Below are 121,896 nucleotides of genomic sequence, written 5' to 3'. Positions count from 1 at the left end.
AGAGTGCATGTATTTTCCAGCTGTCTCCCTAGTGTGATTTACACACACACACACACACACACACACACACACACACACACACACACACACACACACACACACACACACACCCCTCCCCCCTCAAGTATGTGCTCTTGCTCCACTTCTCTCCTTCACCTGTGTTCTCTTCCTCTTGTTGGTTCTCCCCACCATCCAAGTTGCTTTACCCCCACCGCCCATTCCTGCAACCCACTCATTCGTTATTTTTTTAAGAACGCTTTTGAACTCAATTTTACAAAAATATAAAATTGTGCCCTTTGTACGCAGATGCATCTGTTGAATGCATGCACATGCCTATAAAATGACAACATTCAAGTCAACAGGCTTTTTGTCCCTTTTATTAAGCCATGGTACATAGCCGGGATGCTCTCCAGTATGGCTCAAAACATTAGCAAAGCCAATAGATCTTATAGATATAACTTTGGCAATTTGGCAAAAGGAAGTAAATAATGTAGAAATTAAACGGAACAAATGAAACAATTGCACAAAATGGTTTGAAAGCAGCATAATATATATAAACAATGTATCCAACTTTCACAAAGAAAAAAACTACTCACGTTTTAATGTAATGTTTATTATCAAGCAAAACAAAATATAGGATTTAATCTGAAATAAATAACCAAATAATAAAAAACTGAATGGGAAAAAGGATGATTTAGTGGCACGAATCGACATAATTCTGTACAGTTATTCTTTCAATGCTGCAGTAGCTAGCATCGATGCAGCACAATTAGAGTGGCAGTAAGAGGCAACATGCTAAAAAAGACAACTGAAAAAGGTAACATTAACTTATTAAAGAATGTTATCAAGCACAACATGACGTTGCATGGTAAGTTTTGCACATATTGAAGTGCTAAGCAAGTTACCATTTTTTAAAACTCTAGTAACCATAAGCCAATTTATTTAATATATGCCTTTTGAAATTCAAATATGTAAAGTATAAGAAAGAGAAGTTTGTTCAAATACTTGTAAAATATGCCACCCTACGAAGACACTCCCAAAGGGTCCCACAACATTGCTAGAAATGATTTCCCATTCTTTCGAACTATCTAATGCATCACACCCCTGTAGAGGCCTCCTTTTCCATTAGTCCATTTTCAAATTTCATTTATTGGAAACGAAACAGAATGAGAAGGCAAGTACAAAAACAACTCAGGAAAAATGAAAACATATGCACATGGACTCTGTCAAGTTCAGACACGCATTACTGAACATGAGCAAAAATAATAAGGTACCTGATGTTGCACGATGTTATAAAAGTGTATAGAAAAATTGATTAGTCATTTTTTATATTCACTTTAAATTCAGGGTTCTGAAATGGTCTATAAAAACAGGCTGAGACTAAACTAATGTTTTCAGTGATCTTGAGCTAGACCCTAATCAGAGTCTGAATCATAGGTCTTTTCCCGGATAGTTTTCTTTTCAACTTTCGTGAAGTTTGTTCCAAATTTCTTTTGGCCCAGAGACGGTGGTTCCAAAATATTTCCACTAAGGAAAAAAGAAAAGGTTAATGGTCTACTACAAATTGAACCAGAGATGAATCACAATTTACAGTGAACAAGCAAAAAGCATGAATATTCACAGAACAGAATAACGTTTAAGAAAATGAATAGTGGTACGTAAAAGTGATTCAGAGTTTCATTGTCGATACCAGATCTTTCCACCCACCTTTCTATTTTGTGGTCTTTGCCTGAGAAGGTAAACAATGGGTGGGTGCAAGGTCTGGAGAATCAAACAGGAGAAGCATCTGCAACAAAGAGGCCCTATTTCAACTTCTGGAGTTCTGGGGACCACAACTCCTGAAGGAATAGGATAGATTCAAGATGGGTCAAATGTGGTTACTTAAGTCACAGGCTGGCAGATTACAAAATAATCAAATAATTGTTCATGCCACAAATCCAATAATGAGATTCAAAAGAATTAAACACTATAGAGGCTTGTACGGCAAATGGTGCAGAGAGGTTTGGTATAGGAGACCTTCAAAGTATTGAGTGCAGTAAGTAATACAAAATGCATCTATTTTGCATAAGGAAAGTACTTTTTAAAATTCAGAGGTTGAGATGGAAATAGATGTTATGGCAGAGTTGAGGGTCCTGGTAAAATCCTGGAATCAATTTGCCTAGACGGACCACAGAAAGACTTTTTTCCTAGACTCCCATGTGAAGGCTAGATTTATTTTTCTGCAATGGTTAGGCACGCTTACATCAGGTTTCATTAAGCAAAGTGGCTCTGTTCACGGTTTTTGTTAGATTTAAGATACTTTTTATGGTGACCAGTGATTCCATATGAATGTTAAATGGAAGTTGGACATTATTGCCCTTTGTAGGACAACCCAATCAACCTCCCAGTGGGAAAGAGTCAAACATCGAGAAAAAACAACTGTGTTTAAGATCTATCCAGGATGAAGAATTTCATCCCATTCAGAGCCCAATTTCAACAGGTGACATCCAAAAACCTTTGGACAAGAGGAGGTGGTTTTCCTGAGACAAAGGTTCTCAACAGATTTACTTTACGCAAGCATCATCCATATTTAACCCTTATTACAGAATATTGAAAGCAGTCAGGGATACCACTTTGGTGACGATCAGGTTTAATACAGCTTGCATAGGGTCAAGCAAACCATTCTATCTTACAAAGCTATGTAGTGTACTGAAACAAGGAGAACATTGCAGAGCTCTTGATGGTCCAGACTTTGCTTTTTAAGTAGGGATATGACAATAGGCGTTTTTAAGCCAACAAGCAATATACCAGTTTCAAGGAAGCAGTAAAACAGTGATGGTGTTGGGCATGCTGAATAATTACTTGTAATGTATTTGGAAAAAAAACAGTATCAAAACATGATGGTTTTGATAGATCATACAAAACATGAACTCAACAATTCTGTAGATATAAAAATGAAAAGAAAACACTGCTCAACGAATGATGTTCATACAAAGTCGTCCACATGGATCAATATCATGTTGGTAGTGAAGCCAATGAAGAAACAAGTGAGCTTATAAAATGGTATACCTTCTACTTTCACAGTTTAAACCCGCTATGCTCCAACAGGGGCCCCCATAACTCCAACCTATCACCCTTTCTCTTTCATCTAATACCATGTTTACACTGCAGCGCTGTATAAAGAAGGACTCCCTGAATGATGCACAATGTCCCTGGGAATCTGTTATAGGAGTTTCTTCTTGAATGGTGCTGTATCATTGCAACCTACACCTCTCAAAAAGTATTTACTACTAATCTCCCCTCCCTGTGCAGCCATTCTTGTATACTCCTGGCTCAATGCACTTAAAGTGCTGAACTGCAACAACGCTGCCGCTGAATGAGCATAATGCCTAGGATTTATATTACACAAATAAATGTAACCTCAAAGCAAAACTCAATGTCCAAAGGGACACAAATTCTGCTTCACCAGTATCTCTGGAAAAGACTAAAAAGAAGTGATAATAATCTCTCGGGTTAGTGGCAACTCTCTATTCAAACCAGATTACTCAATAACAACTAGGCCCTCTCAAGGTAGCCCCCAGTTTAGTAGCCGGTATAAGAACATTTTAGGATTAAAGAATTCTCAAATGCTTTTCTTTGAAGGCAAAGAGTAGAAGTAATCCGTTCTGGTACTCTGCTATCTAGCACACAAACCGGTCTGCTCAGCGGAGCAAGACACCTCCAGATCCCAGAATTGTATTCTTACTTCTTGACAGAATGACTTTAGAAGTAAGACAAACAAAGGGAGTGCTCTGAAAGTCTGGAACTCACTTCCCTAGCTATTGGGAAATAAATAAAAGCTGAAATATCACAGCAATAACCGGAGAATGTTTGGACAGGTCCTACATGGAGCAAAGTTCCATCAAATATTATGTTAATATATAAAGCTATTTTTCTCTACTGGTTTATTCCACCACTTCTGTATGTTGTGATAGCATCATTTAAACTGTGCTTGAAGCTACATAAAGTGCTTTCTCACCCTTTGGTCTATTTTGCGCTACATAAAAAAGTTTAATAAAGAAAGAATGCTTTGGTCAGGCTTACTGGATGATTGAAGTAAATTCTATTGACAAATCCATGGGAGAGTCAGTCTATAACATGCCAATGCATCAGGCAATCTTCTACCTAACTGGGCGCCAGCTGGTATCAGAACACTAAAAACTATCAGGGACAACACAGTCACTGTGGTACACCACAGGTTACTTTGGTGGACTCAAACTGCAAGGAGCAGAATCTGACATGCTGTGCAGAGTGTGAAAGATTGTCATTTAAATTCAGTAGATTTGTCCCGCCCTACTCCACAGAACTTCTAAAGGTAGCAAAAACTGCTTGATATATGAGCCTCAACAGTATATTAAAAAGTACTACATATATGGATGGATATTAGTCATTATCAGTCACAAATAAATATATGTAATGCCAGGTTTAACTAGCTGTGTGTGTTCTGGATCTTCTTTGATGCTATTCTGCTCTTTCAATTACACTCTACAACCTATCTCCTAGCAGACCGAATTATAACATTTTCACCAAAGCTGAATCCATTTCCAATTTGTTTTTTAAAAATGAATCCACAGTAATTAGTCAGTAACATTAAAGGGAGACTTAAAAAATAAAGCAGCTTTATTTGTATGGCCTGAACGTAACTGTTCAGGCAATACAGACCAACCTGCTTTCAATCAGCAATTCTTGAACACCATTTCTGTTATCAGGTTTTCCTGAGACCCCATAAGAAAATAGGGCCAAGGTACAGTTTACACATTACACACCTTCCCAGGACCTCTCTCATATTAGCTTATAAAAGGGATCTTGGGTGACTGAATTGTAAACCATTTCAGCAAGACCAACTTGTAGTAACGGAAGGAGGCCACACAATCCGGCAAAGATGAATATGGAGTCTCTTCCACGCATGTAAACGGATAGCACACGGTAAATCCTGGCGATTGCTCCTGATCCCCGCAGCAACTGCCAAGATCTGGAACACTCACCAAGAAACATTTGTATGAGCATTCTACAAACTCAATAAACAAAACACGCCTTTCCTTTTCCCAAAACATCCCAAACAAATGCATATTTTCCTTCAACAAAACAGGTCTAAGAGCCTTCAACAAATTATTCCACTCCCCCAAAAAACAAAGAAAATGAAAAATAGATCAGACAACATTAGTTTAAGACAAATCCAGAAAACATATGATAATATCAGTTCACAACAGAGTCCTGCTAATGCTTAAGACAGCGCATGGCCCTCTTGCCCTTAAAGAATGGACCAACTGGCATTTTCTGAAGGAAGATAATTAATAACGTTAGCAATCGCATCTTGAACAGCATGCGTGTTCACCCTTCCAACTAGAAAACCATCAGAAACATCACTAAGATCTCCTGCACCCTGACTAGGTAGCCCCAGACTCAAAACTTGATCAGTACCCTGGGTGACTAATTCAGTTTCGTTCTCCAACCACAAGCACGTCGAATCCAACGGTTCACTTGTGGTAGCATCTCCAACCTCCCGAGATCCATCTATTCTTCCGACACTCCTTTAATCCACTTTTTTCACCAAATTTGTATGCTTAGACACTTGCCACTCGCGTCGCAGGAAAACACCCATGAATTGTTCCTCCTTTGACCAGGAGGCCTCATTCTTTACCACATCCCCCCCACCTGAAACTGCATGTCCCTCACACTGTTTAAGGTATATCTAGCTATGCTTATTCTCTGCACAACTCTCACTTTGTGACGTACATCGCTCAAATCAGGCAAACTCCTAGAAGCAGCTGTTTTATCTAATATCCAGTTGAGCGACATTTTACATGAAGAATGCCTACCTCTCAGCAGCACTTACGAGGACACACCACTTGAAGAATGTGGGTGTTGCGACAGCTCCACAACCTGTCTTGGGCTGATTCTGCAAAATCACTCTCAAAAGACACAGCAACCTGTATACTATCCTTCAACATTCTGTTCACCCTATCAACCATTCCATTACCTTGGGGGATACACAACGCTACCGACAAATTCTTGATGCCGAATGAATGCATAAAATGGGACTGGAATTGTATCCCATTGTCAGTAGCCAAATCCTCAAGAACCTCTTCTGCACAGACCGGATAAAAATTCTATGACTGAACGGGTGTTAAGCTCCCTCAGAAACTTGCACTCCATCCATCTAGAAAAATAATCCACCAGGAACAAAGCATACCTCATACTAACTGGCAAATTATAAAATCGGCCCTATAAAGTCCATACCTAATTTTTCCCAAAGGTCTCTTGGAAAGCTTGACAGGGCACAATGGGGTCTTGAATACACGTAAAGACTTATCAGACTTGCTACAATGAGTGCAATTTTCCAGTATTACCTCAACCTATTTATCCCAGGCCACCAATAATACACCCAAACCCTCTTTTTGGTGGGTGTCATTCCCACAGGGCCTTGATGGGCCAATTTCACCAATCTCACCCTCAACTCTACTGGTGCAATCAACAAATTTCCATGAAAAACTAAATTCTCTTCCACAGACAACTCATCCTTGATCTTGTAGTAAGGTCTAAACACACTATTCACATTCCTCCTTAGGGCCAACCATTGACAACGTACTTCCTAAGCGCTATCTGGCTCGCATTGAACTAGAGTTCTATATCAGGACGCGAGGATTAGGCTGGTCATTGCTAACTTTAATTAACCAGCAGCCATTAACATTAATTTCATTTAAGTAAAAACATTCCAAAAGAAAACTACATTTCTCATGAACCATAGGGTAACAGTCCATCCAAAACACAATCAGTGTTGTCTTTGAATATCCAGACACTCCTTCTACCTCTTTCTTCACTGCTCCAGCAGCCGTCATTTAAGTGCTTCCGTCTTATACTGTATGCGCTTTATAAACGTGCTAAACCTATGGGCATGCAAGATACTGGCAATTCGTTGTAGTGCCTTTTTACGTTGTATGCGATATGAACTTTTTTTCCCCCATCCAGTGCAGTCACGAAAACGTTGATCGCTCCTTCACGGCCGCTGCCAGGTTTCATCTCAGGGCTCATGGGTGCAACGCAGTCAGCCGACACCTATAGGGCCGCTCACCACATGCCATTTGCGCTTAGTGCACTCTAACCCACCTCCCACACCAGTAATTAACGATCAGTGAAGCGCTTTCAGTCGCTTTCTCTTTCCTCAGGGGCTGTTATTATTTACCTAATCAATTGTTTGAGCCCCCGCCGGGAATCGGCACACCCAGGTGGGGTAAGATAAAATTGTTAAACTTTGTACCATCACGTCATCCTAGCAGTGACTAACAATTTACCACGATAAACTGCAATTCAGTATACCTGCCGTTGTTAACAGTTAAAATACCCTCTTTAATTACAAGCATTTTGTCATCAATACTGCTTAACACAATAATTGTTTGGCTATAATTAGAATGCAGAGCTCTGGTGATTACCTGAGGAAGGAGTCCAAAGAATACATGGAGGAGGAAGAGATAGTCTAGCTTCCCACTGATGACGAGTTCTGCCAACTAATTGATGTCTCTGCAGTCTCTCATGTGGTAGCCCCCTTGGGAGAGGAAAATACAGTGCCTAAAACCCCTCGTGCAGAGGGAAGAACATTCTGGGCCCCATCCTCTCTACCTCCAGGGCAGCCTCAGGCACTATCACACTAAGCGCAAGTGAATACACGGCCTGGGGGTCGACTTAGAGGCAGTTTTGCGCCTAAAAAAGGCCTTCATGAAGTCTCAACCCCCCCCCCCCCCCTCCAATTCCCCTATACCTGTACTTTAGGGGCTTTACCTTTTTCTCCCCCTCCCCATCCCCTCAAAACTCCCTGGATGGAGATGATTTCACTAATGCCACGGACGGGAAGGACGACGGAGAGCCAAACAGACCGTGGCACCTGTCCAAGGATTTCTCTTCCTTGCCAGGGAACCCCAAACCTGGCCGAGAACCTATGGTCCCAGAATCAGATATGCTGGATCCAGATGACCTTCTCAATCTGCGATCCACGGAGTGGGTTCCAGCACCAAAGGTTGACACTCATGTGGCAACCCGACTGCGGAAGCCTTTGGATAAAGAAGTCAGAAGCTGCCTATGGGCGAAATGTCCGCACCCCTCCCTAAAAGTTAAGGTCACCCTCACTCCTGACAGACACAAGAATGCCCACCTTTTTGGCCAAATTTGTGAGATACCCTAAAAAAGGGGTCGACCGCTTCTTGCGTTCATGTGAGGATAAATTGTTGAATGTGGCAGGACCTTTGTCGAAAATCCTCGACATGGCCGAAGATGCCAAGGCATTTGGTTCCCTTATATCTCTGGAAGCCTTACCAGGATTGGCTCAACGACCAATGATTTTTTAGGGAATGCGAAATGTGTGATTTCAACTGAAAGATGCAGATCCCTATTCATTACAATTGATCCCAGATTAGGGGAGTTGGCAGCACCTGAAGCGGGGCCCATTGCACCAGGGAATCTTTTTTGAGAACCTTTCATCCAAGAACTAAGTAAACTTGTTAATACGTTCAATTCTCTGGATAAGGCTCAGACATTGATTAAGAGGATCTTTAGGCTTCGTGTTTTTGCCAACACTGGTCGTGGTAGGGGGCGCTCGATCAGCAAGGTCATTCATCTCACCTCTGGAGGAGGCGGCGGCCAGCGGGGCCAATGGCAGGACTCGTTTCGTTTAGATTCGGAAGTTTTTACGCCACAAGAGGCTACCTCAGTCACAGTGGCTTGAGGGTAAACCAAAGAACAACGCTTCCTACATCTGCTCAAGGTGAGTGCCCAATCCCTTTCCGGGATCAAACTTGGGGGCAGGCTATCACAATTTTTCAACAATTGGGAGTGTCCTGCGTTAGACGTCTTGGTAGTATAGACAGTGAGGGGTTTCCAAATAGAATTCTATGGCTCCCCCTTTCAACCTCAGAGGCCACACCCCCTAGTAATTTCACAACCCCAGTCAGACTTAGTGGAGGCAGAGATTTTACAACTCCTGGAGAAGGGTGCAATCGTTCAAGCCCAGCTTCACCCCCAAAGGTTTCCTCAGCGATCTTTTTCTAGTGGAAAAGAGGGGTAGGGCCAAGGCCCAGTGATCAACGAATGTCTAGTATTCCGCCACTTCAAGATGGAAGGGATACATCTTCTCAAGGATCTTTTGCGGGCCAACAATTGGATGGTGCGTTTAGACCTGAAAGATGTGTACCTTAAAATTTGCATATTTCCTCCCAACATACGTTTTCTGCAGTTCCAATGGTGAGCGCAGATGTTCGAATTTACCTCCCTCCCTTTCGGTCTGTCATCCACTCCTTCATGCTCCACCAAGGCTCTGAAACCAATGGTGGAACACTTAAGGGCAGAGGAATCGGATTACTTGTATACCTAGACGATAAACTCCTGTGAAGACCAATGGCGAGACAGGTTAATGAGTCACCTTCAAAAGACTATCAATATTCGAGTCCCTCAAATTCGTGGTCAACGAGAAAAAAAATCTTCTCTTACAACCTTTAAAAACCTACAATTTTGAGGTTCATGGTAGATTCAGTCAAGGCCACCCAGAGTCTTCCTTCTCATCTTCCATACAGGTGATCTTCATGGGCCCCTTGCACTATCGGGCCCTTCTAATTCTCAAAAAACTCTATCTGCAACGTGGTCTCATCAATTCTCAATCAGTGACCCTCCATAAAAACTGCCTAGAGCTTATGGGGGGGGTCCAGTGAAATGCTGGACCAAGGACAGAGTCCAATGCTGTGTCCTTCTCAAAATGGCCAATGCAGCGGCAATCCGCTATGTTAACAATCGGGATGCGCAAAATCGAGGACACTATCAGACCTAGCCTGAAAGTTCTAGTCTTATTCTCTGGACAATCAAATTTCGGTCACGGCACAACATCTGCTAGAGAAGTCCAGACAAATAGCTGACTGGCACTCACGTCACTGGTGGCATGTCAGCCTTTGGCAACTGCCCACAGGTGTTTCCAGAGATACAGTCCAGATGGGGCCTGTTTACTATGAACCTCTTCGCCTGGATCACCAGCTAAAGAGATATTGCAGTTGGCAACCAGATCCCAAAGCAGTGGCAGATGTCTTTCTGCAAGACTGGGGCAAGAAGCTGGGTATCCTCCCTTTTCCATGATCATAAGGTTGTCTACCCAAATTTGGAGACAGCAGGTGGAGCTAGTGGTGATAGCGCCCATATGAAAATCTCAAGTTTGGTTTCCAGTTGGGAATGGAACTTTTTGGGTATTTTCCAATCCCTCGACCCCCGTTTACTGTTATCCCCTGGGATCCCCAGGGAATTTGTCACCATGGGGTTCAAGAGGGCTCACTCCATCTCATGGCATTACGGATAACCAGGAGTTATGGAAAGTCCCAGGTATTTTACAAAAGGCGGCCTCATTACTCACCAAAGTTGCGGCGGATAGCACAACCAAGCGATATCGCTTGACCTGATCAAGATGGTTGGAATGGTGTCATCAACAGCAATTGGATCCAGTGGGGGCAGAAATAGCAGATCCTGAATTTTCTAGCCTCTCTAGCATCTGAAGGTCTGGAATATAGATCTATTAATAGATTTAGATAAGCCTCATCAGCAGGCCATAACTGTGTGTGTGTGTGGGGGGGGGGGGGGGGGGGGGTGGGAGAAACACCCCCTAGTCTGGAGACTTAGGCGGGGCATTAGATTGATTCCTGATACTCCACGCTTTGAGATGCTAACAAGGTCCTACGTCTTTTCAAATCCTGGCCTGCTAACAAATTCTTATCATGTACACAGATGTCAGTGAAGCTAGCTACATAATTGTGTTTGGTTTCCTGCAGACGGGCGTAGGAAAGTAGGATCTTTCATGGCTACCCCACATTTTGCTTTGTGAAAGTGTGTTTTTGACCTAGACACAGTCACTGTGTACTTTCTCCCCTAAATTGACCAGGTAAGTACTTTTGTACCTCCACAATTGGCTACTGGTGTACCCTTGTAACTCCCTAGTATATGGTACTAAGGTACCCACGGCATAAGTACACCAGGGGTCTCCAATGGGATGCAGCATGTATTATACCACCCATGGGAGTCCACTTAAACTGCGACTACAGGCCTGCCATTGAAGGATGTGTGAGTTGGTGCTTGCACCTCTCACGACAGATACAAGTTTCCTTATATCTGATGTCACTGAACTTTAAACCTAAAAGTCACCCTTATGGCAGGCTCTTCAGTCCAGAGGGCAGGTTGCTTGATTAGTAGTGTGACTGTGCCCCTGCATGAGCAGGACACCCCTACAAACCCTGGAGTCAATTCCCCAGGCTTTGTAAGAGTGGTCAGCCATTTTGATACATAAAGTGGACATCAGTCATTACAAGATGTCTAATGATATAGCAGCTGCATCGAACCTGGTCATGTTTGGTATAAAACATGTTGGCATCATACCCAAGCAGATTCCAGTGTTGAAAGTATGATTCATGTACTAGGGGGCTTCCTTGGGTACTCCCCTGTACTCCCGGTAATAGCCTTTCAAGGTCTGCCAGCAAGCTAGTGCTGCTGCTGACCACAGACCGATTCTGCCCTCCTTCTGCTGAAGCAGGCTCGAGCAAGGTAAGGTAGAACAATAGGTTTCCTGTCACACAGTGGGCTTAGTGTAAATGGGATGGGGTGGGGGCACTTGCCAGTGCCACCAAACTGCTCTGAAGGGCACATTTGGTGCCCTCTTTGCAAATTCCAGTTTGAGCCAGTTCAGGGAGCCATTGGCTCCTGTTCTGACACGAAACTGGACAAAGGACATGTGAGTATTCTCCCCTTTGTCCAGCCCCTCCTCTGGGAGGGACCCCTGAGCTCCTCCAACCCTTTCCTTGGGGTATTTAAAGGCTTACCTGTGGGTGGGTCCTCAGATTCGTCGTGGGACAAGACTCAACCCTAAAACTACATTGCTCTTTGACTGTCTGGACACTTTAACGTTGACTAGAACCAAGACTGCACCAAGGAAGACTCCTGCTCCTCCTGGTCTCGCTGTTCAAGTCTTCGTCGTCTGTGTCTGTGCTTCTGCCAGGTTTTACAACAGACCTGTCGGCATCAAGGACACCGGAAGAAATCTGCTTTGGAGTGAAGGAGTCACTCCCCTGCATCTGCAGGCACAGAAACTAAGCCGACTGTTCTGCTGCTCCTGTCATCCTATGGATTTACCAAGGTTCAGCAACATAGGTGGTGGTTCTGCAACTCCTTCGAGCCTGATCTGATCTCTCTGCAATTTGAGGCCAGTATGTCTCATCGGAACTGCTGGGATCGAACCCCTGTGCACAGCGTTGACTTGCCGTTGGCTAGGCTTGTTGGCTCTGCACTCCAGAGATCTTTAGGCTACAAGAAGCTCCAGCCTCTCTTCCCTCCAAGATCAGCGTCTTCACTGCATCCTCTGCACCTTGGGCCTTCCTCTTTGGGTGAGCTGCTCAAGGTCGTCTTGCGACTCCTGTGCCTTCGGCCTGTGGGTCCTCTGGAAAGTCTACTACTGCTTCAGTGGGCCCCGCCTGCTTGCCCAGGGCCTGCTCTGACTCTCCTGCTGTTGGTGAATTCCTTGGACCTTGCTGGTCCTAACGTTGCTCCTTCTTGGTATTCCAAGCCAATTGCGGCTACCAAGGCTTGTTGGTGCTCCAACCGGACACCAACTACCTAGTCACCGGCATCGGATGTGGTACAGCACGTGAACAACTTCTGGTCTTCCTCAGCTCCATGTGGTCCTCACAGCTGCAGCAACAAGGTCACCGTCGACTCTCCTGAACCTCCCGACATCGGTGGGCATTGTGTCTCCGTCCCTCCTGGTTACTTACGAGTCGAATAGACTGTCTCCTCTGCTTACATGTTCTTCACTTCCAGAATCTACCCTTGGATTCCACCAGACTACTTCCTGAACTTCTCCATATGCATTTTTCTACCAAGTCTTCCATTGTAGTCTAGACAGAGGTTTCCGACGTCTCTTCACCCCTATGCACCTGGCTTCCCTGGTGTAGGTAACCTGGTTCCTGAAGTATTCCAAGAGAATTCTTTGGGGTCCTCTGGGAAAGGTCCTTTTCCAAAACTGCAACCGCGACTTCTCTGACTTCCATTGGGCACGCGGCTGTGTTGCCACTCTCCACACAGCCTCAGTGGGGTTCCTGGGTACTTACTTTGGCTGGTTCCTTGTTTCCCCGACTCCTCTGGTCCAAGTCCAGTTATCCTTTGCAGTTCACCTTACACTTTTTTAGTATATGATTTGGTCTCCCCCTGGAGACCACTGTATTTTGTGCTACTTATCGAATTGCATTTGAAGTATTTGTATGTATTGTGTTGATATGTATCCAGGTAGGAGCTATAACAATGTGTTAGTGAGTGTTGTGTAAGAATTAAAAGTATTTTATATAAACACTGTGTGGTTCTTTTTCATTTAACGTACACTACAGATTAAACTGGTAAAACAAGTTGCGTAACACTCCTTGCAAGATACGCATGAAGGCTGCTCTCCACAGCTACCACTTTGAGATCTTTCTATGGTTATCAAAGACCACTAAAATCACCATAAGGAATGCATGCATCAGTGCAAGGTGCATCACTTAGACATAGCATGTTGAGTATTCACTCCAGATGGAGTGACATTCAACATTGAGACAAAGTTTAATTCTAAATGTGCTTTGTATCCTAGGTTTACTGATGTTCCAAAACTATTTTTTGTCAAAGCTGTAAAGGCTTATGAATCCATGATGGAAGATCTTCGACATCCAGGGGAATGTAAACTTTTGATTGCTCTTAATAAACCCCATAATGCAGTTACTTCCCTCTACAATTGCCATGTAGGTCAAATGGGCCATGCAAGAGGCTGGTATTGACATCTAAGTGCTTGGTGCTCATTCGGTCAGGGAAGCTATGGCCTCGAAGGGTTTTTCTTTGGTCCCCGCTTGGAGGATATTCTCCATGCTGCAGATTGGTCCTTGGACTCTACCATTAAGAGGTTTTACTTCAAACCAGTACAAAACCTGGCATCTCTGGTGGTCGGAAAGCTTTAAACCAGTCCAATCCTCATCTCCGGGTCCTGGCATCAAATGAAAAATGTCCTAGCTGTCGTAACGGAAAGTTTCAATTCTATTAAGAACAAGGAGGCAAGAATTCGGCCAGCCTGGTCTCTATTTGGGTTCCTACTTTCCTACTAAAAGGTCATTTGAAATATGTTGTATGAAAGATTCATGAGACAAGTGAATATGAATTGATGTTCACTCGATTAATTCTTTGTGATATAATTTGAGCGTTTATTTCGGACTTGCAATTCTTCTCCTGCAGGAAAACAATCATTTTTAAAGTCTGCAGAGCGTCATTCCTGCCTGGGAGCTTGCTACAGCTGACAGCCACTATGGGCCGGACAGACAAAATGCAGCAGAAACTCTCCTTTGAACAGCACCGGCCCAGGGATCGCGCGCTCTCAGCAGGCGATCGTGGCGCTAGGGAGGAGAGGTCCATGGAAACACTGCACAGCGACATTAAGGCCATGCTGACCTCGATGGAAAAGGGGCTACAAAACTCGCTAACTGTGGTGGGCACGAAGATGGACTCCCTCTCCTACCGCATGGACAGGATGTCCGAAAGAGTGGACAAACATGCGAAACGTCTCGACATGGCTGAACGTCGGATCACCGAGGTGGAAGAAGCACAGACGGATGTGGAGACAAGCGGAAAGCACATGGAAAAGGTGATGCAATCACTACAGGACAAGGCTGAGGACTCAGAAGCGAGGTCACGGAGGAGCAACCTACCCATCACAGGCCTGCCGGAATCAACACCCACCAGTAACGTGGAAAAGTTTGTAGAGGCGTTGCTGATACAGCTGCTGGGCAGCGACAATTTTTCGCTCATGTTTTTGGTCGAGCGGGCGCATCGATCCTTAGGTCCACGGCCAGTAGCAGGTGCACCATCATTGCCAAATTGCTTAATTACTGCAATCGGGACGCAGCACTGAGAGTCGCCAGGGAGAAGCAGACATTACACTATGAGGGATCAGTGCTCACACTTTATCCTGATTTTACAGTGAAGGTACAGGAGGCACGTCACCAGTTCCCCCCACTCAAAAAACTGCTGAGAGAAAAAAACGTCGGCTACGCAATGCTGTATCCGGCCCGACTGCGGGTCAACCGGCAAGGCAGATCATTCTTTTTCACAGACCCAAAGGCCCTGCGGAAAGCGCACAAAGACTGGTCTAGGGAGCACAGGAGCAGTCCGGAAAAGTCCGCAGGAGCAGAGGCCGCAGGGGGAACGCTTGATGTGCAGGACTGACCACGAGATTTAATACCGCTCAGATAAGGAACTTGTGTCTTTGGGACTGGATATTGCTATCTAGGGTTAAACAGTCCTCTGTGCCAGGGTGTGGGCTGTGGGACTACTTGAAACTTGGATTTACCACAATAGGGTACGGATATTTCAGATGTACTTGTTAGCTTTTCGGGTTAATTTATTTTGTGTGCAGTTTTGCAGTGTTGGGGTGGGCAAATGATTAGAGTCTTTATTTGAACTGTAAGTAATTCATTACTTCGCACGCCAATGGGTATCGTTATTAAGTTGTTGTGCGGACTAGCCTGCATCTTCCTTACGGTTGGTTTACTAGTGCATAGGTGGTAACCTCCGCCCACGAGTGAATCACACACTTGGGAGTTTGTTGTTGCTGCAACTTGGAGAGGGAAGTTGGGGGGGGGGGGGGCGAGGGGAAGGGGGGGGGGGGGGGGGGTAAGAGTGATCATTTTGTTTAAGTTGTGTAGTATGTATGTTTTGTTCCAGGGGCACTTCGGGTCTTCTTTCCTTCAGGTCCTGGTTGGTGGGGCCTTGATGAGGGTGGTGGGCGGTTGGGGTACGAGACACAAGTAATGTTGTATGCTCGCTGTAATTGATGTCGCCTACAACACAGTTCTATTCAGTTGCATGATTTTCAGCGATGGTGACTCAGTGCACATTTATGACACAGATGACTGAAGAAGGGCAGATCCCGGGGGTTGACACACTTAAGACGCTAACATGGAATGTCCGTGGACTGAACGACTATAGAAAAGTACGCAAAGTCCTTGCCTACATGAAGAGACACCACATAGATGTAGCATTTTTGCAAGAACCGCATCTCCCCCTTACTTCCCTTATGCTACGCAGTAAGGGCCTACTAGGGAGTGTACATACAGCGGGATTTACCACACATGCCCGTGGAGTCCTTACATGGGTCAATCCTAAGTCAGTCCTCACCATCACACCACTAGTCACAGACGCCGTCGGGAGATATGCACTTACTAGATGTAGAGGGAAAAACTTGGATCTGTTGTTGGTCAACATATACGGCCCCAATTTTGGCAATCCGGAATTTTTCTCAGAGCTGGCACGTGTGGTGGGTTGTCATGATGGTATTTCCCCAACTGTGGGGAAGAGATCTCAACCTGGTTCGGGATCCCCACTTGGACAGATCGGGGGGCTCTACACGGCGTACTACCGTGGCGGCCAGAGAGTTGGATAGTACTCTGGTTAGGTTTGACCTATGTGAGGTTTGGCGTTGGAAGCACCCACACACAGGGGGTTACACGCACTATTCCGCATATCATAACATCCACACTCGTATAGATTATTGACTTGCCTCTAGCTCGCTATGCAATACCATCCACACTTGTCAGGTACTACCATGCATGCTTTCCGACCACTCTCCGGTTCTCCTAGTGTTGGAGACACCCAACAGACGAATACCCCCATTTGCTTGGCGGTTCCCTCCTTACTCTGTTAGATGCTGTGTTTAAGGAAGAGCTTTCCGAGGCTATAGAGCTGGTCTTCGAAAAGAATGTGGACTCGGTCGAAGACTACCAAACTGTCTGGGAAACCTTTAAGGTATATATCCGGGGAATCACTATTGCAAAGCACTCGGGGGTTCTCCGGTCCATACGCAACAGGCTACAAGGCCTGGAGGAGAAGATCAAAGGTCTAGAGAGCCGACAGCTGCAAAGTACGGACGAGGAGGTGGCATGGGAACTTGCAGAGGCACTGGGAGACTATAGTAAGACGGCAGATGACGAGATTAAACATCTGGGCAAATATGCTACGGCCAGGACGTATGGTGAGAGGGAAAGACCGGGAGGGGTTTTGGCACATTTGCTTAAGAAACGGCGGGAAGCACAGCAGACTGTAGAGATTAAATCTGCGGAGGGCACAATACTGTCAGACACCAAAGAGGTAGCGGTTAGATTTTGCCAATACCACACAGCCCTGTACGCCACCAGCGCTGCCGCTACGGATGTGGATATAATTGACTATTTAGAGCATATCAAGTTGATCTGGCTGTCTGACATGCACAGGGAATTTCTCATGAGACCTATAGAGAGGGACAAAATATTACTGGCTTTATCTTCCATGCGTGCAGGCAGTGCACCGGGTTCTGATGGCCTCACAGTGGCGTTCTATAGAACTTTTATCGATCTGCTACTCCCACAGCTTTCTACGCTTTGATGATATATGTGTTGCAGGTACTATGCCACCTACCATGTCGGAGGCTGTGATAATCGCGCTTCTCAAACCCGGCAAGGCCTTGGACGACTGTGCCTCGTACCATCCACTGTCCCTGTTAAATGTGGACACTAAATTGTTTGCTAAAATCCTTGCTAACAGGTTAGTTCCGTTGGTCCCACTCTTAGTGGCCCCGGAGCAGGCGGGATTTATCTCTGGTAAGAACCTCACCTATAACCTACACACTGTGTTTGGCGCCCTGCAACATATCAAACCGGACACACCAGCAGCGGTGGTCTTTTTAGACATCGAAGAAGCGTTAGACTCCGTGGAATGGCCATTCATGACCCATATCTTATCTAGGGTGGGAGTGGGCCCCGTCTTTCTCCAGTTGTTGAATACCTTGTACAGTAAACCTACGACCCGAATAAAAATAGGCAACATAGTCACAGACCCTATACACATTACCAGGGGCACGCGGAAAGGTTGCCCCCGTCACCATTATTGTACGCCCTGGTGGCGGAACCTTTGGCGTGTGTGTGAGAAAGTGCCATCTTTCTTGCATGGTATGCCCCCACTTTTTGCTGAATTGCTGAATGTACTTTGACGGAGTGTGCCCTGGACTCCTGCCAATCAGATGCCCAGGGCCTATGTTCCTTCCCTAAATCACACAAACCCCAAATTGGCAAACCCTGGCCACATGTCAGCCCCTGGTAAATGGTACCCTAGGTACCCAGGGCCTTGTGACCAGGGAAGGCCTCTAAGGGCTGCAGCACTCATTGTGCCACCCTTAGAGGCCCTGTACCCTTACACACCCACACACACTGCCTTTGCAGGCTGGGTGTCTGGGTGCAAGACAAAACAAAGAGTCAACATGGCACACATCCCTGTGTGCCATACCCATCACCTACACTGCCATGGCATATATCAGCCACCCCTCTAGCTGGGTGCCTTATGCCAATGGTGTGGGCACACGAGCAGGAGCCCTGTGCCCCTACAGTACCCAGGTCCATTCCTGGGCACTTTAAGTGCAGTGCTGCCATTTAAGAGTACATGGTGCTGAAAGCTCGTCAAACACGAACTCCACAGCACCATAATGGCAACACTGAAGACTGAGAAGTTTGGTACCAAACTTCTCAGCACATTAAACCCACACTGATGCCAGTGTGGGATTTAATGTACTAAGCACCCCAAAGGGCATCTTAGAGATGTCCCCTTAAACCTAACCTACAATCCACGTCTGCTCTGAGGCTGCCTAGGCTGCCACACAGCAGACATGTTGCTGGACCCCTGGGTGGGAGAGCCCCATCTCTCCTGGGCCTGCAACAATGCACATCCTCGGCGAGGTGCTAAATCTCCTCCCCCAGGATGGGCAGGGGGGAAGCTTCAAAGGCATGCCGCCTCTGTGAGCTTCCCCAGTCACTGCAACCCCCCACTCTGGCGGGAAGCTTGGCCGGAAACCCCAAATAAGGACAGGGGATGTGCCAGCCTGCCAACCCCACCCCTCAGGTGGGGGTGGCGAGGTGAAGCACATCTCCGGGCTCTCGCCATCTTGAAGATAGGAAGCCCTACCCTATCAGGACTAGGCTACTGCCCCCCTCCCACAGGAGAGGCAGGATAGGGGGTGTACCCACCCCCGGGACAGGGACCCATTGGTCCCTGCCCTTCACCTACCTGTAACGCCCCTAAATCTAGTATTTAGGGGCACCCTGAAGCTTCCTTCCCCAGATTCCAGATTCCGAAATACAAAGAAGAGCAAGAAGAAAGAAGACCTGCCCTGCAGCTGCTAAGAAGAGGAGGACACCAACTGCTTTGGCCCCAGCCCTACCGGCCTGTCGACCCTCGAACCTGCTCCTGCTCCAACCCAGCATCTCTTGTGGCCAGCAACCTCACAAACTCCAGAGGACCTGGCTATGTTTTGGCTCTAAGCCCCTGGGACTCCCATGAGTAGAGGCTCTGCTCAAAACCTACTTCTAAATCCCTGGCAGCAGCCCGGAACCGCGAACCCAGCACACTCTGCACCAGCCAAGCCTGGCCAGTGCCGGAGTGCACAAAGACCACGAGGACGTCCCCAAGGTGACTGTGACCCCGAGTCCGGCACCCAAGGACCTCCCTCGACACTCCTGAAGAAGCCTGCAGCCTCATAACAAGGTGCCCCCCTACCGCGTTCAACAGAGGGTAAGATTTCCCAACACCAAAAGGCACCCCTGCACGCGTCGCCCCGCAGCCCCCTGTGCCCAATCCCGGGGTACCTACCTATCCTCCAACTACCCAACTTACCTCTCGAAGTGGTGGTGGCACCTGAAGAATCCTCGTCCCCGAGCTTGCAGTCTTTTTCTAAACCGGAGATTTCCCATTGAAATCAATTGAGCGCCCGAAGGCTCAAAAGCACCCTGCACCCAGCCGCCCGAGTGGCTCTGGCAGTGCAACCTCTACACCTACCTACTTCCCCACTTGCCCTGAGTAAGTGACCAGGAGCCCAGCTCCCACAGCCGCGTGGCTTGCTAGTCAGCAGCCACCAACCAAGGCCCCCCTATCCCTCATAGGATAACATTGGGCCTAACTCTCTCTGCACCCGGCCGCCCTAGAGTCGCTGAGGGTGAACCAACAGTACCTACCTGACCCTGGGGGACCCCTGAGTCTATGCCCAGAACCTCAACTCTGCCAGTCGAGTACTTACCTTTAAACCGATAACTCTATTTTCTTCATAGGGTAACATTGACTGGCTTTTTCCTGAAATTTCTTCTAAGTGTGGACTTTTCAAATCATAAAATATTCACCCAAAATCAGCCGAGTAACGAAAACGAAAATACTCACCTGCTTTAGGTGAGCTCCCAGTGCTGGATCATGGTGCTCAGCACTGACTCTGAAAAATACTTAAAACTGTACTTACCAGTAACCCAATTTTCTCCCATAGGAAACCATTGACTGTTTTTCTGTGAAATTTCTTTTAAGTGTTGATTTCTGCAATCTTTAAATATTCTTCAAAAATCGTATAATATCTGAAAACGTAATTACTTACCTGTTTTGGATAAAGGTCCCAGTACTGAGTCTAGGTACCCAGTACTGGATTACAAAAGTAACAAGAACATACTGTAACTGCAACTTGAATTTTCTTCCATAGTGAATCATTGACTGTTTTCTCCTAAATATTTTCTGTCAACTTTTAAAATAGCTAAATATTGTTTAAAAATCATCACAGTAATTAAGTCGACTTTCATCACTTGATTCTAAGTACTGACCCAGTACTGAATCTAGGATCCAGTCCTGGAATTCCGAAAGTAATCCTAAAAGTAATCTGTTGCAAATAACTTGAAATTTCCATCGAGCTCAATGCATTGTTGTGTTTAAAATAGTGTTGCCTATTGCAACCACTTGTAACTGTTTACAAAAGTCAATTGCATATTGCTAAAGTATTTATATAAAGCATCTCATTCTGAGAAAGTATATTTTAAAGCCAAGTGTTGGTTCTAAAATAAAACAAGCATATATTTTTTATAAATATATAAACCATTGGCCTAGAGTTCAGTTATTGAGTGTGTGAGACCATTTGCTGACTGTGTGTGTACAACAAATGCTTTACACTGTCCTCTGATACTGCCTTACTGCTCGACCAAGCTACCACTTTAGAGAGTAAGGTTCTATCTAACTTTACCCTCTGTCAAACCCTTGGGGACTGTGGACTCTGTACACCCTGTACCTATTAGGGAACAGAATAAACAGAGCCACTTTCTCACAGTGTGCGCTAAAGGAATATCACCAACACAGGGGTATAAGCTTTCCAAACTATAAAATTATAGTCTCCACTTGACGACACATAACTGTATGTTAGACACCCGGAAACTAACCTCTCAGCAGTACTCCAGGCGGTAGTGCGATTTGGTGGCCTGTATGGACTCCATGTTAATTGTTCCAAGTCAATTATCTTTCCTCTTACGCCGAATACTTCTCAATTTGAATTAGACTACCCCCTCGTATGGACCACGGATCCGGTGCGCTATTTGGGCATTCGGGTCCACAGGGATTCCGAGACAGTCTTCTCAACGGCCGACACCGTCTGGTGCACTTTAAATACTTGAATAGAGTGTACTACACTCCGGAGAGGCTGCACAGATATGGGTTACGGGATAGTGGCACATGTGATCGGTGCAGGTGGCGGACTTCCTCAATCTGGCTTGGGGATGCCCAGGAATTTCGTAGTTTTGGGTGGAGGTGTTTGAGGAACTGAGTCATATCACAAATTTAGCCCTTGAGCCTGACCCGGCACTGGCACTGTTGGGTTATTCTAAACCACTACCCAGGGGAGGGAGGCATTTGATAGACATGGGGCTACCGATGGCTAAATGCAGGGTTGCGATTAATTGGTTTAGGGGTCCTTTACCGACAATCTCGAAGTGGAGAGAGGACATGACATACTGTAGCACACAGACTGAACTTTATAGCGAACTACTCCCTCCACGTAACAGGCCAAAGAATTTTTGGGAATTATACACTACTTATCTGCAAATGCTACTGCTGCTGACGACGAGTCTCAAGACCAGGGTAGCATTGTGCCCACCGGAGGTTCTGTACACGACAGTCCTGCTGTTTAAATTATGTTAATCATGCGCTTTGGTAGCTTTCACCTCAGGGGTCTTGTATATTTGTTGATATTGCCTATAGCCAGGTGCATATGGGTGCTCTTGGGGCGTTACCTGTGTTTCACAATGTCCATCTAGAAGCGCGCTGATGTTAAAGTGCATCTGTACACACTGAAAACCGAGAGTATTGTCATGAAGTCAAGGACCTAGACTCCGCCGCCGCCTTGAGATCTAAGGTGGAAAACAGCTTGACACCCCCCCCGATGTAAGCGAACATTTCATGAATTTATGGAAGGGGAAAACAGTCCACCAAAATGTTTGTTCTATGACCTGAGGTCAACACAATCTAATTTCTCCATTCTTCTTCTTTGCTACAACAATGGGTACCTGCGCGCCTTGAGTGGTACTTTACCTGAGAATATTTTTTGGCAGCCTACGCAGCAACCCTTCACACATACCTACACCCTGCTGACGAGAGGCAACTACCTCGAAACACGTGTCCAGGGATGGCTAACGTGACACTCATTTTCATTTTAAACTTTTGGCATTGGCGTACCCGCCGACGCTACTTCATGGACCACAATTCTTTGGGGTAACACGCTGGTAGGACTAGCAGAGTGCGGCCAATCATATTTTTTTTTTTTTTTTTTTTTTAACAATGGGTAATACCTGTTAAGAAGAATTGACTGACTGGCTCTTTATGCACGCAGAAGTCAATTGAAAAGCAAATTGGTAATCTAACACTCAATAGAACATTACTGACTTTTTAGGCTACCGGAATGGCTCAATCCTTCAGCACTATTTTGTGTTGAACCCCTTGTCCACCCTAGCTGATCCATAAACAAAGGAGCATGCAAAACCAACAGATCATCGTATACAGGAAAAGGATGGTGCGGCAACTAATGAAATGGGCATTCAGTACGAGGTCTCAAAAATTATTTCAAATGCTCCCTGGTCCCTCTATCTAAGAATGCTGTAACCTTTCTAGGCCACATAAACCTTGGTGAAAATTGACCTATCATTGAATGTGACAGTTCCTGGAAAATAACCCTATCATGGCAATGGTATGCCCACTAAACACCACTATACGTTTATCCGGAGGACACAACTGAACACCATCTCATTCCTTCAACAATAACTTGTCTGTGATGATATGACGGTGATGGGCAAACCAGAATCTGGGACCTCAACTGCTACATTACCTACACCAACATTACAAACTAGATCACCACCCCTAGGTTCGTTTTGATGGTTTTCAAGCATTTTGACAGACCAGACCACCCTACTATCAAACTGTTCTGTCCCCTCATTATGTCCTTTCAGAGAACTTTCCTCATTAATGAATACTACCGTCTGAGTTTTTTTCTCCACACTGGCAAAAAGCTTGGCTTTTCTGCACTTTAATCAAAGTTTTCCCAAAGGCTGGGCACCCCTTGGCATTTGCGAAATGTGAGCTTGATCCACATCTGAAACAGGAAGAATTAGTTTGCAGAAATTCTCGCCCATTTTCTTGCTGTCCTTTGAAAAAACTTGAGTTGAGACTTGATATAGAAAATATGTAATTTACCTGTTCTACTTCCGTAAGGTTTCCGTATTTGTTCAGTTCTTATGAGGCTATCAAAGATCCTACTCTCCCCTAGCAATTTCCAAAGTTTCTTGTAGATTGGGATTGAGGCAACATAAGTTTTTCTTTAAATCGTTTATCATGACAATTTAACACTATCGGATCCTTAAAGAAATTGACAAGATTGCCACTGAATCCGCAGGTTGATGCTAAAACACTTTATTCGGCTAAAAAGTGGTCAATTGAATCATGATGGAATTGCTGACATGTGAAGAACTTGATGGCATTCCACAATAATGCGGGTATCATCTTTTCAGTGGTTGTGAAGTCTATTAATGGCTTCTGAATAAACATCCCAATCCACCTCAGACAATTGAGGAGCAGGTGGCATATAGTCAAAAATGCTCTGGCCTTCAGCTCCTAAACAGTTCTAAAGTAAAGCCAGTTTTATTGCGATATCAAATTTTGATCCATCAATAGCAAATAAATAACTATCAAAGTTTTTAAACTATTGTTTGTGTGTGAATTTGTGAACCCCTGGTTCTGCAACAAAAGCTGTGGGAATATTCACACTCTTTTTAATCTCTGTAGTCTTTGAGTACTAAGGAATAAAACGTTAATTCAAAATCACACACATAAACACACACAACAGCTAGTAGCAGGACTATGTGAACATGAAGGGTTAAACTGTGCAAGGAGTAGACTAATCTCAGGATTTCAAGGAGTGACAAGTAAGAAGGCTTAAACATGTGAGCCAATCAGGAGAGCTAGGTTTCTTGGAATCCAATAGTAGTGAGGAGGCTGAAGGCAGACCAAGACGTGTGGAAGAGAACAGGCCGGTAAGCTAATGATTTTGCTCTTGTGTTTCTGACGGTGTTAACAGCACAGTCTGAGCAGGAAGAAAATGATCCTGTGTGTATACACGCCACACGATAAGAAAAACGTTCCCAGAACGTCAGATTTCAAGTGATGCAGCATTTATCCAGACGTGACACGGAGGACTCATGGCAGCTATTAAAATGTAGCAGGCTCGCAAACCTTTCTAAAATGCTTGACGCTGAATGAGCTGCAGCACATGTGGAACAGGAGGCACACAAAGTGAGAGCTGCGTGTACAAACAATGCTGCGGGCAGAGTTCTTATCCGGTAACTGACTAGACCAGACGGTCAATGCGGGCAAATGAAGGAAGTAAAAATATCTCAAAAGAAAATCCTTCAGTCTTTATCCCTCTACCAGTGCTTAAATGAGCACTGCCTTGACTCGTGCGGAGAAACGCCATGGTAGGCACCGTCCATAATGCGATTTTGGGTCCGTTCACCATATTCCGCAACTCGTTGCCAAATCGGGTTGCGATGTAAGGGGGGGCAGACCAACAGCAGAGATAAACATGGAGAGTTCATTCCATGTATGTAAACAGACAACACACGGTAAAGACTGGTGACTGCTCCAGATCCCCGCAGCAACTGCTGAGATTTGAAACACTCAAATGAGTATTCTAGAAACGCAATAAACATAACACAACTCTTCAAATGAAAGTGGCTCTGTGAAGGTGAGAAGTGGACTCGATAATCAGTGCGATTATTGGCGAACAATCAAGAACACAGTTTAAGCAGTACCACTGGAAGGTATGATCTCTAGGGCTATGAAAGGAAAAGAAAACTCAAAATGCTTGTGGGGCTGAATGTAAATGAATGCGTTTTCCCTCTTTACTTAGCAGATAGGAATATTTAATATAGAGATGTTAAACTTCCTTTCTGTACAACTTATTAAACTACCTACTCTATAAGACAGCTTGCTGTCTTAGGGCAGATTTTCTGATGTTTCAGTGTTAAACATTGCATTTAATATAGGTCTACAAAGGCAAGAATAGCCACTTAAAATAGGTGAGCGATATTAATGAAATATATTAATATTAAAATGACCTTTAATCACTCTTTAAATGATTCCTTGTGTCTTACAAAGAAGATAATTTGCTAGTTTCAACTGCTTTTGTCAATTAAGACTGAAATAGAGGCAGTGTTGAGAAAAGACGAGCATGTATTATCAAACATAAGAGCTCTAGCTTTCATTATATGGTGTCTTTCCATTTAAGAAGACTTAGAGAAGATGAGGTAGAAGTGCCAAATTACCCTACAGCCAGTGGGCTACGCAGGGGCCATAATAAAATGTCTCCACATATGGTTAATTTGTGTGGGGGAGGAGGAAGATGTAACCCCTTACAACGCCTATTCAATACAGGAAGATACTCCTCAGTGGATCACCCTGCCTGCCAAAATTATAGGGCAAGTGTTGACTGTCCATGATGTTTACGTATAGTTGAACTTTGCCTATGACCAGTGTGCGTGTGAAGGAGGGTGGGAGTAAATTCCCTCCACACAGAGAGATATCTATATATCTCTCTATATCTCTCTCTCTATATATACATCTCTCTCTATATATATCTGTCTCTCTCTGTCTCTCTCTCTGTGGCAGCTTTATAGTCTGGCTTGTTTTGACTACACCCCTTCCACGGATTAACTTTCGCTCAAAACAGCAACAGTTGCAATTTCATAATTGAAAAGATACTTTCTACAGAAAGAACTAGTTACTTACCTGTACACTATGGTTCTCCAGTATTATCTTTCATAGATTCACATGCTTGTATCTTCCCCGTCGTCATGGTGGGAGTCTCACGGTAACAGAATGACCACAGCAGTATAAGAAAACTGCATAGCAAAATCCCATAGGGAATCCTCTTATTTGGTAACCAAATCTCATCATTATGTGGTCCAAGACTCAGCCAATCGGCTGCTAGCCCTGCCCTCACACTCCCCAGCAGAGCCTTCCTGCCTCAGATTTCCAGCCCCGAGTGCGAGACTAAAAAACACTTAGAGACAATGAGGTTCTGCCTGAGAAATGGGGAGGTGGGCGGGCCGCATGCTAATCTATGAAAGATAATACTGGAGAACCATAGTGTACAGGTAAGTAACTAGTTTTCTCCAGTATTGAATCTTTCATAGATTCACATGCTTGTATCAGAATAGTAAGCAGTACTTATCCCAAACTGCATTTCCAGGCTAGAACCCCCAATAAACGTGGGCTCTGCTCTTTTGGATAGCATGTTAACATACATTGCATTATTTGAAAAATCTGCGTAAATATACATATATCTGTACATACATAGATCGCTATAATCCATAATAAATACCTTAATGAAATAGGTGCCGTAGAACTGCTTGTCCCACTGCTGCATCCTTTCTCCATGCTGCGTCCAGACAATAATGTCTAGTAAAGGTGTGCGCATTCTTCCATGTCGCAGCTCTGCAAATGTCTGGCAACGGCACCCCTGCAAATAGGGCCGTAGAAGTCGCCATCTTCCTCGTGGAGTGCGCACGTACTTTGGTTTGCAAAGGTTTCCCAGCCTTGACATGACACAAGGATATTGCTGACGATATCCACCTCGAGATACTAGATCTAGAAAGTGCCACCCCTTTCCTGGGGCCAGCAAAGGCTACGAAAAGCTGATTTGTTTTTCTGAATGATTGGGTCTTGTCGATATAGAATTTGAGACATCGTTTAATGTCTAAAGAGTGCAATGCTCTTTCTGCCGCTGTTGACGGGTCTTTAAAAAATGTAGGCAAAACTATTGGTTCATTCAGGTGAAAATTGGAAGGGACTTTAGGAATAAATTTGGGATTCGTTCTGAGAATCACTCTGTCCTGCCTGAATTGTAGGAATGGTTCTGCAATCGAGAACGCCTGAATCTCGCTGACCCTTCTTGCCGAAGTTAGCGCTAACAATAACGCTGTCTTCCATGGGACAAATTGTAACTCCGCCTTATGGATAGGCTCGAAGGGCGGTTTCATCAACTGTGTAAGAACTGTATTCAGGTTCCAAGGAACAACTGGCCTTTGAACAGGAGGGAACATTCGGAAGAGCCCTCTGAGGAATTCTTTAATAACTCTTTGAGACCAAAGAGAGGGCTGATCAGGCACTCTTGTGTACCTTGAAATTGCGGCTAGGTGTACTTTTATGGACATATGAGAGAGTCCAGCTTTTGCCAATGTCAGTAGATATGGGAGAATCTGATCAGAAGAAACCCGAAATGGACGCAAGTTGTTAGATGCACACCACTGACAGAACCTTTTCCATTTCGCCGCATATGTCTCTGCAGTCCTGAGGGATCTTTAACAGGTGGAATTCATGCTCGTGAGGTTCCATGCTGACAAGCTGAGCGATTTCAAGTTTGGATGCATTATCTGTCCGTTGTTCATCGTTATCAGATCCTGCACTAATGGGAACTGTATCCTGGGTGTTATTGAGAGGCTGATCAGCTCGGAGAACCCCGCTTGTCTCGGCCACGCTGGTGCAATCAGAAGGCACGGCTCGGATTTCATATTCCTTAAGACTTTCAGTATTAGAGGAAAGGGGAGAAAGGCATACGCAAACATTCCTGTCCAGCACATCTGTAGCGCATTGCCCCACGATCATTTCTGCGGAAACCTGCTTGCAAAGTTTTTGCATTTCGAATTGTGGCGGGCCGCGAATAAGTCCAGCCTTGGTGTGCCCCATACCTTGAACACTCTGGAAAGGTGCTTCCAATGTAGTTCCCACTCGTGAGAGATTTCGGGAGATCTGCTCAGAATATCCGCTCGTGTGTTGTCCACTCCTGCAACATGTTGCACCTGAAGCGAGATGTTGTGAGCTAGAAGCCATGTCCAAATGTCTTGTGCTTCCTTTGACAGAAGTTTCGACCTTGTGCCCCCTTGTTTTAGCAGGTAAAACATAGACGTGGAGCTGTCCGTTTTCACCAGAACCGTCGATCCGCGAATTCTGGGTAGAAAAGCCTTGAGTCCCAAGAACACGGCCTTCAGCTCTAGCAAGTTGATGTGGAGCTGCGTTTCGGCCTTTGACCAGTGGCCTTGAATTTAGAGCTCCTGAAGATGCGCTCCCCAACCCTGAAGAGAAGCATCCGTCATCATCACGAAATTGTAGACCTGTGATTCGAAAGTTAGTCCTTCCGCTAAATGATCCCTGATTTTCCACCATGACAGGGCGTGTCCGATCTGAGGAGTGATTACTATCCGATCCTCGAAGGATCCCTGCGACTGAAGCCATTGTTCGTCTAGCAGTTCTTGTATAGGCCTCATGCGGAACCTGCAATTTGGGAGTAGGGGAATACAAGAGGACATCATTCCCATCAATGACTTGTAGACCCTTACTGAAACGGACTTTTTTGTTTGCAATTGTGTCGACAACCGTATGATCTTTCGAATCCGCTCCTCTGACGGGTAAGCCTTGGCCTCCTCCGTGCAGATTAGAGCACCCAGAAATTGAATGGACTGAGCTGGTCTGAGATGGGACTTCTCTAGGTTGACTCTGAGACCTAGCTGATCGAAAAGCTCCATGCAAACGTGAAGGGAGCGATGGGTGTGTTCGAACGATCGTCCTTTGATAAGCCAATCGTCCAGATAAGGAAAAATCTGGTGACCTTGTAGTCTTAGGTGGGCCGCAACTGGCGCCATGCACTTTGTAAATATTCTCGGCGCGGACTTTAGTCCGAAAGGTAAGACTTTGAATTGGTAATGACGCCCCGCCACCATGAAGTGTAGAAATTTTCTGTGTTTTACGTGGATTGGGACGTGAAAATAAGCATCTAAGAGGTCCAGGGATGCCAAATAATCTCCTCTGCCAATCAGGAGAAGAATTTCCTGCAGGGATAACATTCAAAATGATTTCTTTTGAATGAATTTGTTTAGACCTCTCAGGTCCATTACCTGTCTCCACTTTGATGTGTCTTTCTTTTTTATGAGAAAGAAATGCGAGTAATAGCCTGTCCCGCGTTGAAGTCGTGGAACTTCTTCTATCGCCTCCTTTTGTAATAACGCTATCATTCTGCCTTGAGGGCTGATAGATGTTCTTGCCTCCTGTGTATAGGGGGCTGAATTGGAGGCTTGTCTACGAATTCCAGAGTATGGCCATGTTGTATTACATCTAAAACCCATCTGTCCGTTGTTATTGACAGCCAAGCTGGGTAAAATGAAGTCAGGTAATGGGTGCTGCTTCTCGGACAGGTGTCGGATGGGTTGGAGAAGTCATTGTCGTCGATTGGACTGCTCCGACTTCCCTCTCGTAGATGATCTTCCCCTGGACTGTTTGTGATAGTTATTGGAAGATAGAAATTGTTGATTGCTCCAGTACTGGCGAGATCCCTGCTGCTGGTACGGCTGATATCTGTTCGATTGGAACGAGGATCGTTTTGTAAATTGTCCTCGGGAGCCTCTCCTCCGAAAGGACTGAAACCTGCCCTGTTGCAGAGATCCCAGCGCCCGCGCTGTATCTGTGTCCGTTTTGATACTTTGGAGGGCCTCATCGACATGTTTCCCGAACAGGTTCTCTCCATCAAATGGCATGTCCACTATTTTGGCCTGTACCTCAGGTCTGAGCGAGGTGGCCTTCAACCATCCTTGTCTGCGCAGGGCTACTGCTCCTGCCATTGGTCGAAAAGCCACTGAGGACAAATCCATAGCGATGTCGATGGATTCAGCTGCAGCCCTAGCTCCATCCTGTAGAATAGCAACCGCTTCTTCTTTTTTATCTTCTGGAAGATGGGAGAGCAAGGGAGCTATATCACCCCACATCTGCCGGTTGAATCTGCTGATGAGGGCTAATGCATTAGAAGCCTTTATGGAAGACGCTGCCATCACCGCAAAGCGCTTCCCTGCGCCGTCCATTCGTCTTCCGTCTTTGTCCGGGGGAACCATTGTTGTTGAAACCGAATTTTTTGAGTTTCTTTGGGCGGCCTGTGTCGCCACAGAGTCTGGTCGAGGATGACCAATCAAACAGGCCGGAGACGATTCCGGAGCCCTATATTTTTTGTCTATTCGAGGAACTGAAGCAGCCACTGAAGCTGGGTTCTTCATAATCTTCAAGCCTTCCTCCCAAATATGGTCGATTATAGGAATAGATTGCATAGATTTGCGTGACTCCTCTTTAAAGTCATAAAGAAAACATTCGGCTTCCTGAACTGGAATGGGAAGATCAAAGCGCTTTGATGCTTTCTCCATGATGTCATGGAAACCTCCTATATCTTGCGGCGGAGAATTCGCCGGTGTTGGAGATGGCGACGGCGTAGTTGGGAGAATATATTGATCCCATTCATTGTCAACTTGGTTATCTTGAAGGAGTTCTCCTTCTTCCAGTTGATCGGCGTCACTGTCTTCTAAGTCATCTCTGATTGTCATAATCGGTGGCGATCGGATCTTCTGAGTGGAAGTTTTGGGAGAAGAGTGAGGTGGTCGTACCTGCGTCGGCTTCTCCACCGTCTGTGGCGCTTGAGAGTTTGCTTCCAGGAAACGCCGAAAGTAATCGTTGATCATCAGGCGTAAGTCAGTCACCAAGGACACCGGCATGGAAATAGAGTCCTCTCTAGAAGTATGCTGAGGCTCTTCCTCTTCTTCGTAGGCATAAGACTCCTGAAAAGATTCATATCTCCGCGAATCTTTCGGAGGACGATCCTGAAATGAGAAGACTTCTTGCACCTCATGAAATTCCTCCTCATCTGTTTCCGGACTCTTAATGCGAAGTTGGGAAGGACTATAAGCCACTCCTGAAGACTCCTCATCATCGGACTGTAAGTCTAGTAAAGTAGAAGGCGGCAGCGGAGAAATTTTTGTCCATGATGTAAAATCTGTAGACTTAGTCTGCTTCGTCGACGACGCCATAGACTTCAATGTTATTTTCTTTACCTTAGGCGATTTAAAAGTTCCCGTTGACGGGACGGTCGTCGACGGAGTAAGCTGTATTATCGTCGACACCGTAGTCGTTGACGACGAAGTCTTCGTCGACGATGGAAATGTGGCCGTCGACGGAATAGTCGACGGGCTTTTCTTCGACGACGAGGTTTTAGTCGTCGTCGATGCCGCTGCCATCGTCGATATGGTGGTCGTCGACGGAGTCGTCGTCGTCGATATGGTGGTCGTCGACGGAGTCGTCGTCGACGGTTTCAAAGCAATAATCGCCGCCGCTCTAATTTTCGTCGACGGGGCTGAGGAAACTTCTCTTGACTCTTTAGATTTTTTAAGAGGAGTATGAGGTAATGAAGACGCAGGGGCCCCTTTGTCTTTTGTCCTCTGCTTTTTCAGCTCTGAGCTATCTTCCGAAGTTGAAGATTTTCTCTTCTTTGAAGACTTACAATCCTCCTCAGAGTCAGAATCTGAAGTGACCTTCTTTTTCTGAAGCCAAAGCAGAAGACGTGCCTCCCTGTCACGGAGGGTCTTCGCAGAAAAGGTTCTGCAATGTTTACAGTCCTTAGGCACATGTTTAGGGTGCAAGCAATATAAGCAGTCCTTATGTGGGTCCTCAGAGAACAATCTAGGCTTTCCACAGGATCTGCAGGGCCTGAAAAGCCTCTTTTTAGAGCTTTCAGCCACCCTGAACAAGAAAAAGTGAAGCACAATACCTTAATCCAGCCAGAAGATGAAAATTCTAGATGAACCAGAGGTCAAAAGTTCACAGAGGAACAAAACTGAGCAAGGCTCAGGGAGACTTCTCCTCACACGAAGGCGGTTGGAAATCTGAGGCAGGAAGGCTCTGCTGGGGAGTGTGAGGGCAGGGCTAGCAGCCGATTGGCTGAGTCTTGGACCACATAATCATGAGATTTGGTTACCAAATAAGAGGATTCCCTATGAGATTTTGCTATGCAGTTTTCTTATACTGCTGTGGTCATTCTGTTACCGTGAGACTCCCACCATGACGACGGGGAAGATACAAGCATGTGAATCTATGAAAGATTCAATACTGGAGAAGTGCAATTTCAGCAGTGGTGCAGAGGGGAAGCCTGGTCTCAATCACACAGCAGCAGTGCCAAATGACCCACTCCCCCAACATGCACAAGAGGGGGACATTTTGGTTCCAAACCTTACACCTTAGTAATGAGAACAGGTGAAGAGATGGGCCCCATTTCTCACCTCCAACACATTTGCAGAACTTCTGCAAAGATTAAACAGATATGAGAGAGATTCACATTCTGTTTATGACAACACTCCAAAATGGGAAGAGAGCGCTTAGATGCTTTAAGCCCTTGGACCACAGAAAGCAGAAGAAATCATGCTAACAAGGTTCCTGAACCCTCATTTCAGTACAGATTCTTTAAACCTTTTACAAACCCATACGGACAAAAACACCCATTCACAAATGTAAAGAACAAGTTACTTACCTTCGGTAACGCTTTTTCTGGTGGATACAGTATCTGCCTGTGGATTCCTCGCCTTGTGAATATCCCCTGCGCCAGCAACATTTGGAAACTTTTGTAGCAGTCCACGCCGATGAGGTCGAAGACGACGTCACAGAGACACGGCTCCGCTCGCGACTCCGCTGACGTCACCGGCTTCATAAGAAGAGCTAGTCGGCGTGATGACGTCAGTTCCGCCCTTTTTTCCGTGCCTTCGAGGCACACGGACGGACTGACAGCAATATATACACAGTACATAATATATAAAGCAACACACACATTGTGGAGAATAAGTAGAAAGGCAAAAGAAATAACATAATGCCTTTGACAGTAACAAAACACATTTTGAAATACCACTAATAGAATTGCAGGAATAGAAAGATGGACAACGGGGAGGCGGGTGGGTCAGTGAGGAATCCACAGGCAGATACTGTATCCACCAGAAAAAGCGTTACCGAAGGTAAGTAACTTGTTCTTCTGATGGATACATCTGCCAGTGGATTCCTCACCTTGTGAATAGATTCCCACAGCAGTCCCCACTCCCGGAGGAGGGTGTCCACCCTTCTATACCAGAAAGTCCTGAAGGACGGATCGAGCAAAGTGTCCGTCCCTCCTCACCTCGGTGTCCAAGCAATAATGTTTTGCGAAGGTGTGGAGGGAGGCCCAAGTTGCCGCCCTACAAATGTCCTCCACAGGAACACCCCTAGACAAAGCAGAAGTGGAAGACTTTGCTCTAGTGGAATGAGCCCTTAAACCCTCTGGAGGTTCCTTACCAGCCAGGGAGTAGCATATCTTGATGCACAAGACAACCCATCTGGAAAGGGTGAGCTTGTGCACCGCTCGACCTTTCCTGCATCCAACAAAGCCCACGAAGAGCTGGTCATCAACTCTGAAGTCTTTAGTCCTGTCCAGATAGAAGCTCACCGCCCTCTTAGGGTCCAAGCGGTGAAGTCTCTCCTCCTCCTTGGAAGGGTGAGGGGGAGGATAGAAGGTAGGAAGGGTAATGGACTGCCCCAGATGGAAGGGAGTTACCACCTTAGGCAGAAATGCAGCCCTGGTCCCGAGTACCATTCTTTCAGCATGAATGGTCAAGAACGGGGGTTTTGAACTTAGAGCTTGAAGCTCACTTACTCTCCTTGCCGAGGTGATTGCAATGAGAAAAATAGTCTTAAAAGACAACAGCCTCAAAGGACACTTGTGTAAGGGCTCGAAGGGAGAACCCATAAGTTAAGTTAAGACAAGGTTTAAGTCCCATTGAGGCACAATAAAGGGAGTAGGAGGAAACCTGTTTGTGAGGCCCTTAAGAAAACGAAGAACAATAGGTGATTTGAATAATGACGGCTGATCCGGCAAGCAAAGGAAAGCCGACAAAGCCGATAAGTATCCCTTTACAGTGGCCACAGCCGAGCCTTGCTGAGCAAGAGAAAGGGCAAACTGCAGAATGTCAGATAAACGAGCCTTCAAAAGGGTCAATAGACTTCTCCCCACACCAGAGAACAAATTTAGACCACCTATAGGAATAGATAGATTTGGTGGAATGAAGTCTGGCAGTCAAAATTACATCTACCACATCAGATGGGAGAGAAAAAGAGTTCAGGTTGCCCCGTTCAATCTCCAGGCACGAAGGTTTAAGCTCTGGAGGTGGGGGTGTAGAACCTGCCCCTCCGATTGCGAGAGGAGGTCTGCCCTGAGAGGGAGACGGAGCGGAGGGCACGAAGAGAGGTGGAGAAGATCTGAATACCACACCCTTCTTGGCCAATCCGGGGCGATCAATATGACTTGGGCCCGGTCTTGGCGAATCTTCCTCAGAACCCGAGGAATCAAGGGTATAGGAGGAAACGCGTAAAGGAGTCGTGAGCCCCAACTCAACTGAAACGCGTCCCCCAACGCTCCCTGCATCGGATATTGGAGACTGCAGAATGACAGGCAGTGAGCATTCTCGTGAGTGGCGAACAGGTCCACCCGAGGATTCCCCCCACATCCGAAAGACATGACGAACCACCTCCGGATGGAGCCTCCACTCGTGGTCGGCGGAGAACTGTTGACTGAGACTGTCTGCACGCACGTTCAGCACCCCGGCCAGATGATTTGCCATCAGACAAATCCGATGGTCCGGAGCCCAGGACCATAGACGCAGGGCCTCTCTGCAGAGACAAAGAGACCCCACTCCTCCCTGCTTGTTTATATACCACATCGCGGTAGTGTTGTCCGTCAGGACTTGAACAGACTGACCGCGAAGTGAAGGGAGGAAGGCCTTGAGTGCTAAACGAATCGCCCGCAATTCCAGAAGTTTGATGTGAAGCCACCTTTCCTCTGGAGACCAAAGACCCTTGATCTCCAGATCCTCCAGATGTGCACCCCACCCAAAAGTGGATGCATCCGTTATCACTGTGGCCACCGATGGAGGTAGATGAAAGGGGTTTCCTTGGGAGAGATTGCCCTTCACGCTCCACCAAGACAGATCCGCTGCAGCTTCTCTGGAGACCCTCACAGACTCCGAGATCTCCCTTGTGCTGATACCACTGCCTGCGAAGGCACCACTGGAGCGCCCTCATGTGCCAGCGTGCATGGTTGACCAACAGAATGCAGGAAGCAAACAGACCGAGCAGGCGAAGGACCTTCAGGACTGGAACGATGACTCCATTGTAAAACAAAGGAATCATTTCCTGTATGTCGAGAATCCTTTGAGGAGGAGGGAATGCTCGACACACAGTAGTGTCCAGTACGCACCTATGAACCGGTTGCACTGAGAGGGCACCGGGCGAGATTTGGGCACGTTTATCAAAAAACCCAATTTGAACAACAGGTCAGGACCCCTCGCATTATTTAAATGCTATGCACGGGGTGTTTGCACGAGCCATTTTTTCCGGCGACGCCGTCTTGGCATCTACCGGCGCCGAGGACGTCGATGCCGCTTCCTTCTTCACCGGCGCGACCTCGTTCGACGCCGGCTGCTCCTACGGATCCACGTTCGACGCCGGCACCGTCGGATTCAAACACGGCGCCGCCGACGCCGCTTGTACGGATTCGGTCCAGAAGGGGGAGGCTCAGAGAGTGGTTGATGAGAGAAGGTACCTTCTGGAAGAAGCAGAAGAAGGAGAGCTGGTGGAGTCTGACGAGGTGTTTGAGGAGCTTAAGGAGGCTAGTGGACTGGATTTGTCTCCTGAGTGGGAAATTACTCCACCTTCCGATGAACCCTCGAAGGATGTGGCTCCATATCATGCAGTCATCAGGAAGGCTGCAGAACTGCTTGATCTTCAGTTGCCAACTACAGAGTTTAAATCCAACATTTTGACTGAAGTGTTGCATTCTCCTACTGCAGTTTCGGAACCGTTGTTGCCTTTTAATGAGGCCATTATTGACCCTGTGTACCAGGGAACGCAGGGTACTGGTCAGGCATCACCGGACTCGGGCCAACCGGCGCAGATGGTGGAATAAGTGGCGTCGCATGCTCACCCGGTACTTGAAGTTCCTCAACCGGGGCCGGAGACTGAGCCGGAGATGAATCCGGAGCCGGAGATGGAACCGGCGTCGGAGATGGAACCGGAGCCGGAGAAGTAGCCGGAGAAGCCACTGGAGAAGAAGGACCAGGAGGCGAATCCGGAACGGGTGATGGAGACACAGAGTCCTTTCGGCGTCCGAGTTGGTGACTTCGACTTCGGAGCCGAACTCTTGTCCGAGTGATGTCGAGAAGAGTGCCTCCTCTTCTTCTTCTTGTGCTTCTTGGATCGTGAAGCATGCCCCGAAGTCGACTTCGACCTCGATCGTGACCTCGACTTCCTTCTTCCTCTCTTCTCCTTTTTCATCCTGGTGATGAAGAGTTTCGCCTCCCTTTCTTTTAGAGCCTTAGAGCTCATCTTGCGACAGCAAGAACAACCATCCACATCGTGGTCAGATGACAAGCACCACACACAGTCGTCATGTGGATCCGTGATCGACATGTGTTTGCCACATTCACGACAGGGCTTGAAGCCCGACTTCCTTGTCGACATCTTTCTCGAAAGAGAAACCGAGAAACCCAGAAAATCACAAAGTAACAGTAAAGCTACCAACAGCGATTCCCGAAATCCGTTGGCGGCGACGGCGTGGAAAAAAGGGAACTGACGTCATCACGCCGACGAGGTCTTCTTATGGAGCCGGTGACGTCAGCGGAGTCGCGAGCGGAGCCGTGTCTCTGTGACGTCGTCTTCGACCTCATCGGCGTGGACTGCTACAAAAGTTTCCGAATGTTGCTGGCTCAGGGGATATTCACAAGGTGAGGAATCCACTGGCAGATGTATTCATCAGAAATGAATAGCCTGCGCCACAGAACGGGGACTGGTGGAATTTCAAATGCAGACACTGCATTTAGCAATGAAATTTAATTGCGAACATAGCGCATTTGCTATATTTGCAAGTTTAGTGGCAAAGTGTAGGATTGAGGGCGGGAGACAGTAAATCTGCAAAACGAAGCAATCTCCCACAAAGGTTTGCGGTTTGTCACAATTATTCTGCAGATAGTTTCCCATTCTGGAAAGAAATGCAAACGTAATCACCCGAAGGCTGATAAATAGCCTTCCAAGGATGAAAAGGGGAAGAAACACCCTTATATTTAATGGAGGTGAGTGGAGGTTATATATTTAATGAAAAGATTTCTCCACCAGGAGAAATACTTACCCTGTGGAGTGGAAAAAAGGTAAACTAGTTTAACACAATGTCATTTAAAAACATGTAATGTTCCAAATGGCGGAACTTCTTCATACATATATTTTATGTCTGGACACACGAGTGCTGTCGTTTTCAAGGAGTACTTATGCGATTCTTTGTAAACTCTGTTGAAAAAGCTGAACTCTCTCCCATACAGGAGTAGGATTTCCGGCTTTTGGGCAATTTGATTGAGTCAGCTGGACTAGGATCAAACAAACAAAAAACTCTAGCACTATTTTATGGCCCATGTTCTGACCTTGGAAAGCATGCTGCTAAAGCTTAACTTTCAAGATCAGAACCTTGAATCCTACTGCTGCCCCTAAAGGGAGGCATTACCAATTGGCCTGTATGAGACAATGAATCCCTCATTACAGGTTACGGTTAGTCTGCTGCCAATTGGACAGCAAGTATACCTTTACTTGTGTTTGCATCGTCTGAATTCCCACTCTCTCCCAACACCCACACTAGACCCCATTGGGATAGGGACAGTAATGGGGATTATGGGTCCTTATGAAGGTCGTTGACACATGTCGGGCTTTATTTATGGCAGGTATTCAGATGTGGGAATTATGACGATTCCCAACATCGGTCTTTGGTTTTAATGTTATCAGTGACGTTTATAATGAAGGTTTGTAGGCACAGCATTAAATCATTTTAATTTTATACCGTCCAACCTGTGGGATCCCACTTCTGTTTTAAAAGTTTCTACCTCCACAACCAGAGCTCCATATATGGTAGACCCACACAAATACAATAACGTCCTGGGTGCAGGTGGGAATTCTATGATGAAGCATAACACCAGTGGTGAGGGTTCTCTGTGCTTAGAAATTACATTTTCCACATAGGATTCAGTTCTATGATCACTAGCATATGCTAGTCATACTGTCTGCAGAAATCCTGGTGCCATCCAGGACTCATTACATACCCAGTTATCCAGCCTATCAAAGTTCCGACCACTAGTATTACAAATAGCAAATATTGTATTTGCAAGCATGGCCTAATTTTGAGATCTCAATGTACACAAAAGGTACAAGGATCTTAAGGTTCTTTAGAAAAGCAGCAATACTTCCACTTATGTTACAAGGGTGCCCCGTTTTGGATTGCCTACGTATTACATTTCTGTATCTGCAGTGTATATCTGACATTTCTAGATCATGCGTGTGACATTTCTAGAGCATCTTATGTGAATGCTACACTACTAATGTACATTTTAGAATGCATGATCTTTAGTGTAATGTTCTAGGAAGAGCTTGAAATTGCTATTAACTGTATAGTGCAATAACTCGGTGTGCCTTTTACAAGAGAGCTGCAGAAAAAAGCACTTTTGTGGCTGCAGTCAGCCAGTGCTAGCCTCCAGGTATAGCAAACTGACTGTTGCTTTCAGCTCTGTTGAGGGGCAGGTTCCAGTTTCTACGCACGAAGCTGAGCTGATCCGCAGTAGTCTGGAGGTAGAACTTAATTGCTGATGTTCCTTCTCAGCCTAGGTGATACAAGGGTCTAAACTCATATTATCATTAGGAATAAACAGCACTGGCATTGAACAGACCTCTCATATGATGCGGTTACACCACACATAAACAGATATAACACACACACACTCCACTAATGGTCCAAAAATAAGTGCACCTTAATAACTTTCTTTTGCATCAGTAGTAAAAGGTATTCGTATTAAAACTGGCTTTCCCTAAATCGCAGCCTTTTCTGTGCACTGGTGCTTTTAACCCTTCTTTAATTAGCCACCCATGGGAGCGTGGCACTTGTCTAGAATACATGGTCATCTGTTTATTTAGCCAGCTGCCACAATAAGCCGTTTCTACCTGGCCCACTCACTCGGCTAGCTCTGGCCTCAGTTGCCAGTGGTGCTCAGTCCTTCCTTTTCCTTTCTACAGCCAAAATAATGTTGAAATTAATTTCAGGAGTCAACTAGTGCGAGTTATAGCAGACTGCTCAAAAATCCAGGTGCTCTTGCTGAAGTCAACGGAGCTAAATACAGCTGGCAAGGATAGAAACGTCTGCTCAAAAGCCTTGTACTAGCAGACCCAACACAGCAGTTGAGCATCAACGGTAATCACTGAGTAACCTGAACACTGCCACTTCTAATAGGTACAGAGAAACACTGTACTTTTAATGAAGAACAAATGACTGATACCAGGGCCAGCAGGCTGCACAGGGAGAGAGAGCTGAGCTCTCAGGCCTGCATCATCACAATAAGCAACCGGGCAGCACTATTACATTATGGTTTTATTAGTTCTCAGATATTCAAACTACTTATATGTAATCTGCCCTGTGCTGAATTAATAACAAATTAAAGAAAAGAAAACTATGTTGCTTTAGCCGGTCATGCTCTCTCATTAGTCACTTAGGCAGGTCAGCATCATTTGGAGGGGAGGGGGAGAATTACATTCAACATGATGCCAGTTCAGGGAGTTGAGATCATGATGGGTTTGGGTAACTATGTGCAATGACTGGACGTGCATGAACGGCAGCCTGTGAAACACTCTTTTCATGTAGCTAGCACAGAATGCTTTGGAGTTGTCTGCTTAGCTCCACCAACTGGCACTTGTTTACACAACTGCACCAGATTTTGTTGGAATTAAAAAGGGCGGATGCTGTGTAACAGTTTCAAGTGGTAAATATAGCCAACTGCTAAAAAGCACTTTGGACAATAGTGAGGCATCAAAATAAAACCCCAGGATTTTGACTTTAGAAACAGGAAGAATACATCAATCGTCAGATCTGAAACATGCTAATAAACTTTAACATCATCCTATCCGCTGCCACTCCAACTACCTTCCTATCTACATAAGTTAATTGAATAATAGGTACCCATGTGAAAGATCAGCATACATGTGAAAAAGAACACCCACTTCCACAAGCAGTATATCAAGGATTCTACACAATCATTAAACAGTGATAACAGCAGTTTGGAGCCCTGCAAGACCCCTACCTGTACATCAATCAAATCAGACTGGAGCCCCTCTATGACCACACAGTTTCTTCTCAAATCCCAAAACGATACAAACCTATCTCCTTCATTTCCAGACACCTTCATCAATGGATGGAACAGCACCCCATTATCCAGGATGGGAAAAGCTACCAATTAAAATAAGAGCAGCAAGTCCACTAAACAACATTCTCAACAGATTATATTTAATTCCAGAGAATTCTGAAACTGCAGAAACCACCCTTCCCAACAGCGAGGTGAAAAGCAACTGGAGTAATCTGGCAAGAAAATAAAAACGACAGTTCCAATAAAACTTTTTGAAAGAGAAAGGCAGCCCTTCTTAAGAAGGGGACATTAGCAAAGACTAGAGTAAACACTGACAAAGCTTCCATAATGACACTGATTGGCCAGTGAAGATCAGGACAGATGGTTGGCATGTCATCAATTTTTTCAAGTCATCCAGAAAGATGGGTTTAACTATGGCCTTATTCAAGGTCTCAATATGTGAGGAGGACCCTGTGATTACCTAAGGAAGTCACATCTGCATCTTGACCATCAATACTAAATATGGCTCTGATGTTAGTGATATTATTATCCATTACACCGGTTACACCTTTCGCCCACTTCTGGGATACCAGCAGCCTGCAATTATTATCTTAAATGCCACCTACGAGCAGAAAGCAGAATCATTTATTTGATATTGAATGTGTACTGTTTTTGCAGCTATGATAGTCTTGTGTATTGCCTTATATTTTTGTCAAGCAAGATTTAACTCTGGAGTCTGAAATGTAACCAAGGGTTTGGGTTAAATCACTGAAGCCCAGATTTGTTGATGGTGGGTTTTCATTTCTTACCAGTTAATACCTGGAAACCCAAGCTAGAACGGACAACCAACTCTAGATAGTAATGTGTTCATACCATATTTTGGCTAAAAGTCATTTATTTGCAAGCTTTTGATCTGCAGATCATCTTGCGAAGCTGCGAATGAGACCTTCAGGAAAATCATGCATGTACCACCGATATAGCAAAATGTCAATCCATTGCCCACCAAAAGCCAGCAGTGTTAGGGCCATGGCCAACACACATTCTACTAATGCATCAAATATTGGGTAGTGTCAGACCAGAATGCTGCAGTCACAACATTTCTGAAGTTGGAGCAGAGAGTGTGGCCACAGTCCAGCTAGTTATTCATGCAGCTTCGGAAGCCTGCTCAAGAACCTCTAGGTGTATTCAATGTTTGCACGTACTTCTATTCATGAGTGTAGGAAATGACCATCTTTTACGTGTGTACCCCCCAGATGTTTGCCCATCTGTTTTTGCTGGCTGTTGAACTCCATGCACTCTTCCCCCCTCCCTCCCTCCCCCGCTAACCAAAAGGTAAAATGCCTTTGCTCCCCTTTTCAACATTATGAAAAATCGACATACCCGGTCATATTTAATTTATCTTGAAGTCCCTGGTATATGATACAATGTGTACGCAAGGCCTATGAGTTAAATGTGACTAGAGCACGGTAGCACACATTGTGCTATCCACCACAGGGGCATGTGCAAACACGACGGAGGGGCAGGCCACCACTTGTAGCCCAGCTGTTGCAGTTTTCAACTGAAAGTTTTTCCTGTCAAAATAACCCCTTGACTAGTCAAAATGTTCCTTTTAAAAAGAAGTAGGCCTTAATGCCCATAAGACAAGGTGCATGGTATTTAAAAATAGGACATGTAGAATTTGAATGTTACACATGTCCTTACAGTGAAAAGGCCGCAAAAGCAATTTTCACTGTACCACGGTTGTCTGTTGCAAAGGAAAACACTGGGTTACATAATTGCATTGGATAGTGCTAATTTTGGTCAGGAAACAGATAGAAATAGAAGTTAAAAATGCTTTTTAGGGGGGAGGAGCCTAGCGCGCATCCATGATGGTCGCGTGAGCACAGGGCTCCCCGGACCCTTTCTGCTCCTCGGAATATATCCTGAGAATATCCTGATTTGGTTTAATGATTCTGGGAGATGAAGACCAGCTGAGCATATATCTCTTTTCAAAATTCTGATCGGACCTGGGAATCCTGAGTTGTCGTCGTTGGAACTTTTGGGACCCACTCGACGGAGGTGGCCGGGGTGAAGGTGACCCGTGGGGCCGGGCTGCAATTGAACAACAGCGGCCTCAGCGCGGTGCCAGTTGCCGATTCAGCACTTTCGGTTTTGGCCTTCAGGGAACCAGCTGGCGTGCGTGCTCGAGGTGGCGAGGTGCCTCCTGGGCCTCTGCCCGAGGCTTGCTTCCATTTGCTCCTGGGGGGCCTAACGCCTCCGACCACTACACCGACAGTTTGTGGTACTTTGGCTGGTGCCCGCACACTTCTTGATCGGAGGTACCATCGAGAGGCCGCGCTCATATGGCGGGCAAAGGGGGTCCGGAGGGGCGCAAGACCAAGGCTTCTCTGCGCGGGGGAACGGTCCAGAGCAACAACATGGACCGCTACACCCAGGGCAGGGGGTCCCCTGGCGCTGCTGGCCTCCCCCCGGATGCTGCAGGAGGAGGCACGACCGTCTCTGCGGAACTTTCCCTGCAGGACATTATGGGCGCCATTGAGGGCATCAGGGAAACCATCGCGACGCAATATGAGGCCCTGGCCCGTAAGATCGACACTGTCGCGATCGATGTCACCCTGATCCGGGCCGACCTCTCCAAAACCAACGAGAGGGTCCAGGCCCTCGATACACGGACCACCACCCTGGGTGCGGAGGTGTCGGATCTGCGGGCCGCGCTTGGGGACATAAGAGTGGTCAACGACCATATGGCCCGGCGGCTTGAGGACTTCGAGGGACGGGCCCGACGCAACAACGTCCGCATCATTGGAGTACCGGAGTCCTCCGACAGCCGCCCGGTGGACCTTGTGGTCGAGGAACTTATCCAGCAACAGCTGTCCCCAGCTGGCCTAAGCAAATTCTTCGCCGTGGAGCGGGCCCATCGAGTGCCGGGCGGCCGGCCGCGGCCGGGGCCCCCCCCCGAGGCCGATCGTGGCTAAACTGTTCCACTACAGGGACCGCGACGCTATTCTGCAGGCTTCGCGGACCCGTGGCCCGGTCCGCTACGAGAACTCGACCATAAACTTTTATCCGGACTTCACGCAACTGGTCCAGAAACAGCGGATGGGATTCCAGGGAGTGAAGCGCCGTCTCCGCGAGCTGGGCCTAAAGTATTCGATGCTCTACCCTGCGAAGCTCCGAGTGGAACATGGGGATCGGACAGCCTTTTTTGACTCTCCTGGGGCCGCCAGTGACTGGCTGGACTCGCTGCCGGACGGGGGTGGCCGGCCCGGGCCCTCTGGGGGCACCGCAGGTGACGGGTCCCCTTAGACTGACATTTGGTCCTTGATTTTGCTGTTTTGCACTGTACAGTTGGGTCTTACTTCTTTTGCACACTGTGTCTCACCATGACCCGTGTGGGGTGCGGGCGGGTTCGGGTCCCTTTCCTCCTCCGGGGTCTTTTTGTAGAATGGGGTTAGTGGGGCGACAGGCACACTGCAAGTTGGGGGGTTTTTTTGGCCCGCAGGGGTGCAGGGTGGGGGGAGTTGGACTTGGGGTGGGGTTGGGGGGGAAGAGGGGTTGTTTTATTGTGTGTTTTTTGTCTACAGGGCGAGGTATTGATTGTTGTCCATATTTGGGACCTGTGCTGCGGGCTGGGGGCTTCTTGCTCTATTGGTGGGGATGGGGGGAGACGGGTTGAGGCTTATGTCATGGAACGTCAATGGGTTGGGGGACCGTATTAAGCGGGGTGTTGTACTGCAATATTTGCGTCGTTTGACTCCCGATGTGGTGTTTCTCCAGGAGACGCATTTGGTCGGCAATGTTTGTCATGCAATGAACAGGGGGGGATACCGCCTCGTAGCCCATTCTGGTTTCACAACTGGCTCCAGGGGGGTGGGCATTCTCCTGCGAACTTCCCTTCCGGTGGAGATCACGAGGATAGTCTCGGATGACAGAGGGCGCTATGTGTGTTTGATCGGGAGGTGGGAGGGGCAGCCCCTTACCCTGGTTTCAATTTACGTCCCCCCGGGCCTCCAGAACTCCACCTTTGCCGACGTCGGTCGAATGCTGCTTGACCTTCCGGACGGCCTCCTGCTCATGGGCGGGGACTTTAATTCTGTGGTTTCGGGTGAGCTGGATCGTCACCCACCAAGGGCCCTCCCTGCTGCCCAGTCATGGCTGGGTGGGATGTTGGAGACCTTCGGCTTGGTAGATAGTTGGAGACTGATGCATCCGACCCAATGTCAGTTCACCTTTCATTCGGGGGCACATGGGAGTCTCTCCAGGTTAGACTACTTCCTCATGCCCGCGGCGCAGACTGGTCGGATTCGAGAGGTCAGACACCTGGCGCGTGGTATCTCCGACCATTCTCCGCTGTGGCTCCTTTTTGACACCGGGTCACGGTCCGCGGGGCGGATAGCTCCCATTAACCCCTGGTACCTGCGGGACCCTATGACTCGTGACAGCCTGGTTAAGGCCATGGACCAATACTTCAGTGAAAACGAGGGGTCGGTGTCTTCCGCGTTGTCTCTGTGGGAAGCCTTTAAAACTGTGATACGCGGACACGCCCTCTCCCAGATAGTGGTGGCCAAAAAGGTTAGGAGCGAGGCGGTGGTGAAGCTGGAGACTGACATCTCGGGGCTGGAGTCGGCCTTGGAGGCGGGTGTCACGCCGGAAGGGCTCCATGCCCTTAGCCTGAAACAGTTTGAGTATAGGTCCCTGGTCACTGACGCGGCCAAAACTATGTATAGGGAGCAGCAGGGCCGATTGTATGATGCCGGGGACAAGGCGGGAAAGTTGATTGCGTGGCTGGACAGAAAGGAGAGAGTGAATCGTGTGGTCCCCGAGTTGCGTGTTGCGGATGGTGTGTGTGTGACTGAGCCGGATGAGATTGTGGAATGCTTTGCCGACCACCTCCGGGCGGTGTACTCCCCGGTGACTGACAGGGATGAGGATGACTCTCGCCTCCTACTGAGAGACATTGCCCTGCCCGGCCTGTCTGTTGAGGACCGGGAGCGGCTGGACGCCCCCTTGTCGTCGGATGAAATAGCGACCGCGATTCGCTCCCTTCGATCTGGTAAGGCCATGGGTCCTAACGGTCTGCCCATTGAACTGTACAAATTGCGCCCTGATAAGCTTGCGCCCTTCCTCAGCCGCATGTTCCGCGACTCTCTTGCGGCGGGTTCCCTTCCGGCCGACCAGCGCTTGGCCACTATAGTCGTTATCCCCAAGGAGGGCAAGCCGCGAGACCGCTGTACTTCTTACCGGCCGATTTCACTGCTCAATGCGGAGCCTAAAATCCTGGCGAAAATCCTGGCCAATCGCTTGTTGAGTGTCGTGTGCGACCTTATCCACCCGGACCAATGCGGCTTTATCCCGCATCGCAATACCGCTCTTAACTTGCGGCGTCTTCATGGCGCCCTTGCCAGGGCGGAGTTCCTCTCCGAACCGGCCGTGTTGGTTTCTTTGGATGCCACGATGGCCTTTGACACTATTGAGTGGCCATTCCTCTGGGCCGTCTTGGCAAAATTCGGCTTTGGAGAGGGATTTATTGGCTGGGTGAAGCTTCTCTACACGGAACCCATGGCTCAAGTGGTGGTGAATGGGCGGGTCTCTCGGCCCTTTGCCCTCGGCAGGGGCACGAGGCAGGGGTGCCCGTTGTCCCCTTTGCTCTTTGCTCTCGCCCTGGAGCCACTCGCTGCTTGGCTCCGCTGGGAGCCCTCGCTTATGGGGATCCGGTGGGCCCCGGGCTTCGAAGATCGGGTCTCGCTGTATGCGGACGATATTCTCTTGTATCTCACCTCACCGCGGCAGTCGCTCAACGTCCTCTTTGACGTTCTGACTTCCTTCGGGAACAATTCGGGTCTCACGATCAATTGGTCTAAATCCTGCGTCTATCCCATCTCTGGTGGTCCTCCTCTCCTGCCGCCTCGGCTTCCGATCCAAATATCTCTGAGTGGTTTTAAGTACCTGGGGATATACGTTTCGCTGGACCCGGCGGCTCGCTATGAGCAGAATCTCCTGCGCCCACTTCGGCGATTGCGAGAGGACACGGCCCGGTGGTGCAGGCTCCCCCTGTCCCCGCTGGGTCGGGCTGCGCTGTTTAAAATGATGTCCCTTCCCAGGTTCCTCTATGCACTCCAGAACTCCTTCGACGTTATCCCAGTGGCTTACTTTCGGGAGGTGGAGAGCCTGCAGAGGAGACTGGTGTGGGACGGGCGGGCCCGTATTGCTCTGGCTAAGCTTACTCTCCCCTGGTATGACGGGGGCATCGCGCTTCCCGACATTCGCAGGTACTATTGGGCCTCGCAGCTATCGGCCATTAACCATGCCACGTACGCGCCTGGCTTGAATCCGGCGTATGAGATGGACAAGTTCCTGCTTCCCGGCGGGAACTATAACAGGGCACTTTACTCCCGCTCGGCCGGCCGGACCCTTACGGGTCCTACTAAGATTGCGGTGCGGACCTGGAGGGCTGCCACTGCGGCCATGGGCTGGAGTGAGCGACTAACATGCGCCACTCCTTTATTTGCATCCGACCGCCTGGGCAGCCTCTGGACTACGAAGGGGTTTGACCAGTGGGATACGATTGGCATCAGCAAAGTGGGAGACCTGTGGCATAAAGGCGCGGTTAAGACCTTCGCGGTGCTCCAGGCCGAATATGAGCTTACGGACAGGGAGTTCTTCCGCTACGTCCAGGTTCGGCACGCCCTGCTCTCCGTCTTTGGGGAGGGGACCAAGATCCCGGTTTCCTCGCCTCTCGAGGACCGCATACTTGACGGACATGTCCCGGACAGTACAATTTCTTTAATTTATAAAAAACTGATTAATCACCGGGCTGACCTCTTTGTGCGCCTCCGGGAGGCTTGGACGGGGGATGGGGTGGAATTGGATGACGAGGACTGGCAGTCTGCGCTGTCGTCCCACAAGGAGGTCGCCATTCCAGCCCGCCTCCGGTTGGTACAGCTTAAGATTCTTCACCGGGTATATGTGACGGGTCCTCGCTTGGTTTCGATGGGATTTTCTGACGACGGGCTCTGCAAGCGGGGTTGTGGGCTCAGCGCCACCTTTCTCCATATCCTGTGGGAGTGCCGCGAGGTGGCGGACTATTGGCGCCGGGTCCATACTGTTATGGGACAGGTCACTGGGGTTGTGCTGCTGCCGGAGGTGCGTCGCTGTGTCCTGAATGTGTGGGAGCCCAATGATTACAGCGTGGCTCAGACTCGGTGGGCGGCCCTGGGTAACATGATTGCCAAGAGAGATATAGCGCAGCTTTGGGGCGCCCAGCGGCCGCCCACCGTGTCAGTATGGAAGGAGAATATGGACTGGTGTATGTTCAGGGAGAAGACTGTGTATGTGGCCCGTGGTAAGCCGGGGGCATGGGGTAGAATCTGGGGGCAATGGAATGCGTATCGCGGGGGTATCTGTACGCCTCCCCTGGTGGACACCGATATCGCCATGTCCCCCTGACCCTTGATGGTTCCTGGCATCTTCTGGAATAGCTACTTATGGGCGTTCATCCCCCTTGACCCCCCCCCCCCCCCCGTCCCCTGCCTCCCGGTACTCCTTTCCTTAGCCGGTGGCTTAATGTCCTGAACTGGAGTTCCCCGGAGGTAACCTGCCTCGCACGGTCTGTTCTTATGCCTCGCCTGGTGTTGTTGTTTTTTCTTTTAGTTTGGTTTTTTTTTTTTTTTTTGTGTCTGTTGGACTTAAGTCTTCTGTTCCTTTTGAACTATCCGGAGCCGCTACGGGGCTGAGCCCCAGGACTTGACTGCATCCCTGACAACTGTGTATTTCACTCTGTACCTAGCGGCCGGCCCTGGTGGTTGTAGGCCCATGCTTGTAACCAAATTATTGCTTAATAAAAACTTTAAAAAAAAAAAAAAAAAAAAAAAAAAAATGCTTTTTAATAGTTATTCAAAACAATTTAATAGTGAAAATCTAAAAAGAACTCCAACTATTAAGAAAAAGCATACTTTTAGAAAGTTACTTTTGCCCTGCCTAAAGCCTTCGGAGGACATCGGCATGAGCTCTAACTGTCACTTGGCAGCTCAATACCCCCCTTGGTGAAAACTGCTTATAGCAAGATCAAGGCTTTGGGAAGGTGTTTCTATTCCGACGGCAGGAACATCATTTGGGCGGTTGGAACTTGATTAACTTCAAACAGGCTAACCCTGTCACAGGCAAATGTTATCCAACATCTGAGCAGACCCTTCCTTTGTTCCCCCAGTTAGTCAAGCACCACTTACAGTGAGAGACGAGAGAGGTAGCTCATTTCCCTAGCTACACCTCTGGGGTGGGCACACAGACTCTGCACAAGGGAAGAAGAATTTCAGTAGAGAGAGGGAATTGTGGTACTGTTTGCTGTAGGGCACACAGGAGTTGCTGCAAAGATGGTTAAGGGGTACCCCCAGGAATTTTTTCTTTATTGATAACAAAGGGGCCAGGAGTCACTCTGAACCACAAGTTGGTGCCAGGCATAAATAGGGCACCCACAGTACCATCTTCATAGCACTGGACCTGTGGAAGATTAAAAAAAGTACTGAACATGCTTTCAGATACCTGAAAAGAGCCTAGAAGACTGGGCCTAAGATTCAAGTTGCTTCTGCTTAGAGGTTTTCCGCAGCAGCTGGACCTTGCTGAGAAGCTATCTGGCCTCATGGAACCATCTTCAGCTATAGCCGAACCCTTGCCCCACTGGAAGAATCTGAGCTAAAAAAAGCGACTATGTCCAAAAGTAGAAATCTCCACTGGTCTAAGGTACCAAAACTATCCGGACAACTAGAGAAATTCAAAATTACTCCCGCTCTGAGATTTGCCACCGAAAGTCAACAGCTTCACCACGACAATGTCAAAATAGCTATTTGACGTAATGGAGCCTTCTCCGGCAACAGCCTACTATATGCCCCTCTGAGGATTTCTGACTTCCAATTTAGAGACTAAGGGCATGATTAAGAGTTTGGCAGATGGGATACTCCATCACAAACGTGACGGCTATCCCGTCTGCCATATTACAATTCCATTATAGCTTATGGAACTTGTAATATGGCGGACAGGATATCTGTAAAGTTTTGTGACGAAGTATTGCATCTGTCAAACTCGTAATCAGGCCACACGTGCGAAGGTAAAATTTCCAACCTGGTTTCTGTGTGTGGTTTCTGCATCAGAGCAGCACTCCTTCGCAGTCAGTTTTAACTCATGTTTAGGTACCAGTCCAGTGCAACTAAAAGACCTTGGTTCTTGCTAAATGCTTCGCGCCACTGTTTTGAACCATAAAACTTTTAAAAATCATAACTCTGGTACTGCTTATTGGATTTTGTCATTTTGTAGGTGTCAATTTATTTTATTTAAAATGTTTTACATTTTTCTAAATTGGTTTGGGATTCATTCTAGTGTTGCGTTTTGACTTAATTACTGTTTTGATATTGTTTAAATACTTTACACATTGTATCTAAATTAAGCCTGTCTGCTCTGTGCCTTAGCTACGAGTGGGTTGAGCTCAGGTTAATTTAGAGACTCACCCTATAGGATTAAAGTTATTGTTTAAGGTGGGTCGGTTGTTGCTAGTGGGCATCAAAGCATTTATTTCTGCCAACGAAGATTCTTCAATTCTTCGCACGGGTGGCCAGCCTGGTTTAAAAAAACTTTTTTTTTTTTTTTAAAGTGTCCCTAGCTGGATTCCCAATGCCGGTTGATTCCTTTTGTACCGGTCTAGGCACAGGCAGAGTTATAGCGTCGTTGGACACCGTGTGGAGGTTTGCTCTAATGACACCACATCAGCATTGGGCCATATATGCAAGATTGGCAGGGCTTGGCATTGTCAAGTACAGAAACGACTTGTGCTTCAGCCTGCCTGCTTGTCTCACTGCTGTCTGGTCCATGCAATTGGAGACATTGAACTGCTAAATAATTTTCACAGTAATACCTGCCTTTTTTAGGTCTCGCCTGAGCCAGCGCTTTAGCACTGCTCTGGCGAGAGTTTTTAGTAAGCGGCATTTGGAAGTGCAAACTAGTGCTTCTTTGAGGCCTCCAGCTACAGTGCATGTGCGTCGGGCGCGCGCACCATTTGTCATCCATCTGATCACTTTTCGCGGCTGCTTTGATGTTCTCAGTGAGCCGCGCGGCCACTGAGAACATCAAAGCAGCCGCGAAAGTGCACACCATGCTACCCCCCTCCCTTATCCCACTTCCTGCTACACACACGCACGCACCACTCCCGGGTGATCGCTGCGAAAGCTGCCTACGCTTGTTCTATTTGCCTGATGTGAACTATTTGCTTCCTGTTATTTACTATCTGGCTTCAGATAATTAGCAGGCTCAAGCAGTTTACGGAAATGCAGTACTTTTTAATGCGAGCAATTTTCCCGAGCCATTGGAACGGTTGCCTGAAGCAATTTTAACATTTTCAAAAAGGCATATCACAATGAAAACATAATCTTCCATTAATCTGGTGACAGTGTTTGAAAAGGTTGAACATAACTCACACTTTTTATAGCTTTGCACTTTTTAAATACAGGAATGAATCACTGGTAAATCTATAAGTGATCATTTTTAGGTCTCGCCTGATTCAGCGCTTGCGCTGATCTGGCCGAGACATTTTGTAAACAGGCTTTTTCAAAGTGCTGCCGTGGCCTAAAGCTACAGTGCACGTGAACGTGCACGCGCGCCCTCCGTTGCACGCGATCGTAATCGCGATTGCGATCACTTTCGGCCGCGTTGCCAACGCTTGTTACATTTGCAAAGCAATAGCTCTGCATTTAACTAATGCGACACCTATTGCATTGTAAATACTTGTTTAAGAATCTCCTACTTTGCTCTTCTGAAATGTTGGCATGTATGCATTAGCGCTATATAAAAACGCAAAAATGAATACACTCTGTGTGGTCACACTCTGTGACCACTGGTATGTGATACTGGACAAGGCACTTCCCTTCCCCATGCGTCATCTGACAAAATTATGCGTGCTTACACAGGTAACATCTAGTGAAGGTTTTGACTATTAGTTAGCAATATTACATCAGTACACTCGAACGCCAGTATTAAGCGCTATATTGGCAAAAATAACCACATCATTACCATCACCAGCACTATCAAGGACTGACGTGAAGTGCTACATGACAACCGCAAAGCGCTTGCTGTTGATTAGATCTATGCGGAACCCGACAGACCTGTCGGTATGAAACTCGACAGGGCCCACGCGATCTATTATCCTTGCGAGGTTTACAAAGAGAGTACTGCCAAGTAAAAGGAATACAACGCCACGAAAGGGTAACATATGTAGTAATAACTGCCATACACAAACACAATCCAAAACACCCTTGAAAACACACGCAGCGCATTCTTTTTGGCAGCCCATTAGACAAACATCGATTTTCCGCACTGGAACTGAACACTTAATCTAGATGCAAATTTGCAAACATTTATGAGACAAGCAGCCGTCCATGCACCATGTTTTTTATTTAAACTAAATACTTCAGTTGGAAAGTTATTTCCCCCCTCCCTTTGTTCTCTGCCCCAGTCTCCCTAAAGCCCCTCGCGGGTGTCTTTAGCCTCAGACTGCCACAGATGCACCGGGTCTCTTCACTGCACCCGCTGCACACTGGCACTGCACTGCTCTGCAGCACACAGCAGCCGGAGTCCGTGTATGGGGGGGAGTGGGGGGGTGCACAGTGTCGGAACCCCCGCAACGGCAAGAGTGTGCAACGCAGCCCCGTGCCCTCTGGCACACAACTCCCTTGTTTACTTACCCCTCGCGTGCCTGCGTCCTTGGGGGAGTCGCGGCGCATTCCGTCAGCGTTGTGCAAATAATGCACACGAATACAGGGCTGCAGTGCAGATGCAAGAAGTACGTTTACCAGAAAAACACCCTAGCCCCAAAACAAGCAAGGGGACTGGCAGTGCCAGAAGGGCACCAACTCGCAACTCTCTTGTCAGGAAGAGTAACTTTCTTTTTTTTTCAGGCCCGTCCTTTCATCAGGATTTCTGATTGGACAGCAGGAAAGTCAATCTGTGTAATGGGCGGGCCAAAGCGGAGGCGGGCTTTGGGAAGTCTGGGGGCTGTAGTTGGGAGGATCACATGAAGAAACGTGATACCTTGTCAAACTGTGACTAGATAATGTTTTCTCGGTTGCGCAAGTCACCACCACCCAACCTTTGGGCAGACAGTGCCTCGCGCAGCTCCAAAACTGAATTACTTACTAAGCTCCCATAACAGCCAGTAATACACACTCTAAACCGCAGTGGAAACAGGCAGAGTGCAGATATGTAAAGAATTATAAAACTGATGCGTGCCGTCTACCAGCGTGGTCTCTGAAATCATAGTAAATTACCTAAATTGTTTTTTTTTGCTACAAACTTGCAATATGCATTAATGCAATACCAAAGCGAGCCTGCAACACTCAAAACATTATATCCGGTTAAAACAAGCATTTGCAATGCAATAGGTCTCGCATTTATACGAGTTTGAGCTACTGGCATTGTAAATGACAGTGCCTTTTATTTAGGTTTTAAAAAAAACAAACTTAAATAAAAAGAATTGTCATTTACAATGCCAATAGCTCAAACTTGTATAAATACGAGACCTATTGCATTGCAAATGCTTGTTTATTCAGCCTCTGTGCCTAAAAACTGTCTCATTATCTTCTTTTCATGGGCAGGTAATAAACTTGCGCAGAGAAAGCACTTACCATGTTTTTACTCGTAACTAAGTCCGATTTTTGTATGTGACAACACTTCTCACAGATGCCACGACTGGCGAAACAGTGAAAACCCAAACCTATACTTTCCTAGGCTATAAAAGCATGTATAAACATGAATTTTATCTTTGAATTGATTGGTGATTAAAAGAAAAGCATGCTAATTCTAAAATAATTTTCCTATTTTTAAAATATCAGTCTATCAATTTTTGTATTTGTAAGTTCTTCATTTTGTTAACAAATCGCGGCAACTGCATTACACTCACATCGTTTACAGTGAACCACAGTACTGAACAAGCATTTGCAATGCAATAGGTCTCGCATTTACGTGAGTATGAGCTATTGACATTGCAAATACCAATGCCTTTTATTTTCGTTTTAAAAACATAAATAAAAGGCATTGTCATTTACAATTCCAATAGCTTAAACTCGTTTAACTGCGAGACCTATTGCATTGCAAATGCTTGTTATTAAGAATATTCAGCCCTAATGTTAAACTTTTTTATTATGGCAACTATGTCCGTCCAGAAAGCAAGGCTCTCTTGCTCCTCTTGTTATTCTTCTACAGAATACAAGGGATCTTCTAGTGTACAGATGGCACTTTCCTTTCTCCATCGTCCTGGTATGAGACAGATTGTAGAGGACCTGATCCATGACCCCTGTGGATGTGGAGAAGTCGGAATCACTTCAGGCCCCAGATATAAGCATGTATAATAAAAAAAACTTAGATCAAAGCCCTTTTCACATGGTGACTTGGTTCTAATGGGGGGCTCTATATTACCTAGTGAATTGAAGGTTTTAGGTGGTGGGAGGGAATCTTAGTAAAGGCCCTCATATGCTCTTCAATCAGTGCAGGTTGGAGATGGAGGTTGTGATTTTCTGTACTAAAAAAAAGAGCATTAGCTAGATTGTGCACATTAGATAAATGTCAGTGTGACTAAAAATTGAGAGCACGGCGAGGGAAGACAGGGAGGAGTGATGGAGAGCAAGTGAAGTACAAGCACGATGAATGTGAGTGAAAATAGAAAAAGTGATAGAATTGATTATGAGAAGAGTGACTAGGTTGAGAGCAACTCTGTGTGAGAGAGGAGAGAGAATGCAAGGGCAGAAGTGTGAATTCAATTGTGCATAAAAGTGAGCAAAGGGACTGCAAGGGTTCTTGAGTGACCAATGCGAGCCTAGACATGTGTGTGGCATCTGCTATGATGTGTTCGCTCATGTGTGGTTGGTGGGAAGGGGCGAGGGCTTTATTATGGTAATCATTCATTGACATATTGTGGTGTTTTTTTGTTACATTCTTGCTACTTCTGGCATAATATTGACGCATTTTTCCATTTAGTTCTCTCCATCAGGTTCTCCCAGCAGGAATGACTAGTTTGTTCATGTCTATCAGACCATTGGGTGGGGTATGAGCAAGCTATCAAAGATTTTCTTATTTAGGCTTCCAAGCCTCTGTAAGGCCCTGCAGTATCCTGGATGGACTCAGAACCAAGGTTCATGCACTACCTGCGTGCACGTTTTCAAACCAGCCCTTCAACTATACTTCAACTTTCTGGGTGCTCATCTAAAATTAGTAGCTATAAAGCAACATCATTTATGGAGGGCAAGTGCAATGGGCACCCCTGCCTGGCAGGTTGGTCACGTACATGGGGTTCCTTGAATTGTTTTTATTGTAATATCACCAGCAGTACCGATTGAACAATGTAATGCCATTTCTAAAGCGCCCCTTGTACCCAGTAAAGACAAATCTAAAATTGGAATATTGCCTTGCGTATGCCTGCCATGCTTGACTGGAGACGGAATCCCCAATCTAGAAGGATATATACATGGCAACTCTAGTTTAGTGAAGGACTCCTTTTTGGTTTCAGATCCAACACACACCCCAACCTTGCGACACATCCATCCTGATAATACATTATAAAAAGCACTTACAACATGCAGCCAGCATTTCATATATCAGATATTCTGTAACCCTGGGCGGACAACTACACTACGCTCGCGAAGTTTGCGTAGTTTGTGCTACTTCGCGCTACGCGAATTACACGTAGCACAGTGCAAAATCGCGTAGCGTAGATGGCATTTTTTGCTCGCTCGCGGTCCTCAACGTCAAGTTGGCGACCGCGAGCGAGCAAAATGACATCCCGGCGAGACTTTTTCCTCGTTCGCGATCAGCAACATCAAGTTGCCGATCGCGAGCATGGAAAATAAATCTCCCGGCGAGATTCTAAACGCAGGGAGATCAGGTTTCTCATTGCGAGTGGTCGAGTATGCTTGCGACCGCTTGCGATGAGTAACTACCAGTCCACGTTAAGAAAGCTGCCGCTCGAGTAAAAATCTACTCGAGCGGCAGAAAACGACAGCTCGCACTGTGCAAGATGCCGTTTACAATGATTGCACAGTGCGGACAATCATGCGGCACTATGCAATCATCGCGAACAGCGCACTACGCAGTTCGCGTAGTGCTACGCGCATCTCGGGTAGTGCTACGCGTATCTCGCGAAGTGCACTTCGCGTAGCACTACTACGCGAGCTACGCCCAGGGTTAATAATCTGTATCAAATTGATACAATACACCCCACACTCAATTATACCATCACGCACCATCATTCCAGAAGCTCCTTCAAATGGTCATACTCCAATTATACGTTAGACAGAAAACATACATCCTCTCAAGCTCAGCATAGCATTGATGTCAGATACATGAAAAAAGTACTCCCAACCCAACAGTACAGTAACAATCAGAAAGAGAAACATTAATCCAGCATAAACAACGCTGCATCATAATGAACTGTCATCAATACAAAACACTTCTAAGCTAAACACTGAACATCTTCTCTTTTATTTTCATACACACACCAACAAACATCCAACACAATCTAATAATCTCCACGTTCCACAAGAAAGTGGGCAAAATTAGAGAATATACTACTTTGCCTTGCTGGTGGCTGGCACTATAAATAACAACAACCTGTAGCGTCTCTAACCTCAGACAGCATTGTTGTAGGAGCTGCTAAACATGTTTACGTTTAGATTGTGGGATCTGCGTCATGTTTTAACCGCTTCAGTGCCCATGACGAGATGGTCTCGTCATGGAGCACGGTTGCGCTGTGCCCATGACGAGACTATATCGTCATGAACCCCGCCGGCTAATGTAACGCCCGGCACAGGGCGGGGAAAGGGCGTGGCACTGAAGGGGTTAAGTTCCTCAAACCCGCCTATTCCAATGACATGAAGTTATAACATATGATTATTAAATTACTTGGAAAATGTAAAATGCAAAAATGAAAGCAAGTGAAATGTCGAGCCCTCATCCATATCTTTACAAAATGACATGTTTTATCATGAATGGTTTTAACCCCTTCAGCGCTGCGCGGATTCCCCCGCGGTGCTGAAGGGTTCGAGCGCGGGCGGGGCCATGACGGAACGGTTCCGTCATGAGCACAGCTCAACCAATGCTCATGACGGAACCGTTCCGTCATGAGCATCGAAGGGGTTAAATAAGTGTTTATTGAAAGTACTGACTATGTTACCATCTACAGTCGATTGCCATTTATGTTACGCTTCACTAACAGTACAAAAAAACCTAAGTTCATCATTATGCTATATCCAGATATTAAGGAGTATAGATTGGACTTCCTCTATCAGGCACAATACTCCACTCAAACGATACCGAAAAAATAGGTTTAGGAAAGGTGGGAGCTCGGTAATTAAGAGATGAGATATCAATTGATCAGTCTGCCTTAAAGCATGAAGGAGACGGACGCAGGAGTTCATAAGAAGGAAATGCTGACATCTGGCAAACCACATAAATAAAAAGATAATCTAAGGCACTTGTGTAAGATATTATGAGAAACCTTTGTAGGCCTCTCCATTGCTACCCCAAATACATGTTCAAAATTATACAAAATATAAATTTAAAAAAATGAAATTGCCTGATGGTGACCACTATCAAACTGGCACTCAAGCTGTAATTGCAGGGTTATAAACTGTGTGATTTCTTAGCAGGATCACACTAGATCACAGATTTCTATACCTTTTAATCATCATCTATTACACAATGCATCCTACTTTCTAAAACGTTTGAAGGTATTCTGCTCCAAAATGCAAAATGTTTTGGAAAAGAGCATAAAAAAACACGAGTTGTAAAATGTAACTTTCTGCAAAAGAGAGACTAAGGCAGGATTAAGAGTCATGTTTTCAAATCGAAGTATTACCTGTAATTGATGATATCAGCACAACCTAGTCGCCACTCCAGGATCTCTGTAGTGAAGTCATCTGTGTTGCCCAGGTCAGTGAAGCCAACCACATAATCTTTAGTTTTTCCATCTTTCACTAGTGCTAAAGTCGGTATCACTTTGATGCGAAGCCTTTCAGTTAGGAATGGGGCTTTCTCAACATTTAGTTTGATGAACTTTGTCTCAATATGTTTTTTTGCCAACACTGTTAAATGCTTATCGATTATTTTGCATCTAAAAAAAAAAAGACAAAAAGACATTGTAGAGTTACAATTGCAGGTATAAGCTTGCAGAAAATCACGCGAGCATAGCAGCAGCATCCTATAATCATTACGGCTATTAAGCAACAATGACTGCTTAGTAGAGAATTACTAGGATGTGGTCAATGCTGATCGCGTCATATTGATTTATTAATTTTTTTAATCTTTAAACCATGTTGTGCCACTGTGCAACATGTATTAGCGCGTGCCATTAGCGTGACCGATTTTAGAGAGGACAGAAAGATTACTGAGGGAAGTGGAATTTATTTCTGCTGTGCCAGTCTCATGACGGACTGGAGAGCTCATTAAAGCTGGGATAGATCGGGAAACCCAGGACATTTTCTGCACACATTGCAGGGTAGTACCGTGCTCAATTTTCTATTAGTTTATAAAAGAATAATGATGGTATTGAATACCCACAAGTATGTGTGCCACGGTGGTAGCTCTTAGAGCTGCGGTTGTTTGGCATGTGTGACCCAAATAGTAAACATAAAGAGTACCAGGATGTAGGAACCTGCTTTGGAAGGACACTAGAAACCGGAAGCAGCCCTTGGAACAGGCTACACATCAGCACGAAGACCAGGAAGGAGGAGGGGTGCTGACCAACAGGAAGCAAGGAAACAAGAGCGATATGGAAGCCAGCCAATAGTAAGTAAAGGGCAGGCTCTAAACCCTTTTTAAGATGAATTTTTTTTTTTTTTTTAAATCCAGGAGATTTCGCAACCACAGCGCAAGCCTCTGTGCAGGCAAAACCTAAAAACGCCTCAAAATTAAAAAAGCAAGCCTCGAAGAGGCAACATTTTTTCTTTCTGGTTTAAAAAATGAAGTCAGTTAACCAAATAAGTCAAATGGCATGGGTCGAGGACTCCGAAACAACGCATAATGTTTGGTTCAGGTATAAACGGATAACCAAGTGGTAGCCCTACTAATGTGCGGGATGTGAACCTTTCTCAGAGCAGTTGCTTTCTCTCTATGGTCTTATTTGAGAAGGCTAAATCTTGGAGAGCAGCCCCATAAATGATCAAAAGAAGTTTGGATTATCACAGGTCATGTCTTTTTCAACTAATATCTCAGTCAATGATTTCTTGGCATCTAATGTGTGGAGAACCCTCACAGCTGGGGATGCAGTGTGCAGAAAGAAGGTAGTAAAGGATATCATCCGAAATGGAAATCGGAGATAAGTTAAGGAAGGAAAGATGTGCGACTTTGCAAAGAGGAAAACCTCAGCCTTAATAATGACTAAGACGAATGCATCTGTCCAGATCAAATGTTGGACATTTGATCTTCATATGGCTTTAAAGGGTGGTCCCATTAATTTAGAGATGGCCATGTTCAACTGCTAGGGGAGAGAAGTGTTTTTCATATTGGTTAACACTCGAAAGGCCTTCCAGGAACTCTTTCATCAGAGACCATGAAAAACAAAAGTCCAAGATACCTTTGCTGCAAGTAATATTTTTTTTTAACATTTGATTTTCCCTTCGCTAACACAGGAAAAGTCATAATGCATTAACAGTTCAAATATCTATGTTAGAAACATTTCATGACCAAATAGTAGCCTTTTTTCCCACCATCTAGTGTAAAAAGGAAACGATAAATCATTACACAATAATAAAAACAGAACAACTTTAAACAACAGTGATGCTTTTACCCGATTTTCTTTTTTAGTTTCCCACAAATAACGTTTAAAGCAAATGTATGTGATAATATGTCGACCATGAAGTATTTCTGGATTGAACATAAAAAAAAAACACAAGTCATATTCCATGTAGATCAGAATTAAATTGGCTCCTCTCATTCACGTATTTAGTAGTATTATGGGACGTCAGGGCGACAGTTGTAAATCAAAACACAATCTCTTATGCCATATCCCTATTCATGAGCCCCATATCCGTTTTTTAAATTACTTATATTCAGGGACAGTGTCATTCAATACACTATGGTCTGTTAGGGCAATACTGCAGGTAAGCATTCTTTTGACATTACTGCCACTTTTTTCGCCTTAAAAGTTGTTCAGTAATTCCTCAAAAGTAAGGGACCTTACAGGGAGTAGTTTGCTTTTGTTTCTCTCCAGAAGTAGCATTATGCTCTAAATTTCGGTAAATTTATAGATGCCCCTCTCCCAGTCAATATATGATGTATATGTACCATTCAGTTGAGATTCAACATAATGGATCCCCGAAGTTAATGTGTGTTTCTTTGTCCTTGAAATGGTAATAAACTCTATGCAACAAAAAAACAAGCATTGAAAATTCAATAGGTCTCACCTTTGATTACGTTAAAGCCATTTGCTTTGCTAATGGTATTGTATAGCAAAGCAAATGGCTAACTTCATGAAAGGCGAGACCTATTGCATTTTTAATGCTTGTTATTTTCTTTCAGGCCATCAATGTCTTAGTACAGTAGTCAATACTTTTGCCATTTTCCTAGAGTATCATTTTACATTAAACAAAGAAAAAGAAACAAAATAATAAAGAATGGATTGTTTGGTCCCCTTTCCGTATGGGCACAGACAGGAAATAATGTACTTGGATACTGTGCACAGTAATTGCCAGTAGCTGAGATTAATTCAAGCTTCCACCGCATCACTGTTTGTACTTTTTTCTCATATAATTTTTCAGGGGACATTTGTACCTCCTAACCTATTGTGTCAGGCAGGCAATGAATATTATTTGACACCAATACATGACAGTCTCTGCATGGCTCGTTTGGTTTCTGGCACTGACAGACGTTGCATCATGTTAGTCTGAAAGACACTACAATGTTGAAATAGTTTCGATGTTCCCCTTCATAACTGGCTGTAATATGCCCTGTGTGACTGCAACACGTCCAGGACTGGTTTTGGTTCTACACCCAGCGCTGCTGATCCAAAGAGGCCGCAGAGGAGCATGCCAGCACCGCAGCAGGTTAATTTCAGGCAACAGAGGTCACTGTAGGGTGACATGAACAACAGTGCTTTTAAAACAAACACCTGTGGTTCCTTGCTCTCAGACTCTGGAAGTGGGCGTGGCTTCCGAAGACATTCGCACAGGAAGAGCTGAGCTCACGTCATGCAAATGTATTTAGACTCGGCACAAAACTGTAACATATTTCAGTTCACTTATACCAATGCAAACAACAATAAGTAAATGTAAGCCACTCAAAGCTTACCGGCGTCCTAACAACGCGCTGATGAGAAACAGTACATTTCCAGCATATGACAGTGTTAAATTCCTTATGACGTTTTTTTCTCCAGGAGAAAGTCGACCAGGCAATTTTAAAACTAATCGCAATAAAATGTCCAAAATAACTACCAATTACCAGCTCTCATCCCTCCTAATGTGCTTCTATTGTCCTGTGCGTAGTGATCTGATACCTCGCGACACAACCATCTACGATAATATTGCACTTATGTTTAATTCTTTTGCGTACACAGTCTACTTCCAGTTAATAAAGTCACATCCCCACATACTAAACCCGTGTTGCCCTTCTAGGCGCTAGATAGAGTTGTTTTTTTTCTCAATAGTCACCAATGTGTGCCAATATGTGAAAACATATCACAAAAGTATCAGTCGGACAGACACTGGTGCATGAAAGGGAAAGGTCAGACGGGGACACGCATACACCATGATGATTTATTTTGAGAGGAGAGAAGGGAGGTCTTGCGATGCTAAAACGGACTAGGGGGAGCTATATACCGCGAGGACTTTGAAGTTACATGGGACCGTAGCTATGCTGTGAATTTGACAGTTAACCATCAATTCTTTTGACTGTATTTCACACTGAACTGTGATGTAAGGCAACACACAAATAATTTAGGAGAAGCCAAACGCACACGCCCTTACCATCCACAGCCCCTCCTTGTGGTGAGGCACGCACTGTACAGAGCAGGTCCCGCCTCGTCCTCAGCCTGTGGCCGCAAGTTCCCAGAGAGATGGCACTCCCAGGAATATCACGCCTTACCCTCCATGAGAGCACCAGTCCCGCAGAGGAGCATGGCCGCCCGAGACACGTGCCGCTCTCGGCTCCTGTCTGACTCAGAGGAAGTCGGATGGCGCTGCATAGCATACTTGGGAGGAAGAGGAAGGGGTGGGTGGCGTGTGGATGGAGGAGGGCAGGGTGGGCGGTGTGTGGGTGGGAGAAGGAGGAAAGGGGTGGGTGGTGCGTGTGGGTGGGTGGGAGACTGTGGAAGGAAGAGTATTAGTCAGTGCACCGGGACAGCGTGCAGGCAAAACTGTACACGAGCTGGGAGGTGAGGAAACCAGGCGCCTCTCCGCAGACGGCGCAGAGACACCATGAGCCACATTTAGGAAGCCAGTTTTTTTTACGTTCACACAAGTGCCGCTTGCTGATCTCGGGCTCCCGTGGAACGTGGGCTAATGATTTACAGAACCAGCTCAAGATTTAATTAACCCATAAAATATGTAAACAATGGGACAATGAATGCACGAAAAGTTCCTAACTCCAACGGTTGACCGTATAAAAAATTGGGAAAAATGTACAGAAGCAGAAACATTTGACCTATAAAGCTGAACGTGAATTAAATCAGAGGGGGTAGGGACAAGTAATAATATAATTATACGCGAAATGAAACAATAATAGGTGCACAAAACAATAATCAGAAACACCCTCATCAGACATGAACTTTATTCCACCACATACCAAAAAATAAGACCCCAGTAAGTGAGAACATGTGCAAGTCTCAAGTCGTCTTTACCCAATGCAGGCATTAAAAGGCTAACCTTTATTATGGCTGTCCACAATTAAACCCATTATTAGACATTGCGTTCCATTTTTACCCACGATGTTTACAATCGCATCTTACAAACTACTGACAAAGAAAGAGTGCGTCCCAGCTAGCTGAAGGAGACCGTGTAAAGCTGCAAGTGAGAGATCCAATCCCGGTGGGCGGGGCCAAAAGTGGACAGGGCGGTAACCAGGAGGGACTAATAAGCCTCCTCGGGAGCCAGCGGTTCGCATGGAGGAGGACGCCAACGAATGAAAAGGATGGGCGGGGCTTCAAGCCCACCTCTGAAATCTTCCGAATGCGTATTGATTCCAAGAAACCATCACATGGCGAAAGCAGCGCATGCCCGCTGCTAACGCCAGGTGAGACCTAAAAAAAAACCTAAAAAACCTAAAAAAAAAATAAAAAAAAGTAAAGGGTAGGATATGTACTTATGTATTGCATGTCCTGGCAGTGACAAACACCCTTTTTAGGTCTCGCCTGACCCAGCGCATGCGCTGGTCTGGCGAGACTTATTGAGAGGGCTCCAAAAAGTGCTACCAGGCCAGCCTAGAGCTACAGTGCATGTGCGCGGGCGCGCGCGCCGCGCTTTACCGCGAATACTTTCACTTTTGCGGCCAAACGGCCGCTTTGATGTTTGATCGTGATCGCGATCACCTTCCCTTTCGCGGCCGCACGGCCGCTTGGCATAGCCAATAGGTCTCGCTTTTGGGACCTTACAAGTATTTAGTTATGCAACTGTTGCATGGCTAAACACTTATAAGGTCCCAAAGGCGAGGCCTATTGGCTATGCCAATGCTTGTTCGTTTAACACTACTGCAAGGCATACTCCTCTCGCAGGGTAGCATTGGGACATTTTTAAGCTGCAATTACTGATCAGAGAACAGTAGCTTCCTCATGTTTCATAGGTTTGGAATGGTATTGATAAATCCTACTTAATGGTGAAGTTGAACCTAACATTACTATTTGAGAAATTCCACTTTTAGAAAGCAGACCTTTCTCTGCACTTACTGCTCTGTGTGCCCGACAGCCTGTCTCCAATACACGTCTGGAGTTTGTTCATTCCCTCTTGACAGCGACAACACAGGAAGGATAGGTGAGTCTGAGTACCCATCTACATACATCTGTGTTTGGGTGGCCTTGACTGGGCAGGATGGACGGGAGGGGCTAACACTAAACTTGAATAGGCTGTGTCACGTCCCCACACAAAGTACTGATTACCCCCTCACAGATAGCCTGGCAGATAGAACTGAGTTTAAAGGGGTCTTTGTGCACTTCAGAGAGTTATATTGAAGTCACTCACATCAAAGGCCCCACTTTGTAAAAGTACTGGGTGACTGACCCCCTAAAAATCAAAAACTACTGGACATGGAGGCGCTAGGTGGCGCACAGCGGAATGGCTGCCTTCGGGTGAAGCTCCCGCAGCCCAGCGAAGAAATCCTTAAAAATCCTTCCTGAAAGTCGCATTTTGCTGCCTACACGGGCCTGTGTGGGCGGCCCGACGTCCCTACCGCAGTCTGAGCGCTGTCTTATGCCTGGTGGCCCGGCGATATTGGACTGTGGAGCCGCTGCGGGCTTTGCCGGCTGTGGAGGGCATCCCGCTGGAGCTGTGACCGGGAGGCTGCTGTGACGCGAGGCCGGTGCGTCCCACGTGGGTGACAGGCCTCGCCTCCGGATCCGCGGCTGCGGACGGCGGCCCTGCGGCGTGTCTGCTGGGGTCGCTGTAGCCCACGCTGGATACCCCCGGCCGGGGGCGAGAGGACGGACTGGATCACAGCGTGATGCCCGACGGGCGCGGGCGCTGGTGAGTGGCGCGCCCGGCCGAGGTCGCAGCTGAGGTGGCCGCCTTCCCTGCCCGCGCCAGATCCTTACTGCGGCGTGGTGCCGCCCCGCTCGTACCAGCTTGCGCGGATCCCCCCCCCCCCCCGGCTGTTGCCTTGCTGCTTGCCCACTGGGGGCGATTACACGTCCAACGGAGGGGCGGATCGGAGGAGGTGCGGGGCCCGGAGGGACTGCTGCCTAGTGCGCTGACCGCTGGCCCTCCTGCGCCGGGGCCTCCGTTGTGGGGCCTACGCTGGGGAGAGACGAGACAGAGAAGGAAGCCATCGACCCGAGGGTGCTAGACGGAGGTGCATGCTGTCTCCCCCTGCCTGGCGAGCTCACGATTGCGGGGCCTGCGTATGGGGCCCCGACTTGGATCCTCTTTGCCCCCACCTACCTGGCTCTTTTCTGCTGGCGATCCGCGCAGGGGTCATCCCGCTCGCTCAAGGAGAGTGGCTACTGGCTGTGGAGGTGAGAGGTGTGCTTGTGGGATCGCGATCGGCCCCGGGGGCGGCGGCTGGTCCCCAGTAGGGTCCTGCGTAGCAGGTGGAGGGGGTTGCACAAGGTGCTTGTGGTTGATCCTGTGACCTGCTGTAGGATCTGGACGCTCCCCCTCTCCCCTGAGCTGCTGCTCCCCCCCTCCTTTGCTGCTTGCCCCCGAGGCCCACCCGGACGTGCCCCCGATCCTGCTGCGGGCAGCCTGGTGGCGCCGCCATGGGGAAGCCGGACAGCCGTCAGTCTCGCCTTACTTTTGAGACCAAGAAGCGGACCAGGTCGCAGCCGGAGGCCGCTGCGGCGGGGTCGATGCCGGTGGAGGCCCCGCCGGGGGATGATGTCAAGTCCATATTGCTGGACATGAGGCAAAGTCTAGCGACCATAGTTGACAAAATGGAATCCATGAAATCCCGCATGGACTCGATTGTACATAAGGTTGACAGCCATGGCGAACGCCTCACGGAGACGGAGAGGCGTATCTCGGACACCGAAGATCGCACAACGGAACTGTCCGCCACTGTGGCGCGCATGGACAAAGTCCTCCATGTAATAGCAGCCAAAAATGAAGACTTGGAAGCGCGTAGTCGGAGGAACAATATCCGTATAATTGGCATTCCGGAATCGACCCACACGGGCAAGATGGAGGACTATGTGGAGGGTCTCCTGCGAGAGGTGGTGGGCACGGACTCCCTATCTCCCCAGTTCATCGTGGAAAGGGCACACAGATCTCTGGCCCTGAGACCGCCGCCGGGGGCTCCCCCTCGCCCTATTATCGCACGCTTGCTGAATTTCCGTGACCGAGATGTCGCGCTTCGGACGGCGAGGGGGAAGAAGACCCTATCCTATGGCGGCACTACCTTCACCATTTTCCCGGACTTCACGCCGGTGGTTCAGGAGGAGCGGAAGAAATTTGTCCAGGTCAAGCATAAACTGCGTGCTGCACAGGTTGACTATGCGCTTCTTTACCCGGCCCGCCTGCGCATCACGCATCAAGGGAAACAAATTTTTTGCACTAAACCCCAACAGGCGGAGGAGTTTTTGAAGCGACTCAAGAAACGTGATCAGGACTGCCCCTCATCGCCGGCATCAGAATGATGGGGCTGGATTGTTGACCTGTCGATTTTGAGACTGTGGCCTGTCAGCTGGTAAGGTGTTGCGCGTGTCTGCTATTGTGGGACTTGATACAGGGACCCATGGACCTGGCTTTGTCCACTGTGAGGGGCTGTTGGCGGAGTTCAGAAACTCTTTGGCTTGCACTAGACTCTCAGGACTTCATTGTCTTGCTGGGCACCCTTTTGACCATGGGGAGGGTCCGGCCCACGGGCGGGGCGCACTCTTCGGGATCGAGGGGTTACTGTGTATTCACCTAGACTGTCCTCCCAAGGGTATTACCCATTTGACTTTAAGTTTCCATGTTGCTCCACTATGGCATTTGCTATGGACAGAGTTCGTTTCGGGGTGGGGGGGAGGGGGACTGTCCAGATAGCATGTTTGGGATGCTGCTGTGGGTGGGGGAAGGGGGGGGGGGGGGGAGTTGGGGATTTGTTATGTATGCTAATTTTGAATGGGATGTGGCACTGTTGGCATGGTCTTCTTCACATGGGTCGGGAGGCGGCGTTTGCATTGTATTGCTGGGTTTGAGTCTCTTGGTTTTCCATGAGTGATCCGCAGACACATAGGGACTCTACTGGGCAGCTTAACTTTTTATCCTGGAATGTGAGGGGCTTGGGGGACCACAGAAAGCGCAGGCACGTCCTGGCATACCTGGATAGGCATCACATAGGGGTAGCCTTTCTTCAGGAGACGCACCTAGACCCCTCCAGGCCGGTGTTATTTGCCTCGCGTTGGGCTGTGCACCGTACCTTCTCCTCCTACTCCACCTACTCGCGTGGGGTGGCCATCCTAATTAGGAAACATACCCCGTTTGTGCACATGGGCGAGCGGATGGATCGGGAGGGCAGGGGGCGCATGGGCGTGGATACGCTCACTTTGGTGTGCTATTATGGTCCCAACATTGACGATCCGTCTTGCCTTCAAACGCTATGGGGAGAGATTCTGCGTGTCGGTTCCACTTACCTAGTGTGGGGAGGTGACTTTAACATAGCTGTTGACCCAGAGAGGGATAGGTCGAATCCGAACCCACACCACTACTCCCGCTCGCAGGCATATGTGCATGACCTTCTTACTGAGCGTCATTTACTGGACACGTGGCGTTCTAGGCACCCGGCGACAAGGGAGGGCACGCACTGGACTGCCGCGCACTCCACGTGGGCGAGACTGGACTATATCCTAGTTTCCCCGGGGCTTGCTCCCACGATAGGCTGGGTAAAACACCTCGCTCGCACGTACTCCGATCAAGCCCCGGTCCTGCTGAGCGTTGCATTGACTGACCTCGCCGGTTCCCCGATGTCGTGGAGACTGCAGCCAACTGCCCTGCTGGACGACGTCTTCAGATCCGAAATTGCACAGGAAATTGAGAGCTTCTTCCAGCGCAACGGTGGCACGGTGGATAGTGTTGCCGTGGTGTGGGAGGCTTTTAAAGTCACGATTAGAGGACTGTGCATCTCGAAGGGTGTGGGGGTCCTCAAGGTTTTACGTAGCACCCTTTGTAAACTCGAGACTGACCTGAAAGACTTGGAGACTGCCCCCACGTTTCATACTGATGCCGGGGCTCAGGCCCGCTTCCGGGAACTGCTGACCGACTATAAAGAAACTGCGGACAGAGAGGTCCGGTTCAGGGGGAAATACTTTCAGGCTCGTAGGTACGGGGAGGGGGAGCGCCCGGGTAAATACCTAGCTTGGGCAATCCGGCCGCCCCGTTTTAACAACCAAATCCTCGAGATCCAGGGTGGGTCGGGGGAGCTCCATAGGGACACCCGGTCCATCATGCAAACATTTGTTGCTCATTATACTGAACTATACTCCTCCGCTCACGCGGAACCGCCGGAGCTGGCTCCCTATTTGGGGGAGATCACATTGGGATGGCTATCTGATACACAGAGGAAGTTCCTCATGGCACCGCTTGGGATTGATGAAATTCGTGAGGCCATCATGCAAATGGCCCCGGGGAAAGCCCCTGGACTCGACGGGCTCCCGATCGAGTTTTATAAGTCGTACATAGATATCCTTGCCCCGATCTTGAAAGTGGTGTTTGAGGAAGCCCACACGCTGGGACAGCTCCCCCCTACCATGAGAGAGGCATTGATTACCTCCCTTTTGAAGCCGGGTAAACCGGCGACCTCCCCTGACTCCTACCGGCCCCTATCCCTCCTTAACTGTGACGTAAAGATCCTCTCTAAAACTCTGGCTAACCGGTTGACGCTCCTTATGGAGGGGCTAGTACTCCCGGATCAGTCGGGCTTCATACCGGGCAGGGCGACGTCGCACAACCTGCGCACGCTGTTTGCCACTCTGCAGAACGTTGACCCCAGCCTCCAGATGGCGGCCGTCTTTTTGGACGCGACGAAGGCGTTCCGACTCCCTGGAGTGGGATTACCTGGTGGCGGTGCTGACTAGTATGGGTTTCCCCCTGGTTTTCCTGGGCTGGATAGCTATCCTTTACAGAGGCCCCCGCGCCAGGGTATTGATCAATGGTAGGACATCGGAGCCCTTTGGAATCGCCCGGGGGACCAGGCAGGGGTGCCCCTTATCCCCTCTCTTGTTTGCACTGGCGTTAGAGCCCCTTGCTTCGCGGTTGCGACAGCGTCATCAACATCGGGCGCTGATCTGCGAGCAGAGGCAGCTTCTGCTGTCGCTCTACGCAGATGACATTACTTTGTATGTGCGGGACCCCCAAAATAACCTGAACCCGCTACTCTGGGAATTCATCACGTACGGTGAAATGTCGGGCGTGCGAATCAATTGGTCAAAGTCTCAGATCCTCCATTTGACGGATGGATGTCGGAAGTTCTCACTTGACTATCCCATAGAATGGTGTGAGTCTGACGTAAAATATCTCGGCATCAAGATTTCTCGTGACAGGGAAGAACTGATGCGCTCTAATTACGGTACGGCGCTGACACAGGTCTCCTCCTGTGTGGACCGCTGGATCGCGCTCCCCCTCTCGATGGCAGGACGTGCTGCCTTGATTAAGATGGTGGTGCTCCCTCGACTTTTATATTTGTTTATGAACATTCCCTTCCCCCCGGGTCGGCACTTTTTCAATCGCCTACGCTCGGAATTGATTCGGCTTGTTTGGGGTGGGAAGAGACCTCGGCTGAAGTGGGAGGTGATGACCTCTCCCTACTCCCGGGGGGGTTTGGACATACCGGACCTGGAGTTGTATTACTATTGCGCTCAAGCGCACTATGCCTTTTACTGGTTCCACCCCGTTGCATTTATGCCCCAACTTGCTGCGGAGGACTGGCTGGCGGCTCCTCTGCCTCTGCACGGCCTGCTGCATAGTACTCTCCCTCATAATACCTCGGATTATAACGCATTGCAGGGAACGGTGCGGGCATGGCTGGAGATATCTAAGCGAGTTGCGAGCTCGTTCTTGTACTCGCCCCTTCTCCCCATTGCCTACCACCCGCAGCTGCCCCTTCTACAAGAAAGATTGTTTCAAGACTTGATCCGCAAATTGGGGATTCAGAGGTGGGGTGATCTGTTCTCTGCTGGGCGCTTCCGCGATCGGGAACACTTCTTAGACGGGTACGCGCCTACCCCTCTGGAGCTATTCACCTACATGAGACTGAGGCATGGAATGCGGTCCATATTGCAGACATTTCCGGCGGAACCCGAAATCACTGACCCATTGCACAGAGTCTTACAGGCGTCCTCGCCCTCCCACCTGGTCTCCATACTATACCACACAGTTCGATCTGACGCTGCACTTGACACCTCACGGGCTCGTGGAGAGTGGGAGCTGGAGTTGGGGCTAGAGCTGGGAGATGACAGGTGGTCATACTGTTGCATACAGACAGAGCAGATTTCTGCGAGCAGCAGACACCGTGTCATTCACTTTAAGTTCCTAAACCGCCTGTACTGCACACCGGTCACCAAGTACAAATTTAAGCTGCAGACCTCGGATAACTGCGAGAGGTGTCACGCCCCACATGCAGACTTCCTGCACTTATCCTGGGATTGCCCCGCAATTCAGACCTACTGGACCCAAGTGTTTTCCGCTGTCTCACAGATGGTGGACCTACTCCTTGAGCCCGAACCGGTGCAGGCGCTATTGGGGTATACCAAACATATTCCGCGAGCGAGCCGCAGGTTTGTCACGACGGTGCTGCTGTTGGCGAAGCGGCGGATAGCATGCCGGTGGGGTAGGGGGAGGGCCCCGAAATTTAAGGAATGGCTTAAAGACCTTGTCTACTGCCAAGAGCAGATACTGACATACTCCGACCTGCTCCCGGCTCGATCCCGCCCCGCTGATATTTGGGGTCCACTACAATGTTACCTACTGCAATACCCGGGGGCCCTGACGGAGGATGCTCCCCCCCTGGCCCATGACAACATTGCTTCTGATGCTCATGACGCACATCTTGAGCAGAGGGACGGATGAGCTGTTGCGGTACTGTGGGGGCGGGGGTTCTGTTCACGTGTCCCCGGGCTTCCCCCTCTCCCTAAGTGGCCACTCTGCTCTTTCTTCCATGATTCCCATGCCGTGATGATTAGGTTGCATACCCGTTACACGTGTTTTAAAGATGACGGTCACGCCCTGGGAAAGGTATAATGCATGGGGGAGATCCACTTAAGGGCCCCCCATGACTACATTGTTCGCTTGACTTGTGTGTGGCTCTGCTGCCAGCTGTTCATGCCCAAGGTCCCTGCGCCAAGACTCATGATAATTTATGTTTTGCTGTTTCCGCTCCCCCCGGACATACATCGGATGTACTGCTGTAATGATTTAGACCTTGAAATGCCACTGAAGTTTGCTTATGATTACTGTGTGACTGTACTGTTTTGATACAAAATTCAATAAACAAAGTTTAAAAAAAAAAAAAAAAAAAACTACTGGACATGTAACTGAAGCTCTGCCAGAAGAACTGCTGTGCTGCCTCAAGGACTCAACTGGACTGCTTTTCTGCTTGTTGCCCTGCTGCTCTCCGACTCTGTTGAAGGAGAGCTGGACGCTGCCTTCTGACAGGTGAACTCAAAGCAGGGCTCAAAAAATCATAAAAATATTACTAGACGTGCAGGTCTAGTAACTTGAATACTCTACTTGACCCAACTGTAATGTACTTGACCAGTGAACTGGTCTCAAATTATGTGATCCTAGGCAAATATTTTGTCTTATGGAACCGCCTTTTTCTCGATTATCACATATAAGAGCACCTTCAAATATGCACGGTCACTATTTCTGCTGTACAAAAAAAACTAATTTACTAGACTAAATAGTTGCTCCATGTATAATAAGAATAGAGCCCACATATAGAGTACACATGATCCCTGGCTTGCCTCTTATTTCACGAATAGAATTGTCATCTGGGCATGAGCAAGAATAATTCCCAGTTACTCTTTAAAAACTCACTTTTCATAAATATATTAAAGCATGATGTGGTAGTGCACTATAAAATGGCCACAAAACTTTCCCACCAACATGTAGGTTTACTCATAAAACTATATAGTGCATAAACTATGTTAGGAAACTGGGTTTCATTAAAAAAAATTGAAATTTGCACACCACCAAGTAAAGTGTCCCTATTTTGTTTTGATCCTATAAAAATATTTTTTTCAACACAGAATTACAAAAATGGGTCTTCATAACTAGAGAAAATCATTTAAAATGTTTGAACAGTTCACATATTCGCTATTTCAAAAAAGCCTGCATCTTATAGCCTTTCATTTCACATGCTTTGCACAGCGCGATTGTCACACAGTTCGCTTTCCAAAATCCTCCAACTTCTGTCACAGAAAGAAAAATAAATGTAGGAAGACAAACTGACTTTTGACCTCGGTCTCTGAAAGCTGAGCAAATGTGACAAAAAAAAACACAAGATTTAAAAGGCATCTTTATTGCTCATTCACTTTGTGAGCAAGCAGAACACCTGCTGTCAGCTTGCCAGAACAGGCGAGTAGTCCCTAAAAATAGCTAGTCCTGATTAAATCCAACTCCTCATAGAGAGTGGATTTTAAAAGCCCTATCCAAGGACTGGTTGGCTTGCCCCCTGTTCAAGACATCTAAGGAACAACAAAGACTTGGTTTTTACCTACATGGCAGCTGGGAGCAGCCCTTTGTGCCTGAGCAGCTGGTCTACGATCAGTGCTTCATACCAGAGTGACAGTGGAGTTTGTCTATGATCAGCGCTTCATGCCTAATCAGCAGCGGAGTGTGCCCAGGAGCAGCGCTTCGTAGATGCGTGCTGAATGAAGTCTCCACACTCCTTCCTGACACCGCCGCAGCCCCGCTACGCGAGGAGAAACCATGCTGTGTGCACACTACGTCAGCAATCCCTCTCCCATCCTAGACTCTCAACGATGCGGGCCCCGCCTTTAAGGTACTGTGTGCTCCGGGACCTGTGGGTGCCTGAAGCCAGCCTGTGCTCCCTCAACAGACAGCCATACCTAGGAAAGTACCTCGGTCTCAGTGACCGGAATTTACTATTGAGTCACTACTGACTTTTGGGCGCATGGTTCCATTGAAATTGTGATCAAGTCTCTCTTGTAAGCCACTGAAGGATTTGTTTCACATTACCCTGGTCTGCATGACTGCAACCAACCTTTTTGAAAGCATTAGTGCCCTTTATGCAATGTTTCGCACATACTTCAAAGAAGCATCTTGGGAGATCCACTGATTGGATTTTTGTCGTTTTGGTCTTCCTCGGTTCAGAATATAATAATCTTTGTTAACCTGTGTGGAGTCTTTTTTTTATAGTATATTCATGGTGTGAGAGAGAGGGAGAGAGTGTGTGTGTGTTTTTTGCACAAATACTTTACACATTGCTGTTGTTGATAAGCCTGGCTGCTCAGTGCCAAGCTACCAGATGGGGGGGGGGGGGGGGGGGGGGGAGCTGGTAATCTTACTGTGTATCTAGCTCACCCAGACGACAGTGTTGGTTCCTGCCTGGCCTGGGTGCATACTTCAGTAAACCAGGAATCCCAGTTCTAACTAGGAGTATCTGTTACTTATTGATCAAGAAGTTATTGCTTACTGTCAGATTCCCATGCCATCCACAAGCGGTCCAATGCCCAAGAATTCTTTGTAGAAATTATGGCAATCAAAATGTAGAGGTTGTTGCAGGCTTCTTGTATTACAAATGTGTATTTCTTCAGTATGTTTCAAGTCTATATTGTTCATTCAGTACTTTTAATACACCAAGCCTTTCTTAAATTGTGGGATCCGCAAATACACCTTCTCTCTTCTATTCCTAAATCTTCCCTCTTTTTCAACCCTTCAATAGTTTCTGTTCCATTCTTACATTTTCTTTTTTTCCCCACATTCCTGCCTCATCTTTGGTGTGGTCCTAATCTGGTTCTTAAATAGACCATCATCTTTGTGATTTTAAGTCTGATGAGACCTAGCCTAGTCTGCCCTTACTCCTCTTCCACCTATCAGAGCCCCCAAAACCAGAAAGTCTCATATGGAGTGGTGTTGCTAGGCTGAGTTTTGTCAATCTGTAGTGTGACCAAGCCTTTGTCTGTGAGGGTGTGGTCTATAAACCCTCTCCAGTAAAGTTCTGCTTTTATCTGAAACCCAGCACCTGGCGCTGAAACCCTGTGTTAACCATGTGTATGTGCAGTGAGTGGACGGCATATATATGGAAGTAGGACCCGATGTTTGGTACAAATCTAAACAATGGAGTCAATGTATTTAAATGTTGGATGTCCTTAGTATGGCCCAAGATGGAAGATGAGGACCGCTTCCGTAGACAGTGGTAGTGCATTGCCTGAATTCCTGAGGTTGGAAGGTGGAGACCCAGGCAATGAAGGGAAGGAGGATGGAGACAGGGATTTCATTAGAAATTCAATGAGGCCATTGTTAGCAAAGGGCAGCTGATTACTTCAAGAACATCAAAACAGTGGTGGGAGGGAATGTAAGGGAAACAGTGGGAGACGAATTTCAGTTGTTAAAGGTGGGAATGTTTGGTCCATAGCCTCTCCTTTTGGCTGTCTCAGATTACAGCTTCAGGAAAGCAGATGACAGTCAGGTGCAGAGATCTCTTACTTCGCTGTACCCCTGTTTTAGATACTCCTGCTTGGAGCCAGTCGCACTCCTACTTGCTGTGAGAAACATCACTTTGCACAAATGCTGCGTCGGAGGAGCAGCATGAAAAGGACATATGAAGGAGAACCAACCCACACAACTCATAAGCCTTAGCCAGTGGATTCACGCCCCTCACTAGGAAAAAAGAGGTACTAAGGTGAAATCGAAATCGCCCAACCTTGTTCCAAGTTCTTTATGACCAAGAAAGGGAGTGCTCCGCCAAAATACTTGAAGAGCTGCTGTGCAACAGGGGTGGTGTCTGCATGAAAGTCAGCTTCCCAGAAGTGAGAAGATATCACCTTAAGTCTACACTTTCTGCTGGAGGAGCAGAGGGTCTTCATGAAGTGCACTGAAGCCTGCCTTGGTGCTGACAGAAGTAAGGTGTGTGCTTGGCCTTGTAGGAGATACTGTCCAGGAGAAGAAGTCCAGGGTATTCAGAGTGTGAGGAGCATCTAAAGAAAGCAGTCCTTCTCCTGGAGCAATGAAGGAGCAAACTGTGCCATGAAGCCCCCCCCCAGCTCTTTCAGCATAATTCCCATGTAAGTACAATAAGACTTTATCAGATTAAGTGTTCAACTGGTGCCCAACAGTCTGCTGCTGGTGCGGGAGACTGGTGCTGCCACTGCCGAATGGGAGAGTGAAAGCGGTTTTGTCGCAGAAGAGGTAAGCCTTGATACATCTCACATGATCATTGAGCGCGAGACTCTCACAGAAGGGCAGCAGTAAGGGTGGAAGAGTAAACCCTATGGGAAGCACAGCCTGGACTGTAACAATAACCAGCAGTTAAATGCAGGGCTTAGTCTGTCCCAGCGAAAAGAGACTAATGCATGCAGACAGGTCTGCTGCACACGCTTAATACTTTTTCTGAAAGGGGTAAAAAGACACTAAAACAGAGTAGCACATTTGATCAGTGAAAGGATGAGAAACATCTGCGCCTTTGCTTTATCATTGGCAATAGTGTGATGGGGACGCAGACACAGGACATGGAACATTAAGGTAGAGAAAAAGGACATAGGAAAGAAGGGACTGTAACACTTCAGTTAAACACAACGTAAATTGCAACACTATGACCGTGGTACTCATAATATGGCCTACCAGTGCATCAGCAGACCTTCCTTGGCGGCCCGCAGACCTTGCAGTCAATGTACCAGTGTTTCACAAAGGAGGGTCAGTAAACACTAAAGAGTGCCGCTGGAGCACGCGCTTGCACCAGTTGTCCTTTTCTGTGTTTACTGAGAGCCTCTATGACATCATGCAGGGCACTGGTGGGAAGCAGAGGCCCTTGAAAAGTAAGCTGTGCTTTTACAGCCGACTTTCAGGGGGCTTTTCAGAAAGCTTCCTGCTACAGTCATCTCTTCCGGGTACCTCTTAGATCCCTCACAATATGGATTTCGAGGGGGGCATTGGACACAGGGTGTAAGGCCACCCTCATTTTGTTAGACCTATCGGCCGCCTTCAACACAGTAAACCGCTAAATATCAGCCACGAGGCTATTTGAGTTGGGGGTCAGAGACAACACTCTTATTTTGTTGACTTCTTTTCAATTGGACCCTTTCAGTAGAATCCAGAGACATTTCATCTGAGGCCTTTACAATCCCCCGCCACCATGCCAAAGGGTTAATCTTTGCGCCCTACGCTTTTTAATGTATATGTGACCCCGCTGGCCTCAATCAACAGGCAGTTTGGCTTCTCAGTGGTATCATATGCTGACAACACCCAGTTAGTGGTGTTAGTCTCAAGTAACATTGATGAGAAAGCTGATCGCTTTAACAACTGCATGACGCAGGTAAACCAGTGGATGCAGTCTAAACTGCCTAAAATTGAACGGAGGAAAGACAGAGGTCTTGCTGCTGGGCTCCGATACATCTTTTTGGTCACATAGATGGTGGCCCTCCAGTCTGGGCGACTACCCAGCTCCAATGCACAAGGTCAAAAACTTATGGTTCATTTGTTAGGACAAGCTGACATTTGGAAATCAGATCAATACCCTCATCTCATCCATTTGGTTCATCCTAAAAATTTTCAGGAAGGTTCACCCTCTCATCCCGCCAGACTCCCTAAACACACTGGTTACAGCATTAGCCTTGTCCACTTTGGACTATGGTAATGCCCTTTACATGGGGAGCCAAGCGCAGCACCTACAAAGGTTGCAGCGTCTTCAAAATAGGGCAGCCAGATTATTATTGGATATCCCTAGGTTACAGCCTGTTTCCCACGGCCTAAGTACCCTTCACTGGCTCCCAGTGGACAAAAGTATTAAGTTTAAAACCCAATGCCTAGCCTTCAAAGCACTACATGGTGCCGGGCCTCTATTCTTGAGGACTCATTTGAATTGGAATGTCCCAAAGAGAAGTTAAGATTTGCACATAGAAGACTCCTACAAGCACCAAGGTTCAAGAAAGCGCGCTGGGGCGGAAGAAACTTTCTGCTAGGGACTGTCAAGACATGGAACCTTCTACCGGTTACAGTAAAGAACAGCACTATGCTTCTATCATTCAGGAAGGCGCTATAAACGTGGCTCTTCATCAACTAACATGTTCTGTACAACTACCTCGACAATCTGATTTGGTCCTCTAACCTCAACGCCTACATGCCCCCGGGCATTTGTGCACTATATACATGCATAAATCAAATCTTTGTTGCAGAGGACATCTCTGCCTGCAGCCTGCTCTTCTGACACGGTCTACCGCCTGCTCTCGCCTGCACTCTCCGATGCCATTGAGGACTGCAGCCGGGGGCCTCCCTGGATCGGGCTAGCCTGCTTCCCTTCATGCCGCTAGCAGAGCTGCTTGGTGCTCCATTCACGGTAGGATCGCGGAGTGCTTTCTTTTCCTCCCTTTTCAAAGCTTTGGCCTTCCTTTACTACCCACCCCCCCTGTTTTCTGAGTGCTTTCTACTTGGTTTTCCTTCCTTTTACCTTACTTTCCTCCAGTTTTCTGAGTGCTTTCTCCTTGCTGTTCCCTCCTTTTTCATTGCTTTATCATTTCACCCCAGGCTTTCTTAGTGCCTTCTCCTTGCTTTTCCAAATCAATGTAAACCAGAAAGCGATACGTCATGCTTTGGATATATAACCATTGCCCAGCTAAATAGAAACTGAATACCAAAGGGCTGAGACTTGGTAGACATGGAGAAAAATTGAGCTTTGTTTTTTGGTGTTCCTCCCAAGCCTGTAAAGGGCTCCCGGATGCGACGCTACAGCATAGAATGCCTGCACGGTGTTTGCATGCAATGCTGTGTGGGTTGGAATAAGCAATGGGATACAGGTGGCATTCTCCAGCCAAGAAGATAATACAATGTTAACAACTTGAAAGTAACATTTATTTGTACTAAGTAAAAAAAAAAAAAAAAGTTAAAAAAAAAGTTAAAAAAAACCTCACACCTCAAAAAGAACATTTATTAATAGTTACACAACAAAGAAATCATACAAGAATATATTATGCCTTTGCACCTAGGTCTCTGGGCCTCTTCAAGCGGTTGCTTGCGGAATTTTAGATAGATGCCTTAATTATGGTTCCCACAGGGGACAAAAAAGCTGGACCCTTTAGATTTCATGACAGATGGGATGGAGTAATGACCCAGGGAGCCACTGTGAAGTACTCATATTGTTACAACTGTTTACAAAGCGTGTCGCGTTTCTTTGGGGAGAGGTTTGTAGGGAACAGGTTTCCTGGATTATTAACACCGAGTAGTATAAAATAGCGTCATTTTAATTGAAATGCACCAGATTTCATTTACATAATTTTGTCCACCCCGAAATATCCAGTGAGGATGGGTTTACCAGCTGACTGTTAGATAATAAAAATGCATTATTAAAATGTCCTCCATGTAGCTTTGCATTTACATCTGCTTTTTAAATAAAGCATGGTCTAGTAATGTTTTGAAAAGGTGGCAATTTTGTTTTTACTCTAGCCCTGCCCCCACCCCTGCCCACAGGTCCATCGGTACATCCTTCGGCCACAAACCAGACTGTTGTTTTGGCCCCCCCAAGAGAAAGTTTGCAAGTTCCCATGCTGTATGACGTTCCCTTCAGATTATGTGGTATGAAGTTCTGCAGTGAGATTCAAGTACTTTTTCTGCCTCCCACACGATTTTCTTGAGAAGCCTGTGGCTGCTTGCCCTCTCTACCCTGAGAGTTCAACACAGAAAAGGTTGTACTTGGCCCACTTTACGGAGCCATGGTAAGATGAACCCCACAACACATGTAGCAAAAAACCTACCTCAACCACTACGGTTGGTGTAACACCCCCTCCACCCCATCTACCCTTTGGCAGGCCAAACAGGATCTGATACAACCTGAGTGTTTTCAGCAGAGCCCTTTACCTGTGCAGTTTTTATACACCGATGCTTAGGTAGCCTACTTTTAGTACATTCGTTGTTGCGTTTGGAGAAAAAGCCTTGTTGCTTTTGCAACGTCAAGATGTCCAGATGTAATAGTCCATATAACCCTCCTCATAAAACATACATGCCCTCTACAAGTGTAAATACAGAACAACAGATACGGTGGAGTCCATCCACACCCTTTGTTGTGATAATGAAGGTGCTCCTAACTACAAATCATAACAAGGCAAAGAGGGGACTACATTTTGGGTGAAGTAGATCACCGCAGCGCTGAAGGGGAGCCTGGCATACATTTCAAAATCATTCTGATGCATACTTAACTAATATCCTTGCAGAGAATTCCCCAAGTTTACTTTAGTAGAGAAGGAGAACTGTACAAGGTAGATAATCATACTCCTTGCTTCAATTACATTTGTCATAGTACACATTGAATCATAGCATGCTTTTAGGAAACACATCAGAACATTTTTTTGAAAATATGCCATTTACCTGAATGTGGAATCTTTGTAGAAATGGCAAATTACATTTTTACTCTCCTTCACCTCTGGGAAAAAGTCTTTCTCACTAGAAATTTCTCTATATTCCCCATGTCCTTTTGAAAGCCAGTCCTGATTTTGAAAAGGGCGAAAACAGTAAATTTTTTAGATTAGGAGAAAGAAATCACCAGATGACAACACAATGGATATCCATAAAGTATAAATAATTCAGAGCACTTAAAACAAAAGTGTTGGGGAGGGCAGTATGTTGTGACAAAAATCAGTAGTTACTAATCTACTTTTTCCAAACCCCATCATACAGGATAAATTGAAGCACAACTGCAGTGGCTAAGTTACCCAAAATACCCAGCCTTCCTCCTACTGTCATCTAATAAGGCAAGATCCTGGTTCCCAACAAATATTCTTCTGCTGAGATGTATGACAAAAGGTGAATATTTAAAGATAAGTCTCACCAATAGAAATTGCTCATTTACCACCCATTTCCTAACAATCAGAAAAATGGTCCTTATTTTATAAATAGATTCGCTCACATAAATGTGTGGCATGCTTCATCTAGGGGTCCTATGTCTGATACAGATGGATCTTGTTTTTAAGATTAAAATAGCATTCAGGTGTACCCAAAATGGTTTTACTCGTAGGGACCCCGAACTGTGAATGTTTGACTGGAGTGAACAAGTGGCACACACCCACAACATTAATAAACTAAAAAGGAAGAGCAATCAGAGTCCCTATGGGGATGTATGGTCCAAATGAAAGCTGGGTGACTTATTGGGCTACAATTAACCAGCTGAATCATGTTGGATTTGTGGATGTCGGCTTCAAGATTCTCCCCATGCATCACATCATGTTTTTAAATGGCCATGGGTGCCCTAGGAATAAAAGCATTCTGGGTACACCAGAACACTATTTTAATCTTCAAAATCCAGATCACTTCCAAGTCTTGGAGACTACCATCTTGCAACAATAGCTGTATGTGTGTGACAAGCCTTTTTTTAAAATAAGGACTATTTTCCTGATTATTGGTGGGAAACAGGCGGTAGATGACCAACTTCTATTTTTCGGACTCCTTAAATATTCAAACCAGGTTGTTGGCAAACCCGTTGTCCTTCAATACATTTATCTCCTTTCTTTGATTAGGCGCAGACAAAAGGTGAACTTTGTTGTAACAACTATTTGATCCTATAAAGAAGAAAAAGCCAAATCTTCTGCTCTCCCCACCTCCAAAACTCAGTTAGGCTACGGCTATGTGCCTGCTGCTCTACAATCGCCACACAGTTTCCACAAACGTCCCTACTAATATGCATCGATAATCTTAACATCCACTTTCATTCAACTCACAAGCCAATAACATATACACTATACATCATGCTCTTTGCCACAAATATAAGCGGTTTCACTGCAGGCATCGTCAGAGATATCAGTCACAAACTTGATACCCTCTTCATCACAGATACCGGCCTCTCACTACATTATTGTCCTTCTCATAGGCTAATGCATAAACTAACGGTATGCACAGGAAGCAGGAGACTTTGTAATGATCTATCAGTCTTTTTGGCCTTACTACCTCCAAGACCAAAGAAACCTCATCCCCCCCACTAACTCTTCACTTCATTATTTTTCTCTGCACCTCAAAAACGTATATGCCAGCTCCTTTAAAACCTGCCTGGACCCAGCAAAATCAGTGAGCTGGTCACAGCAACATTGGACGCACTTTTGAAAGCAAATGTCAGGGTTTTCCAAGTTCCCTGGACACATAGCCACCATAACAAGGAAAGCAAAGCTCTACAGCTTACTCAGCAACCCTGGCTAGTTATGGAAACCTACTACATGCACGATACTATAAGGTCTTGTTGCGGAATCGATAGAGATCGAGAGATATATATTTCTCTATCAGGAAAACTTTTCAGAGCGCCACATGGCATGCAGGATTTACTGGGCCCAACTGTGGTGGTGGAGGCCTTTTACTCCTGAAGTCCCAGGGCCCAACATATTGTGGATCCCACTTAAGTGGGCCGAGTACCCCTACTGCACTTGACTGTCAGTGGTAGCGGTGGTTGAGCAGTCAAGGCTCCCTCTCTTGCAGGCGCAAGGAGGGGGGGCGTAATGTCGATACAGGTCAGTGAAAACGACTCCTAACTCAACATGCAAACACTAAATCAGTGTCCTGCCTAATACTTGCTTTTTTAAGAAAAAGTCGTATTTTGTTTCTAACTCTACAATTGCAAAGGAATATGACATTCAGAAGCAACACAATCCACCTTACGGTTGGGGCTCTAGTAGTTGTAAGGCAAATCTCCATCTCACCCCCCTTCACGTAATCCTGGTGACCACATCCAAGGAATGCACACGAGGAGGCAGTACTCAAGAGTTCCCTTTGACCCTTTAGGATTTTAGTCAAAAGTGTCTATGATGCTGTAGCCATTCACAAACGAATCCGACAGGGCCGACCGTCCCAGTTCAAGTTTAACCCGCTTCTGCAGCACAGAAGTGTACGCCATTGCAGCCGGTGCCCGGAGCGCAGGCACTCGCAAGATCAGATTCTGCTCGCGGAAGTCTGGCTGCTTGCTGTACAGGCGTAATTGTCAGGCATCATAGGCTCACTCTCCAAAGTGACTTGACCAGCTCTCCCCAGTGATTGGAGCAGCTTCCAGCTCGCAAAGATGTGGTTGGTCAAAATCTCCTCAGCGGAGTAATTCAATTCTTTGGCTCCAGGTTGAAGTCCCACACGGGCATGTCGTCCTTCTTGGCATCTCCCTGGTCCTCGGGGGTCAGTCAGGGCAGGTCTCACGTGCAGCAAGAACTGCTGTTTGCAGCCTCACTCCAGTCCCGGGAAACGACCAGACGTCCTTGGCGATTTGATCCCTGCAGCCCCTCCGGACACAAGGGGTTGCCACGGTACCTTTTGGAGACAATGTAGACTCCTCAAGTACAAAGTCCCTCACCACTACAGCTTCTACTGGCATGAGGGGTGGTTGCTATGGCGTTCATGAGTCCTGACAAACAGGTCACACAAGTATTTCAATGATGGCCCCCTCTGGCATACAGGGTCACCTCAACAAACTGTGTAGGCTTGGTGCCCTCCGCAGAGCGCTTGATACTTGGCTTAGTCTATGGCAGTACTCTTCTCGCATATAGGGGTGGCCGCAAACATTCCTTCACACGGTCTACGGCCAGATAGGTGCACAGACGAATACTCTGGTAGGACCTCTCTTCCTCACAGGGCACACTAGTCCTGGCAAGCAAGCAGGCGTTGGTGCTCCAGGGAAGGTGATCTTGGTTTACCTGGGTAATGCCCACACACCCAGCAGGAACAGTAGAAGGCTTTGCCCTTCATTCCTGATTATAGCCAGAAGTCTTGCAGAGCTTCCCTTCTCACACAGCCTGTCTGGCTGCTTGGCAGATTTTTGGGGACTCAATTTCCCCTTCTTATAGTCATTTTCCAGACACCAAAGTTGATTAATGGTCTGAATCTTCGAAGTTCTATGTCGAAGTGGACACTATTTTTTCTTTCCTCATGAAAGATGTCTGTCACACCAGGCAAAACTCCGAAGCAGACTGTATAACACCACAATTCCTGGGAGTGACCAGACAAGTGCATCAAAAAGTTAATCCCAGACCCCCCAGCACTACTTTTTATGATTCCCTTATCAGCCCCATCTCCCTTCCTGGAATGTGTGGAAGCCAGTTTCTTGTTATCAATCACTGAATCCAATGTGTGTCCCACCCAGATCACAGGAATGCAGCGTTACAAAATCTGTTAGGGGATGGGGATTCATCTCCTCCTCATGTCTTCACCAGGCAAGTCTGGCCTTCCCAAAATAGAATCCAGAGTCCTTCATGGAATGTGCCACCACAGGCATATTCAGTTATTGCACATTCACAGTACACTTACTGCTCAGTACTAGTAAGTCAATGCATTGTACCATTACATGTACACATGTATTCAGCACACACACTCAGTCTGCGAGCATTGTTATTTACAAACACACACCACCAGCACTCACACTGTGTGTGCTGCACAACACTTCACCGCTAATGTATTATACCTCATGCATGCACACATACACCCTAGCACATGCTTTCATTGCACACACATCACAAAATTTCTAATGTAATGTATTCCTCAAAGGCATACATACACCCAAGTACGTACGCTATCCACTGAACACTATTGCTGTATCTTAGCACTGTTCCTTTCCCAGGCACACATACATCCAGCATAGAGGCACTGCTCCTGCACTACGCAGCACTCCACATCTACCAGATGTAGGCAAAGAGTGAGTTAAGCACAGCTGCCCAACTTTTAAAAAGATGAGCCTGGGGGGGCGTGGTCTGGCCACGCAGGAAGATGGCCGCCTGACGGATGAGCTCCGCCGCGGGATGAGCCCTTAACGGAATATCCTCACCTTCCACCGGCTTCCGAATCTCCTCTTCGTGCCCTGCTGCAACCGGAAGATGGGGGGCAGGATTTGGGCGGGTTTCGGAGGCTTGACAACGGCTCTCTGTTGCGGACCGCCTCGACGATGTTCTGTGGTGATGTTGCCCGGCGCACTCTGCCTGACGTGTTCCTTCAGGCCGCCTCACTCTCCTCATGAAGCCGCGCCCCCGATGTTGACAACGGGCGCCTGCCTGGTTTTACTCTGGCCGCGCCTCCTTCAATTTGCCTGCAGCAACGCCTCCTTCAGAGTTCAGAAGTTTCTGACAGGAATCATGATTTTTGCCGCGCTGTTCGTCAGCTACTGGTAGGGCTAATTTCTCCCATACTACTGTTGTAGCACCTTTGACGCGCATTTCGCACAGGATTTGTGCATTCCATACTTTACACGGTCAATGGCTTTCCTGTAATTGGAAGTTCTGGTTCCTCAAGCTCAGCTGAAATTTACAAAAAACGGAACCTTTCGTTCCTCTGAGAGTTGTTTCCTCTCATCTTCACTGCAGCTATAATTTTGCGCTTTTTGACTATTGTTTAAGCTGGTGCTTCATGAAAATGGCTCTCTTTAGAGCAGACTGACTGACCTACATTAGACTGTGTCTCCGTCATAGTGCTCTTGTCAACTTTTTCAGTCAGGAATTGTGCTCTCTGCTCCTGCATGGTCCATGACTAATCTGCATTCTGGAATTTTGATTAATTTAGTCTCGTCATAATCGCAAATTTGTCTGTCACCGCCATAAGCGCACATACGCTGGTTTTCATTCTATTACTGTTATATTTCTGTGCCCTTTTGACTATAGCGATAATTGATGCCTTGTTATTGCACAGATACCACTTTTTGAAAATATGCTTTCGCATTCCAGTGTTTGAAGGTGAGACATGGGTTTCTTCTTTTGGGGGGGCCAGTGTCTTACTATCATATATATGTACAGTCATTAATTGTGCTGCTCTATACACTCCGACATTTTGCCATATTTTTTTTGTGCTCACATATAAGTATTTCATCACACGGAAAGACGCCTTCACGTATTTTCAAAGTTTCCATCAAGCCTATTCTTCAAATGTCTGCTGCCAAGCAAGGAAATAAGACTCCTAAACCACTTCTTTTCGCAGAAGCTCTTAAACAGTCTACTACTATGCCAACGAAAGGCCATGCATCCTCCTCGGCCCCTCACGCTACGCCCTCTAATGGTGGGCAAGCGTCGGCGGCAACTATGCAGCGTATTCTGCATGAAATATCTGAGGTTAGTCGCCGACTAGATGACATGAACCTTACAATCACGTCAATGGCAGAGGAGACTAAATCAATTAGAGCAGAAATCACCAGCTTCCATGTGAAGGTTGAATCCCTGGATTCCAGAGTTCTGGCAATGGAGAAACGATTTGATTCCCTTCCAAACAAAGAACAAGACCTTTTATTCTTACATAGCAAGCTCATTGATTTGGAAGATCGTAGTAGGAGGGACAACATCCGTTTTTTTGGTTTTCCAGAGCGCATTGAAGGACAAAACTCCAGTGCATTTTTGTGTCGTATACTTCCAAAGCTGACTGGCATTTCTTTCACTCCACCTCTGGAGATACAGCGGGCTCATAGACTTGGCCCTCCACGCAATGATCCTGCTGCGCGGCCACGACCGATCATTGCCTGTTTCCTCCGTCACGAACAAACAAGACAATTACTGGCTGCTGCTCGGTTACAAGGTTCTTTTTCCTTTGATGGCCATCGGATTCATATGGCAGCTGATTTCTCTAAAGAAACAAATGAGCGGCGAAAAGCCTTTCTTTCTATGCGACCTCAATTACGTCAATTAGACATTAAGTATGGCCTATTTGAACCAGCACGTTTTCGCGTCACCAAAGATGGAGTTTCTAAGGACTTTCATGACCCAGAGCATCTTCAGCAATTCTTGGACTGTCTTCAACCTCAAGATATGGAGGTTCTCACTCCATCTTCGCAGCAGGATCAGTCCCATTCTCCCTATAAGTCTTCTACTCCATTGCCAGACCGCAGCAGACGCCCTCCTAGTAGTCCTCGGCCTCGTGGTAGGGACCTTGAAAGACTTCATCGCTCACAAGAAGATAGGAAGTCAGCAATACAGTCGGTCTCAGCAGCCACATTCCCACAAGACTTACAAAGGGACAAGTCCCGCTCTCCTCTTAAAACCCCTTCGGATGCGGACTGAATAATACTTCCTCATGTGGGAAAAATCACTTCTTGACCTATTGGCAGCTTATCGTAGACTTTCGGTCCTTGCGGGCCTTGTTTATATTGTTAAATCATTATTCTATTTTTGGCATTTTTCGCTGTTATAATATCTGATTGCCTTTTCTTTTTCACCTCTTTTCTCACTAACTTCTTATCTTACCTCTTTTCCTTTTCACTTTGCCTTCTGCTATATCTCTGCCTAATAATGCTATTCTTTTTTCTCCCTGTATTTCTCACTTTTCATGTTACAATTTTATTGCATATTCTCAACTGGTTTTGCAGTTACTCGGGTGCATTGGCGCCTAATTGTTTGATTATAGTTGTATCACCTTATTTGCTCGTATGCATATTGGTATAGATTTTTGATATATGTGTATGATATGTTTTATACGCTTAGGTTACCTCACATTTAATTACTGTAAGATTTCTCCTCTTCTGTAGTGTTGCTTCTCAACCTCTATTTGGCTTTCTCTACCTTCTTCTGTTCTTTTATATTGCTCTTTTGGGCTTCCCTTCTATATTATTAATGCCTTCTTAATTGCTTCTCTCTTTCTGTGGGGTCTTTTCCCGCGGCGGCGCTCTAGTGCGCCCAGACCCGCGGGTAACAGTCTTACGGTTTCTTGTTCTTTACTCGCTATTATTCCATAATTTCTTTATTACTGTACTATTTTCTAAATTTTACCTCCTTTCGTCTTTATCTTTTTATTGTTTTCTTTATGCATTTCATCTAGATTAGAAGTACTACTTCCACTTATATTCTTTCGGTTTCCTTTTTCTTTTGTCATTTCTCTCCCTTTTCTATTTGTCTGGTTCACCACGTTGTTTTATAATTTTTTTCTTCCTCCTGATTTTTGCTCTATTCTACTATGACACAGGCACATTCTCTGAATGCGATCACTTGGAATGTACATGGCCTCACCCATTACATAAAGCGGAAGAAAGTACTCTCCTATCTCCAGACCAAACATGTAGATGTGGCCTTGCTTCAGGAGACCCATTTGGATGCTCTGGAGTCGGACAAACTTTGCAGAGATTGGGTGGGCAAGGTTATCCATAGTAGTGTTCAACAAGACGATTCCTCAGACACAGGCCCTCTCCGCAAATGTGGAGTAGCAATCCTCCTTCGCAAATCCCTCCCGGTCACTGTCTCTAAAACATGGTCAGATGTAAATGGCCGTTATGTATTTGCCAAACTTAAAATTGGAGAGTCTCACATTTGTGTAGGGTCTGTTTATGCCCCTACGGGTACCAAAAAAACATTCTTTCTTCAACTTTCCCGTTTGCTGCTTGAAATTAATGCATCACAATATTTGATTGGCGGAGACTGGAATGTGACGCAAGATTCCATTTTAGACAAAACTGGCCCATTAGATAGGGGCAATGCGTCAGACAGAGCCTTGTTGGGGGACATCATATCAGATATCGGACTGGTTGACCATTGGCGTTTTAGCCATCCAACAGATAAGGAATATACTTTCTTTTCTTCGGCCCATGGTACATTTTCTCGTCTTGATTATTTCCTTATTTCTCATAACACAGTTCAATTCGTTACAGACTCCTGCATCCTGGAAGCGGCCTTGTCTGATCACTCTCCGGTTCTCCTTTCCCTTGATCTGGGTCTCTCTCGGCCTGGACGTAAACCATGGCGTATGAGCATCCAACGCCACAGGACTCCTGCTGGTAAGGTCCAACTGCAATCACACCTTCAAAATTATCTTTCTACTAACCAGGGGTCTGTCACCTCCAGCAGGACTCTTTGGGCCGCGGTGAAGGCTACTTTGAGGGGGCAATTAATGCGTGATGCAGCAATTGCCAATAAACAGAATGCAAGGAGACAAAGTGAACTCGAATCTGATATACAAACTTATTCTCGCTTATACACCGCATCTCCGTCTTTACAAAACCGCAAATTACTAGAGCAAGCTCGAATGGCCTTAAATAGCCTTTTTACATCTAAAGCAGAATTCGCTTTACAGAAAATGAAAGGCCGGCATTACGAGCAAGGGGAAAAGGCGGGAAGGTTATTAGCCGCACAGCTGCGTCAGTGGGAGGCGTCCATGGCCATTCCGGCCATTAGATCTACGCAAGGTCACCTGTGCACGAAACCTCAAGACATCGTTAATGAGTTCGCCTCTTTTTACGAATCTCTTTACACCTCCGATAGTAGAATGGACCTGGATAAAATGACAGCATTTCTTGCAAAAGTACATCTTCCTTCTCTTTCGGCGGAGGGCAGAGCCATTCTAGAGGGTGAAATAACCAGAGATGAGGTCTCTAGTGCGATTACTGCCCTGCCCTATCACAAGGCCCCTGGTGAGGATGGATTTCCCCCTGAGTTCTATCGCTGGGCAGGTCACAATATTATTGATACCCTGCATACCGCATTCCAGGAGGCGGATAGTTCATCTTCACTAGGACCTCTTTCTAACAAGGCTATTATTGTTGTGCTTCCAAAGCCAGGTAAGGACCCCCAGCTCTGCAGTAGCTATCGCCCCATCTCTTTATTGAACACTGATATTAAAATCCTGGCCAGCATTCTTGCTTCGCGTTTGCGTAAGGTCTTGCCTTCCTTGATACATCATTCTCAAGTAGGCTTTGTACCAGGTCAATCCTCTCGGAATCATCTGCGTTCTCTGGCCCATGCATTATGGTCGGCTCAACATCTTAAGGATGATGCGTTAGCCCTTTCACTTGACGCAGAAAAGGCGTTCGACCGCATTGAATGGAATTATCTTTTCAAAGTCATGGATAGATTTGGTTTAGGCACGAACTTTATTGACAAGGTACGCTTATTATACGACCATCCTTCTGCTCAGGTAAACTGTGGTGGGTTTCTATCAGACACCTTTACCATTAAGAGAGGGACACGTCAAGGATGTCCACTATCCCCTCTTTTGTTTCTTCTGGCTATGGAGCCCTTGGCCGCCACCATTCGCCAATCGGATGAGGTCTCTGGTGTCCCCCTTCCAATTGGACATTCTAAAATATACTTATATGCTGATGATATCCTACTCACCCTTACTCGTCTTCCCCGGTCGATTCCTTCTCTTCTTCACATTATTAATGATTTCTCCTCTTTTTCAGGTTATAAGATTAATTGGGACAAGAGTGAAGCGTTGCCCATCTCTAACGGTACTACCAAAGCAGCCATTTTTGGATTTCCTTTTCATTGGCAGCCTTCACGCCTTAAATACTTGGGTGTCCTCGTTAATAAAGGATTGCAAGACATGGTTGCAGATAATTTATCTCCTCTTATATCCCAAATGCAACGGGATTTTGACAAATGGAAGGCTTTGGGCCTTTCTCTTTGGGGCAGAACTCAGGCGGTTAAAATGGTTACCCTTCCGAGATTTATCTACATTCTAGGTATGCTTCCTTTGCAGATCCCTCTATCCTTACTTCGATCAATAGATGCCCAGATTAAAACTTTCATCTGGGGTACTATGAAGCCGCGAATTGCTATCACTAAGTTGAAGGCTCACCAATTATCTGGCGGAATCGGTCTTCCTTCTATTGAACACTACTCTTTGGCGTTACATATTTCCCAAATCTCATATTTTTTACCTGGCATCAAGGATTTACCACAATGGGTTCAAATAGAAAGACATCTTCTATCCTCGGAATCAAATCTTTCTCCTCTGTATGGTACTGGCTCTAGTCGTTCTGACCCAAAAAACCCGATACTATCCGCCATGCATAAATCCTGGCAGAGAAGTCATAGATTATTAGGCTCAAATTCCAGAATACATGCTAAGGCTCCCTTGTGGAATAATTCGGGGATCCGTATTAATGGCCGTATGTTATCCTGGCCTGAATGGCGAGCTGCAGGTATTCTCTATCCGGATCAACTCCTACATGATGGGGATTTTAAGTCATTCTCTCAGCTCAGGATAGAATTTGATCTTCCCCTTCATCATTCTTCCAAATATCTTCAACTCCAACAATGTTTAAAGACCCATATGGGAACATCACCATGGCTCCTGCAGGATTCCCCTATATCATCATATTTGCACATTTGGGGGAAATTTAAGGGTGTTACTTCTGGTATATACAAAATTTTCTCATCTCATCTTTTTTCCAAATCTCTTTCACATGATCTCCAGCGTAAATGGCAATCTTGTCTCTCCATTTCCTTTTCCGATGCTGAGTGGGATTTGATTCTAGAGAATTTAAATAAGGGAGCTCGTGAATCAAGGCTTAAATTTTGTCTTTTTAAAATTCTGCATGATTGGCACTGGTCTCCTGTCAAATTACACCAAGCTGGTCTTCTCTCTCATTCTAACTGCTGGAGATGCTTCAATTCAGGTTGTGATATTACTCATATCATTTGTGAATGTCCTAGTATTCAACCCTATTGGACTTTTATTGGTGTTACCTTGAAATCCACTATGCCCCTAAAATTGCCACTTACATCTACTAACATTCTCCTACATGACTTACGTCATTCCCCAAAGCTCACGAAGCCACAACTTCGTCTTTTTCATACTTCAATTGCTACTGCCAAAATATGTATACTGCGTCATTGGAAATCAACTATGCCTCCATCACAGGAGGACTGGTTGGTGGCCATGATGCAAACTGCTTCCCATGAACGTACAATCTATAATCTTCAAGATCAAAACGACTTACGTAAATGGGTCGCGACACTGCTCGTCATGCTGCAAATAACCCCAAAGGATTCTGGATAGTGTAGTGGCTACGGTGAGTACGCCTACGCCACGAGTATATAGAAATATAATGCCATCCCTGGACACGTGTTTCGAGGTAATTGCCTCTCGTCAGCAGGGAGCAGGTAGGTATGCGGGGTGCCGATGACTGCCATATATATAGGTAAAATACCTTCCAAGGCGCGCAGGTGCAGACACCGGGCTCGTCAGCCAAAGTCGCTCGAATGAGCTATTAGTGATTTACGTAAATGGGTCGCGACACTGCTCGTCATGCTGCAAATAACCCCAAAGGATTCTGGATAGTGTAGTGGCTACGGTGAGTACGCCTACGCCACGAGTATATAGAAATATAATGCCATCCCTGGACACGTGTTTCGAGGTAATTGCCTCTCGTCAGCAGGGAGCAGGTAGGTATGCGGGGTGCCGATGACTGCCATATATATAGGTAAAATACCTTCCAAGGCGCGCAGGTGCAGACACCGGGCTCGTCAGCCAAAGTCGCTCGAATGAGCTATTAGTGATTTACGTAAATGGGTCGCGACACTGCTCGTCATGCTGCAAATAACCCCAAAGGATTCTGGATAGTGTAGTGGCTACGGTGAGTACGCCTACGCCACGAGTATATAGAAATATAATGCCATCCCTGGACACGTGTTTCGAGGTAATTGCCTCTCGTCAGCAGGGAGCAGGTAGGTATGCGGGGTGCCGATGACTGCCATATATATAGGTAAAATACCTTCCAAGGCGCGCAGGTGCAGACACCGGGCTCGTCAGCCAAAGTCGCTCGAATGAGCTATTAGTGATTTACGTAAATGGGTCGCGACACTGCTCGTCATGCTGCAAATAACCCCAAAGGATTCTGGATAGTGTAGTGGCTACGGTGAGTACGCCTACGCCACGAGTATATAGAAATATAATGCCATCCCTGGACACGTGTTTCGAGGTAATTGCCTCTCGTCAGCAGGGAGCAGGTAGGTATGCGGGGTGCCGATGACTGCCATATATATAGGTAAAATACCTTCCAAGGCGCGCAGGTGCAGACACCGGGCTCGTCAGCCAAAGTCGCTCGAATGAGCTATTAGTGATTTACGTAAATGGGTCGCGACACTGCTCGTCATGCTGCAAATAACCCCAAAGGATTCTGGATAGTGTAGTGGCTACGGTGAGTACGCCTACGCCACGAGTATATAGAAATATAATGCCATCCCTGGACACGTGTTTCGAGGTAATTGCCTCTCGTCAGCAGGGAGCAGGTAGGTATGCGGGGTGCCGATGACTGCCATATATATAGGTAAAATACCTTCCAAGGCGCGCAGGTGCAGACACCGGGCTCGTCAGCCAAAGTCGCTCGAATGAGCTATTAGTGATTTACGTAAATGGGTCGCGACACTGCTCGTCATGCTGCAAATAACCCCAAAGGATTCTGGATAGTGTAGTGGCTACGGTGAGTACGCCTACGCCACGAGTATATAGAAATATAATGCCATCCCTGGACACGTGTTTCGAGGTAATTGCCTCTCGTCAGCAGGGAGCAGGTAGGTATGCGGGGTGCCGATGACTGCCATATATATAGGTAAAATACCTTCCAAGGCGCGCAGGTGCAGACACCGGGCTCGTCAGCCAAAGTCGCTCGAATGAGCTATTAGTGATTTACGTAAATGGGTCGCGACACTGCTCGTCATGCTGCAAATAACCCCAAAGGATTCTGGATAGTGTAGTGGCTACGGTGAGTACGCCTACGCCACGAGTATATAGAAATATAATGCCATCCCTGGACACGTGTTTCGAGGTAATTGCCTCTCGTCAGCAGGGAGCAGGTAGGTATGCGGGGTGCCGATGACTGCCATATATATAGGTAAAATACCTTCCAAGGCGCGCAGGTGCAGACACCGGGCTCGTCAGCCAAAGTCGCTCGAATGAGCTATTAGTGATTTACGTAAATGGGTCGCGACACTGCTCGTCATGCTGCAAATAACCCCAAAGGATTCTGGATAGTGTAGTGGCTACGGTGAGTACGCCTACGCCACGAGTATATAGAAATATAATGCCATCCCTGGACACGTGTTTCGAGGTAATTGCCTCTCGTCAGCAGGGAGCAGGTAGGTATGCGGGGTGCCGATGACTGCCATATATATAGGTAAAATACCTTCAAAACGACACCTTTCTTCGAATATGGTCTCCATTTCTTAAATCAAATGCTGCTGACCCTCCGGCCTCCACTTCTACTCAAACACACTAATCAACTTTCACCTTTTGTCCTTTGTTTTTTCTCTTTTCTCTGTTCCCTCACAATCCTTTGCTTCCTTCGTTGTGGTACTCTTCTGCTTTTATTTAATTAATTTTCCTTTGTTCTATTTCTTTATATTTTCAGCACTCTTTATCCTACTATGTTTTTCTTCTCTCTTTTTTTTTTTTTTCCCTATTGCTCACTCTTATTACATGTTATTCTGGGTTTTGATATCTTCGTTGCATTAATTTGTATTTATCTATTTAAATGCATATTTATATCGTATTTATTTATCAATTTCTTATTCCATGATTCCTTCTAACATGTAATTATTCTCTTTTATTTACTATTGCATATGCTCTAATGTATTTGTCTTATAAAATTCAATAAAAAATTTCAACACAAAAAAAAAAGATGAGCCTGTACGCCTCACTCTAGTAACATGGGGTAAACAGGTCCTGATCACTACATGGTATACTGCCACCACAGCACATACAATAAGAATGTGGCATTTTGGGCGCCACACCTGGTCCATCTATACCTCAATCTGCAAGACAAGCCTATGTCATGGCACACACACATCATCCTTCTTTGCCTATGCAAAAAAAATTACGAATCAGCTTTAGAGATTCAGACAATAGTATAGTCGGAAACTTAGGGAAATGTACACATCCTTACCATGCAGAGGACTTTTCCGTCTTAACAGTCAATTAAAAAAAAAATATATATATATATATATATATATATATATATATATATATATATATATTCAAACCAAAACGCCTTAGCCTTCTAAAGCAGGTAATGCACTCCGAGCCAGTAATTTTTGAAGAGCTTTATTCCACCATACTGACAAACCGGTTTCGGTCTTCACGACCTTTTTCAATGTCAGAGTCTCATTTAAAATTAGTGTCTTAAATACACGGATGTTAACGGCAGAGAAAAAGACTCCAATGCTTAAACAAACATAGAAGAAGGGCTACTGTGTTCCTAGTTTACACATGCAGTAGCCATCTTGTAGTTTCTTGTCCCCAATGGCTGACATACAGTTCACAATCAATATTTACAAAATTATTATCATTTATAGGGGAGAAAAATAGTCATTAAGAATCATTTTCATAATGTTATTGTCCACTGTAATTACAGTTTCTAATTCATACATTTATAATATTCTTGTTTCTACTCTTGGATTTATGGTTATTTTGCCCTGAATGGGCTATGCCGTTTATAAAACACCCCTCATGTATTATATTTCAAAGAGGAAGAAGAAAAAAGGAAAAAATTCGCTCTACAATACTATAATTAATTTTAGAAATCTAATTAACGTTCCATCTTCTGTTACAGTTCATTTTCAATTGAGTACATGGTTCCTAACTTTTCTAAGTAAAGATTTTGTTTCTCATGAATGTTTCATTTTTGGAAGGAAATATGTTTTGAAAGAAAATATTTATATAACTGTCAGTAGCAGAAAAGGGGGGGAAAAAATGTGTAGAACAATGTCCTTGTGTATGTGCTCTTTCTAGGTTAACCTATATGTACCACAGTAGTTCCTCTTCGCTGTTTAGACCCAGAGGTGCCATGGTCCTCAGTTCTAGAATATACCTAGATTCTAACTGGCGCAATCTTTTGACCCTGTCACCCCCTCTTTGTCTTACAGATATTCGGTCTAGGCAAAAATAGCTCAGCTGGTGACTATCACTGTGATGGTGTAAGGCGAAGTGGCGTGCGACTGGATAGTTTTTGTCCTTATTTATGATACCCCGCATGTGTTCCAACACCCTCTTTTTTGCGGGATGCACCGTACTTCCAATATATTGCAAATTGCAAGGGCAACTCAGACAGTACACTACAAAGTCTGAGTTGCAATTTAGAAACTTGAGGATTGATTTTTCAGTTGGTCTTCCTGGGACCTTATACCCTTTGATCTTCTTACTATTCTTGCAAGCTTTGCATTTAAGGCAGGGGAAAAACCCTTTGATTTCATTTCTACCTTTCGGACTTTTTTCGAAATGACTGTGTACTAATAGGTCCTGTAAAGACGTGTTCTTCCTATATGCAATACTAGGATGTTGGGGCAGTTCTTTCCCTATGACCATATCTGCCCTCAAAATTCGCCAATGTTTGTTAATAATTTGACGTATTTGAGGAGAATTCTTCGAATATGTCAAAATTAACCTGGTAGTGTCGTCTTGTTTCTCTTACTGTTTAGTTGCTAGAAGCAGATTTCTTTCTTTCTGATCTGCTCTTTTTTCCGCTGTTTTTAATGTTTTTTTCTGGATAGCCTCTTACACTGAAGCGTTTAATGGCTTCTTTCTTTGATCCTTGATAAGTGTCTAGTGTGCTGTTTCGTTTTATCCTCAGTAACTCCCCATAGGGGATGCTATTCACCAGGCATCTAGGATGCTGACTGGTAAAATGTAAGGTGGCATTACCTGCAGTGGCTTTGCGGTATAGCTTAGTCATTAATTGTCGATCACTTACATATACCAGTAGATCTAAGAAAGCCACTTCTGAATCACTGATGTTGCTAGTGAAATGTAAGTTATAGATGTTGTGATTTAGGAGATCAAGATATGTCAGAAATTCTTGTTGCGACCCTTTCCAGACGATAAAAATATCGTCGATGTACCTGATGCAGACGGCAATTTTGCTCACCCAGGGCTCATTTGCCCCATACCAGGCCACGTGCTTCTCCCACCAGCCCACGAAAAGATTCGCGTAGCTGGGGGCGGAGCACGTGCCCATCGCGGTACCTTCTTTCTGGATGTATAATTGGTTGCCAAATAGAAAGATGTTATTATACAGGCAAAAGGCCATAAGCTCAATGATCATTTGATTGTGCTCAATATATTGTATTGATCTTGTTTTTAGAAAATTCCTAATCGCTTCCAAACCCTGTTCATGATTGATACTGGTATATAAACTGGTTAGATCCATGGTGACCAACATCTGATTCTCCTCCCAGGGTATGTTGGCAATTTTTTTAATGAAATCCGATGTATCTTTAACATAAGATAACAGATTGCCAACAAAAGGACTCAGTATGGTGTCAATCAGTATTGAGGTGTTTTCTAGGAGGCTTCCTTTGGAGGACACGATGGGTCTTCCAGGAGGATTCTTGTCATTTTTGTGCAGCTTGGGGATGTGGTAGATGGTAGGGATGGTAGGGTAATCTACTTTTAGAAATTCAAACTCATCTTGATGTAAAATTCCTTTATCCCGCCACCCACTAATTACCCGATGAAATTCTAAGACACTCATTGTATTGCTGTCTAGAAATTTTATTGTAGCAGTCCACATCACTTAATTGCCTTAAAGCTTCCAACTCATACGCCTCTTTGTCCTGGACGACGACATTGCTGCCCTTGTCTGAAGGCTTAATTTCCAAAGATTTGTCCTCCTGTAATGATTTAATAGCTTCCCATTGTTTTTTTAGATATGTTCTGTGATTTCACATCTTTGGGATTGGATGCAGTTCTCAAATTGTCAAGATCTTGAATGACCATTTCCTGGAAATTGTCAATCATGTCAAATCCTGTTTTAGGAATAAATCGGCATTTTCTTTTTAAGCGGCTCATGCCACCCACTTGCATCAGATCCATTTCTCTTATTAGGGCGAGTTCTCCACCTTGTGCTTCCTCCTGACTCACTGTTAGATTTTCAGCTAGGGTGTTTATGGTCTGTAGTGTTGTTAGACCTGCTACTGTCAATGAACTGGATACTGAATTGGCTTCTTCTGTCATCACAGCTGGTTGTGCTAGCCTACCAGAAAACATTTTTCGTAACTTCAATTTTCTTATGAATTGATAAAGGTCTATCCTCGTTTGAGCATAGTCCCACTGAGTCGTAGGGCAAAAGGTCAGCCCTTTCTTTAACACTTGTATTTCCGTATCGGTAAGCTTTTTGTGTGACAGATTAATCACCGTTAGGTCAGATTCTAGGCCTGGTACGCCCCCCTGTTTTTCTTGCTCTTCGTTAATCTCGGTGTGTACTGTTGTTTCACGGTTCCTTTTGTGCTTCTTTCCACCCAGTCTTGATTTCCTTTTTCTCTTTCGGGGGGTTTTGGCCTATGTGTATTCAGCCTCCACGATTGTTGGATGACTTGAAACTCGTCGCAAAAATTTGCCGATCCCACTTGATTCTCTTGTAATGTCTCCGTGAGGCTCGTTATCGGCTCTGGCCTGCTGCCACTTGCGCCCTCATTCTCAGAGTGGTCTGTTTCCAGATCTGATTCTGACGTAACCTGTATGTGGAGATTCTTGCCTTTAGTCTCTTGTATCGTTTTTCTGGGCTGATCAAATTTTTTAGCAAACGTTAGAATTCTTCCACTTTCGTAGTCCCGCTGATCCCGCGCAAATTTCTCGTGCTTCCTGCGCCTTATAGTATCTTCGTATTTTACTAACCGCTGTTTCATTTGTGACCTTACACTCTCCGCTGTTTCTTTCGCTGAGTCCTGTGCAATTAGGTCCTCTAAGCGTTGTATTTCCTCAAGCAGTTTGCATCGATCGCTGACTGCGTACTTGATAAGGATTTCTACCATTCCCACAGCTGATTTCGTGGTATGTTGAATCCATTCTACTAAAAGATTCGGGTCCGGGTTTTCGTAGGAGGGTACAGTGTATATCCTTAACCCTCGAGGAATTCGTTCCACTTCAAGATATCGGCGCAGTGAGGTGGCCTCCCACCATTTACGAACTTCTTTTTCATATGTTCTTTCTAAAGCATTAAAGAGTCCCTTTAACGTACTGGGGGTAGCTTCCCTTGGTTCGTTCGTTCCAACTCTGGAATTCTGACTTTTCGTTGAGAAGATGGACACCGCGGCTTCTAGCCGTTCTTCTTCACTAAACATTTCCTTGACTGTTATGGTGGCTTTTGATTGTTCACCCGTCTTGATGTGGCAATGATTACTGCAACACCATGTTATTATTCTTGAAATCACTTATGGCTCACAGGAATGCTCGGAAAATCATGGGATAATACACGGGCAGGGGGCGTTTCAACTCACCGGGTTCTGGAGTCTTCGGTCTGCACGAGGGTCCTCCGACTCACCGCTGACTTGATTCCTCCTTCACCCAGGTTGTTGCTCTTCACTTTGAACCGGATACAATGTATCTTGATCCGGGCTTGCCGTCTAGCCTCTCCCGCACTTCCGTGTTAGTTGAAAATCTTCCCTTTATTCCATAGCAGAGCCGGCGGCACTTCTTCGAATTTTCTGCCAGTTTTCGCCACACGCCGCCGCTCACTTGTTTCCGGGTGCAAATACCACACGGTGACGATCCGTGAAAATACTCAAACCAAAACGCCTTAGCATTCTAAAGCAGGTAATTCACTCCGAGCCAGTAATTTTTGAAGAGCTTTATTCCACCATACTGACAAACCGGTTTCGGTCTTCACGACCTTTTTCAATGTCAGAGTCCCATTTAAAATTATTGTCTTAAATACACGGATGTTAACGGCAGAGAGAAAAGACTCCAATGCTTAAACAAACATAGAAGAAGGGCTACTGTGTTCCTAGTTTACACATGCAGTAGCCATCTTGGAGTTTCTTGTCCCCAATGGCTGACATACAGTTCACAATCAATATTTACAAAATTATTATCATTTATAGGGGAGAAAAATAGTCATTAAGAATCATTTTCATAATGTTATTGTCCACTGTAATTACAGTTTCTAATTCATACATTTATAATATTCTTGTTTCTACTCTTGGATTTATGGTTATAAAAAAAAAATATATATATATTACACACACAACAATAGGTGCATTTCAAGAGTTCTGTTTATTCACAGTGAAGGCAAATAGGCCTAGAAAGGAGAAATTCCTTGGCTGGACTTCTTTAAATCACAGCCTGGGTAACACAAGAAGATTGTATTAATCAGACAAACACAGGTAGATTATGAATAGTAAGCAGCCCAATTAAAAAACAATGACGCATCAGTCATGGCCAAGAACAAGCAGAGGGTTTTCTGGCCTAGGAGATGTGGTCTCTCCTGCCAAGTGAATTTTTTTTAATATCCAGGCCTCGACAATTCTACTCACCCACTCGCTATGGCGAAACTTATTTTATCAGGGCGAGCTATATTCAGGGCTTACTTGCCCCTTCTGGCAAGCTGATAAACAGGTGGCCCGTTTGCTCAAAAAGTGAAGGAGCTTTAACGATGCCTTTAAACCTCATTCTTATATGGTTACATTTATTCTGTGCTCAGAGACAGTGGTCAAAAGTCAACTTGCATCTACAGTTTCTTTTCTTTCTGGCTGGAAAGTTAGAGGATTTTGTAAACTGAACTATCTGACAAAACTACTGAACCAAAATTGTGAAATGAAAGGCTGTAGGATGTCATGTTTTATTCTAACACATTTAAATAGCTAAAAAATTAACTTCACAACCATTTCAAAATAAATTTCAGTAGCTATGAAAGCCCTTGTTTTGTAATTGTGTGTGATGAAAAAAAATGTAATAAGATTAAAACACATCAGAACACTTTACTTGGTGATGTGCAATTGCTAAATGTTTGTTGAAACCCAATTTCCACGGATGTTTATACACCATTTAGTTATATAAGTAAAACTGAATGCTAGTGGGAAACGTTTTGGCCATTTCAATGGAAAATGTGCCCTCTGTAAATGACAGCACACAACCACATCATGCTTTAGTAATATATTTATCAAAAGTGAGCTTTTAAACATAAACTGAGAAACATTCCTGCCCCCAACTTGATGGCGATGCTGTTAGCGAACTAAAAGGCAAGCCAGGGGTCATGCGCACCCTTATATGCAAGTTAAAGTCTTATTCTGCATGGAGCAAACATTTAACATTTGGGGCCAGAGTTCGATGTTGGGCGGAATTCCTTCTGCCCGACACGGATTCTGTCCTTGGACCAACCTACACCCGATCGGGAGTCCCGACCCCCTCATTAGGATGCAACCAAACACTATTCGGTCTCATTCCTATATTTAACTATGGGAACATGCATTACAGCCGTAAACCAGCCGTAATGCATGCTCCCATAGTGACATGGGAGGTGCGGTTCATCCCTGCACCCCGTGGCAGACACCACAAGAGGCCTGCCACAAGGTACAGGGATCAACAGGGGTCACCATAGGTGCCTCTGCCTCCAACTGGAAGCCGTGCACCAAAGGGGGCCCTGCTGGGGGCCCACAAACACACTTTCCGACATGGAAATGAAACGTGCATCGTAATCTCAAGGGCCGAAAGGCCCGCCATTGACATTACTAGCCGGCTTCCGACTGGCAAACCGGCTCTCCAAGCCAGTCAGAATAACCGGCCGGTTTCCTTTCCGATCGCCTCCATTATAGTGAGGCGATCGGAAAGGAAACCGAACAGCAAATTACGATGTGGCCCTTAAGACTCCGACCGCAGGTCAGAGTATTTATGTGCTGCATCGTAATCGGCCCCTTAGTCTACTATATCAAACTGGGTTTCTTGTACAACAGGAATGCTGACTTCACATATTGAAAGGTGCAATCATGTGATAATGAAGACAGAGGTGACGCTGCAAAATAAAATATTTGTCTTGGATGACATAATGAGACCAGTTTATGGGTCAAATACATTACAGTTAGGTCGAGCAGACTATTCAAGTTAATTGACCTGCAGATCTAGTAACATTTTCAAGACTGAGGCCAGATATCAGACTGCAACCATCTACACTCTCTGCCAATGTTTGAGCTTAAATGCTCCGGGTCTAGCATACTGACAATTACAACAGTCAAGTCAGGTGTTGACTGCTGCTCCAATCACAAGGCTTTTATCAGAGGTAGACAACAAAGTAATTACATGCCTTAGCACGTACCCTTAACATCAAACACTACACCCTGGAGATCATTCCCAAGCTAGATAGTGTAACTGGCAGTGCTTGAAGGGTGGCGACCTGAGGGAACACTTGATTCCGGTCCATGCCGGACCAAGTTTAAAGTTTGTTTCCACGGTTTGGTCTATAAATTCCAGCTTCATAAGAGAGGGTGATAACTTGTTGGTATTCTTAACCTTTATAGATTCTGATGTCACCCAGAGGACTCTACCTACCTGCAGTAAGGGACAGTGTTTAAATGTGGTTGTACGATTTGAAATTAATATTAATATTAGAGCAAAAACAATAGGAAGTTCTAATTACTATTGTATTCCTTTTTAGGTCGCATGGGCTGAACTCCTAAAAAACACATACATGTAAATATATATCTTACTCGCTTACCTCAATTATTAGAGCTAACTTGAAGTTATTCTTGTAGATATTAAAATACAAGTCAATTAAATCATCTAGTAAGGGGCATGAATTTATCACTGCAAACACAGCAACAGCTGTCAAGCTGACTTACTGCTTCCAATTTACACAGAGTGTGCCTCTGGTCTGTCCATTTCAACAACTGTCTTTCTCCGAACACCCTCCTTCTGGCATTAACTTGTGATCTGGCCGATTACATTGCCGATTAACCTAGTGGAATATTCCACTCCCACTTAATGCTATTGACTAATAGGTTATATCTCTCAGCCTCCACTCCATTTCTATTGGTTTCGCCAGCAATGTTTAAAAGAGTAGTTTTCCATGGCTGTGACTGATACTGCCCATTTATCTGGGTTACAATGTGTCATATTTATGTCTCTTGATTTATTGAAGAATTAGAAGGGAGGGGGGGGGGGGGAATAAATGCCATAACCTAGAATCAAAAAAGAAAAGGGAAAAGAGAAGAATGTTTAGAATATAAAACCCTTACTAAATTGAAAGGACAAGAATTTTGTTGCTAAACACGTCTTATACAGGAGAAAACCCAGAAAAATAGTACAGCAACCTCAAGAGCACTTTCAAAATGGTGCATAAATTGTGATATATTCACTCAAATTTCGGCAATGTAGGAAGTGGGCAATACATTTACAAAATTTAAAAAAAAACTGATTTTAGAAGGTTTCTGGTCATTTTGTAAACGCAATGAGGCAGTGCTAGACATACATGAAGAAGAGCTCCTCTTTTATTGACGCACTAAAGCTAAAACAAAAAATCACAGGGCATTGCTTATGCTGCCTTACCAAGAAAGTGTGCAAATTATTTTAGCTGTCTTAACTTGCTGTAAATTAATCTTTCACTTATGCAATAAGTTGTTCAACATTTTTCCTTAAAGATCATAATATAAGTAGACAAATGAATTTTTATTATATATATATATATATATATATACATACACACACACATACATACACACATATATACACACACACACACACACAAATACACACACAGTAACAGAATTATGCCAACCACTTATTGAGAAGTCAGTATGCCGCATGTGTTCTACTCAGGTTTTCATGCCAGCCCTACAAAAACTGCTTTAGTAAATGTAGAGGATGAACTTCCACAAAGGGTTGGTAAAAGCTTATTGGGCACGCTGATCTTGAGGCATTGGTCTACCACCTTCCACACTATAAATAATGTGGTTCTTGAGACAGCTGGTAAGTGCAGTTGGAGTATGTGAGGAAGCTATGAGCATGTCTCAAAGTTTTTTCAAAAACTGTTAGCTGGCGAGAATAGAGAACCTTTTTTCACCACCTGTTCTGGGTCATTTATGGTGTCCCTCGTGGCTTTCCATGATCTTCCTCTCCTCGTCCCCCCCCCCGGTATTTATCATGTATAACCAAAATCTAATGCCATTATTTCAGAAGTACAGCGTCATGTTCTACTCCTACGCATGGAACAAACAGGATGCAGAAAAATGTACTGTGTTAAAGGGTCTTGTGCCCTGGGTACGTGGATGAAATGGAACAGTCTTCAGCTCAACAGACAGAAACTTTACAAACTGAAGGAGGGCTCCATCACCTATTGAAACAGCAGTTGTTAAAGCGAAGTTCCCTAGATGTTTTAGTCAAATAATAACCAACAGGAAAAGAAAATTGTTGGATCCTTTTTGCAGCTCAATTAAACTTGGGTCCCAGATTACTGCCATCGTTATGCGAGCCTTCTATCAGTTAAACATTTTGACAAAGGTTGGACCATTTTACCATAGGCATCATATGTTGGTCAGTACTTTCAGTCTAGATTTGGGCAATAAGGCGGAACTTCTACAAGAACATAAAATCATAATGAAATAATCAAACATTTTCAAAAGTTATAACATACACCAGTATGCGGATATTTTGTGCTCTGCATAAGTCAAAGTTTAACTATCTGCCCATAATAAAAAAAGAACAGAGTTTAAACTGCGTTTAAAATATCCGTGAGCTTGATAGCAAGCACTATTGATGTAATATTGTGAGGCATGAGAAGTTCAGATGTTGGAATATATGGAAGGTTTCTAGTGGTAGTCAACATCCAGCACAGGGGGCCACCGGTGTATTGTACTGGGTTTCAAAAGCTGTGCCTTTAACTGAGGCTCCTTGAGTAGATTTGGTTCATAAACAATGAAAAACCTGGTGTGTTAAGGTCTCTTCTTGACAGCGCATACACGGTCTCTTCTAGACTTTTTGTTTTCCAACATTGGGGTTAATGCCCGCTCACTGCATACCACTAGTTGGCTTAATTGTTACCCTTGTTTTCTTGCTTCTAAGTGATCAGCTCCATTGGCTTCTTTCCTCCTTGTGTATTTGTCCCTTTGTCCCTCTCCTGTAGTATAGATGCACTTGTAGCAGTGGAAGGACTTTTTTTTTTTTTTCACGACATGGCCAGGTTCACAGTGGGTTTTTTTTCTTCCAAACTATCAGCCACACAGCTGTGCAACATGGTTAAAAACATTGGCAAACACAATACTTTGCATAGGCAAGACCTATTGGTTTTGCTAATGTCTGCTCAGCTTGTAATCTTTCATTTTGCCAGAGAACAGGATAGGTTTCTTCAGAATTTCTCTGCAGGCTGACATACTAAACATTAGCCTCCATTTTACACTAAGAATATAAATACATTCCATGATCATTGCTGTTGTATGGAGCCACAACTTAATTCGTGTTTGCATCTGTGGTTTCAAGTTATCTGTTAGTTATGGACTTCATAAGTCTGCATTTCCCCAATCATTTATTGAATGTTTCTGTACCATAGGCTGCCTTTACCTGGGAACAAATTGTTTTGCAACACACACCGTGCAAGTTAGTCAATAAGCATCTGCCAATCACCAAACCCACTAACAAACTAGACCACTTGACTATTCAAATCGCCATTGCTTTCTCTACTTACAATAAACCTACAACTGTTCCACTGCATACAAGACTTATCGAATAGCACTCAAAATCAAAAAGTCTGGTCTTTACTATCACGCTCGAAGCAAAGTGATAAGTGAGCCAAAATGTGTAACACAACTCACTTCAGAGTAGCTTTTGGAAAGGAGTATCTTTTGAAAGTGGTATGTTTAAGAAGTAAAATTATGCTTTTTCAAGCAAAAAGTGGTTTGCCGATATTAGAAATGCTCAGTGAGAAGGAACAAAACCAATCCTTAGATTGCCTGTCATTCAATCCTACCGTTGAAGAACAGGCTGTTAATGAGGAACCGTATGTAGGAACACTATAAAACATTCTTACAAGTCTAGCCTTGAAGGCTATTTAGCATTCCACTTGGTATATGGTATCTTTGCTCCCCCAGCAGGCAGATCAGTCTGGAATGAAAGCATGATGGGTCAAAATACCCACGATTCGGATTAGTCTGGTTGCATGGGCTAAAAAGTGTGTTTTTATCAAATTTCTTTATCCAACTAGTGCAATGAATGCTTTACTAGTCCAGAATAAATATGGCTGTACTCTGTATGCATGTTGTCATGGATGGTTACAAATTACCTACGGGAATCACCCAACTAGTGTGAATGTGGCAGTCTACAAAATATTGTTGCATCAGATAACTGTTTTCAGGGGTGCCCGATAAATTAGGAACATACCTTGCAGGAGACCCAGGGGGTTGATTCTCAGAATGTATTGCACAGGGCTGTAGATGGACTTAGGAAACTGCACTAATCCAAGTAACTTTATGTATATAGTAACTTTATGATAGCTTGAGAGTCAATCATCATATACGTAAATATGCTGTTGAATTATTGCCGGCAATATAAATGATGACATTGGGTAGGGAAACTAGACATGGGGGCTCAAAAGATTTAGGGCCCATAATGGTTTGGAGAAAAATAAGGCAGAGAGAGCTTCAACACTCCTCACTACCAAAGGTACCTTTAAAAAAAATTAAAAAAATATATGTTTACACATTTTTCCTTGTCTAAATTCATGGAAGATATTAACAATGTTTGGTCCAATCCAGACCTCTATAAACAAAGAAAATAAATACAAAGCAGCCTCACAAAACAGCTCGTTTGGCAGCACTTTGCCAAAAATTTGAACACATGAATTCTACATTTGCATTAGTCACCACATTAGGTACAGATCTTTATAGAATAATGTTCTGTTAAGGTCAAAACAAAAACTTCGAGTGGGTTATTAGCAGTTAACTCAAAGAGTACCCAATTTTAAGTAAAATCAAATATTGATTTAGTGGTCCTTCAAAATACAATACAATTTCACTACATATCACCGATCTCTGATCTCTTGCTTCATAAAAGAGTATTGAAAATGTGCTTTCTGAGATAATAAATACAAGAGGGATCCACATTTGAGAAGGAAGGAAGGTATCCATTGTGAAAACTATGTTTTAAAAAAAATTACAACTAGAGAAGATGAATATTTACATTATGGGACTGTCACAGAGGAGTGGACCTTTCAGCTATAAAAATGGTCCTCAAGCATTCCAAAGGATGCATTTTCTGGTAAACGGAATGATACACCAAGTAGCCAAGGGAACGTCGGGAGAGATTAATACTTCTTTGGTTGAAACAAACTCCACTTATTGTAATGGCTATGTTAGTAATGAGTAAACATGATTTCCCTTAACATTTTTGCCGGAGCTTGCTTCCTAGTAACAGTGCATTCTAGACTGTTAGAACTGTTACTTGGGAGTTGGCTGAGCAAGATTGAAGGTGGAGGTGCTTCGCTTTGTGCCTGGTCTTGTGGCGTTTCATGAGGATTCAATTTACTTGAAACTACGACTTGTGCAGCGTTATACTTTACAGAGTGGAGAAGAGTTGGAACACCACAAAGTAACAGAACCATGTGTGCAAAGATTAATTCAATGGATTGAGGGATTACTGCTAATTGGCGGCCCTTAAGGGAAAAAAAAAGTTCCAGTTGGTGTATGTTGGAAATACCCACTCCCACACCGGAAGGGTGGTGGTGGACTTCCCGAACACACTGTGGTAGCTTGGCTCGAGTGGTCAGGAAACAGGCACCGTGCTAAGCATACGTTATACCCATACAATAACCATGCGTGCATCCGTTCCAAAAACGACTCTACACCGTAAAAATTATGAAAATATCTTTCTTTATCTTCTTTTTCTCTTAGTTGCTGATTAGATAAATAATTACACAATCACAATATACAAACTTTTTAAATAGTGCAGGTCAACTAAATACTGGCTTAATGATTCAATAAATAGGGGTGATCATAAATATTAAAGACAAAAATATAAGTGCGGTTAATACAGGCAATTAAATATTCTGAGGCAATAAATACTGTAAACCAATAAATATTGTGCATCAATAAATACAGTGGACCAATAAATACAGTGAAGCAATAAATAGGTTAAATACAATAAATACAGTGCCCCCAATAAATAATTAAAAGCTGACAGTGACACTCATATAATCAGATCACATTTGAGATTACTATGGGCTGAATTGGCCCAGGCACAGCTTGTGGTGAGGTAGATGGCTTGAGGGTGTCTACTCCCTGGCTTGGACAAGGCTGAGGCCTAAACTGAGGTAGATCAAGGGGGGATTCTAGACATCTGGCTTTCCCACTCTACACAACCCCACTGAATTAGTCTCAGCTCACCCCTGGCACAGTCAGGCTGGTTCCAGCACCTCCCTAGCCCTCAGAGTAGTCTCTCAGGTCTCCACAGGGCCTTAGGCGCCCTCTACTCCACTTACTGCCCTTTTTCTGATGCTCCGACGCCGCTGGAGTCGGGTCGACGCCGAGAGGCGGTTCCGGTTCGATGTCGGCGGCCTCGGCGCAATGTCAGTTCTTGACGACGCCGGTAGGCGGTTCCGGTTCGATGTCGGCGGCCTCGGCTCGATCTCGACCTCCGATTCGATGACGTCGGGCAGTCTTGACTCGATGTCGACTTCGGGCGGCTGCGGTCCGATGGCGACCTCGGCTTCGATGACGTCGGCCGGCCTTGCCTCGATGTCTACTTCCGGCGGCTCCGGAGTGCGATCTCCACTCCCGACCTCCGGTGCTCCTCTCCTCAGGTTCCCGGCGACTCCGGAGTGCGACCTCCACTCCCGACCTCCGGCACGATTCTCCTCAGGTTCCGGCGACTCCGGAGTGCGATCTCCACTCCCGACCTCCGGCACGCTTCACCTCGGTCTCCGACGACTCCGGAGGGCGGACTTCACTCCTCCGATGACGCCGCTCACTCGACCTCGGGTGATTTCCTCCTCGACCTCTGGTACTCTCTACGACCTCTGACGGCGCCCTCTCTCGACCTCTGGCGGCTCCGGGTACGACGTCTGCTTTTCCAGTCAGCGCCGCTTCTCCACCTCGGGCTCCAGGTCTCAGGCTACTCGACGTCGGACTCCAGGGAAACCAGTATCCAGGTTAGGATCTTGCTGTTCTTTGGTTCTAAGGCCTGTTCCTGCTGTCCAGGTCCTTAGGATGGTTTTTCTTGCTTCTTCCCACACAGGGCTCCAGGCTGGGCTCAGTCAGTAGGGACTAGTATCAAGGGTGGGTTTATGGACCCCACTCCAGGCACAAGTTTCCACCCCTGCTGCTTCACTCCTTCCTCCTTCAGGTTTCTGCTGCTCTCTCTTCACCAGTCAGGTGCCAACTGCCAGCTCCAACTGCCAACTCTCTGTCTTACCTTCCCAACATTCTAAACCGCCTCCAACTGTCACAGGGTTCTGGAATGTTCTGGAAGGTGCTAGTAGGTTCCAGTGGATGCTGGTGATGTCACAGGTGGCCACCATTTTGTGCTCCAGGCCCTCAGACAGAAGTTTCAGGGGTAAATAAAATGGCTCCCTGAATCTGCATCAACACTACAAAGTCTGGTGGTTCCCAAAAAGGAAAAATACCAACAGGGTTTGAGGCAAAAGTGGGACAAAATAAATAATGATGAGGAGGGACCACCCAAAGGGCTGACAGGTCTAACAGTGTAGGAAAGTGGCTCTGCATATACTGTTCCCTAATAGTTACAGTGTGTACAGAGCCCACAGTCCCCCAGAGGTTTTGCAGAGGCTAAAGTTAGATATAACCTTACTCTGTAAAGTGGTAGCTTGGTCGAGCAGCAAGGCAGTATCTGAGGACAGTGTAAAGCATTTGTTGTACACACTCAGTCAGCAAATGGTCTCAAACAGTCAATACCTGAACTCTAGGCCAATGGTTTGTATAAAAATATATGGTTGTTTTATTTTAGAACCAACAATAGGTATCAAAATATACTTACTCAGAATGAGATGCCTTAGTTAAATACTTTGCAAAAGACAATTGACTTGGAATGCAATAGTTACAGTTTGTTGCAATATGCAACACAATTTCAAACACAATAATACATTGAGCTCAATGGGAAATTTAAATTATATGCAATTGATTACTTTCAGGATTACTTTTCTAACTCCAGGACTGGATCCTAGATTCAGTCCTGGGACAGTTCTTGGAAACAAGTGAGTAAATACGTTTTAGTTACTGATTTTTAAGCAATATTTTGCTATTTTAAAAGTTGACACTTAAAAACTTTCTGATCAAATTACCAATGTTATCCTATGGAAGGAAATTCACTTAGCAGGTAAGTGGTGTTATGGTTACTTTTTCTAGGCCAGTGTTGGATCCTGGATCCAGCACTAGTTTACTACCTGTAAGCAGTTGAGAAACTGCGTTTAAGTTATTCAGGCGATTTTTAACAAATATTTATAAGTTTGCAAAATCGACACTTAGAAGAAATTTCACAGTAAAACAGTCAATGGTTTCCTATGGAAGAAAATTCAAGTTACGGGTAAAGTATGTTCTCGTTACTTTTGTAATCCAGTGCTGGGCTCCTAGGCTCAGTACCGGGACATCTATCTAAAACAATTTGAAGGGCTTCAAGAGCAGCTAATTAGAGATCAAGTGGTTATGCACACAAAAGATCCTGCAATCCAAGAAAGATTATGGATTATTGGGGATACAGATTCGCAAAATATATTTGCTATTGTAAGGAAGGCGGAAATATCTTGCCGTTGCATTAAGGAAGTTAAAGGGAGGACTGGGAATAGACTAGATGAAGTCGCTAGCAGTGGAAAGGATGGTCAGAGAATGTCTCGCTTGTGCCAATTCTGACAAGTCTCTTAGGACTCTAAAGCCCAGTTTGTGTGAGCCCATTGTTACGCATGGCCCAAGGGATCGACGGTGGCTATTGATATTATGGGTCCTATAGGAGAGAGACAAAAGAATGTGAATGCCTTAATAGATACATTTTCTAGGTGGCCTGCCATTAAAATAGTGGATCATGTTGATACTGATGCAGTAGTAATATTCTTAGATTAAAGTGTTTTGCAATGAGAGTCTTCCAAAACAACTTATCAGTGACAATGGTGTGCAATTCATGTCTGGTACAGCACAGAGTTACTTTGCAAAGTTGGGAATCAAGCATAGGACCACTTCATTGTACAATCCTAGCGGCAATGACATGAGTGAGCACTTCAACAGAGCAATCAAAAATACTGTACAGCTAGCTGTAAAGAACAAGGAAAATTAGGAAGTCCAAGTGGGTAAAACTGTGTGGGCATACAGAACTGACACACATAATGCTTCAGGTGTTTCACCTTTTGAGGTTATGAGAGGCTAAAACTAAGGTCAATCCTGCATGGATTTCAGATTCTGTTGGTACTAATGTCTCTTTGGATGAGGTTAGGAAAAATGTGGAGGAAACCCACAGGCAGTATAAAAGTCAACATGACGCTAGGAATAATTCTAAAAGATACTCAAGTAGAAGTGTGAATAATGGTCAAAGTGAGGAAACCATGGAAGGTGAAAGTCAATTTTCTGAACCACTGAAAGTGCTTAAAGTGTTGCACAATTCTCTAATGCTAAGTGATGGTAAACTTTGGAATTTAAAAAGAATTGCTGTAATTGACAGTGAGATGACAAAGGGTGAAGAATATGGCATGTACAAGTACCAGTGACGATTGGGATGTTGGTGCTGGAAGTATTGAAGGGGACGGTGGCAATGAGGGTATTGGTCCTGGAAGTAATGTAGAGGAAGGTTATATGGGTGGAACAAGTGATGATGTACGGAACCTTGAAGAAAGATTGGAACTAGAGGATGGTATCGCAGATGTGCAGGGGTCCACCACTGAAGTGCAAGATTCTACGAATATACAGTATGGAAAGAGTACTGGTAGAAAGGTATATAAATGTGTGAGAAGTAAACCCAAGTGGTTATCTGGTTTTGAATGTGATAGGGTAAGTGATTAGTGCTAAGTTTTAAAAAACAAGTTTTTGTATTATTATAATTAAAGGAGGAAGATGTTATGTCTATGTTAGTAATGATGTGCTTCGCTGATGGAGCAAGGACTCGTAGAAAAGAGACTTGCTCTAAGGCAATCCTCTCATAATACCTTGTAACATCATACTAATTAATGTAGTTTAATGAATATGCACCACATTTCAAATATCAAGAAAAAGAGAAGCTTGCGTACGTCTTATTAACAAGTAACTCAAGTGAAATCTAAAATGGCCGCTAACGTGGGAAATTGCATTGCGCATGCGTCAACTACGCCTACGTAGTGATGACGAGTTTTTGCTGGGAGGGAATTTTCTGCACTTGCGCAGACACCTCCAAAATGGCCGCTTGTAAACTCACATGCTAAGCATCTGCTTTGCTGAAACTAAATGACACTATTTTTATTAATTGCTAATGCGGGAGAGCGTTCATAAGTAAAGGGGACTAGTGTAAAGATAGTTGGTATACAGTGAATTCATTTTATTTTGAAATTAATATACATTTTCTTGACTTTTCCCATTAGTTCGTTTTCGGGCCTTTTGAGAGTGACCGTGGCCTATATCCCATATGACCCACTTCACATGCGCAGTACAAGTGAGACAGAAGCCGCACTGTCATCCTTGAATGTCATCCAAGAAAGGAACCATCCTGATGTCCTGTGAAAGGAAGAAAACTTGCACCAAATGTATACTTTGTTATGATAAAAATGTGAATACGGGTGGGAATAAAGATTTTTGAATAAAGATTAGAGGGAGGGATCACTAGACAATGAACTAAAGAACTAAAGAAAATTGACTGAAACCTGACATGGTGTGATGATCATCCCTTTTGCCTGGCCAACCAGAATTAGGAGTTCTATGAGATTGAAATATTATGGGGTGGTAAATGGCATTAGAAGGGGATAACTGAGGTAGTTTAGTTAATTAGTTAGAACAGAGAGACCAGAATGCTGCAGACGTCAGGATGCTGTCGGAGTATCAAGCAAATACTGAAGAAGAATCCTATTGCAGACTTAGAATTCAAGCCAAATAATTAGAAGAAGATGATCGCGGAAGAATAGAGGAGGAAGATAGTGTCAGAGAGGGGAGCGACGCAGGCGTCAGATCTAGAAGAGGTCACCTTATCCTGTCCTGAATCCTGTCCTTCTCAACTCCTTGGCTAAGGGATTGGATTATCACACCATCCTAATTGTACTGTTCGCTCTATCCTCTCCTTTCCAAGTACCGTCATTGTAAGTCTTATTGAACTGGATCATTTCTTTCCTTCCATGGGTGACGGAGACCGTTCTGTACTTTGATATTTGGTTCACATGAATTTCATTTAGATAAACATTTAAAATGTTCCAGAGTCTGTGGTAATTTCATTACAGAGAAAGTAGAATTTGTATTCATGTCATTTCACCATCAACTAGTTCAACTAATGGTCCAGTGAGGAGAAGGCTGCTACGCCGGACCTTGACGGGGAGAGACTTTGCTTCGCCGCCAGAAACCGGATTACCTGGCACCCGGGACTGCGAGGACCAGGGTGCTGAGCGCAGCAATCATCAGCTGCACCTGGTCCTCTTCCCGACTCCTCCCCTCATCGTGTCCTCACTACCTATAACAACGAGGCCCCACCCATACGCGCTAGCGGGACGCGCGCGGGTCGTAGCCCGGGGCGAAGACCGGGCAAAGAGCGGGCCGTTTGAGGCCGTTCGAGGACGGACGAGGAAGGCGAGGGACCACAATCAACCGCTGATCCCTATTGATACGCTCCCTACACCGAGAGGCTGAGGATGTCGCCAAGGACAACTAGGAGCAAATCCTCGACGGCCAAGGGGGCCCCCTCAGGTACTTTGGACACATATTTTGTGAAAGCGGGATCCCTCCTCATAGATGAAATCTCATTACTAGAAAGGCGAATTTCCCAAGAGTTAGAGTGGGCTCGAAGATCCTCTCTGGGCCCTCTTCAACATGTGACATCTCCGGCCCATCCTGCTAGGGCCAAAACGACAGACGGGGGGGGGGCAACAGAAATAGTGACTAACATAGTTGAAGATTCGCTATCTGTTACTCTAAATGACTCTTTAACAATTCATGATTTTTCTATCCACTCCGATCCTAGTCTACTAACCCTCCCACTACCTAGCTCGTCCATAATTCCTACCACTATTGAACCCAGTCTTACTGACAAAGTACCAACTCCAATTTCCACAGACCAGCATAAATCAACTACTGCTTACGAGAGGGAATGGGCAATCCCTAAGACAAAAAAAGGGGCACAAAGCATAAGAGGAGTTAAAACTAAGATTTCCAAACATAACCCTCCCCGAGGCAACAATACTGCTAATATAGCCAGAAAAGCCATGACGAAACCCATGAAGCAAGCCTGCTCATCCTCCGGCGCCCAGCCCAAAAACAAACAAACTACAATTGATGCCGCGGGAGATGAGGGCTTAACACTATCGAATATAGGTATACTTCTGAGGGATCTACTTAACCCCATCCTAAACTGTCTAATCAAGATAGAAAAGGCTTTAGTGCAGCGTAAGATGGATTTTACCCGTGTCGAAGAGGGCTCTCACACAGTAAACCAGATCCCACAAATTAAATCCACACTTGCTACCAACATCTCTATACCTGAGACCAGAGGGGCGGTGGGTAGCTCGACCTCACATCTCAGCCAATTCCAGCAGCTTCCCAACGTCCCTGCAGTGCCTCCAAGCTATAGCCTCATAACTAAAGCCCTCGGCTCAAGTGGCCACCCGAAGAAAGATGTACCCTCTATGGGCACTAATGGCATTGATCATAACTATAGAACTATTGATCTACCACCAGAAGCAATGCCTTATACTGTAATTTTAGCTGGCATCCCCAAATTAAATTCTGCTACTAGAGAGCCGGCGGAGGAACTGAAGAATAAGGTAATCCACTGGCTCTCTAGGAATAGGCCGCTGCCAGAAGGAATATTTAGCGAGATTTTGATGGTAAGACGAATCCCCTGGATAGGACATACCAGGAAGTCAATCCAGGGAGATTGTGCACTCATTAATTTTAGAGATCCTCTTACTGTCTCGCACATCTGTAGTTGGCCCTATCAGCCCAAAGGATCACAGATTCACTCCCTCCCTCTATCCTTTTTCTATCCAACCGTTGATCCTGAACGGGGGGAAGATTGTTGGGAACTTGTGTCCAGAAGGTCTAGAAATCAGGCCCCCACAGTTTTTAGAGCAATTCCACACCCCATGCCCCCACGCTTTGACTGCTCATTAACTCATAATAGATTCAGCAGTCTTGATATGGTCGATTGACCAATAATGAAAGGGGCGGTAACAACAGGGCCCAATGACATTAACAAACTGTTTAGGCCAACTACTCCTCCTGAAAACACAAAAACACTTGGATTACATCAAGTCAGGGATAAAAACACGGGTTCTTTCCTTCCAACGTGCTACCCATATGAGGTATCTGCCCCTCAAGTTGCGAAACCATGGGCTTCGGATATTCCAGGCCAGGATAGGGGGGAGAATGATGTTTCTGCAATTATTGCTCCGGAAACATCTAATCGTCCCTCCCTCAAGATCCTGTCCTGGAATGTGGCTGGTCTGGCAAATAAAGCCAACTGCCCAGAATGGAGAGAATTTGTCCAGACCCAAGACGTTTGCCTCCTTCAGGAAACCTGGGCGAGAGAACATCTTACCCACCCAGGCTTCGCTGCATTTTCTGTGCAGGCAACATGGGCTGGCATTGGACGCCCCTCGGGTGGTCTGGCTACCTGGGTAGCCACCGATCTGGGCTGTAAGGCTGTTGCATATCCACAAAATTCGCCGAACATTCTTATGGTCCGGCTCGACTGGCCGAATGCAAACAGCCTTTTGCTAATTAATGTATACTCCAGGCCAACTAAGACCTCCCAGACTTCAAGTACGATAGAGGAGCTCTCAGGAGTTTTAGATGACATTCCACAGGGCACTCACTTTTTGATAGGAGGAGATCTTAACTCCCACTATGAGCCCCTTCCGGGATTATTGCTGGATTTAGCAATGGAGGAAGATATGGAGTGGTCCATACCCCCCCTGCGAGCAACAGCCCCCAGAGCTTGGACCCCCCTTGCTATACAAGTTACCGCCTTAACATTGAAATTTGGTCTGAGGGCATGTAACGGCAGGACTACCTCAGATAACCCAGCCAGCTTTACTTTTAATAGCAAGGGAAGGGAGTCAAGACTGGACTACATACTGGCCCCACTACCATTGTGGTCAAGTATCATTGACTTCTGGGTACTGCCTAGGGATGACAGTGACCATAATGCACTGAAACTAGAATTTGCTCATCCTGGCATAGAATCTAGGCTGGAATTGAGGGATCCCCGGGACACCGGTCTTGGCCTGACTCAAAATAAACGTAGAGTAAAGTGGGAGATATTCATCTCAAACCCAGAGAGGATACCCACACTCTATCAAAGGATTGTCCCTATACTTGAAAAAGTTCAGGAAACCATGGCTAATGATATAAACCAGAGTAACCATGATCAAGTAGGGCAGTGCCATAGAACCCTCTCTGAGACAGTATCTGCAACACTTACTCGCACCCTAAGGAGGCCAACTGGTTGCGCAGTAGGCCCAATTTGGTATAATAGGACCTGTCGTTCTGCAAAATCAAGCCTCCTGACCTCTATCAAAGCAGGTCTGGGAAGCGAGATAATTAGAGCCAAGAGATCCGCTTACAAAACTCTAATTTGTAATGCGAAAAAGGCCTGGGACGACTCCTGGTGGCCTCCCGCCCTGGGCACCGCACCCAAACCGACAGACCATGCACGAAACCTGGGCTTCATCCTGGACTCCTCCCTCTCCATGACCAGGCAAGTCAACAGCGTCTCCTCGGCGTGCTTCAACATCCTACGCTTGCTACGAAAGATCTTCTGGTGGATCCCCACAGAGACCAGGAAGACCGTCACCCAGGCCCTCGTCACCAGCCGACTAGACTACGGCAACGCCCTCTACGCCGGGACCACCGCCAAGCTCCAGAAGAGACTCCAGCGGATCCAAAACGCCTCAGCCAGACTCATCCTCAACATCCCACGATCCAGCCACATCTCCGGACATCTGAGAGACCTTCACTGGCTCCCCATCAACAAGAGAATCACCTTCCGCCTCCTCACCCACGCACACAAAGCCCTACACGACCAAGGCCCGAGCTACCTCAACAGCCGAGTCAACTTCTACGCTCCCAAACGCCACCTCCGATCAGCCAACCACGCCCTCGCCGCCGTCCCCCGCATCCGAAGAGCGACTACAGGAGGAAGGTCCTTCTCCTACCTGGCCGCCAAGACCTGGAACTCCCTCCCGTCCGACCTGCGCCTGACCCAAGACCACCTCTCCTTCAGGAAGAAGCTGAAGACCTGGCTGTTCGAGCAGTAGCGGCACCCCCCCCCCCCCAAGCGCCTTGAGACCCTACGGGTAGGTAGCGCGCTTTACAAGTGTCACTGATTGATTGATTGATTGATTGAATGGGAACACCAGAAATGGGAATCACTTTCTGTATCACTAGCCAGGGGGGATTCACGAACATTTTGGCGAACAGTGAACACTGGCTCACTGGAATTGGCCCCAGCACTGGAGCCGAATATTTCACCTAGTGCATGGTCTGATCATTTTAAATCGCTATATCAATTACCAGAGGGGGAGCAGGCTGCTTTCTACCCTTCATGCACTGAGGATCTTAAAGAAATCTCCCTGTTTACTTTCAAGGAGGTTAGAGCGGCTATAGCTGGATTAGCCTCAGGCAAAGCCCCAGGGTTGGATGGTATCCCAGGTGACCTTTTTAAACAGGAGGTGGACGTCTGGACTCCATATCTAGTTTTATTATTTAATCACATTTTGCGAGGCTTGGAGATTCCTGCTACTTGGCTGGGCGCAGAGATTGTCCCCGTTTTTAAGAAGGGTTCCCCTCTGCTCCCAGCCAACTATAGACCCATAAGCCTCATAGATGTCTCACAAAAGATCTTTGGAAGAGTGATTCTGAACCGGCTTCAGGCCTGGATCGATGATAATAACATCTTGAGTCCCTTTCAGGCAGGTTTCAGAAGGGGGGTTTCGACGGTGGACCAGATCTTCCGATTGAATCTTCTCTACTGGAAAACAGTAACAATTGAGGGGGGCAGTTTATACACGATATTCGTCGACCTGCGGGCAGCGTTTGACTTAGTCCCTAGGGACAAACTCTGGGCAGTTTTGGCAGCTACAGGGGTGCCGGCTGATCTACTCTTTATTCTGGAAAAACTACACAGGGGCAACTACGCAAGGGTAAGATGTGGCAGAGGAGGTACCCTTTCAGATCCTTTTCCCGTTGACAGGGGGGTTAGACAGGGCTGTGTGCTCGCACCCACCCTTTTTTGCCTCTTTGTCAACGGGATCTTTAACCATCTTGACGGGATTAGTAACATCGATGCCCCAAGGTTGGCGGGCAACAGGGTACCGGCAATTATGTTTGCTGATGATACCCTGTTGCTCTCCAAATCACCTATGGGTATACAAAGGGTCCTTGACGGCTTTGTCGACTTTTGCATGATACATGGTTTGGAGATCAACACTTCAAAAACTAAATATATGATCTTCAACCCACCTGCCTCTGCTCGATCTAGCCCGCGGATAGGGACTTCCAGTCTTGAAAGGGTATACACCTTTGAATACTTGGGGGTTATCTTTAATCCCCAAATGAGGTGGGACTCACATCAGACAAAAGTCAATCTGAAGCTAACCCAGACGACGGGCGCCATTTCCAGAATGCTTAGTGGGCTGAGTTACAAACCTTTAGGCCCACGCCTTCACATTTACAAAACCCAGGCCAGGGCGGCCGGGCTATATGGGGGCGAAATCTGGGGACATGTACATATCCAGAAAATACAGGTTGTAGAGAACAACTTTTTGAGGCAGCTGACAGCTTTACCACCAAGCACCCCGCTACTACCCTTAAGATTGGACTTGGGCTTAAAACCCATTGCGGTGGAACTAGGCCTCAAACCTTTAATTTTCTGGCATAAATTATGGCGTACTCCAGAGCTTGAGAATTACAGAACAGAGTTACAAGATATTCTGCGCCTCATAAGAATTGATCAAGTACCATGGCTTGCTTATATTAAACATTCCTGTGAATCAATAGGAAGATCTGATCTGTGGACTGACCCAGCTAATACATGCCCAATGTCTTCTCGTAAAACTATATCATCAGCTTACTATGAGCACAACTTACGTGCCCTAGTTATCAAGGCTAGGGCTGGGTCTCTTACTGAGCAGTTCCTGGGATTTAAAGATACATACACCCGGGAACCAGTCCTAGATGATATTGAATCAACATTAACCAGGAAGCTTTACCTCCAATGGCGCTATGGTACTTTGCCTCTGGGCGCCCACACTGCCAGCTGGTCACCCAACTCAACATCTTTATGCCCAGCGTGTGGCCACCCATCAGAGTCCGACGTGCATATAATTTTCTTCTGCCAAGCCTACCACAGACCACGGAGATACTGGCTTCTCCCACTTTTAAAAAACCTGGGTTTTAAGCACTACATTTCAGCTTTTAGGGTTTTAAAAACTGATTTATCAGCACCAATAGTAGTTGCGGTAGCGAAATTCTTAACAGCCATGTGGATCAGCCGTAATCGTTATGTAAAGTCTAAAAATTGAGGACGGTCTGATCTGAATGTTGCTATGCTGCTAATTCTAAATGAGATTTTAATATGTGGTGCATAACATGTTATTTATTGTATGTTTATCTGTTTTATTCTTTTATGGCCCAAGTGGCCGAAATAAAGTTGAAATGATGAATTACAGAGAAAGTAGAATTTGTATTCATGTCATTTCACCATCAACTAGTTCAACTAATGGTCCATTGACCAGAGGAAAGAACTTTTTGATCTGTGAAAGATTTGGTTAGAAATGTTAGATAACTAAATCTCAGACGGACGGTTATAAAATTGACCCGAGTGGATTAAACTGGCCTGTGTGAATGTGTTTATGGGCCCAAGGTGAGTATGAGGTATTAAGAGTATCTGAGGCTGGTTTACTGCTGGATCATAACTTTGTGCCTCCTCTTGTGGTGTTCCATGAGGATTAAATTTACTAGAAACTACGACTTGTGCAGCGTCATACTTTACACTTATGTACGTTAAAGAATTAGTAATAATACATAAACAGACAACTGTGCGGTTAAGCTAAACCTAAAAAAGGCAGTGAATTTAGATTTGAGCCGGGAAACATACTTGTTTTTGCTGCTGCGCCTTCTTCAGAGCCGCAAGTCTTCTTTCTTTCAGGCGGTCTAGCTCGTCATCGTCCATTTGGTCCAATTTATTGATCTCTGCATCCAACTGCTGTTCCATTAGGTTGGCCGTCTGCACCATCTGGTTTTCCAACATTTTTGCAAACATTTCAGCAGATCCAGCATTTGCCATTTTTCGAAAAGGTTCCGTGCAGTTTTGGGACCTATCACTATAAAGAAAACAGAAGTGTCAGATCCTAATGTATTCACGCTAAAGTTAGACTCTGGGCATGAGTTATCGAGCAGAAAATGACCTGCCACTGACGTATGTCAACGGGAAGCTGTAGCAAGCGTGCAATTTTATAGCACCAACAGCAGCTGGTCCGGACGGTAGCCTTTGGTTACCACAACAAAATATAGGGACTTAATTTGTGAATACAATTAAACAAGTCGCCGCACATACACGGCTAGGATGATCCAAAATTTAGAAATGTCCCCCTGCCCCAGAAGCCACACCCAAAGTACACACCCGAGTTCGCCCTCAAATCATACGGAGATCCTCCCGCTCTACATATAAGAAAACAGTCCCCATTAATAATACAACCCATAGACCTCGCATAACCGGTAAAGGTCACCAATACAATCAGTCCCTAAATGTCATATTAGAATAACCTTCGGAGGAATCATACCCTGCATCCCCGCGATATTACACCACAAAGCCCCCCCCCCCCCAGTCCAAGAAATCACAACTAATAGCCACCCAACACACAGGTAAACAGATTCAACGTCAAATATTAGAACCCGAGCCTCTAGAATAGTTCTACAGATAATATACTGCAAAAGGCCCCAAAAATCCACTTTATCATGCGCAAATGAATACCGACACGTTATGAAATATCCGCACGAGAATAAACAGCTTGGAACTGCTCACCTGGTAGGGTGGGGATGAGGAGTTCACTCCGGACAAGGAGGGCTCAACGGCTCTTATCAATCGGGTCAGTACTCCTAAAGGGAAGCACGCATGCGCGTTCTCTATTTTCCCTGCGTAGAATAGAGTGTCAATGCAAGCGCAATCTATTGTAAAAAAAAGCCTGACTCAAACCCAACCTGCAAAATGGCAGAAGCGGGTAACAAAATATGCTCATTAAACGTAATTTGATACTACTATTTTAACGAATGTCAAAGACCAGGGTTACTTTAGAGTCAGCCTCAGGGATATGCTGATGGCCGTTTCAGGCTGGTTGGGTGTCAGGAGAAAAGCAGGACACACGCTACCCCAACCCTGTTCAGTAACAAGTGACTGTATACGGAGTTGGCCTGTGTCGGGGTATAGCGCGTTTGGCGGAAATAAATGTGGATCCCTCGCTGCTGTTGAATACAATGAGGCAGGGCCCCCCCTTTTGTGTTCAGAAGTCGGCCCCTGGCTTAATGCATCTGAGTAATGACTGGCCTCTGAACACACCCTGGCCTGAACACACACCCTCCATCCTCCCACTCACCTGAATTATGCACAGATTAGCATCTCACACTGATGCCAAGTTGTTTGCTGCAGGGAGTTAATGTTTGTGACAGCATGGGGTGATTGGAGATGAGAGTGCAAGAAAGCAGGCTGAGGGGGTGTTAAAAACAGCAATATCACAAGAAGGGGGGACTAGGAGCTGGTTTGAGAAAAAGAGAGGTCCTGTACCTATGCTCCTACAACAACATTTTATCACGAAGTGGTAACAGTTCCTAAAGGAAAAGAAGATAAGTACTCAATAACCCAACTATGCTTATGAGTAAATTGTGAGTGTCTCCAAAGGATGGTTGAGTGGCAGTGACGGCCCGTGTAGGGTGTTTTACCGGGGCGGTGACTTGGTGCAGAGGAGGGGCAGGGTGGGGGGTTGCAAAATGCGGCAAACGGACGATTTCAGGAAAGTTCCGAAAAAAATTAATAAAAAAATTTCGTTGCGCGCGCTGCATCGCCAAATGCGATACAGCGCACGCAACGAAATTCGTTTTATTAATTTTTTTATTCATTTTATTCGTAACTTACCTGAAATCGTCCGTTTGCCGCATTTTGCAACCCCCCACCCTGCCCCTCCTCTGCGCCACGTCACCGCCCCGGTAAAACGCCCTACACGGGCCGTCACTGTTGAGTGTGCTGAAGAGATGGGAAAGACGAGGAGTTCTCAAATCTTATGGGAGACCAGTAGCGCACCAACATCTCTTAGCTAACCTGTTTGCTGCATTGCAAATACCATGGGCCCTACAAGAGGGCTCTTTGTTGGAGATCTTTTAAGGAGGTGCCGTACTTGTGCATGTGGGTGTGTGGGCAAAGAGAGTGGGTGAAAGTGAAGTTAAAATTACTTCTCGGTACCTAGATAAGTTTAATAAAAGGTACTTGAGGTAAATTAAAAAGATAATGGGGTTTGGAGGCTCTCCTTCAGACTAAATAAAGGGAGGGACTAGTGTGTTCCCATCTGCTCTCAAACCGTGAACAAAAGTGTATGGTGAACTAAGAGTGAGTGATGGTCGACATGTTTCGCGCAAGCAATTGGTCCCTAATGGATCCCTGTGTGCTTCTTCAGGACCTTGTGCGTAAAAACAATGCTAGTGGGAGTTAGGGAAAGACACCCGATACTTCCACTTCTCCTATCGTCAGGTAGGATGAGACGTCTCTGCGTCCGAGACACATATTGTCCGTTGTCTCAAAAACCGGAACCCTCCCCAAGAACACGGAAGGCCGCGTCGGCGTATCGTCAGGCAGCCGAGGAAGGAAGCGTGTCTTCCTCGTGGAGGCGCCCGTGAACCTGTCACCCAATCAGGTAACGGGATACCGTATTCTTGGTGAGGGTTCAGTTTTTTGAGACAACAAACATTACGTGTCTCGGACGCAGAGACGTCTCATCCTACCCGACGATAGGTGAAGTGGAAGTATAGGGTGTCTTTCCCTAACTCCCACTAGCATTGTCTTTACGCAAAAAGTCCTGAAGAAGCGCACAGGGATCCATTAGGGACCAATTGCTTGCGTGAAACATGTCGACCATCACTCACTCTTAGTTCACCATACACTTTTGTTCACGGTTTGAGAGCAGGTGGGAACACACTAGTCCCTCCCTTTATTTAGTCTGAAGGAGAGCCTCCAAACCCCATTATCTTTTTAATTTACCTCAAGGACCTTTTATTAAACTTATCTAGGTACAGAGAGGTAATTTTAACTTCACTTTCACCCACTCTCTTGGCCCACACACCCACATGCACAAGCACCTCCTTAAAAGATCTCCAACAAAGAGCCCTCTTGTAGGGCCCGTGAGGGACTGCAGCGCCACCCCCATGAGGAGCACCGCCCAATGATGATGCTTTACACTCGCAAGAGTGTGTGAGGGCAAAAAGATATCAGGAGGTCTACCCCCTTTTCAAGCACACTCAACCAATCAATCAACAAAGCTTTATTTCGACACGTGATGTCATAAAAGCACAAAGCACATAAAAACAATTACAAATTCATTATTTTTAAAACATGTCGTAAAAAATCCAATTTGAAATGTACAATAAATATCTAAAAATGTATTAAATTTCGCAGCTTTGGGGATTAAAAACAATATTATAAAAGTTTTAATTAAAACTGCTAGATTTTTGCCTGATTAGCCATGCCCAACCTAGGAATTTGGCCACTCCACAAACTAGGGTGGTATTGGTGGTGGTTTTAAGGATTCGCATAGCGACAATGTGGTCCCTTGTTCCTAAAAGTAAACAGACAGGTTTAAGCCATTTCGTCCTGGGTGATAGATAGGCTGGGCATGCAAAGAAGAAGTGGGAGACGCTTTCAGTGACACCAGGACAGAATGGACAGTCAGGGAGGGTCTTGTGGGGGAGTTTCCACTTACTAGTATGGTTGCGTAATGGGAGCGTCCCGAGCCTAAACTGGATAAAAAAAAAGTGACCTGTCCCTGGGCTTAGTAA

General features: G+C 45.8%; 1 protein-coding gene across 1 annotated transcript; it reads right to left on the bottom strand.

Annotated features, from left to right (window-relative positions):
• Nucleotides 1-592: 592 nt before the first annotated feature.
• On the bottom strand, nt 593-119,016 carry TXNDC9 (thioredoxin domain containing 9). The gene is made up of 5 exons (XM_085622778.1): nt 118,883-119,016; nt 117,956-118,181; nt 78,668-78,786; nt 57,373-57,627; nt 593-1,527 (listed from the first exon to the last, which is right to left on the bottom strand). Exons 2-5 carry the CDS (start codon nt 118,142-118,144, stop codon nt 1,416-1,418), a joined length of 675 nt encoding a protein of 224 aa, XP_085478904.1. The 5' UTR covers nt 118,145-118,181; nt 118,883-119,016; the 3' UTR covers nt 593-1,415.
• Between the last annotated feature and the right edge of the window lie 2,880 nt (nt 119,017-121,896).

This window comes from Triturus cristatus, chromosome 8 (assembly GCF_964204655.1).
Source record: "Triturus cristatus chromosome 8, aTriCri1.1, whole genome shotgun sequence".
In the NCBI taxonomy this organism is placed as follows: Eukaryota; Metazoa; Chordata; class Amphibia; order Caudata; family Salamandridae; genus Triturus; species Triturus cristatus.
Note: the sequence above shows the minus strand (reverse complement) of the source record. Positions and strands in the feature narration are given on the sequence as shown.

What these genes read in the sequence shown, in the direction of transcription:
- TXNDC9 (XM_085622778.1), bottom strand. Translation starts at nt 118,144, where the DNA reads ATGGCAAATGCTGGATCTGCTGAAATGTTTGCAAAAATGTTGGAAAAC. An exon ending in AGGCGCAGCAGCAAAAACAA is followed by an intron (nt 78,787 to 117,955) that starts GTATGTTTCCCG and finishes TTTCAAAATCAG; the next exon opens with GACTGGCTTTCAAAAGGACA. An exon ending in GCTGATATCATCAATTACAG is followed by an intron (nt 1,528 to 57,372) that starts GTAATACTTCGA and finishes TTTTTTCCTTAG; the next exon opens with TGGAAATATTTTGGAACCAC.